This window comes from Salarias fasciatus, chromosome 6, assembly GCF_902148845.1.
Source record: "Salarias fasciatus chromosome 6, fSalaFa1.1, whole genome shotgun sequence".
In the NCBI taxonomy this organism is placed as follows: Eukaryota; Metazoa; Chordata; class Actinopteri; order Blenniiformes; family Blenniidae; genus Salarias; species Salarias fasciatus.
In genome coordinates this window covers 13,118,613-13,230,965 of record NC_043750.1, presented here as the reverse complement: position 1 = coordinate 13,230,965, position 112,353 = coordinate 13,118,613, and the positions used below count along the sequence as shown (strand labels likewise).

Here is a 112,353-nt window from a genome sequence, read left to right as displayed (position 1 = left end):
CTGCAGACATTCTTGCAGAGCTCCAGGCTACGGGGAAGTTTTCTCACAGTGAAGTCTTACCGTTGGTAAACCAGCAGATCTCAGTTTTAAATCCCAGTTAACCAAAGTAATCAACGCTGACAGCACAGCCAACATTGAACCGTCGACTCCATGAGTCAAGGGGTTTAGTTTGGAAGCCAGTTGGGGGGGAAAATATTTCTGCAAAGTGCTTTCAGGAAAACAGACAGACTGAATTATTTGAACTAAAAGGAAAAAAGTTTAGAAAATGTAGATATTTTCATGCAATGTTTACATGCCATATTGCTCCAAAAAAATTAAATAGATAAATAATAGTCCATTAGTAAATACGACCCCACATAGGTCGAACATCACGCTCTCAAGTCTTGCACTTGTTGCTGGGAGAACACACACACGGAAAATCTACACAATGTCAATAAGTTTATGAACCCTCTCATTAACTTCAGCTAAATGTTCAGGTTCAGCTGCTCCAGCATGTCCAACAACAGCAAGCTACGGTCAAAAGAAAGAAGTTTCCCTGGGAAGACCACAGTCACCACTTATTTGCAAGTTTGGTGAACTTTTACATGCAAACCTCTGCTGTGCAGCCATTTGGTCTCCAAGGAGGTTTTCTGAACAGCCCAATAAAAATGATGAACACATAAGTGGGTCAGTAAAAATTACTGTTAAAAACACTGCGCAATGTTTTGGTATTGCAGTAATGTTATTTCTAAGGAGGTTTCTCGTATTGAAAAATCAGGTAATGGCAAATATGGCAAGCTTTCAGTTCTTAATGCAACTTACAATAATATGAGAATTACCTTATGTCGAGAAAAAAAAAAAACGATTGTTTTATGGCATTACCCTTTTTTGCTTGCAGGGTTTTGTTAAAGTCATAGCTCTACTGTGTGTGACCACTCTTTCACCCGACTACTTCTGAAGAATGTGGATTGTGTTAATGTCTTCTGTCGGTGAGTCTGGTAACCAGGAATTCAGCGAAAAAACAAATGACCAGTGATTCAATCTATGCTGTCATCATTTATGGGAATGATGCAAGGATGGAAGTCTAGCAAGTCCCACTACTTTGTGTAAACAAACTGTGTTCAGTCTTCCTCCGAGACAACTGGAGCCGCCACAGAAACCAGAGGCTCTCAACTTATTAAAGATTTGCCTTCGTCCACAGTAGGTTTCGTAAGCCCCTCTACTCATTGCTCTCCAGTCTCTCATCTCTCAGGATCATTCTTTGTGGTTTTGAGGTTGGCAAATGCTCGGTGTCACAAAAAAGGAGGCTAACTCCCTCCCTCTGCAGCACTCAATTTTTCCTCTCCAAGACTCCTCGACCTCTTTCGTCTTTCTTGCCTCACTCACTCCTTTCTCAGGACAGGGCGTTCACTTTTTTTTTTTTTTTTTTGAGGGGAAGCTTTGCCAAAGCTCAAGTCAGAAACAATGAAGGTTTGAGAGAAAACACAGGAAGCCAAGATGTATGGAGTCCAGTGGGCCTGCGCCCCGGTGAGAGCGCGAGCCAGCCAGAGTGCGGTTTGAAGGTGCAGCTCGGTGGGCTCGCAAACCACAAACACACTGATTTACCTCACACAGACAGAACCCGCTGAACCGAACTCCCATGAATGTTCAGGCTTTTTCCAGAACAATAACACACACACACACACTGATTTTCTTAAGCCTTCATTTCCTTTAATTCTCCAAGAAAAATGAAATGCAAGCAGCTCATCATCATGGCTCCAGAAAACTGTTGGCTGCTTCGGTGTGTGTTCCACTTCGGCATTGGATGGATAACTGCGGCGACTGATAGGGAAGACGAGCCTCGTGATGAGAGGGAACAGACACAAGCACACAGACGCTTTATGACCATTCTACATGTGTGGGAGGGCAGATACACCCTTCTTGATGTCTGTGAGGGAGGTACGAATGGGCCTTTGTTGATAACAATGATCGATGGCGTTGCCCGTCTTATGGCGTTAAAGATGGTATCTGTTTAGAACAGACTTAAAGATCGGTTGGGGGGGTGTTGGGTAAAGCGCCATACTTCATCAGCTGGGCAGAAGAAGAAAGACAGAGGGGGATGAGAGAAAGAGATACCAGTGTTTTGAGCTGTTTATGGTGACTTCTGCTCCTGACTTGGGGTTTTCCAGCAAAAAGCCTTTCAGCAGAGCAACATGAAACACACTGTGGAAATGGGAGTTGGGAAGAAAGTAGGCGTAATGATTAAAATGGGGGGGGGGGGGGGGGGGGGGGGGGGGGAGTCACAGAGTCAAGAGGGAGGCTGTCTGTGCAACTGGCATATCCTCCCTCACTGTGGTTTATGAGTCATTAAGTCGAGTTTACAGAACAACTTCAACTCCAGTTCTCACACATGCACTTTTTATTACGGCCGTTGTACAATGTCACAGAACGGAGCTGCAAAAAGGACTCGGTGTTTCTGCTCCCGCTTTCAAGCCTGGTATACAGTGGCCCCTCATCTTGCACGCAGATGGCAAGGCTGAGCCCCCGAGGCAGAGGCAACGCCAACCAAAAGCGTTTGTTTTATTCTGAAGGGGAAAAACTTGCATCATCAATGAGAAATGTTAAAAATCCAAACGGCCATCTGTTTGGGCATTTTCTTGACTCTTTGATTGACAGGTCGCCACCCTCTCGCGCTAATGATATTTGACTTTTGTGCCAGAGAGGTCACGGGGGAAGTTTAAGGCGGCAAAGTGCTAACAATCATGAAACAGAACCCAAGATTCCAAGCTGCTCGATGATAGATCCGCCCTCAAACACTCTGCCTGCAGTTTAAGACAATCTGCAGTTAATTTAAATGAAACAAAAACAAATTAGCCATAAATGATTTTGTCCTGTGTGTGGACTAGTAACATTTTTTCAAGCATAACACTAAGTTTCAGTGGGTGAAATATTTTATGGGCCACACCGGTGTGGCGGTGGGTTTTCTCCCGTTTCCTCCCACAGTCCAGAAACATACATTTGAGGTATTGGCAGCGAGAAACTACCCTCTAATGGACTTTTGATCTATCAACAGTGTAGTGCTCTTTGCACGTTGTCAGCTGGGATTAGCCGCTTTTGGCAATTAATTTTCTACAATGTCGTGGAAATAAGCTAAACTGCAGTATCATTAGATTGCAAACTTTATTTGGTCAGTCGATGTGTTTGACAGAGAAAATTGTCCGTCGGTGAGTATGATGGCCTCATAATAGCTGATTTGTCGACCAACAAACCATTCAGTTTCCTGCAGAATAAGGAATGGCAACTTTCTCAAATTGTAGGAGCTGGAGCATCACACTGGTCCTCTCCACTGACAAACCAAAAAAAAAACCCTGCACTGAAAACTGAAAATGGTATTTGTGGTGTGAAGTCAGGTCTCCTGCCAAACGATCCAATACGTGTGCCAAGAATAAGAGGGAGAAAATCATAAGTTAATTTGAGGTGAAATGTAGAGTCATTTTGAGAGACCATAGTACTCGAGGTGAGGAAATGCCCCTGAGGAAAGTGAGAGGAAGATGAAATGAATTCCTTCCATGGTGGGAATTTCCACCCTCTGGTAGGTTACTATTAAACCTGTCTAAACTGTGTGTCGTCTGTGTCAGTGGACCTCCGTGACTCCGATCCATGCAGCCAGACTATGAGAAATAAACTTTTGTCTATGTGGCAGCATCAATTAAACAGGATTACTCTGTGGATTTTGGCCAAATGACTGTTCACCCGCAGGTCTGGCGGGCGATCAGATGATCTCTGTGGCTACATGTCCGGTAAACACTGACACTTTGAAATAATTTGTTTCTCTCATTTGTTTCATCTTTTCCAATTTCTGTTTTCCATTATTTTCCATCATATTTGTCCTGATTTGCTGATAATTTTTCCCCCGTACTTTGCTTTTTTTTTAAAAAAAGGTGAAAAAAGGATTTAAAGCATACACTTCCCATAAATACGTTCCATAAACAAACAACTATTCTTCAGAGTTTCTTTGCGTACCAGTGAGAGCCCGTCTATTTCAGTCTCGATGAAGTAATGCTGCCAGGTGCTTCCTTGTGGCCCTGAGAAAAAGCATGAGGTAAATGTATTGGGTTAATTATAGGACGATGTGTATGTGTATGTATTTTCGTGAGGCAGGTTTGTCATTTCTCCGTCTGTCTGTGTCTGACGGCTTGTTTGGATGTGTGCTGTTGTGGGTGTGAGCGTTCGCGTCTTGGAATGCGTATGACTAAACCCGCGCTGTGCCCAGTGTTATGGTGGCAGACAGACACACCTGTTCACACCACGTCACCTCCTCAGGTGTCTGACTTCGGTTTTGGTCTTTTATTAGGTCTAAAAACAGAAAAAAAACTATGTCTGTGTGATTTTTTTTTTTTTCTTTACACTGTGAGATGTTGAGAGAGATGAGTCAAAAGCACACATGACTCAAAGACGGCCCGGTTTCATGCATTTACAGCAAATCTGTACATCATGCAGTTGATGCATGTGTGTGTGTGTGTGCGTGCGTCTGTGTCAGCAGGAAACCCCACAGCAATAACTCACCGGGGTGAAGGAGTAGCTGTGATGCCCAGTATAGATACACTATCCTGAGCTGCTCACAGCTGGCCCCTCTTTCCAGGAACAGGTCCGCCAGACAGTTTAACGGCCACATGGCAAGCCTTTATCACGACTTCCCTTGTCCTGATGTATAAGCGAGTGTGTGTGTGTGCATGCGTGCCCCCGATAGGCGCAAAAGTGAAGGAATCAGTTTAGACTGTCGTGAGGAAGTGGTTGGTGAAAGACAAGTGCCTGTTGCTTAATTTTCATACGGAATATTATGCAAGACCGATAATCTCCACACAGTTCGGAAATTATTACAAACTAATTCCTGATATCAAGTTCTTTTCCTTAAATTATAGTTTCAGCTGAAATAAGAACTGTGTTGATTCTTTGGATGGCACCTTGTAATGTCTGGTTCATTCTCACAATGTAATGAGAGTTTGGTGCCAGCCTAAACTAGATTACTTTCCCTCGAGTTTGATTCAACCCCTCTGAACATTTTTTTCCCCTCTTCTTCTGTTGCACACTCTCTGATCCATCTCCTCGTAAATCTGTCCATTTATAATCCTCCTCTAGTCTGCTGCACGAACCCCCGAGAAGTAAAAAGAATGAAGGCTTTGTTTAACTTCACTTAGGGGCTGCTTAAATCCTTAAATCATCGCAGTTCTCTTACCAGCTTGGAGAGGCTAATCTTCTCACATGCCTGGAACCACAGCAGAGCTTGCAGCACTGGAACCAACATCAGAGAAAGACCCGGATTAAATTGGCGGTGCAAAGAAAAGAAATCCTCTGCAGGTTGCCGAAGCTCCGTCAAATTTCCCTTCCTGACCGCAAAACAAATTCACTGGCGACACTTGTGAAAGTTTGTATCCAGGACTTTGGATGTTTTCACAAAACGCTGTGTTTTTCCCAAAGCATAATACAGATTAGTTCGCAAGAGAGCCCTTTATTATCTGTCAGCTGTCTGAGTTTGGGTCTAATTTAGCCAAATTCCATTAAAATCCAATCGTTTTTGAATTCATTTGTTCAGGTTTTTGAATCATCCTAATGCAATCCAATACAAAGTCCTTGGAATTGCATTTGTGGTGCTCACAACACTAAAAGGCAGCAACAGTATATCTTTTCTGAATCTGAGTGTTTTAGTCAGGGTCGTTGACAAAAAGTCGCCCACACATTTCATCACGACTCTTTCTTCTGTAATAACCACTGCGAAGATTTATATCCTGAGAACAAACAGTGCAGTGAACCTGCAGAGTGTGTTTTGTATGGTACGTTTCATGGGAAGAGGAGACCTTTAACCAGTTATTAGCAGATCGCAGTGAGGCACGTTGAAATGTCAAGTATGTCTCGAGGACTGAGAGACAAGCAAAGGACAAGTCGTCCAAAACACAGTGAAACCTAACAGATCCATAGATTTACAAAAACACAGAAATGCTTTCCACCGTCTCTGAGATGAACTCTTATTGTATTTTGACACAGTGGGTATTTTCAAACTTTGTGACAGTTGGCCAGTGTGAATGTGAATCAATGTAATAAAACAATAATTGAAACGGTTTTGAAAAGGTACATGGGATGACAGGGCAAACACACAAAAACAAACAAAGAAATGTAAAAGGTTGATATCTCAATTTAGCAGAATTCCTTGGCGATGTTTGTAGAGCAGGCTCCTATTTCAAACTCCTCTGTTCCCACAAGCTCCCTTCAAACTCGGTCACCTTTGTCTTTTTCTCCCCGTCATAATTACTTCGGCCACTAGAGGGTGTATGCGCAATATCATTTAACAGCGTTCAACAATTGTGTTGTTTTTAGAGTGAGGTGAGACTGGAGTTGTCTGTTATCGCAACTGTTTTACAGTGATAAAGACCCCGAGTGCCAGATAATGAACCCAGTCAGGAGACGACAATGCGAGAAACGGTCACGAGTCTCCCCTAAACTAACAATGTAGATTTTGAACTTCAAGTTGCTTTTCAAAGGATAGATGACTCCAAGTCCCAGTCTTTTTCTTGGAATACAGTTTTTATGCTCATACTCTGGGTGTCTACAATCGGCTTATGTAACGGTAAAACAATATTGGAACTACACGAAGTGAGCTTCACCGTGCTTCGAGTCTGCGAGCCGCTCTGATAAGACTGTTTAGACTGGCCGTGCCGCAGACACGTCTGATTGATAAACCCAAAAGAGTGGCGCTTGTGTTTTGTTTTGGTCATGAAGAGTGTGAGGGATAGGGGTTCATTTGAGAGACAAGAGCAGAACGGGGAAACGTGGAGGGCAGAGGCGAGGCATGGCAGGGGGAGCAGGGATAATATACTGGGTGTTATTGTGTCTGCTGACAGGCCGACGCTGCTGAAAGCCTTCTGGAGGCAGGAGAATATTGCATCTAACATGCCAACAAGTCAAAATAACCAATAAATACAAGAACATGTCAAGTAGAGTGCTGTGTGTGGAATATTTTCCATTTCAGAGAGTTTTTATTATTTCAAAAGATTAATCCAAACAGTTTTTCTGCCAGATCTTATGTTTCCTTGTGTGTACTGAGGCTGGAAACTATAAACGAGGCATAAAGTTGATGAAACTATTCAAAAATGCAAAAAAGTGCAGCAAAGTCATTCAAATACACATAAAAGACAGAATATAATTGTTCAATTCAGTGTATTAGGCAAGCAAAAACAAAATTACTGTGTTCAGGCATGAAAAGCGTCTGTCTTGAACACAGCAGGATCTGACAGTTTTACCAACGCTCCGAAAACCAGATCCTGCTAATTTAGGACAGAGAGAGATGTCCACACTGGCTGGTATCCATTTCCCCCTCTAATTAAATGAAATTACATCCAAATGTAAAACAAACTAACTGTGACCTTGGTTATTTTCTAGGGGCTCATTCATTTTGAAATATACTGTTGAAATGAAGACAAATTTACCACTGTAATGAAACGGTGCACTCAGAACATGTTGAGCGCAACACAGTTCCGTTTGTCACAGATTTAGCACCTCTCGGCCCCTGGAGAGACATTGTGCCTCCACTAAATATTTTATAGAGACCAGGTCTGGAGCATGCTGGGTCAATTACAGTCACTGTTTCAGCCATAAGTCAACGCATTGCAGAAATTCCTGGACGTGAACACAAATCTCCCCTCACACACAGCTGGAGTCGGCCAATCGGTGTCATTTTAACATAAGTGCAGGCACATATGGTCGCTTGCAAAAAAAAAAAAAAAAAACAGACTAAGAAAGTCTTCTATGAAGAAAAACCTCTTGAGTGCATTAATCCACTCTGCTATGATACCTTCAAGTGAACAAAAGCAGTAATTTACATCGACTAAATCATCCAATACTGCAAATTCAGATGATCACAGCATTGACCAGAAGATGAAACAGCCTTTTCTTTTACATGAAAATAGATCAGAAAAAAAGGGATTGCTCTGGCTGAAAAGAACGACTCCTCTAATTATCCGGTCCTGTCATTATTTTGCTAAAATCCCATTTACTGCAGGTGGGGCGCATCATTAATCCTCAGATAACTCCTGAGAGCAGTGTAGATAACCATAACATGAACCTACAGGCAATAGAACCGTGATGCATTAGCAGTCTTAAATCAACGTTGGCCTATCTTTCTGACGCTTTGCATGTTGATACCTTATGTCAGCTGCTTTGCTGCTGCTGCTTCTTCTCACTGATATGACTCCACAAATGTTATTTCTTCCCCAGGAACTGAGAGACTTTGAACAAAAAAAACTGATGAAACTCCATTTTAACTTTATGAACAAACTGGTTCACAGACAGACGCAAACATCAACCGCCCAGCTAAAGGGTTAAAGAAACAACAGCAATACATAACTGTACAGACCCATCAAGTCAGGGCACAGTGAGGGGGGGGGGGGGGGGGGGGGGGGGTATTTTAGGGTTGTGAAAGACTCAGTTCATACTTTATTTCATTCACCATAAAAAGTAATGCTTTTAATGCTTCAATTACCGTTGAAGAGAAGTATCCCACTAACAGACTGTTTTATGTCAAATGTCTGCCTCCAAACATTCTCCAAAACTTTACTTCTCTGCAGTATTATTAATTAATTTGATAGTGTTCATATGTATTTTCCCCCAGTCAGAAGTCTGAACTTTTCCACACAATTAGTCTTCATCTTTATGTGCATCAGAAAAACAGTCTTTATCAATTATTCTGCTGCCTGCAACTGACTCATTATGATCTTGATGTGAAAATTAAATGCATTTTAGGAGATGTAGTTGATTCCTCAATCAGAACTAGTATGTAAACAGCTTTCATGATGTTTTCTAATATTGTTTTCACCAGGCACTCCAACAATGACGTCCAACAACAAACGGATAAAGATCTCCCACCTCCAGTTTAAAATTCTCAAAGACACAATGAAATGTGTCTTCATCTACGTCAAACACAGTCCCACGGCTGCTGCTCTATTTGTCCTGCAACGTTGGACGAAGGCTGGAGAATCCACCGGCAGTGTGAGATTAGCAGGCCTTCTCAATAGATTTGCATTTTGCAGCTTCTCCAACCAAGCCTGAAGGAGAGAAAGGACCAACAGTTTTCTCGGTGTGTTTGGATTCGATGACATGATTTGTAACACCTCAATGACCCCCCCCCCCCAAGCTTTTGACCTCCCTCTGCAACTTTCCTTTATCTGGGGTCAGCGGTCAGCGCTGTCCGTCACAGGCCAGACGACAGCGGTGGCACGGACCTCCGTTTGAAACCGCTAAACCACAACCAGACCTCAGGCTTAAGCAAACATCTCATCGCTGGCCGCTCGGTTGTTTTTAGTGTAGCGTGTGAAAAAGGTCATCAATTACAAACAACTCAACACAACGCAGAGCTCCAGGGATATTCCTAAATCATGTTCACATGGACAACAACAAAAAAAATGTCCTTGAAGAATAAACATAGCCAAGAGTAAGAAGCTGTTTTTACTGCAGCGATGCCAGCTCACAGGCTGCTGCTGTGTTTACTCACACTTACGGTAAGTTTCTTTTTTGTCCGTCTGAGAATAATTATTCCCACACAGATGAGGCATGAAGGTCGTAGTGGCCCTTTATTTTCATTTGTTTTTTTGCAATTAACTCGTCTCCGAGGTTTGACTCATCTGAGAGATGGGAGCCGTGACAGCGGCGCTGGCATGCAGGTAAGAGCATGCAGAAAAGCACAAACACACAAATGATGACTTCAAACATTAAGATGAAGATAAGATGAAATTGAAGTCACTTACAGTAAGTCAGAGTTGTTTTTGGAGGAGAAATGGGCCCTCATAACCAAAATGCTGCATTTAGTTTACCGAGGTAAAGAGAAAATTTCAATTATACTGCTTTTTGTGTTTGTTTTGTCACTTTGTGTGGGTGTGCGCGCGTGCGCACCCAAAATACTGTTGGTACGTTAGCCGTGTTGACTTTGCAAATTTTGTTCCTGGTGGGATTATTGATCTACCTCCTATTTTTGTGTGTCTAATTCAGTTACAGTTGTTTCTTCTACCTTTAACTACCGTCAGGATTAAAGCAGCGGTAAAGTTTGTGCACTTCCCCTCAGCCACGATATCCTGTTAAAATGTTCAGAAGTCAATCACTCTTTTTTTTTTTTACACTTGGAATTAATCAAAATCTACAACCCGCTTGAATCACCCAGAAGAAATCCACGTGACTCAAACCAGGCTGTTCCCAAACAAAACATCTGAATTCAAACAAAGCTGCTTCGATCATTCAACATGGCGGCCCTGAATATATATTATCTCAGCTGATGATGAACTGAGAATGAAGCATATAACAACACAGATGTGACATGGGAAACAAGACGTCGCTGTCACACAGGGCTTGTTGCCACGTTTTTACTGTTTTGCGTTCTGTGCTGAGAAGAGATGAGATAAAGGAATAAGCTCCACTTTGCTCTGCATTCCACTTTGTCAGGATTAAATGGGAGCTATTGGATCTGAAAAAGACATTTGAGTTTTTTTCTTCTACAGATCAAACGCAGTTTGATGGACCTGCTGCACAATAGACAAACTACAGTGTTCGCGTTTATTAGAAAACAGGGACATGTTCAGTTTTGAGCAGGCAGTTTTTGGTTAATGCGTTTACCAACTGCTTGTTTCAGGATACATTTACTGCCTCATGTTGAGCTGGTTGGCAGTAAAAAAAAAAAATAAGACGGAAAATAAACAGATTTACCTCACATAAAAAGTTGAACTGATAAATGTTTTCTAGGCTGCATAAAATTGCTTTATTAGTTGAGGGTTTGATCTTTCCATCGAAAATACTTGTACCTACTTCTTTTTTTTTTTTTTAACAATGGCGACAGTGCAGATCGGAGTGACTAAACGCACCCAAAGGACGGCTGAGAAATAGTGTTTTTCCATGCTTTATCTATCCTTGGAAACACAAGCTATACACACACACAAACACACACACACACGGTCTTCTCTCTGGAGAGCCGTCAGACCACTATGTCACCCCGCCAATGTCTGACGCTGATGCTGTGTGGCTCTCTACGAGCAGGAGTGTTAACTGTGTGTGTGTCATCTGTGTTTAAGTGTTTCAGGGTTGGTGGCAGAGGGAGGTGTGTGTGTGTGCGCGTCACAGATTTTTCATTATTGGGGAACAAGGAACAGCAAGAGGCCACTTTATATCCAAGTCAAGCATGTTTAATTCCACCCACCACACCTGCAGTACTGCGTACACCATATTCACACACACACACACACGCAGGTAAACTGTCCCTGGGTAGTAATTCAGTGAGTTTCAGAAAGTGTGTGCACAAAAGTGTAATAGTGTTTCATTATGGGGGATTATTGAGTATATAAAAAGTAATAATCTATATGCTGTTGAGTTGACTCGCAGTGCTGGCTATAAAATAAAAAAGTAGACAGAGTGCCCCCTTTACTTTTTTTATGAGCATCCACAGGGGAGGAACCTCTGCAGCCACATCCAGATGGGGGGTTTAGTACACATTTTAAGACCTGTTTGAAATGTGGTTTGTCCCAAAGCAACAGTTCATTGTGAGATGCAGGAAGAAAGATAAGTGAATAAAAGCTGCGGATACCTCACAGGGTGCACTCATCGCTCATTTTTAGGGTCTCCCAAGTTTCTAAATCACATCTCAAACATCAACACAAGGCCCTTCAATAAAAACATTCATGTTTTATAGCAGGTTTCGGTTTTGTGTGTGTTTTTCAAGATAACTTGTCTTCTACGTGGAGGTGGACCGGGAGAAAGAGAGTGTGTGGGTTCTTCACCTGCCTCCAGTCAAAACAACAGTCCTCCGACTTCACACACCAACACACTCAGTCATTCAGCTCCCATCAGATTTCTTATCTGAATTTCATCTTCCATTGCATTGCACAAAAAACATGGCCAGGCATGAATGAACTCTTCTGCTGCATTACACTTAGTGATGTGGAGCTTTCATTGAGGAAATAATTTCTTTGGAATTAACGAGCCCACTTTCATAACAGACATCTCCAACATGTTTGGACTGGCCAAACACATAAATGATAAAAAAAAAAAAAAACAACAACAAACAGTTCTTAGAGGATTAACTGTGTTGATACTTCAATAAATTCTTTAACAGGGCCTTTAAATGTTGGAGCTTATATAAACAGCATCCTGGTGGGAAATAATTAAGAGCATTCACGAATGTATTATGAGACAATGGATCCATGAGCACAGTCTCGTGAAAAGCTCTTCCTGTCCTACATAGATGCAAAACAACTGGACTTAAGAAAAAAAAACTCAAAAATCACTGAAAATAATTTCCATTTGGTGCAACTTCATGATTACTTTGCAAATGTTTGCATTGTTTTGTGTGTGGTTCGTCAGAGTAGTAGGTAGTCGTGGTAGTTTTGATTTGTTGCTGCTTCGGGTAATCATGGACTTATTGTTGTTTAGTTGTCATGTTTGTATCTGTCCTGATATTCTCTTTTATCAGTTGGAGTGGATCATTCAACTTTAAAATAAAAAATGGTCTGAAAGATGTTAAACTATGCAGCACGATTGCAAGTATGAACCATCTGTGCAGCTCAGGACTGAGAAGTTAAGCTGGTGAAATCAAACCGATTCTCATCATCCAGACGTCAAACAGTCAACTTCATTCTGTTCTGCTTCAGATACAAACATCTAAAACACATAGATGATAGAGATTTTACACCTCTCAGTCACTATTGACCTTTTAAAGGTAGAAAAATAGTTTTCTGTCCTTTTGTAACCACTAATGTCATCATAACATACTTACATTACACGCCTTGCATGGTCCAATCAAAGTATATTTAATTTGAAGGGAACTATGTCATTTTGTCTCATCTTAATGGGTAAACTCCCTATTTCATTCATTATTTCAACCATAATGGATGACACGATCACGATGTAAATTGATCAGTGCATTTCAAGTCAAAAGAAGAAACAAAAAAAAGCAAAAAAAAATAAATAAATAAATAAATAAATAAACTGAACATAAAACCAGTTAGAACAGACTAGATAAGACCTGAATTTGGATAAAAAGGTTCAAATTAAATGTGATTTATCTGACAGGGACAAATTAGTAACTCAAACATTACAATTTACCAAATATTCTGTCGTAATGAAATGTCAGAAGTTCTCACTTTAAGAACAGAAACAGCAAGTGGATACATTTATCAAAGGACTACTTTTTATTCTTATACTCTGAATAGATTTCAGATGCCTGTAAATTTCATTTGGAAAAAAAAACAATTAATTATCCACCCATCAGTCTTGCACTTAACCTCCTATGCTTGCTTTGGGACTGTGGGAGAAGACTATGGCAAATGAAAAAAAAACCCACTTATGGCAGAGAGAACATGCAAACTCCAGATAGAAAGGTTTAGAAAAAAAATTAGACAACTCCAGACAATATTCTCATGTGACACGAGTACATGTACTGTACACCAATGTGTCAAATAATTGCTTTCAAATAGATGCTTTCACCACTTCAGGTAGTGATAACTGTACTTAATATAGCTTTACAATGAAGGGGTTGCGCTCCATGTGTTTTATTATTCACGTCTGCAAAGAAAAGTGCCCTCCTCCAATAATAATAAATCCTATACTTTATGTTCACACTGTTAAATGCCGATATTGGCCCATAAGATGAGGTGTTGATGGCATTGTTGTTCTGTATTCGTTGGGTTTTATTTCACAGCGTCTGGTTTCCTCTGAGTAGATATGAGTGCAGCAGCGCCCTCTGCTGTCCGAGCAGCACGTCACACCGCACTCTGTCCTTTTCTGCTATTGGCTGCGTCGTGTCACGTGACCACAACAGAGTCATGGCGGCCTCCGTAGCGGTCCGGTCGAGCGTGGGGCTGACTTTGAGACTTTCTAGAGTTATACCAGACTGTAATACATGTCCGTTGTACGGATTGAAGAGCTGCGTAAACAGCGGCGTTAGTCTACAAAAGCGAGGCTCTTTGGATAGTTTTCGGACAATAAATCGACATTTGCGGACGAGTATGGGTGAGTGATGTTTGTTTGCTAACACTTCTAGCTTCAGCCAGTAGCTGGGTCTGCAATACGGACTGTTCGACTATGAAGCAGGCGTGAAGTGTCAGCAGTTGTCATTTTACCGGAGCTGTGGTGATTGCAGCGAGCAGCATGCGGCCAGTTGTTATCAGAGGTTATTAGAGACCAAAGTCCGCTCATTAACACTTGTGTAACTCGGGATCAGCATCCACGGCTGAGGTTGTGAAACATCTGCAGCCCGTGTTCAACAATTCAGCTGTTGTCCCCGCTGGAACAGGTGGCATCGCTCCTCAGAACACTCACCCAGCTGATGCCTGTCTTCTTTCAGGGCTTCGCCACAGCGAGGAGGGAGGCTCCGATGCAGAGGATCCAGCGGATGTGTGAGTTGACTGCTGCTGTCACGCGCACTGCCACAGCTGGCAACTGAAACAAAGCAGTGCACATATTGAAGTTATTTCTACTACCTTTGTTTGTAACTTGTGCAAAGTGTAAGTAGATTGAGGAAAAGCTCATTCTGGACAGATTACAATAAATGTCAATCATCCAACACATTCATCACTTCACCAGTATTAGGTTTTTACCGTTTACATAATGCAAACTTGAACTCCCCATTGTTTTATGAAGGCGCCTGGGTTTACTGTGGTTCACAGTATTGGGCACAAGCAGGGGTGACAGTGATCAGGCTCTGAGGCAGCTTCAATTTCTACTGCAGACCTCTCTGCAAAACGCCTCTATATGATTAATGTGAACTCAAACTCTGAAGAAAGGCCCTCAATGAGATATAAACTAAAGCCTGATGTTTAGAATCAGGTTGCACATTTAAAACGCACAAGAAAATCTCTTGACACTGCAGCCACACTCAATTTACAGACTACTCTTCGTGTACATAATGACCTGCAACTATTATTAAACCTTGACCGGGGCTACGACTCATACAACAACATGCTTTTAGCACAGAAATAGGTGGAACATAACTCATCTGGTTGATTATGAGAAACCGCTCAATCTGGCAACATAATGCTTGTGTTTAAAAGTTCATTATTCAACACTTTTAGACCAAAGTCTACTCTAAAGTAAATAATGAATGAAATACATCTCAAGTAATGTTCAGTTGTTTAATTTACTGTACTGATGAGTTTTAGTCCCACTGAAGCACAAGAACATGTCTGCTGTTTAAAATCATATTTATTGGAATCTTTTGGGGTTTTTTTTCCAAGTTTATTTACCTGTACAGAGTTGTGAAAGTTATATGTTTTATTGCCCGTTTCAATGCTGTTTTTTTTCTGTGCAGGGTTAATGTGGTGTATATTGATCGGTCTGGCCAGAGGATACCAGTTAAAGCCAAAGTGGGAGATAACGTCCTCTATCTGGCTCACAAGCATGGAATTGACCTGGAAGGTGAGGTTTCATGCCATTGCAGTGAATTGTGCTGTTGGGCATAATTATTTAATATTTGTGCTTGACTCATTCAGGAGCCTGTGAGGCATCACTGGCCTGCTCCACATGTCACGTGTATGTGAGCGACGGTCATTTCGACAAACTGCCAGAACCAGAGGAGAGGTACATTTACTTCTGCTTCTATCACTTCTAACCACAGTATTCATGTTCAACAAATTATGACTAAAAGGACTTGCAGTACACGCTGACAGATTTCTATTTCTCAGGGAGGATGACATGCTCGACATGGCGCCCATGCTTCAGGAAAACTCCCGACTGGGATGTCAGATTATTCTCACTCCAGAGCTGGACGGCATCGAACTCACTTTGCCCAAAGTTACAAGGAACTTCTATGTCGACGGTCACGTCCCCAAACCTCACTGAGAAGAGGAGCGATTGAGAATCGAGACCTGAAACAAACCTCAAACAAGCGAAAGGTGTTGCTGTGAGCGAGACACCTTGCGTGCTGGTTGAGCCCGGGGACGACCACGAAGAGGCACAGCTAGGTTAGAGTCCGGAGCAACTCCCACAACGTCTTGCTCAGTGACAAATACACATAGTGAACTAATGACAAGACATGCCTGCAGACCAGATGCAACTATCAAATGCTACACTAGTCTGACATATGAGATATTAGCGGACACTCAGACAAAAAAAAAAAAAAAAGATGGTTTAGCCGAACATGTATTTATCTTTGTGGAACGTTCTCAGGCCAGTTTTATGGTGCCATTCAATGACACAAAGCTTTTGTTACAACACCTTACACACCGAAGAGAAGTTTTTTAGTAAAGTCAACCTTTGTGCTATTGAATGGAACATTCCTTGTTACAGCTGATATACGCACAAGCATCACAAGGTGGCGTCGGTGGTTTTGGTCTGTCCATCACTGTCATCCTTATTCACTTTGTATGCATAGCATTTACTCTTGTGTACCATTATCACTTTTATATGTTGTTTCTTTACAGAAAGCAATGGCAAATGTCACTATAATTATGAGACAAACCTCAAAGGAGTTTTCTTCTGCATGGCCCAGATCCCAGACAGGGAGGTCTTTTTTTTTTTCTTTGATGAGTCATTGCCTCAAGGTTTATACAAACCAAATCACAATTAAGACTATTGAAACCACACATTTACTACAAACATTTCAAAATGTTTAGGATGGACAATATTTTAATCTCCTCTGCAGTGGCTATGACTGAAACTTGATTAAATTGTCTGGTTAAACAGTCTTTAGACTCACACCAACATGGGATGGAAGAAAAGTTTCTTTTGAGGCTTTTTGACTTTATATTACCATAACAGGAGATCAAAACAACTCACTCTCAACTTCTACTGTATTTGTCAGACTTCTCCATTTGTAAGTGAAATGTGTATTTTCGTGTCTTAAAAACACCAATGACATATTTAAAATTGTGCAATAAAAAATCTTTTGAAAGTCAGTCCTCAGAGATCATTCATTAGGAAACACTTGATTTAAAAAAAAGTCAGTGTGAAGGAACAAGATATTTAGATCACACCTGGTCGATTGTAACGGGATTATGATTTGAAAAGAAAAAAAAAATACCATGTTACGCCCACAGACTTGATGTCCAAACACTGCTTAGCTGCAGCAGAGTCAAACTGTGGCCCGGGTGAGAGACACCTTTATGCCTTGGCAGATCTCAATTAGGAAACTGGAGACACCTGCGCAGCTCCTCCCTGTCCTGAACCCGAGCTAGGCCGCCATCACTTCACCCCATCGGATCGATTTCTCCTTCAGAATCCACTCAGATCTCATCGCGTGCAGATGATCGATCAAGATCGAAGGTGAGTATTGTCGGTGGTGCACACTGGTTTCAGCAGATCGGACGGGTCCCTGCAGTTTTCAGCCACGCCATGACACTACCACCATGTTTGATCTGGTGATACCACATGATTAAAGAGGCCATTTCGGATCCAACAACAAAGAGCACGAGGATGTGAAATCACGTCAAAACTCAAGTAATAGGTTAAATTATTCAACTCGTAATTCCAGCTGATTTTCATGAAATGTACCAGAAAAGTTCGATCTTAAGTGAAAGACGCGATCAGGAAAGAAGGAAACGGTTTTAAAAACATGTGTTTACTGCCTCTGTGTTTATCGTGCCTCATTTACCCCCTGAGAGTAAAAATGCACTTTTGTTCCTTACTTGTGTCGCGGCCGACTGAAGACTTCATGTTGAAGAACAATCAGGATCAAATACATGTCACGTTCACGTGCAGCGTTACTTTTATATTACGTCATGTGTGACTGTGCCGCTCGTGACAGTCAAACTCAGAAATAAGCGGGAATATCCACAAAATGCTACATTAACATTCCAGAACACTTCAAAGAACAACGGCGGCTCGAAACTTTATCCTTGGTGAGTTACTAAAAGTGGCTTTATTTAAAAGAAATAATATATTTTGAACTGGAAAAAATGAATGTTGGAATGAAATAACTGGAATTTTGAAAAATGACAGTAGTTCCATTAAGTTCAATGTAAACTACGACGTTTGTCCTGTCAAATTTGAAAAAGAATGCCAAGTATTTAAGGAAGTTCTTCCAAACTGTTCAGTTTATGCTTTCAACAGTGCAATATCCTCCCTGTTACTACTGTCAAGTTTGAAAACCAAAACAAGCACCGCCCCAGCACAATGTTATTGCTGTTTATGAAGCTTATTTAGAGGAGTTAGCTGTATGATATAGTCAGACCTGTTGTTAGGCTTTTTTTTTACATTCTTTGACATATTTGCAACATTTTGTCAGCATTTTTGCTGTTAGCTGAACAATTTCTTCACTCCCTGATTACATTTCTGAAGTTTATGATAAGACTATTATTTATCAATTATCACAGCAGCCCCGCCTGTGCTCAAAAGATAAAGAAAGTAAGAGCAAACAAAGTAAAATAGACAATAAGAATTGGCATTTACTGGATAGTGTATAAAACTTATCACATAAAGGGCTGAGGTGGCCCAGAGTTTAGAAAAGCAAGATTGTGTCCGAATGCTCTGAACCCTCAGCAGCCGACTGCTCCCAGTTTGTCTTAGTTTAACATGGGCTAAACACAGAGAAGCAATTTTACCAAAGTGATCAATAAAAAAAACCTTCAAATTAATAACTGCAGAGTCCTAATTTGAAAAAAGTCCATATTCTTACTATATACAGAACAGACACAGTGTACACTATGTGCTGTTGCTAAGTTCATTTCAAAGTCTGACAACACAGTTGTACACAGACCCAAAATTTAGAATATTTATAGGCACACATACATTTTGCAAGTGGTTTTGACTCCAGACTCCTGACCTACATTTTTTTCTTTTCTTACCTATAATACAGGAACTGCTTGTAAGCATGAGCTCCGATCGAAGAACACAAGCCACCTCCATTCCGGAGGAACAGGATGTTTCTCCGTCCGCACTCTTCTACCTTTTCCAAGAGGTTTCTAAACTCGCCTCCTCTGCTCACGACAGTTTTCCTGACAAAGATTCACCCTTGAACCAGCTTGATGAAGTACGGAGGAAGGATCTAATCGTAGTTAAAAATGAGGTAAAGGATGCACGTCTAATTCAGACCTCAAACATTTCCTGTCAAAAGAACAAGCCCCATATGTGTAAATACAGTCAGGTGAAGGAGGAAAGCCGAGATGAAAAGGCCCTAACTTCACTGGAGTCTCAATGTGAAAGCAAAAATCCTTGGACTGTGCTTGGTCTGATCAACCTTCACTGTGAGAAGATTCTTTATCAAGAAGAAAAGGAGTTCGATGAGCGATCTGCCACCAAATTGATCAATTCAGCCTCCAGTTTTCCGCCTGCAGCACCAGATGTTACAGAATCGGGAGTCAGGAGTGAGAGTGTTGGGACTGAATATGCTTTGGGGCGATCTTTTCTTCCTCCTGAGAGACAACAAATTACTGCCAGCCGGGTGGAGGATGTGACAGACAAGTGCACAGGAGACTCTGAAGAAGACACTGCTGTTCAACCGGAGGCTGTTAGAAAAACGCACACTATTACCACGCAGCTTCTGGAGGACAAACCCCCTTCTTCTTTACAAACACAACACGGGTTCATGAGAGAGGAGGATTTCAGTGTTCACAGACAACTGGGGCGGGACCAGGAGGTCGGAAAGGCCTGTTCCTCCACTGAACAGCTTCTCCTGGATGTACCACTCTCCAGTCGGGCTTTGTTGCAAACACACACCGATAGTCCCAGTTGTACTACCCAGCTGACTGTTCGTGGAAATGACAAGGCTCTCACAGCTCGGTGCAAACCCGCAGTGACGCTTGACCACAATGCAAACATTTTACCTACTGAGCCTCCATCTGACGGCTGCCCGCCATCACCAAGCTGCGTCACGCCCCTTTTGGCATCGCCAAGCCCCACATTCAGCACTGCGGGGATCTGCCGCTCTGTCTCAAAACAAAATGACAAAATCACAGCATCTGATTGCACTCTTGTACCCACCGATGGAAAAACTGCTCCAGTGTCCCAGCAGAGGTCATCGGTGTCTTCGTCCTCTACGCCATCACAAAAAGAGACTTGGGAGCAGCAAGATGAGGAACTTGGTCGACCCTCTACCTGCCAGTGGAAAACCAAGAAGCCCAGAAAGCAGCCTCATCCCTGCCGTAGTGCCGACAGCCACGACCCCGACTTCCAGGGAGTGACGTTCAGGATGGACACACAGCTGGACGACACCCGGGAGCAGTGTCGGCTCTGCATCACTTCAAAGTACAGGTAGAGAGGGTTTTCTGCATGAACAAAGTAATGATGAATAATTGATTGTTGTCATCTTAATGTGTGCTCATTACAGCAAGGAGCTCCTGAAGAGCACAAGAAAACCAAAGCTGAGGACACGGACCTCACAGAATTTCCATAAAACAAGCAGCTCAGAGGAAGAAAGTGAAGTGAAAGCTAATGTTTTCAGTGAGTACCTGCACTCGTCAATGAAGCTGCTGATTTTACATTTTCACAGGATCCTGGGGGGAAAAAAAAGAGTAGTCCTCATGATCTTCCAGAGCACAGAAGTGGATCATTTTGGGGTTTACTGTCGGCTCAAATAGATGATTTAACTCAAATATTTAAATACATCTTAATATTTAAAAGATTTACACACTGTTTAAATATTAATGTAGTGTGTAAACCCTATTTTCTTCCACTAGATGTCGCCATAACATTAAAACACATCGCTGACATCTGGAGTCAGGGCAGGTGTGTCAGCTCAGTTAAAAGTAAAGCCTTGTCCTGCTTTCACACGAGTCCATAATGGTAAATTACTGTACACACCGAGTTGTAATCATGCCTGTCAGTGGTTTTTGTCTGCTCCTCTTCTGGGTTTCTAATTTCCTCTGAGTGATAGAAACACATTGAAATGTTTGATTGCTGCTTAGAAAGACGTGCTGTAATGGACACATGGATTTGACTCGGTGTGTCCCACCTCATGTTTTATCAGAGAGCAAAGTCTGTGCTTCATGCTGCACCAGGAAGACGCCCATGTGGAGAGATGCAGAGGACGGGACGCCGCTCTGCAATGCTTGCGGGATACGGTACTTCACTGTTATCTGCTCAGCCACTTTCTGAACCCACATTAGGGATATGTCATGTAGAGTAAATTATAATAAAAAGAAAGTATGAAACCTCAGTGCAGAGCTGTTATCAGGGTGACAATATAAAGAAAGGTTTTCATACAAAAATCTTTAAAAGATACAGGCAGAAACAATGCAGCTCAGACTGTTGAAGCCTTGTAGAATTGCACCTTCAGAGTTTCCACTGGTTTTGCCACAGGAATACTTTTTTTTTCCCCTGAGTTAACTCATATTAATAGAAATAGCAGTATTAATTTGGGCACTGGATCATTTAAAACACAGTGAATCACTGTGTAAATGAATATCACTGACATGGCCGTCTTTTGCCCCATTACCAACCTCAGCTGCCTGGAAAGACGCTGTCTTTCGTTGCACACGCTCATGTTTTACAGATGTCTCGCAGAAACGTAATCAGCAGAAGTCTGGCCACACTTGACAGAAACCTTTCATTACAGAAACATGCCCCACACATGTTTTCACATATTATTCTGAAGATGACTTTATCAAAACACTCTTTGTGTTTATTTGCTGGTGTTTTCCCTTTGAATATCTCGGCCAACAAAACTGAACACGACCTTCCAAAAGAAGGACGGCAGTTATTCTTGAAGAGGCTAAACCTCCACATTTAAAATGTAGAAATGTGTCCATTAATGAGGATTTGACGTCACTGCATTTATAATCACACCCAAATGTTGGAGAAGACACCATAACCGCCGCCGTCCTCTGTTGCAGGTATAAGAAGTACAGAGTGCGCTGTGTCAACTGCTGGCATATACCTCGGAAAGAAGGCAACTCCAGCTCACACTGCCTCAAGTGTGGAAACTTTGTGAAGCCGACCTCAGCTCAGCGAAAAAGCACCACCTTGGAAACAGAGCACAGGTTTTAATGTCCACGTGTGACAAAGCTCTGCATGCGAGCACAAATCGGTTCCAGTGAAACGCCTCTCCAGCTCTCACTTCACTACAGGTGCAGATACATGACATGTATGGATAGAAGCATTACTGACATCCAGGACTTGACTAAAGTATTTACATTGCTTTTACTGCTACAGAAATAAGCACTTTTTTTCAGTTAGCTTTTCAGAAGACAAAAAGGAATTGCAACACCCTGTGAAGTTTGTTTGTTTGTGTTGTTTTCGGTGTAGGGATTTATCTAAAACAGTTTTTTGTGAGCTTGTAAGTTTACAAGGGTTTGGGTCTGTAATAAATTGAGCAAGATGCATCTGTTTGGTTTGGTCTTTCATGTGCAATGCATCCGAGCAAGGCCCACAACTGACATAAATCCCCTCCTAAAAACGCAATGATGATAAAATGATTGTTTCAGAAGTTTGCACATGTCAAATTAAACTCAAGCAAGGGGGAAGAAATCTTCAGTAATAAGGCTTCCCACAGTTTCCTCAGCCCACCCTGCAAGGGGGGCTCATTTGCCAAGTGGGTGGCCTCGCACAGATTGATACAGTGCAGCTATTATTTCAAAACGGATTACGTCGTCTTCTCCAGAGCTGCCTTTCTCGCCATGTGCGGAGCCATCCAGCAGGAACGCAGAAGGAAATGAGCGCTGTGCACGCCAAAGACATAAAAGATAAAAACATGCTCAATAAAATTCACATGCTTGTTGGGATTTTACATGCGTATTGTAAAACAGTCTCACCTGCTGTGGTCGTGCCAGCATCAACTGTAACAAAGCCAGCAAGTTGATTTCACTAAAAGTTATTGATAGAAAGAAAAAAAAAACCCACAAAAGCTGAGGTTACCTCAGACATTGTCGTTGAAATTCTTAAATTTACTTTTTTCATAAATATATTTTTTAAAGTCACTTCAGTAAGAAATATACTGAACTTCAAATATTCAAATCATTTTTTTTTTAGGTGAGAGTACTGACTGCAAGCATTTCATCTTTCAGAAAACATGATCAATGAGAAACCACAGCACGTGATAGTAATTCAACTTATAACTTTGTTTTCTAATTATATCTCCTCCAACTGCAAACATTGTAATCCTTGAATTAATTTAACTGAAGATCATGTTTACATACTTCTTTCAAACATAATCTGCATGTAAAATTAATGAATCCGGATTAAATGATCCATGAAAACAGGCTGAAGTGGCACCAGTAAAAATTTCACAACCGCAATCTCATCGCACAATGTGTTTAGGCCCCAAACTTTAGGGTCATATCTCTTTAATCTGACTTTTAGTTTTATAGGTTATTAGTATTATTAATTATTTGTTCACCAAAACTAACACGGTTCGGCGTTGTTTCTGAGCTAATGGCAGAGGTTAGTATGAAGCACTTTAAAAATAAAATGCATCAAACAAAAAGCGTCTCTGAATATGGATTGTGCGTTGTGCGATTGTGTATGTATTGTGTATAAAGCGTTGTAGAATGCGCAAATAAAAAGTTTGAAATTGGTGGATAAGTACTGCAATGATATCCGAGGTATAAGTATATGACAGTAAGTTTTTTTTAGACTGTTCAAACGAGCAGAGGAGGAGGAGGAGGAGGAGGTTTGGAGTAGGAGGCTGAAAAGTCAAAGGAGCAGTCCGATGCGCAACTTTTTTTTTCTTTTTTTTTTTGTGAATGAAGGAGGGAGAGGGGGGATCTCTGCTTCTCTGTCCCAAACAGGCTCCGATCGCCGCCTGTTGGGGCCGCCGTCCCACCGGACACTCTGGATCATGACCCTGGACAGCAAACCCATGGATGAGGCGGACTGCGGAGAGGATGTGAAGGGAATAGAGTACTCCGGGTTCAGGAGGGCAAAGGTGGAGCTGAAGCGGGAGGAGGGCGACCTTGCGGAGCGGCTGCAGGACGGTCCGGCCCGGAGAAGCGCCTCGGCGAAGCCTCCCTACTCATACATCGCCCTGATCACCATGGCCATCCTCCAGAGCCCCAAAAAGAGACTGACTCTGAGTGAGATCTGTGACTTTATCAGCCAGCGCTTCTCCTACTATCGGGAGAAGTTTCCCGCGTGGCAGAACTCCATCCGCCACAACTTGTCTCTGAACGACTGCTTCGTGAAAATGCCCCGGGAGCCCGGGAACCCGGGGAAAGGGAACTACTGGACGCTGGACCCCATGTCGGCCGACATGTTTGAGAACGGCAGCTTTCTGCGTCGGAGGAAACGCTTCAAGAGGCAGCATTTCTATGTGGGCCAGATGAAGGACTCCGGTGCGCAGGAGCGCGCCGCGATGCCCGCCGCGTTCCCGCTGCTCGGAGCGCACAGGATGGCTTCCGGTGCTCACAGTCTGGATCTGTACCGCGACCTGGGCTCGCACGTCTGCCCCAGCAGCATCCCACCTGTCAGCAGCATCATCCCCGCGCTCTCCTCGATCCTGTCCAAGAGCTTCCCCTCCAGCCAGACCATTGAACATTTTGACGCGCGACGCTGCGCCGCCGCGCTCCCGACTCTGGCTCCAAACTTCATGAACCCCGGCTCGGTCCACGGAATGATACCCAACTACCCGGTCTCTCAGCTGCCCATCTTCCCCACGGGCATCTTAAAGTTGTCGTCTGGTTTAATTTAATGCAACAAAGTCTCCCCAGCGGGGGCAGCTTTTCCTCCTTCCCGCTGCCTGAACTCACGGTACAGTTGTTAACATCATTCTCTGCGCAAAGACTTCACAGTTTGAGCATCATGGTTCTTTGGAGTTGTCTGTTAGTACCTGAAACTAAAATAAAAACGGGGATTGGTGTAACGATTTTTTTCTCTTGTAATTAAAATTAATTAAGTATTTTTAAAGACATAATCCTGAAGGATATATTTATATATTCAACTTTTAGATAAACTGAACTGAAAAAAAAAATCTAGCCAAGACTTGAAAAGTGTGTCAGGATATTTGAAAAAGGAAAATTCTACATATATATTTTTAAATAACAGCTTACATAAGTATTTATATTAAACTGCACTCCAGGCTACCTGGGCTATATCTTCTGTTAACACTGAGCATGCATTAACTTTTCTTCTGAGAATAAACTGAAACTGTATAGATGTTTAAAAAAATTTTGACCACTAACAAAGTTTACAGCATTTGGTTCTAGTTATCTTATTTGTCCACCAAGTTGCACGAGAGCAACTTGAAAAACAAATCTGAATCATCTTTCTTTTTTCTGTCAGTGTATATTTATAACTAGTGATGGGTCGATGAGGCGTCATGAAGCGTTTCGACACAATGCAAAACTGTATTGATACTGTGTTGATACTGTGTCACTGAATACTGACACCTGCTGGACCTTAAAAATCCCTGCAGGCCACCTAGTTTACAGACTCAACTGATGCTGATTTGATGACCTAGTATATACAATAATACAATTTAGGTCATGGTATTTTATATTGTATTATTCCATATCTTCATTTAAGTTTAAAATATCTTTGATGTTTTTATATTCAGTCAATAAATAATGTAAACAAGTGTCATAACGGGAAAATCTAAGTGAATGTGTTGTGAATAAAGATGCTTGTGGACTGAAACAAAAAGGATGTTTAATTAAACAATTACCTTATTTTCCGACACAACATCAAAATGGTCCCACACGGCGGAAGCCTTTCTCTTTGCTTGAGGCTCCATAACTCTTGACGAGTTTGAGGATGATCATGTCCGAGTAAATCAGAAATTCGTCTCTCAGAGATGGCCCGTACATCCCGATACATGACAGATGCGCTTCCCTTATAAACACAGTTTGGCGCGTCAGTGTCCGTTCGAAACAGTTCCCGTATCGGTCACGTGACTTTCTTAAAGCGATACGCGCACCGACACGGGGTTTCGTTCTATGAGCTCGACGCATGCGTCGACGCATCGGTGTTGCCGGACCCATCACTATTTATAACTCTTTTTCCTTCCTTGCTGCCTTGTTAGTGTGATAACCTGCAGGTTTCCTGCTGAAGGTCATTTCAGAACACGCTTTACAGTAACACACACATCTGATAGGTTATCTGACCCTTAAACCATGTATTAGACTTTGATGGTTTATTTGTAGCGTTTTTCCATGTTGCTGTTTGTGTGTACACAGAGAGTGCTGGTAAGCGTTTTGGAGGGAAACAATCTGCAAATACATAATTTGAATGTGCACCATTTCTGATATTGTTTTTTTTTTCTAATGCAAAAAAGCTATTCCACTTTAATACGTTTAAGCTACTTTAGTTCTGTTGCTTTAGCTGGATTAATTTTATTGAACAAAATAAAGCTATAAATGGTATTGGCAATGGTAAAGCTTTTGTCTCGTTTCTTAAGAAATATGACATTAAATAATGCAGAAATTATTGTGAATACCAGACATATAAAAGCCTAAAAGGAAGATTAATTGAAATATAAAAAAGGGGAAGAACTCTGTGGGATGATTGTATTTTTTTCAGTGGCTTCTTCATGGCAAACTTCTCAGTGAGACAGGAAGTGGTCATTTATAAATAAATTACTCAGAATATGCCAGTTCTTTCCTTTCAGTCATTCCACTTTCTTTTCTTTTATTCCAAAGCACAAATTCATAACTGCATTAACTTGTCAATGAAGTTTTTTAGATCTGTTTTGATGGTTGGTGAGTGAAACTCAATTAAATCAGAAATAAAATAGGAATCTTGCCTTTAAAAGTTATAATTGTAGCACAGTCGTCTTGATTCAACGGTCACTCCTAACAAACTGTATGCATTGGTGTCGAGGAAAACCCTGGATATTCCCCCAGCAGAGACATGCAGAGTTGGCGTCTATTGGCTTCAACCAGGATGAGGGAAAAGGAACGGACAGAATTCGTCTCTCCAGAGGTTTCGCTGTAGGTGTGAGGTGGCTCATCGCCAGTCTTTTCTCATCTTTAAACAGCTGCCTTCCACTTTAAATAACCCCTCAGGGAGCAGTTAGCTTTTCCCGGAACACTCGAGTCATATTGAGTTTTATTCAATTACAGCACACGTGCACACACACAATCCTGTTCCCTTCAGTGAAGAAAAGTCTATAGATCTCCATGAAGCATGACCCATTAGAGTCAGCCAGCGAAGAGGGAGCCAGAGTCACTGAGATGGACCGCATGAGCGCTGACACAGGGAATATGATGTGAGTGTGTAACAAGTGGACTTCTGTACAATCTCTCAGACCTGTGCTGGCAGCAGAGTCTATTTTCTCATCCACATCTGGAAAGAAATAGATTTTATTCTAAAACTGAATGACCATACGCATATCTAATAGTAATATGCAGACTCGATATGTCAAAACTTTAACACTGTGAGTGAAGGTTTTTAATCTTTATCTGGAAATTATGTAGGATTTTCACTTGATTCACATGTCCAGGCCTGTTTCTTTGTTGTTGTTTTTTTTTTCCTCATCTGAAAGTCTTCTTTCTTCTATGTTGTCCTGAAGAGACACAAATGTTTCAAATCAGTTTCAGGGTGAGTGAGCGGGAGCTCATTATGTTTCGTCTGGCTGCTTCTAATGTCTGCTTGTTTGGTGGTTATTTACAAATGACAGGGGGAAAAAAGGGTTTATTTTTTTTCTGCAATTGTCTTTTTATTTGCTGGTGCTTTGATGTTACTTCAAGACCAAGACTACAATCAGATTCATTTTCGCCTGTTGCACATCAACAAAAAGCATTAGGATTGTTCCAAATTCAAAAAAGTTAAGACCATATTTAAAAAGCAAATAGAAACAGACTGCATAAATTACCACAGGAATAAAGACAACAGTTACTCAGTTTCCCCTCCATGAAAAGCATGAAGTTATATTTAGTTTGATGACACTATATCTTGAAAGAAAAGCTGGGACAGGGCATGTTTACCACTGTGGAGTATGTACTACTCTTATAACAGCCTGTGAACATGCAAGAACTGACGGGACTGGATGGAGTTCAGTGTTGCTTTTATTTTGATCTGAATGTGGGTTTTACCTCCCCCTCAGTCCTGAGCTTGACTGAGACACATGAAGCGTCCGATGCTCACTAGAGGTCTGGACTGCAGGTTGGACTGTCCCTCTGGGAAGCCATATCGTTCGGTGGATTTAGTATGCCCTCATTGTTCTACTGAAATAATCAAAACCTTTCAGAAAAGACAAGCTGTCTGGAGCAGACGTCCATCGCTCCTTTTTATTGAAGTCAGCTCATCATGCAGCTAAAGGAACCATTACAACCTTTTACCGTTGCTCTCCAAGATAAATAATCACATTTTTAATGCGTTGGACAACTGTTTTCCTTGGTGCTTGAGTTTTCAATATATTGCTTGAAGACACACAAGCAGCCTGTTCTGGAGTCAGTGGCTGCCAGTAAGTAACTGTTCCCTATGCAATGTAATCAGAGCTCTTGATAAACACCAGCTTCCAATGATGAACTTTGACATTTGGAGTTTTCTGTGAAGTTTGAGTTGGCGAGTCTTCATTGATCTTAATTTATCTTTTCAATTTTGTTTTGAGAAACACTTCTTTTTTGTTCATGATTTCACATAGATTGACAAACTATTTTTCATCTTTAGCTTTTAAAAGCTGTCAATTTTTTTTTTATATAATCAATCACTGAATTGATTTCTTGTAATTTCTTGGTCTTGACTCAACTTTTTTGAGACATTTCACATTTTATAAATCATCCAAGATCCATTTTAGATAGATAGATAGATAGATGAGTCTTTATTATCCCATGAAGGGAAATTTTTTTCTACAGCCTTCATGTCAGTTCAAGATGTTATGGACACCATCACATACTACACCACAAGTAAGACAATAAGACAATTACAAAAACAGAATATACAACAAAGAAACAAACAGCAGTTAACATAGATTGGCAAGTAAATCAGCGAGGTACCTTGTTCAGTCCAGCAATAGCTGATGGAACAAAACTCGTGTTGAAACGGGCCCGTCTACATTTAAGAGTCTGATATCTGCACCCGGAGGGGAGGAGCTGGAAGAAGTTATGAAGAGGGGGATCTGTGTCTGAAACTATTGATTTGGCAAGCCGGGCTATTGCTCTGTCATTCAGTTCTGAAATGTTTGGTGTAGGAGAGCAGATTATTTTAGATGCTGTGTGAGTGATTTTAAGGAGTTTAAAATACACTATGGGGTAACACTTCACTTGAAGCACCCGGTATAACACATTATAAGTAGTTATAAACACTCATAAATGATCACCTTGTTTTATAACCCACTATACAGCATAGGGTGAGGGTTAGGGTTAGGGTTAGGTCCTGGTGTCATAAAGCACTGTGTTCATTTATGAGTGTTTATAACTATAGCTATACAGTGCTATAATGGAATTATAATGCTTTACAATGTACTTATGTGTTATACAGGGGTGCTTCAAGTAAAGTGTTACCCACCATGGAGGCAAATCTAAATAAATCTAAATTCAACCTGTTTTCATTGACAAGATTTCATCCCAACCTGTGTGGTGTGGCTCTCGTGATGAAGACATTTCTGAAATTGTTCGATATTTAATTCGTCATGCATTCAATGACAATCTCAAAATTCATTTCAATCATCTTTAATCTCAATATGTGACGTCAACATTGTTTCAACACATTCATTTGTATTACACATAGAGAATATAACAGTAACATCGTTTTCAGAACTGCTGAAATCAGAATAAAATCAAGACAGTCAAAGTTCTTCATAAAAGGAGACAATATTTGTGAATTAATCATGAGAGCATAAACTGTGGATATATAAATGTGTTAATCCTTACAGTAGATTAAATGTATTCCTCAACGTTGAATATATTGCTCTGTGGTTATAACAGTGAAATTGCCTTACGTGTTCTGTACAACATTTAAAAGCTTGAGGTGTGCAAGATAAATTGTCTTTAAAAAAGTACAGGCGTGTTTCAAAAACATATGAATAACACATAACTGTTATTTTAATCTTAGTTAAGTCACTTTAATCACAACCCAACATCCAGTGAACATCTGGCACGGGAATGCTGTATGGTCACAGGTCCTCACCTGCAGCCGACTACTTGTGAATAACGAACGGTGTCTGTGATCAATATGTTATTTAGTATTCATCATGCTCATCTCACTCGTCTGAAGTCAGCTGTCTCGCTTTATAACCGAATATTTGTCAGTCCCGGCTGTTCATTCAGCTTTTAAGCACTTAGCTCTCCATTGTTTAATGGTCCTGTGAAAGCGACTCTTCACCACTGTGTCACTGTGTTTGTTAATCTGACTGTAGTGAAAGACCTTACAGCCGATCTGCTCAACTTCGCTGACCTTCCCACACTCCACCAGACACACAAACCAACCATCCTCAACATAAGCCAGGTCTGAGTAGCCGCTCGGCCCTTTGTTTATGATCAAGGGTTTGCTCCATGCCGTTGGGTCTCGAGGACTTTTGTTCAGATAGACTCCTAAGTCTCTCCTTTTGGTTTTGTTGGTTGGGTGGCTGAAGAGCAGCCACTGGTTTTGCTTCTGCTCAGAATGACCCTCTGAGTGTGACTCTTTAGTTTGGGCCGGAAAGGCAACCACACTCCCCTGACAACCGTGGTATGTTTCCACCAGTGTCCCACCTGAAAGTATTTCAAAACTCTCTCCATTATCAGCACTCAAGGCCTCCACTCGGTAGGGGCCCTTATTACGGGCATTGCAGTAGATGACACTCTGACCACCATCGAAAAACTCTGCCATTTCACATTCACCTGATGGTGTCTCAAACCCTGTGCCAAGCTTCCATTGTTTACCATCATCGCTGTACAGACAGCGTGCATGTGCAGCCTGCCCAGATGCTGGTTTGAAACAGGAGTGTGAGCTAGAAGTTAAATTACTAGCATAAAGTGGGACAATTAATCTACCCTTTTCTGTTTGAAGACCATGACCAGGCCCAACAGCAAAAGCAGCCCATTGTTTAATTTCAGGCAGTGTGTCAGTCAGGTTAGTCAGGCTGCTCCAGGTTTCTCCCAGGTCGTCACTGGTGACGAAGCAGAGACGGGTGCTGTGAAGGGCATCGTCTTTCTGATCATGATCAGTGAAAGTGCCTTCGATACAGACGAAAAACAGGAAGAGTGTCTTGCTGTTTTTGTCATACACTGGACAGGGATTCATGGGACGGCATCCATCTATTTTTGCCTCGTTCACTGGTTTAGAAGGTGTCCACTGAAAGAGAAATCATTCAGGAGGTAAGTGTTTTAAAACAGCACCGAATCTCCACAAAGCTGGAGTATTTACCTCAACATTCTTCTTCCCGTCACAGTCCTTCAGCATTCCTCGCCTCATAACCAGTTTCTCTGCGCTGGCATCACTGGCAGTCTTTCTCTCCTCTGCAAAGGCTAGAAGGGTTTTACTTTCTCTTTCGTAGAGAAGAGACGGGATTCGAAAAACTGTAGATTTGAAGACACCTGATAGTTCATTTTGAAGAGTCCTTGAAGCCAGATCAGCCTTGGAATTGTCCATGTCTTGAAAAATACAACAAATAAAAAGTTATATCTTATCTGTTTGATCATTAAAGTTTGCCCAATGTGTTTTCTTGTTTGTTTTTCATTGATAGATGCTTTTGGCTTTTCCTGGACGAGTGTAGCATGACAAAGAACAAAGAAGTTCTGCATTGTTCAGTTTATGGGAAATGGAAAACAATCAGTTCTCCGCCACAATTCAGTTATGTTGGAAAAGAGATTCACACGTTCAAGTGACACACTGCAACCATTCAAGGACAAGAGTAGTGTGACATTGACTTTTGAACAGAAATAAAGCATTAAGATGGCACAAGGTAGAAATGAATTACTCACCACAGATTTTCGTTCTTCTCCGAGCGTGTGTTGTACCAGAAAGAAACTACTGTCAATGATAAACTGCCGGGAAGTCTCCTGCCCCTTGGTATTCACTGATAAGATCTGCTTCTGTTGACATCAGCTGGAGCTGGACTATATAAGGAAACACCTTTAACACCAGTCATAAAAGAATAAAATAACACTCAAAAACATGTGTACACACAATACAATGGCAGAAATAAACATAACTCAAAACTCCACAGCATAGATGCAAAACACAACAAATGGGTGCAAATATAAACTATATGTAAACAACAAATCCCTCTAACCTCCTGAGTCTCAACCTGGTCATTGTTTTGTGTGGGAGTGGCGAAGGAATTGAGACATGCCTGGGGACATTCATTGAATACCAGAGCCAGTTCTCCCGGGGCGGTGAACACCAAATCCACCGATGTCCGGAGTTCTCATCCGAACATGAGGGCTGCAGGTGAGCACTCGCTGGACTCCTGCACAGCAGTGCGATACGACCACAGAACCAGGGGTAGAGGCGGTCCCAGTCCCGCTGGTGTTGACTGGTCAGGATGGCCAGCTGGGCCTGGGTGCGGTTGAACCACTCCACCAGTCCGTCACTCTGGGGGTGAAGTGGTGTGGTGTGGATCTTTTTCAGTTCAACTCAATTCAATTTTATTTATATAGCACATTTAAAAAACAACTTCAGTTGACCAAAGTGCTTCACAGAAATACAAAAGTAAAAAAGAAAAAAATAGAATAAATAAATGAAAATAAAAGGCTAAGGCTCAAGGATCTTGTGCACCCATAACCTCTGGCAGAGCTCACCGAACACCTGTGCATTCATTCCTCCACGTGCATACCCTCGACATGAACCACAGCATGTATGATACAAATAAGTAGGCTGAAAGTGGCCGACCATTGGCTCATAGCTTAGCTCTTGTGGGAAGTTTGAGTCGGTCTGTCTGTGCTTTATGAAGCCGGACAGCCATGCAAGCGTTGTCAATATGGGGGACAAAGCACTACCCCCGGCATCACCGCTCCTGCCGGTCGTCTTCCGCCTGGCTTTCATGTAGTAGTCAGGAAAAAACTTCCATTTTTGCCGGCAGTCTTTTTCATCCCTGCTGACAGTGTCCACGATTTCCGCCCAAGAATTCTTGGTCATTTGTCCTTGTAATTGTCCTTATAATCTCTCAGTGCTGGGTTGTAATGCGGATACTGCTGGATGACCTCGCACAGCCGCTCTTCAAAGTTTGCCTCCATCGCCTACGTTTACCTGTGGCGATGTGGTGGGACTGGAGAACACTCTGGCGCATGCGTGACGGATAAGCTACTCGGCACATGCGCCACTGGCGTGCGGAGTCTGAGCGTACGCGCTACGTGGTCACAAAATTTGGCTTGCGTGCTTGGACGTCCACAGAGTGATCTGTGTGAAACCTCGTGGACAAGAATTGAAGACGATTTTTACGTCACAGTGTCCAATGTGGAACGCGCACCCTCACGGACATGGAGCATGAACCATTTCAATTAGGATTTCAGCTCCAGGCTCTGAGCTGGAACCTCTGTCCACTCTGGTCACTGTTCAGCCTCCAACCAGCTTCTTACTTGCGTCAGAGTCTGGTCAGCCTCCTGCTGCTGCTAACAAGGTCCGCGAACTCTTGCTGACGTTCAGAGTCCAGACCTTTGCAGCTGCGGTGTAGCAGGTCCTGCACTGCTGTCTTTGTCTCTGCTGATGAACTACCACCGCTTTACAGGGGACGCTGCAGGGCTGCGCATGATGCTGGGGTGGTGCTGCTGGTAGCACAGGTACGCTGGGGTCTTTCTTCCTGCTCTTGTCCCCATTGCAGCGTTAGAGCCTCGGCTCTCAGCGTGACGGTTTCTCGTGCAGTATTAATGCGGGCTCCCAAACGTGACATCAGGTCCAGGCCGAAGATCCATGGCTCAGTGTCAGCGAGCCCGAATTCATGCATCACCTCCTAGTCACCAGCCTGGACTCGCAGCTGCTTCCTTGTTCTCATGCCCGCCTTTTCTCCATTACAGAAATGAGCTGCATCCCGGTACGGGTCCATGCAGCGACAAGAGGGTCAGTGGTGCCCGATAACAGTCCCGGCCACACCAGCAAAATGGTGGATCCAGTGTCTACGAGAGCCTGGCAGCACACAGAGTCCAGCTCATAGTTCAGGTAAAGTCCTTTGGTGGAACCCAAACATCCCACCAGTATCCAACCTTAGAAGGGTGTAAAAGGTTGGGATGGCAATCCCTTCATCTCCCCATCCCGTTGTCATTTCCCTCCCATGTGACAGCTCTGACCATTGGCATGAGGGTGGAGTAATCGAATGCGATGTGTCCGGGCTCAACACACTGATGGCAGCATTAATTTGAGCTGTGCCATCCTTGCCTGGGTGATGATGTTCGCTGCCGGCGTGGTGGTCTTAGTGACTGAACCTGGTGAACCTCCGGGTCGTGGTTGGTCATCTGGACACAGGGCTGGGTGCCGGATCCCACGCGTGGTGTGGAAGGATTGTCTCGGCACGCTCTGCCTCCTGAAGCACCTCAGCCAGTGACGCAGGTGTAGCGAGGAGGACACGCTGTCGGAGCTTTTGGAGGTAAGTCCTTGCAGGAACACATGGAGAGCTAACTCCTCCTGCGCTGCTACAGGGAAGCTGGGGTATTCCCGCCAGACATGCAGGTGGACGTCAGCAGCGAAGGTGCCCAGGCTTTGCACTTCTAGCGGAGGCGGCTGTTCAGTTTTTCTGTTTCTGCAGTCAATGCCAACCGCCACCCAAACCGTTGCTCAAGTGCCGTGGTCAGTTCGCAGATTTCAACCTTCCTTCTGCCCCACATCAAGAAGAATCTCTTGTGCTGAACCTTCCAGGGCAAGAGCAAGATGTGTGGCAGTGTCCTGGTCACCCCAGCCATTGTGCACAGCAGTGATGTGTACCTATTTAAGGTACAACTCGAGCAGGTTTGTGCCGTCATACTTTGGCAGCTTCACCATTGCTCTTGGTGCAGCAGCCTGGAGCAGAAATGCAGCAGGGGTTTGTTTATCGCTGTCCTCAGCCAGTCGTGCTGCCTCTGGATGTTGAGCTCGCAGATTGTCGAGGCTATCCAGGCTTCTTGTCGTTCTCCACTGATCAGCGACCCAGGCTGCTCTTTCTCTGCTGCTCTTTCTCTGCTGACTCTCCTTTTTTGAGACATTTCACTGCCATCTGATTCTCAAACCTTACTAATATTTTATATGCAAGATCTGTTTTAAATACATTAAGGGAGCAGATTTAATATTGTATTTTAATTTACACGATTCCATGCCAACCTCTGTGGACATTTCTAAAGTTGTTTGATAATTAAATCATCATTAAATTAATGACAATCACAATTCATTTCCTCAGCAATCATCTTTAATCTCAACATGTGACGTCAACATTGTTTCAACACATTCATTTGGATTACATACAATGGATATAACACTAACAGATCATTTTCAGAACTGCTGAAATCAGAATGAAATCACGACAGTTAAAGGTCGTCATAATAGGAGACAATTTTTGTGAATTAATCATGAGAGTATAAATTGTGGACATGTCATTTGAATATATAAATGTGTTAATCTTTACTGTAGATTAAATGTATTCCTCTACATTGAATATATTCATCTGTGGTTATAACAGTGAAATTGTCTTACATGTTCTGTACAACATTTAAAAGCTTGAGGTGTGTAAGATATCTTGTCATTCATGGCAGAGTCCTGAAGTTAGGACAACGCTTTAAAAAAAGTAGGGGCGTGCTTCAGACACAAATTAATAATAAAAAAAAAAACTGTAATTTTAGTCTGAGTGCAGTCACTTTAATCATAACCCAACATCAAGTGTACGTCTGGATCCTCCCATGTCAACAGTCGCTGTTGTATTTGGTAAAGCTGTATGGTCACAGGTCCTCACCTGCATACTTGTGAATAGCGAACGGTGTCTGTGATCACTGTGTGATTTAGTATTCATCATGCTCATCTCACTCGTCTGAAGTCAGTTGTCTTGCTTTATAACCAAATATTTGTCAGTCCCGGCTGTTCATTGGCTTTTAAGTACTTAGCTCTCCATTGTTTTGGTCCTGTGAAAGCGACTCTCCATCACTGCATTAGTTTGTGTCAATCTGACTGTAGTGAAAGACCTTACAGCCGATCTGCTCAACTTCACTGACCTTCCCACACTCCACCAGACACACAAACCAACCATCCTCAACATAAGCCAGGTCTGAGTAGCCGCTCGGCCCTTCATTTATGATCAAGGGTTTGCTCCATGTCTTTGGGTCTCGAGGACTTTTGTTCAGATAGACTCCTAAGTCTTTCCTTTTGGTTTTGTTGGTTGGGTGGCTGAAGAGCAGCCACTGGTTTTTATTCTCCTCTGAGTGTGAGTTTTTAGTTTGGGCCGGAAAGGCAACCACACTCCCCTGACAACCGTAACGTGTTTCCACCAGTGTCCCACCTGAAAGTATTTCAAAACTCTCTCCATTATCAGCACTCAAGGCCTCCACTCGATAGGGGCCCTTATTATTACGGGCATTGCAGTAGATGAAACTCTGATCACCATCGAAAAACTCTGCCATTTCACATTCACCTGATGGTGTCTTAAACTCTTTACCAAACTTCCATTGTTTACCATCATCGCTGTACAGACAGCGTGCATGTGCATCTCGAACAGATGCTCGTTTGAAACAGCAGGTTGAGCAGCAAGGTAAAGGATAAGCATGAACCGGGATGATTAATCTACCCTTTTCAGTTTGAAGACCATGACCAGGCCCAACAGCAAAAGTAGCCCAATGTTTAATTTCAGGCAGTTTGTCAGTCAGGTCATTCTGCTTAGTCAGGCTGCTCCAGGTTTCTCCCAGGTCTTTGCTGGTGATGAAGCAGAGACGGGTCCTGTTAATGCCATCTGCTATCTGATTATGATCAGTGAAAGTGCCTTCGATACAGATGAAAAACAGGAAGAGTGTCTTGCTTTTTTTGTCATACACTGGACAGGGATTCATGGGACGATATCCATCTATTTTTGCCTCATTCACTGGTTTACAGGGTGACCACTGAAAGAGAAATCATTCAGGAGGTGAGTGTTTAAAACAGCACCAAATCCTCACAAAGCTGGAGTATTTACCTCAACATATTTCTTCCCGTCAGAATCCTTCAGCGTTCCTCGCCTCATAACCAGTTTCTCTGTGGTGGCATCACTGGCAGTCTTTCTCTCCTCTGCAAAGGCTAGAAGAGTTTTACTTTCTCTTTCGTACAGAAGAGACGGGATCCGATAAACTGTAGATTTGAAGACAGCTGAAGGTTCATCTTGAAGAGGCTGTAAAGCCAGAGCAGCCTTGGAACGGTCCATGTCTTGAAAACACAACAAATAAAATGTTATGTTTTATTTCTTTGATCATTAATGTTTGCCCAATGTGTTTGCTTGTTTTTCATTAATAGATGATTTTGGCTTTTCCTGGATGAGTGTGGCATGACAAAGAACAAAGGAGTTCTGCATTGTTTAGTTTATTTGAAATGGAAAACTATCAGTTCTCCGCCACAGTTCGAAAAGAGATTCACAAGTTAAAGTGACACACTGCAACCACGCAAAAACAAGAGTAGTGTGACATTGACTTTTGAACAGAAATAAAGCATAAAGATGGCACAAGAGGAAATTAATTACTCACCACAGATTTTTGCTCGTCTCCGAGTGCATGTTGTACCAGAAAGAAACTACTGGAAATAATGAAATGCCGGGAAGACTTCCTTCCCCTGACAACAGCTGAAGCTGGAACACATGAAAGAATATAATAATAATAATAATAATAATAATAATAATAATAACAATGATGATAATGATAAAAAAAACTAAAAGAAATGTGTACACACACAGTAAAAGGGCAGAAATAAAAATAACTCAAAACTCAACAGCATAGATGCAAAACAACAAACAGGTGGCAATGTAGACTATATGTAAACAAGGAATTCCTCCAACCTCCTGACTCTCAGCTTGGTCATTGCTTTGTGTGGCAGTGGAGGGATTGAGACATGCCTGGGGACACATTCACTGAAAACCAGAGCCAAGAAACATAAAGCTAAAGAAAAAGAAGATAATTCTGCCTCTATGACTTGTTTCAGTTTTACTTTGAGGTCACAGTTCAACATTGTTCCTCTTCACTCCCCGACAGAAGGCCTGTCAGTCCTCGACGCAGCAGCTTGGTCTCACACTCAAACCACACTCTCCTTCACTTCACTGTTTCATAGCTATGTTGCACAATTACTCTTGAGATGGATGATGAAAATGAAGGAACAACTCAGCCTAACAGGATAATTAAGTCAGTTAAACTGTCCATGTGTTTACAGGGGGAGAAAGCCTCAGAAAATCCTCTTGTATAGTCAGGAGTTTGGTAGTCAGATTTGTACTCATTATACGAATTCGGCCTGGATAATTAATTGAAGAGAAGAGTTGTAAAGGTAGCTGCGGCCATCCTGTTCTGTCTAAAAAAGAACCTAGGTTGAGTTGGTGCCTGAGTGCAACAAAACATCGAGGCATGCACGCCCTGCAGCTCATATCTTTAACAAATATCCCCCTTTCCCTTTCCTCCTCCCACTCTGCTCCTTCTGCTCTGCTGTCCTCGCTTTCTGCTGTAGCCACGACTGACTGCATTCTCATAAAAAAAGTGGAGCTGACAGGTGTTGGAGAACCAAGCCAGGGACACGAGAGCAAGAAAAGAGGGAGATGAAAGGATCTGTAACAACTTCGGACTTCATTATCATTTACTCATTTTGAAATGAAAGTAACTGACGTTGGTCATTATAGACACATTTATTCGTGTTCAAAACTGTGAATTTAAGTAACAGAGTGTTGCAAGAGAGTTGAAAACGCAAACAAACAAACAAACAAACAAACAAACAAAAAAACAGCTGAATCAGGAAAGTAAAAGGGAAAAAATGCAAATTAATTTCTGCTTTTCTGACTGTTGCCCACACACCAAACTCCAGGAAACAAGGGCACAGTCAAACGCTGCTGCAACCCCCAGTCTTTTTTTTTTTTACTGACCGCATCCTCCAAGAAGCTTTCAATACTGTAAAAATTCCTTTATGAAGATGAGTGAAAAAAAAAACCCTCACTGTGATGTCCTAAAATAACGTATGTTTGAAAAAAAAATGAAATATCAACATGAATACCATCATCAGGGTTTAAAGCTTTTCTTTTGTGTTTTCTCAGTTTGAACATTTGCTCTCAAATAAAGATTAAACTGTAGCATCAAAGACAAAATCCTGAGGGTCAAATAGGACTTACTGCTCAACACTGTTTTCATTACGATGAGAAAAGCAAAAGCATGACGTCTCAAGACCCACATCAGAGAAATCCACTAAATTTAGATCAGGCTTGCTGAAGTCAGGGTGTCGGCGTGCTTGGCTGTGTGTCTCTCAGTTCGCCCTGCAGTGAACTGGTGATATTTTCATGGTGAATCCTGAAACGTTTGTCCGTAATCAGCTGGTTGTCTCTGGCATCCTGTGACCCCTGAACTTGAGGGCTGGTCTCTGCTTGTAGCGCAGTAGGCTCTGTTGTAGGGTGAGGGGGTGGTGCTCTGGGTGGTCTGGTGCCCTGTGGGGGTCGCTGGGCTGGGGACCGGGGCAGTCTCTCATGCTTGTCTCACCAGACAGAACAGCTTCTCTCATGGGGACTTTGGAATAATCACCAGACCAAAGTAGTGAAGACAAGCCTGCCGGTCAGCTGATTTAAGGTGTGATCAGGTTTCACTCACTGTAGTTACACATAAACTTCATAGGATTATATGAGCAATGCTGGTGCAGCAAAAAGTACGCAGGGAACTTACTGCAATGTAAACTTTTCTCATTTTTATGAGGTGTGATGGAAAAAGTGATGATTTTAACTGAAACGAAATCATTTTGGACAAAGAAGTTAAATACTGAAAGAATAAAAATAAAGACTTCACTTTATCACCACATAATTCCCTCATTATTACTATGATCTAATGTTGCTATGAAATAAATCCAGCTCAATATGAGCAGCTAAACATCGCTGAACCTGAACGACTTCAACCCTGAAAGCATAGAAACTCTGATGAAGTTATTCCCGTGGCGTGGGAGGACCACATGGTGATTTAGTGGCTCTGCACTCAGCAAGACTCAGCAAGAAAATCCTCAGACCAAGTCTTGGTTTGAAGGATTCTGCTTGTGTAGTTTGCATGTTCTCCATGTGCACACAAGGGTTTTCTCCAGGCATTCTTGGGTTTCATTTGGAGCTTAAAAAGACTTTTGCTTAAACAGTCTCTCTGAAATTGTCTTTGTTTGAATGTGACGTCTCTCTCTTTACTCTGTGATAAGCGTCTTCACGCCGTACCATTTGTGTTGATGCTCTGTGCGAATGCTCCAGCTTTCCATGGAGATGCTGTTAAAAACCCTTGCAGCTCATAGTCCTGATTAAAGAGTTGAGAGTTGATGGGATGAAGACTTTAAATGTAAAAATATCACTGACATTTTCCTGTGTGGGCTTTCAACCCGTTTACTGTTCAAATAAAAATGAATGAAAAATAATTTCATCAAAATGAGCTGACTGTCCTCAATTGTATGTTCTCAATAATACTCCATAAACAGACACTGCTTCATCTGTTGGATCAATAAAATACCTAGTGGTCTACAGAATATTAAAGTCAGAGGAGCCATTGAAGGAAGAGATAAAACAATCAGTTCTCCGCCACAGTTCAGTTATGTTGTAAAAGAGATTCAAAAGTTAAAGTGACACATTGCAACCATGCAAGGACAAGAGTAGCGTGACATTGACTTTTGAACAGAAATAAAGCATTCATATGGAACAAGAAGAAATTAATTACTCACCACGAATTTTTGCTCTTCTCTGATCGTGTGTCGTGCCAGACCAGACACTACTGAAAATGAAGAAATAATGAAATGCTGGGAAGTCTCCCGCCCCTCTGTATTCGCTGATAAGACCTCCTTCCCCTAACAACAGGTGGAGCTGGAACACATGAAAGAATATAATAATAGTAAAAATAATAATAGTAAAAATAATAATAATAATAATAATAATAATAATAATAATAATAATAATAATAACAATAATAATAATAATAATAATAATAATAATAATAATAATAATAATAATAAAACTAACAGAAATGTGTACAATGTGTACAACAAAAGGGCAAAAATAAAAATAACTCAAAACTCAACAGCATAGATGCAAAACACAACAAATAGGTGCAAATGTAGACTATATGTAAACAACGAATTCCTCCAACCTCCTGACTCTCAACTTGGTCATTGCTTTGTGTGGCAGCCGAGGAAGTGAGACATGCCTGGGGACACATTCACTGAAAACCAGAGCCAAGAAACATAAAGCTAAAGAAAAAGCAGATAATTCTGCCTCTATGACTTGTTTCAGTTTTACTTTGAGGTCACAGTTCAACATTGTTCCTCTTCACTCCCCAACAGAAGGCCTGTCAGTCCTTGACGCAGCAGCTTGGTCCCACACTCAAACCACACTCTCCGCTGTTGCTTCACTGTTTTATAGCTATGTTGCACAATTACTCTTGAGATGGATGATTAAAACGAAGGAACAACTCAGCCTAACAGGATAATTAAGTCAGCTAAACTGTCCATGTGTTTACAGGGGGAGAAAGCCTCAAAAAATCCTCTTGTATAGTCAGGAGTTTGCTAGTCAGATTTGTACTCATTATTCAAATTCGGGCTGGATAATTAATTGAAGAGAAGAGTTGTAAAGGCAGCTGCGGCCATCCTGTTCTGTCTAAAAAAGAACCTAGGTTGAGTTGGTGCCTGAGTGCAACAAAACATCGAGCCATGTACACCCTAGCGCTCATACATTTAACAAATATCCGCCTTTCCCTTTCCCTTTCCTCCTCCCACTCAGTTCCTTCTGCTACTTCTCCTCGCTTTCTGCTGTAGCCACGACTGACTGCGATGCTCATAAAAAAAGTGAAGCTGACAGGTGTTCGAGAATCAAGCCAGGGACACGAGAGCAAGAAAAGAGGGAGATGAAAGGATCTGTAACAACTTCGGACTTCATTATCATTTACTCATTTTGAAATGAAAGTAACTGACGTTGGTCCCTTCAGGCACATTTAGTCGTGTTCAAAACTGTGAATTTAAAGCAACACTTCGGAACTTTCAGTTTTTGTTGATTTTGGCGGCACCAGTGGACAAAAGCGGTAGTGTTTTCCCTGAATGAATACTACAGTTCCCATGAGGACTAGCGCGTGGCCTCGTAAAATGCTGCTCCCGGTGGCGTGCTGTTGGACTGAAGTCGCCTACATTTGTTTCCAGTGGCTGTGTGAAGGATGGATAACGACAAGGCAATTAATCTAATGGTGGCTAAACAACGTTATATCATGATGTGACGCATGCCGTAAAGCAGTCCGTACATTTCAAATCAAATCAAATCAAACTTTATTTGTATAGCACTTTTTCATATTAATAAAAACAACGCAAAGTGCTGAACAGTAAAAAACAGTAATAAAAACAAGAGTAAAAACCGCACCATCAGTAAGTATACACCACACACACACACACACACACACACACACACACACACACACACACACACTCACACACAAACAGACATACTCCCAATTCTTTGCGCACAGCAAAGCAGAGGAGACATGGCATGGCATCAAGCATCATGGGAAAACACTACCAGTGGGGCCCACACCAGGAGAAGGCGAAGGTCACTAATACTGGGGCCCCAGCGCTCGACCCCCGACCCTGTCCGACCCGCACACCGAAGTGTGGAGACCCCCAGGCCAGCCAGGACCAAAGGACTCGAGCGCAGTAACCCCAGCACCGGACCGGGACCAACTCCCAGTGTGAAGGACCCCCCTCAGGAAACACTGGAGTTAAGCAGCTAAAAACATAAAAAGACATGATACAAAGCTAATAAAAAATAAGTAAGATAAGATTATAAAGTAAAAAAAGTAAAATAAGTTAGAACTACATAATAAGAATAGAGCGAATAAATAGGATAAGTATATTAAAAATTTAAAATGACAAAAAATAAAAATAAAAATGATGGAGATAAGAACTATAAAAGGTCAATTAAAAGCCAAATTAAAAAGGTGTGTTTTTAACCTCCCTTTAAAAATATCAACGGACTCTGCGGTCCTGAGGTTCTCCGGCAGGCTGTTCCACAGGCCGTATGTCTAAAAGCCGCCTCACCATGGGTCTTGGTTCTGGCCTTTGGAACACGCAATAAGGCACTGCCAGAGGACCTCAGGGCCCGCGAGGGTCGATAGGGTAAAAACAGATCAGCTAAATAAGAAGGCGCAAGGGCATGAAGACATTTAAAAACTAATAAGAGAACTTTAAAATCGATCCTGAAGTGGACAGGGAGCCAATGCAGTGACTGTAAAACCGGTGTAATGTGGGCCCGCCCCCTGGTCCTCGCCAGCACGCGTGCGGCTGAGTTCTGTAATAGCTATAGGTTTGAAGTGTTCTTTTTGGGAAGACCAGAGAGCAAGGCATCACAGTAATCTAATCTACAGGAGATAAAAGCATGCATTAGCACCTCTGTACTGGCCTGAGAGAGAAACGGGCGGACTCTGGGTATATTCTTAAGATGATAAAATCCAATCTTAGTAATGTTTTTAATGTGTGGAATAAAATTTAGCTCAGAGTCAAAAATCACGCCCAGGTTCTAAACTGATAGTGCTGGTTTAAAATCTAATAATTTTGGTAATTTTCTCTCTCTGACCTTCAGGACCGATAACTAAAACCTCAGTCTTGTCCTGGTTGAGCTGTAGGAAATTCACTGCCATCCATGACTTGATGTCTGAAATACAGTCAAAAAGGGTTTCTATTGGCCCTGAGTCATCAGGAGACACATCGATGTACAGCTGAGTATCGTCAGCGTAACTATGGAAGCTGATGCCTTGTCTCCTCCTGATTACGTCCCCAAGTGGAAGCATGTAGAGAATAAAAAGTATGGGACTTAAAATTGAACCTTGGGAAACCCCACACCTGATTTCATGGGTTCCTGAGGAACAAGTATCCATACTTACATAAAAAACATCGATCTTTAAGATAAGAACTGAACCAGTTAAAGGGCAACTCTGGTTTTTTGACACCTGGACCTTATTTGTAGGTGTGTGCATGCTCATATACTCACTCAGGCAAACATCGTGCAGCTCGGAGTCCTTCAGAAGTTATTTAGATCCAACCAATTTAGCCACACTTAGCGGGGGCCACGGCAATGGAGCTTTAGCGCGGGACATAATCTCTGCAAAATCGCTCATTTCAGCTATATTTTTTCATCCATCACCAGTGTTATCATAAAATCAGCTTGTCTGCCATCTTCAGGTGGGTCAGCTGACAGTTTTTTGCTAGCTTAGCCACAATTAGCTCGGATGGAAACGTTGGAGCTCCTCTCCCCAGCAGAGAAGCACTTTGAGTCAGCCTCGACTGTCACGGTGCCTGGGTGCCTGACATCCAGGGGCCGAGTGGGGGCCGATTGGGTAAACGGCCCGGAGCTGCTCCACGGAGGCTGACGGGAGAGCTCCGCGACGTTCCTATCGGAGCTAATTGTGGCTAAGTTAGCACAGTGTCAGAGAAGAGCGAAGCACAGCAGATCCCATCAGAGCAGAGCACAGCAGAGCTTTGAGCATCCAACCCCGGGGCGCTCCTGGAAGTCTCTCCTCACCGAGAGTCTCTGGAGGTCTGCAAGCCGGGCAAGGAGCGCTGTGCGCGGACTGCGGGGCGGCTGATGGGAGAGGCTCCAGCATCCAACCTAATTGTGGCTAAGTTAGCACGATGTCAGAGAAGAGCTAAGCACAGCAGATCCCATCAGAGCAGAGCAGAGCAGAGCTTTGAGCATCCAACCCCCGAACGAAAGGCAACCCGGGGCCGCCATGGGCCCCCCGCCCGGCACGGCACCCAGCGTCGCTGCCGTTTCGGACGGTTCCCCCGACCCAGTGGCCTAGCCTCCAGGCCCGGCTCCACAGGCAGGCGACCGGACACACGCGCCGGGCACCCCTGGTCGTCTGACCGTCTTCAGGTGGGTCAGCTGACCCACCTGAAGACGGTAGACGAGCTGACTTTATGCAGCCTCCCGGCGAGTCAGACGCCCGGGTGCCGTGACAGCCAGGCTGACTCAAAGTGCTTCTCTGCTGGGGACAGGAGCTGCAACGTTCCCATCCGAACTAATTGTGGCTAAGTTAGCAAAAACTGTCAGCTGACCCACCTGAAGACGGTAGACAAGCTGACTTTATGATAACACTGGCGATGGATGAAGAAATATAGCCGAAATGAGAGATTTTACAGAGATTATGTCCCGCGCTAAAGCTCCATTGCCATGGCCCCTGCTAAGTGCGGCTAAATCGGTTGGCTCTAAATAACTTCTGGAGGACTCCGAGCTGCACGATGTTTGTCTGAGTGAGTATATGAGCATGCACACACCTATAAATAAGGTCCAGATATAAAAAAAACGGAATTGCCCTTTAAGAACAGCACCAGAGAGGCCCACCAGGTGACTCAATCTATTTATTAAAATGTGATGGTCTACTGTATCAAAGGCGGCACTTGGGTCCAGCAGAACCAACACTGTGAGTTTTCTGTTATCTAAATTCCACCTGATATCATTTAAAATCTTTAAAAGGGCGTCTCGGTACTGTGGTTCACTCTAAAACCAGACTGATGTCTTTCTAAAATGTTATTGATCATTAAAAAGTCATTGACTTGGTTAAAAACCAGTCTTTCTAAAACTTTACTTAAAAACAGTAAGTTGGATACTGGTCTGTAGTTATTAAAAACATTGGGGTCTAAATTGCTCTTCTTCAGAAGGGGTTCACCACCGCCGTCTTAAAGGCAGTGGGGAAGACACCCGTCTGAAGAGAGCAATTCATGATATTAAAATCTGTTCCTCAAGGAATCCATGAAGTGATTTAAAAAGTGGTGTGGGGATGGGATCTAAAAGGCAGGTTGTTGATTTTACTTGGGAGAAAACTCGACCAGGTCAAAACTGTCCAGTGTTTCCTCAGGCATGGACAACAGTTCATCTGTGTTCACTGATAAAACCTGTTGGGGTAAAAGACTGGACCTGATGTCCATGATTTTAGTTCTGAAGTGGTCTGCAAAGTCTTCACAGAGAGCGTCTGTTGACTCCTTAAAAGCTTTATTAAAATTAGCGCCTGTTAAAATGTTAAAGGTGGAGAAAAGGAACCGGGGTTGTCTTTATTGTCTGAAATAAGCTGAGAAAAGTGGGAAGTTCGGGCCTGTTTAACTGCATTATTGTAGATTTTGAGTTGTTGACGTAGAATCTGATGGTGTACAGTCAACTTGGATTTCCTCCACCTTCTCTCAGCACTCCTGCAGTGCAGTTTCTTTTCAGTTTGATGATTGTATCGTTTTTCCTCCACGGGGGTTTGGGATCGCCCTTGATTGTTTTGGTTAAAGGTGGAGCTACTGAGTCCAGGCTGGACTTCAGTTTACTGTTAAAATCGTCAACGATAAAATCACAGGGTGCAGGTAAAATCACCGCAGGAGTGCTCTGTAAAATTTGGAAAAAGTAAGGTAGCGTCTACTCACTGTTCTCACCGGGGCTTCCTGCTGATTAAAACTGGTGATGTTAAAAAACACACAGAAGTGGTCAGACACAGCCAGGTCAACAGCAGAGGACACACCAATGGACAGACCATGGTTTATGACCAGGTCCAGGGTGTGTCCTCTGTTGTGAGTTGGCTGTGTGACATGCTGTTTAAAATCTAAAAAGTTTAAAAGGTTTAAAAAGTCTCTGGACATAGAATATGAGTTGTCATCTACATGTAAGTTAAAATCACCAGTTATTAAAATTCTGTTATATTTAGAATGAATTATTGATAAAAGTTCTGAAAATTCACTAATAAAAAGAATAGAGTAATGAGGGGGTCTGTACACTGTTAAACACAGGATCGGGGGACTGCTAAAAACAAAGGCATGGTGCTCGAAAGAGGTAAAACTATAAACAGCTACTGCACACACACTCATAGAGTTTTTTTAAAATGGAAGCAGTCCCTCCACCCCTCTTACCTTGTCTGGTTGAAAATAAAAAGTTAAAACTCGGTGGGGAAGCCTCAGTGAGGATAACAGGTGCATCAATGCCAAGCCACGTCTCAGTTAAAAGCAGACTGTCTAAGTTATTGTCTAAAATAAAATCATTAATAATAAAAGATTTGTTTAGGAGAGAGCGCACATTCAGCAGTGCCATATTAATAGTGGTGGGCGGGCTGGATGTGCGCTCTCTGTGAAGTTTTACTGATAAAAGAGTCCTTTGTTGTTTAAAAACAGTCTGAGGGATGTGATGTCTCGAGGAGATGATAACTGGGATGCTGTGGATAGTGTGTGGTATAGGGGTGGTATAGGGTGTGTCCGGGGGCAGTGAAGGTGTGTGAGGTGTGTGTGTGGTGTGTGGTGGATGGGGGGGCTGCCAGGTAGTCAGTCAGCGGGGGATGTGTGGACTGCTTGCTGAATGTTACCTGCTAAAATGGAGCTGCCCAGCGTGCTCGGGTGAAGGCCGTCCTGGTGATAAAAAGCTGGGCGGTTCCAGAAAAGATTAAAATTGTCGATGAAATAAAAATTGGAGGCTGTGCAGGAGCGCTGAAGCCAGGTGTTGAGGCTGAGTAGCCTGGAGAAGCGTTCAGCGCCCCTGGAGAAGGTCGGCAAAGGTCCAGAGATAAAAACCGACCTTCCACAGCTCTCCAGCAGGTTAAAAAGGTCTTTAAAATCCTGCTTAGTGACCTCCCACTGCCGCCGGGCCGTGTCGTTAGTGCCGACGTGCACGATGACCCGGCGGACAGTGGAGGGGAGGGACTGCTGGAGCTCCAGGAGTCCGTGGAGGATCGTGGGCGTGGGGACAGTAGCACCAGGAATACACCGCGTGATGGAGTTAAAAAAGCGAATATTCCTGATGCTACTGTCCTCAACCAGGAGTGACATGGATCCCAGAGCGCTCCCTGCTACTCCGGGACCGACGGGGAGCGGTCCGGCTCCGGGGCCGCAGTGGAGTGATCCGTCTCCGGGGCTGCGGTGTGGTCCAGGGCCGTTTAAAAAACATTTGGAGTTTTTTAGTGTGCAGGGTTCCTACCACCCTCCTCGCAGTTGCTTAGTCCAAGTGAAAGCAATACTGATGTACTCAGGGCGTGACAGAGGGGACATTCAATGAGTTGTAAGTCGATGTATCATCACAAAAGATATTAAAATGTTTTATTAAGTTTGAAAAATTCCTTAGTGTCGCTTTAAGTAACAGAGTGTTGCAAGAGAGCTGAAAATGCAAACAAACAAAAAAACAGCTGAATCAGGAAAATAAAAGTGAAAAAACGCAAATGAATTTCTACTTTTCTGACCATTGCCCACACACCAAACTCCAGGAAACAAGGGCACAGTCAAACGCTGTTGCAACCCTCGATCTTTTTTTTTTACTGACCGCATCCTTCATGAAGCTTTCAATACTGTAAAAATTCCTTTATGAAGATGAGTGGAAAAAACCCACCTGTGATGCCCTAAATATGAAAATATGAAATATCAACATTAATACCGTCATCAGGGTTTGAAAGCTTTTCTTTTGTGTTTTCTCAGTTTGAATATTTGCTCTCAAATAAAGATTAAACTGTAGCATCAAAGACAAAAATCCTGAGGGTCAAATAGGAATTACTGCTCAACACTGTTTTCATTACGATGAGAAAAGCAAAAACCATGACGTCTCAAGACCCGCATCAAAGACATCCACTAAACTCAGATCACGCTTGCTGAAGTCAGGGTGTCAGTGTGCTTGACTGTGTGTCTCTCAGTTCGCCCTGCAGTGAACTTGTCATGGTCGGTGTGCAGTCAGACTCAATTGCAGAGAGACAGAAGCAGGATTGATGATGAAACAGGTTTATTCAGTGAAGACAACCACGAGGACTGCAGCCTGGCAGCAGCGTCACAGGTTGGCTTGTGGCGAGGCCGTGGCGAGACGAGGTCGTGGCGTGACCGTGGCAAGGTCGTGGCGAGACCGTGGCAAGGTCATGGCGAGATGAGGGCCTGGCAAGACCGTGGCAAGGTCATGGCGTGACAAGGTCCTGGCGACGCCGTGGCAAGGTCGTGGCGTGACGAGGGCCTGGCGAGGCCGTGGCAAGGTCGTGGCGTGACGAGGTCCTGACCAGATGAAGTCGTGGCGTAGCGTGGCAAGACAAGGCGAGAAAAGGCAAAACAAGGCAAGACTAGACAAAAACCTCATCGCTGCTTGGCAGAGCAGCTGAATCCCTCTACAGCAGCAACTGAGTCTGGTACGGATAACGATCCGGCAAGGAGCAGGCGGCAGGGGGAGGTTTATATAGGCAGGCAGAGTGGCAGTCCCCAGGTGAATGCAATCAGCAGGACCCAGGGAGACTGAGGCTGCCTTCTACCTTCCAGACCGGGGTCCTGACAGAACTGGCGATATTTTCATGGTGAACCCTGAAATGTCTGTCCGTAATCAGCTGGTTGTCTCTGGCATCCTGTGACCCCTGAACTTGAGGGCTGGTCTCTGCTTGTAGTGCAGTAGGCTCTGTTGTAGGGTGAGGGGGTGGTGCTCTGGTGCCCTGTGGGGGTTGCTGGGCTGGGGACTGGGGCAGTCTCTCATGCTTGCCAGGCCGATGATGCATGGCTCACTGTCAGCAAGCCAGAATTCATGCGTCACCTCCAAGTGACCAGCCTGGACTCGCAGCTGCTTCCTTGCTCTCATGCCCGCCTTTTCCCCATTACAGTCATGAGTTGCATCCTGGTGCGGGTTCATGTCGCGGCAAGTGGGTCAGTGGTGCCAGATAACACTCCCGGCTGCACAGGTGAAATTATGGATCTGGTGTCTACGATAGCCTGGCAGAGCACAGAGTCCAGTTCGCAACTCAGGTAAAGTCCTTTGGTGGAACCAAACATCCCACCAGTGTGCAGAAGCTTTTGGAAGGGTGTGAAAGGTTGGGATTGCAATCCCTTCATCTCCCCATCCCATTGTTGTTTCCCTCCCATGCGACAGCTCTGACCATTGACGTGAGGGTGGGGCAATTTGCACGTGATGTGGCCGGGCTCAACACACCGATGGCAGCATAAATTTGAGCTGCGCCATCCTTGCCTGGGTGATGACGTTCACTGCCGGCGTTGGTGGTCTTAGTGACTGAACCTGGTGAACCTCCGGGTCGTGGTTGGTCATCTGGACACAGGGCTTGGTGCCGGATCCCACGCGTGGTGTGGAGAGAATGGTCTCGGTGCACTCTGCCTCCTGAAGCACCTCAGCCAGTGACGCAGGTGTAGCGAGGACGCGCTGTCGGAGCTGTTCGGGGGTAAGTCCTTGCAGGAACACATGGAGAACTAACTCTTCCTGCGCTGCTACAGGGAAGCTGGGGTATCCCCGCCAGACATGCAGGTGGACGTCAGCAGCGAAGGTGCCCAGGCTTTGCACTTCCAGCGGAGGCGGCTGTTCAGTTTTTCTCTTTCTGCAGTCAATGCCAACCGCCACCCAAACCGTTGCTCAAGCGCCGCTGTCAGTTCGCAGATTTCAAACTTCCTTCTGCCCCACATCAAGAAGAATCTCTTGTGCTGAACCTTCCTGGGCAAGAGCAAGATTTGTGGCGGTGTCCTGGTCACCCCTGCCGTTGTGCACAGCAGTGATGTGTACCTATTTAAGGTACAACTCGAGCAGGTTTGTGCCGTCATACTTCGGCAGCTTCACCATCGCTCTTGGTGCAGCAGCCTGGAGCAGAAATGCAGCAGGGGTTGTTTATCGCTGTCCTCAGCCAGTCGTGCTGCCTCTGGATGTTGAGCTTGCAGATTGTCGAGGCTATCTGGGCTTCTTGTCGTTCTCCATTGATCAGCTACCCAGGCTGCTCTTTCTCTGCTGTGGGAAGCTGTGTCTTGAAACAGACTTTGCTCTTTAGTTGATTTTGGCAGTTGTAATTTCGTGGCCCTGACTCTCCTTTTTTGAGACATTTCACTGCCATCTGATTCTCAAACCTTACTGGTATTTTATATGCAAGATCTGTTTTGAATACATGAAGGGAGCAAATTCAAAGCAACACTAAGGAACTTTCAGTTTTCGTTGATTTTGGCGGCGCCAGTGGACAAAAGCGGTAGTGTTTTGCCTGACCGAATACTACAGTTCCCATAAGGACTTGCGCGTGGCGTCGTAAAATGCTGCTCCCGGTGGCGTGCTGTCGGACTGAACTCACCTTCATTTGTTTCCAGTGGCTGTGTGAAGGATGGATAGCGACGAGGTAATGAATCTAAATAAATCTAATGGTGGCGAAACAATGTTATATCGTGATGTGACGCATGCCGTAAAGCAGTTCGCACATTTGGTGCTTTTTAGTGTGTAGGGTTCCTACCACCCTCCTCACAGCTGCTTAGTCCAAGTGAAAGCAATACTGACGCCCTCAGCCCGTGACAGAGGGATCATTCAACTAGTTGTAAGTCGAAGTATCATCACAAAAGATATTAAAATGTTTTATTAAGGTTGTAATGTTCCTTAGTGTAGGTTTAATATTGTGTTTTAATTTACATGATTCCATCCCAACCTCTGAAGACATTTCTAAAGTTGTTTGACAATTAAATCATCATGTATACAATGACAATCACAATTCATTTCCTCAGCAATCATCTTTAATCTTAAAATGTGACATCAACATTGTTTCAACACATTCATTTGGATTACATACAATGGATATAACACTAACAGATCATTTTCAGAACTGCTGAAATCAGAATAAAATCACGACAGTTAAAGGTCGTCATAATAGGAGACAATTTTTGTGAATTAATCATGAGAGTATAAACTGTGGACATGTCATGTGGATAATATAAATGTCTTAATCTTTACTTTAGATTAAATGTATTCCTCTACATCGAATATATTCATCTGTGGTTATAACAGTGAAATTGTCTTACATGTTCTGTACAACATTTAAAAGCTTGACATGTGTAAGATAACTTGTCATTCATGGTACACACTTTAAAAAAAGTAGGGGTGTTCTTCAGACACACATTAATAATAATAAAAAAAAAACTTATTTTAATCTTAGTTAAGTCACTTTAATCACAACCCAACATCTGGTGTGCGTCTGGATCCTCTCATGTCAAAAGTCGCTGTTGTATTTGGGAATGCTGTATGGTCACAGGTCCTCACCTGCAGCCGACTACTTGCGAAAAGCTAACAGTGTCTGTGATCACTGTTATTTAGTCAGTTGTCTTGCATTATAATCAAGTATTTGTCAGTCCCGGCTGTTCATTCAGCTTTTAAGTGCTTCGCTCTCCACTGTTTTGGTCCTGTGAAAGCGACTCTCCATCACGACGTCACTGTGTTTATCAGGGTGCGAACTACGGGGAGGGGGGCTCAGCCCCCAATTTGAGACAAAGGGCCCCTGAAAACTGAAAACATGATTTGTGAAAAATAATTTTTTGGGGGAGTGCCTAAATATTGGTAAAATGCTGTTTCCCCTATGTATTTCCTTTATTTTATTATTTTTGTATGATCATAATCATGGATCATATGCAGAATTAGGCCGTTTTTAGCGTGTGATTTGCGCATCACTATTTCACTCTTATAAAGAAGCCGGCCTGCATGCAGTACTTGTCCTCACCATTGAAGCGTGGGGGCGCTATGCCTTAAACATCACTTAAAGCAGACACACAAAGATCATCAGGCGGTCTGAGCTTGCCAAATTTTCAATATTATTATTATTGGGCAGCAAATTTACGGAACCTGCTTTATTGGTCAGTGGATGTAACTCCCTCCTGGGTCCAAATTGAGGAGGGTGCTAGTGGGAAAACCTCTTTACCAGCACTGTTGACTACAGCCCTTCCTTTAGAAATTCATCATTATAAATCCAACCCCCTACTCTATGATTCACTCAGAATCCTGGTGCAGTGTAGGAAAAAATTTGGCTTACATGTAATGTCATCTAAAGCTCCAGTGTATTTGAACCATATGTTTCCTCCATCTTCTGATTCTGCTTTTAAAATTTGGAGTAGCAAAGGGTTACAAGCATTAAAAGATCTTTTTATAGAAGGTATTTTTGCCTCATTTTCACAGTTATCACAACTTTTCAATATCCCTAAAACACATTTTTTTCGTTATTTACAAATTCGTCATTTTATAAAAAATAATTATCTTTCTTTTCCCAATATACCGACACCATCAGCTTTGGATGAAATTTTAGAGGTTGATGCTCATAAAAAAGGGGGGAATCAGAAAAATCTACAATATATTATTTGGTTTACAGCCTCCATCTTTAGATACTGTAAAATCTCATTGGGAAATAGACCTAGGAATGGACATAACAGGTGATCTCTGGGAGGCGATGCTTCGGAGGGTCCACTCTTCCTCTATCTGTGCCCGACATGGGCTTCTCCAATTTAAAGTTGTACATCGGTTGCACTTTTCTAAGGAGAGGTTAGCAAAATTCTATCCTGGTACAGATCCACTGTGCAATCGTTGCAGACATGATACTGGTTCACTTATACATACATTTTGGTCATGTCCTAATATCACTAATTATTGGGCACTAATGTTTCAAACTTTATCTGACGCTTACAATGTTAAAATTGCTCCCAACCCTCTGACTGTGCTCTTTGGAGTGCTGCCTCCTGGACACACTTGTCCAAAATATGTCTCACGGGTTGTGGCATTTGCATCTTTAATGGCGCGTCGTCTCATTCTATGTAGATGGAAGGATGTATCCTCCCCCACACATAGCCAATGGATGATTGATGTAATGCAGTGTTTACATGTAGAAAGGATGAGGTGTACACTTGCTGGTTCAATGGAAAAATTTGAAAAAACATTTCCGGCCCTTCCTAAGGTATATTGAGTCTTTTAAACTAGTTAGCTTACCACAGTGAAATATAACAGGAACAACATCACCATGGCAGAGTTCTACATTTTAACGTAATTTTCACTTATATTTCTAAATTATATCGAATTCATTTTGTACCTTCATTTCCTGGTTACTTCAACACGTACAGTATAAATGTTGCGGGTATGTCTGTTTTGCCTTTTTTTTTTTTTTTTTTTGTTCTTTGCTTTTGGAGGGATTAGGGTAAGTGGGGGTTATCTAAGTTTGGGGGGGAGTCATTTTGTGTCTGGCACACAAAATACATCAGAAAAAATTGTATTAAAACTGAAAAGCAGACACACAATATTATAATAATGGAAGTGTTTCTTGTAAAGTCCTCGCTCTGAGGCCCCGCCCCCTCATGTGGGACAGCCGCGATATCCTTCGCACACAGGTCTTTATCAATCTGACAGCAGTGAAAGACCTTACAGTCGATCTGCTCAGCTTCACTGACCTTCCCACACTCCACCAGACACACAAACCAACCATCCCCAACATAAGCCAGGTCTGAGTAGCCGCTGGGCCCTTCATTTATGATCAAGGGTTTGCTCCATGTCTTTGGGTCTCGAGGACTTTTGTTCAGATAGACTCCTAAGTCTTTCCTTTTGGTTTTGTTGGTTGGGTGGCTGAAGAGCAGCCACTAGTTTTGATTCTCCTCTGAGTGTGAGTTTTTAGTTTGGGCCGGAAAGGCAACCACACTCCCCTGACAACCGTAACGTGTTTCCACCAGTGTCCCATCTGATAGTATTGTAAAATTCTCTCCATTATCAGCACTCCAGGCCTCCACACGATAGGGGCCCTCATTATTACGGGCATTGCAGTAGATGAAACTCTGATCACCCTCGAAAAACTCTGCCATTTCACATTCACCTGATGGTGTCTCAAACCCTGTGCCAAGCTTCCATTGTTTACCGTCATCGCTGTACAGACAGCGTGCATGAAAATCGCGATCAGGTACTTCTTTGCTACGTGGAGGACAACCATGAACCGGGACAATTAATCTACCATTTTCTGTTTGAAGACCATGACCCGGCCCAACAGCAAAAGTAGCCCATTGTTTAATTTCAGGCAGTGTGTCAGTCAGGTTAATCAGGCTGCTCCAGGTTTCTCCCAGGTCTTTGCTGGTGATGAAGTAGAGACGGGTCCTGTTAATGCCATCTGCTATCTGATTATGATCAGTGAAAGTGCCTTCGATACAGATGAAAAACAGGAAGAGTGTCTTGCTGTTTTTGTCATACACTGGACAGCGATTCATGGGACGGTATCCATCTATTTTTGCCTCATTCACTGGTTTAGAGGGTGACCACTGAAAGAGAAATCATTCAGGAGGTAAGTGTTTAAAACAGCACCAAATCTCCACAAAGCTGGAGTATTTACCTCAACATATTTCTTCCCATCAGAATCCTTCAGCGTTCCTCGGCTCATAACCAGTTTCTCTGTGGTGGCATCACTGGCAGTCTTTCTCTCCTCTGCAAAGGCTAGAAGAGTTTTACTTTCACTTTCGTACAGAAGAGATGGGATCCGATAAACTGTAGATTTGAAGACAGCTGAAGATTCATCTTGAAGAGGCTGTAAAGCCAGATCAGCCTTGGAACGGTCCATGTCTTGAAAACACAACAAATAAAAAGTTATGTCTTATTTCTTTGATCATTAAAGAACAAAGGAGTTCTGCATTGTTTAGTTTATTTGAAATGGAAAACTATCAGTTCTCCGCCACAGTTCGAAAAGAGATTCACAAGTTAAAGTGACACACTGCAACCACGCAAAGACAAGAGTAGTGTGACATTGACTTTTGAACAGAAATAAAGCATAAAGATGGCACAAGAGGAAATTAATTACTCACCACAGATTTTCGTTCTTCTCCGAGCGTGTGTTGAACCAGAAAGAAACTACTGGAAATAATGAAATGCTGGGAAGTCTCCTGCCCCTCGGTCTTCACTAATAAGACCTCCTTCCCCTGACAACAGCTGAAGCTGGAACACATGAAAGAATATAATAATCATAATAATAAAACTAACAGAAATGTGTACACACACAGTAAAAGGGCAGAAATAAAAATAACTCAAAACTCAACAGCATCGATGCAAAACACAACAAACAGGTGGCAATGTAGACTATATGTAAACAAGGAATTCCTCCAACCTCCTGACTCTCAGCTTGGTCATTGCTTTGTGTGGCAGCGGAGGGATTGAGACATGCCTGGGGACACATTCACTGAAAACCAGAGCCAAGAAACATAAAGCTCAAGAAAAAGCAGATAATTCTGCCTCTATGACTTGTTTCAGTTTTACTTTGAGGTCACAGTTCAACATTGTTCCTCTTCACCCCCCGACAGAAGGCCTGTCAGTCCTCGACGCAGCAGCTTGGTCTCACACTCAAACCACACTCTCCCATGTAGCTTCACTGTTTCATAGGTATGTTGCACAATTACTATTGAGATGGATGATGAAAATGAAGGAACAACTCAGCCTAACAGGATAATTAAGTCAGTTAAACTGTCCATGTGTTTACAGAAGGAGAAAGCCTCAGAAAATCCTGTTGTATAGTCAGGAGTTTGCTAGTCAGATTTGTACTCATTATACGAAATCGGGCTGGATAATTAATTGAAGAAAAGAGTTGTAAAGGCAGCTGCGGCCATCCTTTTCTCTCTAAAAAAGAACCTAGGTTGAGTTGGTGCATGAGTGCAACAAAACATCGAGGCATGCACGCCCTGCCGCTCATATATTTAACAAATATCCGCCTTTCCCTTTCCTCCTCCCACTCTGCTCCTTCTGCTCTGCTGTCCTCGCTTTCTGCTGTAGCCATGACTGACTGCATTCTCATAAAAAAAGTGGAGCTGACAGGTGTTGGAGAACCAAGCCAGGGACACGAGAGCAAGAAAAGAGGGAGATGAAAGGATCTGTAACAACTTCGGACTTCATTATCATTTACTCATTTTGAAATGAAAGTAACTGACGTTGGTCCTTATAGACACATTTAGTCGTGTTCAAAACTGTGAATTTAAGTAACAGAGTGTTGCAAGAGAGTTGAAAACGCAAACAAACAAACAAACAAACAGCTGAATCAGGAAAGTAAAAGGGAAAAAATGCAAATGAATTTCTGCTTTTCTGACTGTTGCCCACACACCAAACTCCAGGAAACAAGGGCACAGTCAAACGCTGCTGCAACTCCCGGTCTTTTTTTTTTTTACTAACCGCATCCTCCAAGAAGCTTTCAATACTGTAAAAATTCCTTTATGACCACAATCTCCTGTAGCAGGCAGGTAAGGTTCAGGCTTAGCTAGATAGTTAGGGCTAGTCACTGGTTAAGGTAGTTAGGGTCACAGGGTCGAGGTGTAGGGGAGGTTAGGGTTTTTGTGTTTAGTGGCACCGCCCACAGGGCCCTTCTCCTACGTCCTCCTGCCCTCTGTTCTGCTCTCCCTCATTTTTGCCTTTTGCCAGCTCGTTGTTTTAAAGCCTGCTGGCAGAGTTCTGGTATTTTTGTTGTAACTTCTAAATTTGTTTGTAATACTGCTTCTGTTGAATTATATCCTTTGTTATATAAATTCCCCTTTTCCTTTGGAAAAGGCCACCCAAGTTTGCTTGTGCTGCACCTTGTTTCGCCCGCACACCACCTGAAGCCTAGTTTCACGTCCGCCCAGTAGGCCTGCGCATAAGTGTTGCGTTTTCCCCCCTGCTCCTAGCTTAGCCGCTGTAACATCTTAAAGGGGGACGTAACAAAGATGAGTGAAAAAAACCCCACTGTGATGCCCTAAAATAACATATGTAAAAAATAAATGAAATATCAACATGAATACCGTCGTCAGGGTTTCAAAGCTTTTCTTTTGTGTTTTCTCAGTTTGAACATTTGCTCTCAAATAAAGATTAAACTGCAGCATCAAAGACAAAATCCTGAGGGTCAAATAGGACTTACTGCTCAACACTGTTTTCATTACGATGAGAAAAGCAAAAACCATGACGTCTCAAGACCCGCATCAGAGAAATCCACTAAATTTAGATCACGCTTGCTGAAGTCAGGGTGTCGGCGTGCTTGGCTGTGTGTCTCTCAGTTCGCCCTGCAGTGAACTGGTGATATTTTCATGGTGAATCCTGAAACGTTTGTCCGTAATCAGCTGGTTGTCTCTGGCATCCTGTGACCCCTGAACTTGAGGGCTGGTCTCTGCTTGCAGCGCAGTAGGCTCTGTTGTAGGGTGAGGGGGTGGTGCTCTGGGTGGTCTGGTGCCCTGTGGGGGTCGCTGGGCTGGGGACCAGGGCAGTCTCTCATGCTTGTCTCACCAGACAGAACAGCTTCTCTCATGGGGACTTTGGAATAATCACCAGACCAAAGTAGTGAAGACAAGCCTGCCGGTCAGCTGATTTAAGGTGTGATCAGGTTTCACTCACTGTAGTTACACATTAACTTCATAGGATTATATGAGCAATGCTGGTGCAGCAAAAAGTACGCAGGGAACTTACTGCAATGTAAACTTTTCTCATTTTTATGTGCTGTGATGGAAAAAGTGATGATTTTGACTGAAACAAAATCATTTTGGACAAAGAAGTTAAATACTGAATAAATAAAATAAAGACTTCACTTTATCACCACATAATTCCCATATTATTACTATGATCTAATGTTGCTATGAAATAAATCCAGCTCAATATGAGCAGCTAAACATCGCTGAACCTGAACGACTTCAACCCTGAAAGCATTGAAACTATGATGAAGTTATTCCCGTGGCGTGGGAGGACCACATGGTGATTTAGTGGCTTGAACTCTTCACTCAGCAAGAAAATCCTCAGACCAAGTCTTGGTTTGAAGGATTCTGCTTGTGTAGTTTGCATGTTCTCCATGTGCGCACAAGGGTTTTCTCCAGGCATTCTTGGGTTTCATTTGGAGCTTAAAAAGACTTTTGCTTAAACAGTCTCTCTAAAATCGTCTATGTGTGAATGTGACGTCTCTCTCTTTACTCTGTGATAAGCGTCTTCACGCTGTACCTTTCGTGTCGAAGATGTGGGGATGTTTTCTGGGTATGCTCCAGCTTTCCATGGAGATGCTGTTTAAAACCCTTGCAGCTCATAGTCCTGATTAAAGAGTTGAGGATTGACGGAATTAAGCCTTGAAATGCAAAATCATCAGTGACATTTTCCTGTGTGGGCTTTCAACCCGTTTACTGTTCAAATAAAAATGAATGAAAAATAATTTCATCAAAATGAGCTGACTGTCCTCACTTGTGTGTTCTCAATAATACTCCATAAACAGACACTGCTTCATCTGTTGGATCAATAAAATACCTAGTGGTCTACAGAATATTAAAGTCAGAGGAGCCATTGAAGGAAGAGATGGAAAACATCTGCGGTTCATCCACCACTTATTGACAACTTGTAGCAGACATGAGTGCAAAATGCCCACCACAGATGTCTGTACAGGCTCAGCACAGCCGCCTTTGAACCACGATCCCCCGAGTGCCCGTACGCAGAGCAGAGGGGATCGCACAGCGTCAGCAGCAACACAATGCAGCGATTCACCTTAAAAACAATAAGGATGCATGCACATGTGTGGAGGACCAGCCTCTTTCAGAAAAACAACTGCATTTAAAGACATAAAAGTGGACTGTGTCCTGGCATATGGCTGCCAGATTTGTACCAGATTTCCAATCATGCAAATCCAACCTTTTCTGTTGTATGAGAGAGAGGGGGCTGAATGGGAGGTGAGTAACGATGTGAAGGAGTCTGTTTCATTTCACAGTGCTGGTGGCAGACAAAGTGCATGCGTGTGTGTGTGTGTGTGTGTGTGTGTGTGTGTGTGTGTGTGTGCGACTGTGTGCGGTGAGCAGCAGCTCCTCTCACCATGATAGATGCTTTATAACTATCAGTTGCTGCTCCAGCCAAAAGGAAAGATCCCGTCTGAGAAGCCACATGCTCCGATATTACGTTCAGTATTTGTGAGCGTTCGCGGCTGCGATGACTCATGGGCTTAAATGAAAGCAAAATTACAAATAAAAAAGGCTTTAAAAAGTAATCAAGCCGACCTTAATAAGAACTTAGGGCTCCTTAATCTCGCTCTGATTTGTCTGCCAGAGCAGGGAGATAATATTAAAAATAACAAGACTTCTAATTTACGCAGAAATAAAATACATAGCATTACATTTTTGAGGTGAACTGATGGAAGGAATCCTGCTGCATGCTGTGTTTTTCCACATACGGTTAGTAGTGAAAGAGCCGGCTTATTGGAGGCTAAATGTCATACGTTCATTAAATTAAATCACAAATTATTGGCTCCAGCAAACTCCAGATTTATTCTCCCAACCCAAACCAACTCTTCTGCACATATATATATATAGAAAGAGCACGAGTCTGATTTATTTGATTTAATTAGTACGTTAATGTACATTTGTCAAAGATTTTTTGTAAATCACAGCTGGCATTTTGAAAACCTGCCCAGACAGTCCCAAATTTTTAGTACAATATTGAGACTGACATTACATTTCACTTTACCTCTATAATGAAGTGGAAAGGTCAGTTTGTGTGGGATTTTGCCAAGTCGTTGAGTTATGAAAGCAGGTATTCATGTAAAGAAAGTTCATTTTGAAATAAATTACTTTACAAGTTCTTCTTCTTAAAAAAAAAATAAAAAGGGAGTCAGTTCGGAAAGTGACATCAAGTTACTTTTGTTGTCTCCTTCAAGCAGGCCCGTCTTAATAATGAACAGACACTGACGGCTTGTGACAGAAAGTCACAAATTCTTTCAGTCCAGGTGCTGCTCCTCCAGTAAACAGGAGCTTAGTGAAATAGTAACAGGAGCCAAGAGCTTTAGCCAATGCTAATGGTAACAATCGGCACAGTGAGTTGGACAGGCAGACGGAGCCGCTCTGCAAAATTACTGGCATTCGGTAATTGTTACCGCTCTGCTAATTTGACTACAGTAATTAATTACCAACGCCTTGTTGCCAGATGCAGCGGCGTTGCACCAACGCATTAACCGTAACACTAATCAAAACACAATGTGAAATCCAGGTGCAACGTTAAAGAGGCTGCAGCGAGCCTCAAGAAAATAATTAGCCAAATACGCGGCTTCCTTTGGCTTTATGGATCCCATCGTTGACCCACAGCTTCACTGCTCGCGTTCAGTCGCCGCCATTAAAGCATATCTTTCGGCTGTTTTCAGCAACAGAGCTATAAAAGCCCACTTTACAGTATGTTTTCAGGCCCACCGGGCATGCTACACACACGTCATCGACTACATGTACAGCTCATGCCGGCATCAGTGCCCACACACACACACACACACACACACATCTCACATTCAGAATCCGAGTAGCTGCATCAGACAAGACCGAGTTTCTAAAAAGAATCCAGGTGTCGACTGAGACCGAAAGAGAGACGTTTCAATCTGAAAGAACAACAGCTGTTACAGCGCCAAGTGGGATAAAGGCTAATAGCGCTCAATAACCAGAGCATCAACAAAAATAACTCGGAAGACGTCCAGGTAAAACATCTCGCCGTCACGGCATGAGGTGGAGCGAAGGCTCACTTTTTCTGTTTGCTCGCTGGTTTTACTTAATATCTCATTATGTGAGGGGGCGCCGAGGTCGGCTCAGCCAGCGAGAAGAAGAACAAGGAATCAAAAAGAAGGCCTTGTATGGGAAGGGAAACAAATCTTAATCCAAACAGGACACAAATTCCTCCATCTTTATACAATATTTTATAGCCAGGACTCATAAATACACATTGTTTTCTGTCATTTCAGAAGGAAATTTCAATGTCATGTTGTTTAACCGGCCACATATTTATCCAGTTAAACTTTATTAATTTGGCTTCGGCTTTCGTCCAGAGTTTATTGGACTTCAAAAAGCCTGAATCCCAGAGGTAGGGCTTGTAGAACAGAGTGCACCCACTGTTAGCTATGTAAACAGCTGTAAACCACACACAGGCACACAATCACACACACACACACACACACACACGCCGCGGAGGAAAGAAACAGTGAATCCAGACGACCTGAACCGAAAAAAAAAAAAGATGCTCAACTGGTGTTTAACCTCAGAGAAGCATTTTGCAATTAGTGAATGTCACGTAATATATTGCAAGCAGGCTGAAACAGCCGAGAGTTCAGAAAACGGTTTGTTTCAAAGCCAGGGTGCACATTTTAATTACATAAAGAACATCCTTCCTTTAACTGAAGCCTGTTTATTTCTTTTCAAGTATTATTTCATCACATATATGGAATATGATTTAGCAGAGAAAGAATCTCTGCAGCTTTCGCCACCTGAAGACTCACAGTGAGCAAAAGCAGAAACAAGGATTTTCACTTTCTGATGGATCTCCTGTTTATGTTCAGGTCATCTGTGACCATGAATCGAACAACAAAAGCTCTAAAAACAAAAGGTCTGCAGCTGTTTCCAGATTTACTTTGTAATTGTTTCTCTTTCCAAATGAATCACTCGTTTTCTCGGTTTTATGGCAACTTTTACTAGTTTGTTTTTTCTGGAAACAAATAAAATGCCCTCAGTCTTTCTGCTATGAAGACACTGGGGGGAAGGTGTTTATTTTATTTAAGAAGCTGAGATTTTGTCCCTCCAAAGGTAATTTACAGTCCACAGACAATGATTATATTCTATGATCCTGTTTATCCTCATCTTTAAGGTGGTTTATTCATAACTATTGACAATTCTGTTTTGCTTACAAGAACGAAGAAACTTCGTGAAAGCACAATATCTAAAACACGACTATTTACTGAGGAATGTAGATGAAGTCACATATTTCACACACATTGGATTTTATTTAGATTTATTTCAGATACAACCGACTACAGTACACATTGGGGTTATTTTTCAGGGTTGAAGCAATCCTTTAAAAGCAACACTTCTCTTTTTATCAAGTTAACCACTAAAACTCAACCCAGTAATTTCACACAGTGAAATCCCTCCCATCGTTCTTTTCTTCTCCGGCCTGTCTAATCCCCCCATCAACACCTTTCCGAAGCGCACACACACAGTCGCGGGACGTGTTTTGACAGGTGGTCATCGCCGCTTTCTAAGGGCTGTAATTGCTGCCTGCAGACTTTCCTGTAGGAGCGGAAGAAGCAGCGGAAACAGAGCAAGTGTTTGTGTGTACGTGGACGTGTTTGTGTTATGAATATGACCAGATGACAAACAAGGCCAAACACACACGCACACACGCACGGTTGACAGCGAGAAAGACGTTATTTCAGGCACAATGTGGCCAGTTGTTCGTGAGCCCCATGACCAAAAGCCTTCTCTCTCCCTGCTCTCTTTTTCACGAACCACCTCCGTGAGCCGTGCCGCACATCTGGCAGACAGATGTCCGTCCTCCATTTCTTATTTTCTCCGACTCTCTCTTTCTCTTTCCTTTTGGGTAGGCCTGGTGTTAATCCCTCTCTCCTCCACCTGGCCTCGACCACCCACGCACTGAGCAGCGCAGCAAGGCCCACCAGCAGAGAGAAAGCGTGCGTGTGTGTGTGTTTATGTGCGCGTGTGTATGTGTGGACGTCATACAGAAAAGTGTACTTTGATTTACACAGAAGTAAATAATGAAATGTCCACATGTGGAAATGAAACCTAAGTTATTTGTGTACAAACTATTAGGTTTAATTATCTTCGTAAGTCTCTCACTAGCACATTATCAAGCAAACAGCCTCTTACAGATGTCACGGTACTTATTATTTTTAACTGCGTCATTTCGGATGCTGTGCAGCCCAATTTGTGCCTCTTTAAAAGAACTGTGCAAAATTTTCAACATTCACACAGTTGTACAACTTATTTTCTTTTTTAAACGTATCATAGTTATTTGAAGTGACGTACAACTCATGGGATTTCCCCGTCCTGTTTAAGCTGTCTTTTTTTTTGAGACTGTACAGTAAGAAATAATGAAAACTCTTTTCTTTAGATATGCATTGTGGATGTTAATGTTTCTGGATGTAACAAACTACTGCATCTGACGATCATATGATTTAACTTTCTATGAAAATATCTCTCTTATTTAGCTATTTCCTTTTAATATCAATTGCAGATGGTTCAACAATTTCAGTATTAATGCAGCTAAAACACAGAAAAACCTCAGCATGAACACAAATTCAAAAATGTAATTGTGACACAATCAAAACAATAAATAAAATTTCAATTAAGATAAACCAACAATTAATAAATCAGTTTTTCTTTATTTTTTCCGGTCAAAGCAGTTTGAACTGCATCTATATATAAAAGGCGCGAAAACATAAAAAATCTAAACCATGATTATTGCATAAACACACTGAAAAAAATTGAAAAAAAAAAAACTCATAGTACAAGCTTAAGGTATAAACGATATAACATTAACAGAGAAAGCATCATGAAGTAATCCTTAGAAAGCATTATCTCCAGGCCCTTTTTTAGTCAGCAAAATTCAGTTTGGGATTTTTTTTTCTGCTGCTACTTCTGATTTCTTCAATATTCAGTTCTTATGCTTGTTACTTCTGTGTGTGTGTGTGTGTGTGTGTATGTGTGTGTGTGTGTGTGTGTGTGTGTGTGTGTGTGTGTGTGTGTGTGTGTGTGTGTGTGTGTGTGAGCCCTGTGAGACTGTACAAGGTGCTGCCTGAAGTGGGAGTTAGTCTCTGGAGGACTAACCTGATTGGAAGATCCGAGAAAAGTGAGAGGAGAAATGGATAAATACGGTGGCTTGTAATAATAGTGAATAATGCATCTTATAAAGTAATCCATTTGCTGGGAAAAAGCAACTGGAAAGTGGCTAAATAAACCTTTGTCTTTGTCGCCATCTAGTGGTAAAAAGTCGAAGGCACAAAAAACAAAATCTTGATCGGTGTAATTTAAGTACCTTATTACTGCATTCACTGGCGTTAGTTAAAATATCTTTTTCTTTTTTTAGAATTTCCCTTCAACAACAAAATAAATCTGAATAGAAATGAATCACAAAATGAGAATTTGCCTTCTGGATGAACTAATGCAAACCTTAATGACCAGAGGCAGAGCGCGGGTCTCAGTACAGAGGGGGCGGAGCTTTCTCTACGGGCCCTTATGACAGTAATTTTACCATTCAAACAATACCTCATCCTACCATCAAACAACACACTAATGCTCACTTTTATTGAGCCAAGCAAACCTATATGCCTCAGAAAGGAGATTAAAGTCACAAACCAGTTCACAAACTTGTTCTGAAGAACAAATACACATATGCACGCGAACACACACACAAATGCAGCCTGACAGCTGTCAATCTCTGAGCGTCCGCTGTCCATGGTGCTGAAAATTAATAAAAACTCACTGGCTAAATCTGTACCATCTTTGATACAGCTTAAATATAAAATGAACACAGCTGGTCTAAAATTACACAATCTATTCAGATAGATATAGACACAGCTATCTATATCTTTTGGAATTCAAGTATATTAGAAAAAAATAGACTCGGGGGTCTCTTATAGTTGAGAGCAACACAAGGCACATTCAAATAGCCAGGTGTTTAAGACCACAGCATTCTGATAAAGATAATATTTTTGAAGGTTTCACTGACTCACCAGTGGCTCCGATGTTAGGTTTTGGGTAGTACCGCTAGCAGCTAGCATAGTGTTTAGCATACTGTTTAACTTCCCTCCAAAGAGTTCAGATCAAGTGCAAAGAAAAACTCTTTCATGCCGCACAGCCAATCAGCGCTGACTTACAGCTCTGATGCATTCATGGACAGTCCTAATGTAAGAATTGGCAAATTGGAGCCCACAATCATATGCGTATACCTTCTCGCACACACTGCACATTTTATTATGATAATTTGTTTCCGATTAAATGTGAACACATCACATGAAACTGGGCCCTATGACCTTGTGGGCCCTGGGGCGACCGCCCCCTTGCCCCCACTCTGGCTCCGCTGCAGTTAATGACCCTTCTCGTCCTCTGATGGGTTTAAAGCTTGACAATACAGCAAACTGAAATATATTTTTTCAGTTATTAGAGTTTTATTCTTTCAGCATGAACCACTCAGCTGCATATTTCATGAGAAAAGGCTATGTTGAATTATTGGATTTTTGTTTTTCATGACACAGTTTTATGATAAAGCTTCTGTATTCAACTGACTCCTGAAGAGCCATTTCTGGCTCGAGCAGCTTGACTGTTTGAGATGAAAACAGCAGAAGTTTATCGAACCACCCTTTAAAACCAAACATATGCAGAAGAAGCTCTGACTGCACATGAAGACAAACCCTGAAGCTGATCCTGTCAGCTAAGAACAGGAAACTGAGAATAACAGGATCAAAATTGGACAATAGAGGACTGGACTCTTGATATTAGGGGAATTTGGTGTAACCAGCATGAAAGCATGGATCTATCCTGCCTTGTATCATTACTTCAGGATCCTGCTTTGGGTGTCACAATCTGGAGGATATTGTCAATTAGTATAAATTTGAGCATTGCTCTAATCCCAAAACTAACCTCAAGTTTAAATCCATACAGAAAAGTCTCCACTGGACTCAAACCAGGTACTTCTCATTGTGAGGCAAGAGTGCTAACCACTGCACCACCATGTGGCCCCAGATATGGGCACGATTTGACCAAAAATCTCAAATAAATGTTTGTAAATTCATTGTTAAGTTGTGTTCTCTTATCTCTGGTTCAACAACCTGTCAAATCTTCCACAACAGAGCAAATGAGGCAAAAATCATGCAGACAACAGAAAGATGCATGAAGCGAACAGAGGCCGCAGCCACGCACAAAAACTGCTTAAACCAATGAGAGGCAGCCTGCAGTTACCATGGAGTGCATACAGACACACAAACAGGCTGGTGTGTCAGTTGCTGATAGTGTGTGTGTGTGTGTGTGTTCACTATTTCTCTCTCTGTAACACAGAAGACTTTAATTTCAGTGAGTTGTCTCACTGCAAAACAATGAAGCAATGAAATCGGTCTGAAGTCTGATCCTCAGCTGTGGAGACATCTGGAGGTCAGGACTTACTCTAATGTTGCTGTGGTCATTCTTCAAAACGTGCCATAAATGCACAAAAGAAACATGTAGACAACCCTGCTGCTTTACCACGCATACACAGGAGACGTTTCAGCTTTGTCAACAAATGACAAAATAGCATTTAGTCTATCTTTTTTTTTTTTTTTTTAGAGACATCTTGATTTAATTGACCCCAGCTTTTGTAACCAATCAATGCAGTTTATGGTTGTTTGCACGACACATTCCTTAGAAATATATTTAGGAATATTTAGTTTTTCTTCTATTATTACAATTAAAAAATATATATGTAAAGGTTATTTTTAATTTCCTCCTCTTAAGTGAAAGAGCAAATATGCACCCAAACAACTGATTGAATACTGTTAAAATATGATTATTAAGGCAGGTGATTTTATACTTTTGAATTAAGTAATATAAGTTTAGACGTTATTTATTTTACATAAAATCTAATTGTCTCTAAGTCTGACTTCAAATTAAAAATCCTAATCCTGGAAAAATTAACGGAAAGTGTTTTTCATTGAAGATTCAGGAAGACTGAAGCACACAGATGGATAAAAGGCAGAGTACTGCACCGGACAGGCAAATAATAAAGACGGGTTTCCAGCCTCCATCTGCAGATACAGTAGTCTGACTGCAGCAGACTGTGTACAAACAGTATTTTAGTTAAAAACACAGAGTGCACCTTTCATCCAAAACAAATAACCGAGTCCTGAGAGAGAAATGCAAACAGGAACACATATATTTTGAATCAGACATGAAACGAGGGGGAGAAAGTGGAAAAGTGATGCTGTGTTTCCTATTATTGCAGGATGGGGGCTGAGAGCGGGGCCGAGTCTCTCCGCCACGCTGTGAACACATCAGTGGAATTTGGACGGTCACAGTGCTGATGACGAGAAATATGAGAGAGGAAGACACAATATGCTGTTGTTCCACACAACGTGATCCGGAACACACACACACACACACACACACACACACACACACACACACATCATCACATCAAACACAAGCACGCGCATGTTTAGACAGCCTCAGTTAGAAGGCCCCTGAATTAAAAAAAAAAAAGAAAGCATCCTGAACACGAGGCCCAAAGTATGACAACTAAACGGCAAACGCTTCACACACACACACCTCAGTGACACGAGTCCCACTGTACTCTTTTGTAGTTTTAGATCCACGCACTTACACACACATTTTCATCACTTTAAAGTTTAAACTGACATGCATTAATTTCCCGCAGACCAGTTCTTAGCATGACTAAAACTTCCACTTGTCCAGCCTGTCTGCCCTCACTGGACCGACGCAGCCGTTTCTCATGATGTAACCGTGTCAAAACATGAGCGTCCCCAGAAAAGTAGTGAAAACAAGGGCGCACGCTATTGTCTGCGCTCATCTCGTATGGAAATATTTAAAATCATGTTGCCAGAAGTGGAAGTGGACAAGAGCCGACCGTCTGAAAAAGGCTCGCCGCTCTGGTAAAATCGGCACGTAAATGACACTGAGAGGTCAAAGGTCAGCCCGAGGCCCCAAGGTCAAATGAGTCGGTCTGTGCGGTGACGGGAGTTGCTGAACCGACCCCCGACTCTGTCATCTTATCTCATCATTCCTCACTTTTGAGCATAAAAACAATGTGAGAATCAGTGTTGATTCTTGGTGTCAGGCTGTACCAACCACAGAACCTTTAATTTTTATATATGCCTTTTGATGACAATGGCTTTTGACTTTTGATTTTTCTTTAATTTCCTTTTTAACCCATTGAAGCCGGGACGCATTTACGGTAGTGGCGTTGTTGCGTAATTCTATGATTAAACCCGGAAGCGCTGTTGCACAGTTCTACCATTGACGCCGGGTCTTTTTTTCTTCTTCTTTGCGCCAATCAGCTGTTTCTTGGGCAATGAAATGCATCAAACTATAATATGCATAACTGATCCTGTTTCCGGGTACAGATCGTGTTGCTGCACTGCCTCGTAACTTTGTATTGAACGTTTCTGGCCGCTGCTGCACACTGAAGCGGTAATGCGTGCCCGGCTTTAACGGGTTAAATGAGATGTATTTAGGTTTTCCGTGCCACAAAAAGATGTAATTACAGAGAGACAGCAACATGTGCAACATATTGCTGTGTTGTTTTGAATTGACGGTAAGAAAATAAAAAAGGAGAACTTTTCATACGTTTTTTTTTACGATACTGTACATATTTTACTATATTAGGAAAGAATCGGATAGGGACTCGGAATCGGCAGATACTCACAATGATAGGACTTGGACTCGGAGGCAAAAAAACCTGATCAGGACATCCCTATTTTTGACTCACATGAATGTAACTCGGCAAATGTTTTAAGTGGTGGTTATTAAGAATGAACTGAAATTAAAAAGCATAAGGTCAAGTGATGACAAAAAACATACAATAAAAACAAAACGGCAACAATAAAAACAGAAACAGAGTCTCAAACTTGGTAATAAAAAGCCAAAGAATAAATATGATTCCTAAGATTCAGCCAGGCACGCCAGACTGTCTCTCCATGCTCAGGGATACATGGGGATGTCTTTATATGTGTGTAACACATGAATAAAGTCAGTCTGGCATGCCAGGCTACCTAAGATTAGTTTTAGAAATTGCCTGATGCACAGTGGAAGCTTGTTCCACTTCTGTGGGGCTGCGACGGAACACGTTGAACATCAAAGAAAAAAAAAAAGGATCAAATATCATGTTTACTTTAACCAAACACCAAAACTTGAGTAAATCAGTGTAAATTGTGTTAAATTTATAGCTTATCTGAACTTTCAATCCTAACAGCGATTTCTGTTCACCATCTGAGCTGAGATTCTCCAAATAACCATCGCCGGTCCAATCTGAGCAATCTGTGAGACTTTTGAAGTTAAATGTCTATTTACGCCTTCGGCAAAAACTAGAAACGTCTATCGTCTGAGCCTCGGAAATCCACACATTTTTTCGGCCCACTGACCCGTCAGTCACAGGTCAAAGCGGCCGAATCGTACATCGATACCTTCGGAGTTATTTCCTCACATTCATGGTCCTCGATCAAACCCTGTCGAGTCTTCCTTTCATTTTTAGTTTTTCTGAGCTAACCGTAGCATCATAAAACCTGATCATGCAGAGGAATCACATCGCAGGTTTGACATTCTTGGTTTGAGCACATCACAGCGATACTCCATCGCTGTGGCTGCTGTGTGAGTGTTGATGTGGAATGTACAGTATGTGTGCAATCAAGGAAACCATTGATTGAGCCTATTATGCTCTGATTAGCTCGCCGACCGCGCTCTCTCTCCCCCAGCCGGGCGAGTCTATTCTGAGACAGGACACAATAAAGGAACCCTTTCTCCTGCTGCCTCATGTCTCCCCTTCGATATTATTCTCCACAGCTTACTTGTACTTTTCCACTTCTTCTACTACTTCCCCCACACCGATTTCAACCAAACACCCATCGTCCGCTCAGCTTTGATCTCTTAAAAATGTATATTTATTTAGTGTATTTGTGCACCTTCACACCTGAGGCAGTGGCAAATATTTCCTGTTTGGAGACGGGTTCACCAAATGCTCTAATCTCTTCCCTTTGAATACTCCTCTGCACCCCTCCACCCCCCACAATAACCCCCCCTCCAAGCAAACCAGGAAGTGTGCTCCGGAAACAGCTGCCCCTCGCATCCTCCTGCTAGTCCCTGGCCAGGTGCATCCTGGGAAGGGAGTGATGTGTGACCGTCCACAAGTGGCTGACACTGTACGAGGTACAGTTACAGTAATAAAGATCCACCGTGACCTTTGAACCCACAGAAGATGAACTTTAAGGCTCTTTGATAATCTCGCTCTGGTTCTGCTTATTTTAAAGATTCAGGGTTTGGATTTGATGAACTTGTGATGATGCAAATGAGAAAATGTCATGACTGATTGCCTCTTACTGAAGGGGATCTCCGCTCATTTTACTTTTAATAGCTGTATATGCAAAAATGTGTTTTAGACAAAGCCAAAAAAAAAAAAACAACTCTTGAGTTTGTTCAGAAATTTTAGTTTCAAGCATCAATGACAATTACAAAGACAAGCCTGATAAAACTATTTAATTTGGATACAAAATGTTGACATAAGTTATTTTAAGATAAAACTATCAAAAAAAAAACTTTGACATTGACAGTCTGCAACATTATTGTTGGTTTGCTTTGAATATTGAATTTATTCAATTATTATTTATGTAGTTTCTCTTCCTTCACTGATAACACATTGTTCTTTAAAGATATGCTAGCACCTCCCTTTTTAATATTCTCATAGCAAAGATGACAAGGGCGATGGTATCTCCACTGTACTGTTTGTGTAATGTGGAACAAAAGAAAACAGTTCTGACTTAGACCACTTATATTTCATCTACATTTTACAATCCAGCATAATCCCTGAACCACCTGGGATTTAAAACAGCCCCTTCGTCCTGATGAAGTGAATCAAGTCCACATCACATCAGAGTGCGTTCCTCAGCACAGATTCAGTGCTGGCAGTGTGAACTCATCCCTGTTTCCTCCTAAAACTCTGAAAAACCCCCCAGAACTCTTCTCGCTGCCTGCGCTGTGGCTGGATGGCCCATCTCCAGGACAATGAGGGAAAATAAACAGAGCCGGCATCTGTCGCAGCAGAAGAGGAGAGAAAGGGAGCGTCTGTCCCGACCAGCGCTCGCAGCATTGTTTGTCACTTTCTCCATGAAATGCACTGCGAATATTGCCTCAAACAATTAGGTTCCAGTGATCCCTATCGCTCGCCACACAATAGTGTTTACACGGCGTGGAGGAAGTGCGGCCATGGAGCCCACTTTGGGGAGTGTGTAGATGTTTTCTTGTGGATTTGAATCCCCTCCCTCCATTTTCATTTGATTCTTAAAACCCTGAGGTTGAGGAGACTATTTAGAGATTGATAATCTGAGTAAAGAATTCAAGTTTTTTCACCTTCAACATGCTTTGAGAGATGTCTATAAGCATTCTGTGGGTCTGATTTTGCTGTCAGTGCTCCACTGATTGCTACTTATTCAGTTCAATTCCATCTGATGTATTCATTATAGAGCCAGTAATATCATTACCATTTGATGGCACGCTTACAGAAAGGAACAAATAAATCCGCATGGGCAAACATATAGGTAACAGTGAGGAAAACGACTGTGTTGGCAAAGCTCAATCACCAGCATGAAACTGTGAAAACATTACATTGTATACACACACACACACACACACACACACACACACACGGGGCTCTTTATTGAGCGGGGGTATTTTGAGGTGGTCAGGAGGAGGGTGTGACAGCACCGCTCTGAGATTAAAACAATCCTCTCTTGATTTCTTCCTCGCAGAAGGGAGAGGCGGAAGTCGTCTGTTATCGTGCGTTTCTATTATTATTCCCCATTTGCCGCCCGAGTGCTTGAGCCGGGCTCTGAATGAGAGAGTCGATTTGTCTTGTGTGTCTTCGGAGGAGCTCCCGAGAAAACTGGGAGAGAGTGAGAAGTCAGGTTTTTTAATTTTTTTTTCTTTCAGCAAGGTGAAACCCAAAGTGTAAACTGATTTATTTTAATTTTTAATTCACCAGGCAGCAGGGTCTGGAGGAAATCAGACTGAATTTCCATAAACAGCATTCATTTACAGTGGCGATTGGACACTTTGGGCTGAAAGTAAACTCTCAAAGTTGTGCAGTTTAAAATTGAATTCTGAATTTACCGTCGTTTCATGCGTAACGCACCAAGTTTACCCCAGATGCCAGACAGGCCACACTGACCTCACAGCAAATCATTTAATGCAAACATGACCCAGATGTTAGGTGAGAGATATAAGGTGTGCTTTTTCTTTTTTCTTCACAGAATAATAGAGTTCTAATGCATTCCATTTTCAGAAGTTAATCATTTCATGGCAACAAATACAATAAGAAACTACATTTATCTGTGAAATACCCTGAAAATGAGGCAAAACGATAAACAGACAAGCACAGAAAAATGCGATCAATATGTTTAACAGGAGCTTCTGATGCACAGCAAAAAGAAAACGATAATCCCAGAGGATCTCTCTCTGTCCCTTGTGTAGCTTTTTTATGTGCTACAGGCAAATTCACGCAGCATCTGCAGGCAGAACGGTGCCACTACAACGTTCTTCTGGCACACAGAGCGTGACCAACTGGAACCACAGCTGTCACAGGCAAAACACTGTGACGGCCAATAGATGACACTGTCTGCTCCCAAACTCCACTGATCTATGCTGTTTTGGTTCATTCGGACCCAACAGATATCATTTATAATGACGAAGAAAGCAAAGATGTACAAAAAAAAAAAAAAAAATTACAATTCTGATGACGGCGGCGGCGGTGGTGACAGACTTGTTGCGTATTTGCAGCTTTCTTTCCCAGGACCTTGAAGGTCATGAAACTGTAAAGCCTTTATAATGTTTGTGTTTCAGTCTGTCTAAGAAGGAAATGACTGAGGGAATGTAAAAGAAGTACTGACCCTGAGGTTGAGAGAGAGAGAGAGAGAGACGGGTGAGTCCAGCGGAGAGAGGGCGAGAGATAGACTGAGGAAGGAAGTTCGAGGCTCTCGCAGAGGAAAGTTACCACCATGACGATGTGTGTGTCGGTCATCAGTGACACAGGTGTGCTCTCATCTGTTACAAGTCTGACAAATAAAACGTCTATTTATGTATTTATCAAACCAAAGGTGATGATGGTGACATTTCTTAGATATCTGCAGGATATTTGATTAATTTATTATATTTCCTAAAGCCCAAGACGACAAACTCAATATATCAATAAATGTTCAAAATGTAATAAATTTATGGGAAGGAGGTTCATCCTGACCACAAGATGCCACTTTTTGAATAAAACCATTCTCAACTGTTAAATACTTTTCCATCTAAATGCGTCTTTATCCTCTGAACACAGGCAAAAATGTGCTGCTGTCAAAACATCAGGGGGATTTTTTTAATACACGAGAGCACAAACTTTCAAAATGAACATATTACAGTGGGGATTACTACTGCAACAACACATCATCGGTAGGGTAAAACTAACCTGTCTCACGCCGTCGCTATGAACGCTTGGCCGCCACAAGCCAGTGATCCCTGTCGTAACTTCTCTGACACCTCCTGCTTAAAACCCAAAACGTCAGAAGGATCGTGAGGCCCCGCTTTCACGGTCTGTACTCATTTCCCCACTGATCATGTCATCTGTGTTGACGTATGCTCTATGTTTGTTCACATGCGAGTGAAGCGCCATACCGCATATAACACCGAGACACAGAAATGTGGCTGCATAGATTTTGTTGGAAACGGCCCAGATTTTTCCAAAGCCTGGGACTGACCAGTCTAGTGAGGTGTCAGTGTGTGCATGCATGCTTGGAGCCGCGAACCTGCCTGTCCGTGTGTGTGTGTGTGTGTGTGTGTGTGTGTGTGTGTGTGTTGGTATTGGTGGTGGTGGAGGAGGAGGGGTGGTGGAGGTTCCTTATCTCCAGGCCACAGGCAGCTTTTGAGGTCCTTATCAGCAGCCACCATATTGTAGTCGCACATCCTCTTGTCCAGCAGGGAGCGGAAAACTCTCCTTGCAACATGGTTCCCTCTCTCTCTCTCCCTCCCTCCCTCCCTCTCCCCCGTCTCTCATTCTCTCTCCCACCTCACATTTGCCAGTACCAGAACTCTGGCAACCAACTCGAGCATTGTGTCTTCTTGGCGAAGGGAAGGACAGACAGGACGGTGGAAAACCGAAAGAAAGAGAGAGAGAGAGATGGAGAGAGGTTAGGATGACATATGGACGGTGGGATGGCAGGGTCCCACAACATCCAGCTCCAGGTTTAGAGTGTTATCTTCGTTTAAAGGAGCAAATTCCCAACAAAAAAAAACAAACATGTACGTTTCCACTGTGTTTTGGCATCGATGCGACTTCATATCGCTGCGACTTTTTCTTTTTTCGAATTTTTCTTTTATAATTCTCCATCATGGTTTTTAATCTCGTGCTGCATCTAAAACCCGAGTGTCAGACAGTTTGGCTCCAACTCTGAGACATGAGGGATTGACAGACAGACGCTGACAGGCTGCAGACGAGCGTGCGCGACCTGGAGGAGGAGGGAGAGGACGTCAGGCACCGAGCAGATACAACATGTGCGCTCAGATCACTTGAACTCTGACGGATTCCGTATGAGTAACAGAGGAGCGGCGCCGCACGTCACCATGTATCTGTGAGTATTTAGAACGACTTACTCTTTCACATTTTATCATATTCTTAACAGCACGCAAGTGGTTTGCAGACTGTAAACATGTTTAAATACCAATATAGACTGTTTGACAGAGATTTCTGTCAAATTCATCAGACGTCAAACGATGTCAATGAGTATCACTGAGAGATATTAGGTGTTCATCAGTTATTTGACGATAATGAAGTTATTTAATTTAAATTTAAAAGAGCACTATGTTTTCTCATTATATTGGATGGTAAATGTTTTATTACTGTCAAGCTTTTCAGAAGGAACAATATTTTTATAGCAGCTGAATATCTACAGCATTTGGCACATACAATATCATAAACAGTACTGCATAGAGGAAAGAAAAAGAAAGACAAAATGATGAAGTTACCCTTTAATATGAGTTAAAATTAATATTTTAACTGATTTATGAAGTACTGCATGTAGCAAGCATGAAAAATAAGTAAATATCAATACATTTATCATGATAATGATGCTCTCTGTTGTGACTTTGAAGTTTTGCTTTTTCAACTGAATTTCATATTTTCTATGTTCATGTGTTATCATGCAACCTTTTTCTGAGGTTGTTTTTATCTATTAAATAGATTTACTTTATATTAAAACATAAAGATTGCATCACTATTATTAAAATCGCAAGTTTTGTTTTTGCACATCATTGTGAGAGGCGGAAGTGTCCAAAATAAAGACGTGAGCATTTGCAAAGGCAAAACAGGAACAATTTGCGATTGCAAAACCAGAGAAAATCTAAGAGCACGATGCCTCACAAAGCAGAAACCTGGCATATGTTTCTGTTCACATGCAGTAAAATACTACACCGTACTATCAAACGTGTTTTATGAAATTAAACTATGAATCTAAATCACCTGAATTTTGACTTTTTAAAAATACAGTAGCAGGTTTTTCCAGACGAATGGAGCAAAAGAAGTTGCGTTGTGGGGCGTAAACTGACCTTTAGGCATATTTTTATCTTACACCTGTGTATACTTTTTTTCCCTCTCTCTTTCTTTTGTTCAACAGACTCTTTGATATCAATCCAATCTTTGGGGATCTGGGACTTTTTCAATCCTTTAAAGAATTTTGACTCACATCCTTAAAATACACGCAGACAGACAGTCAGACAGACTCATTAAACGCAGCCCTCTGGAGACTTATTCAAAACCTTTGAATGAGTTTGCGGCTCAGGATGTACTGTAAGAGAAATCCAGACATCCAGTTCCCATCGAGCCATGCCGGTCACCTCCGCTGCACCCGGAGCCGCAGACTGCAGCACTGAGGCAGCTCCCAGTGCGAGAACCGCAGCGAACTGAAGCCAACGCACGAGCGCCACTGGGACCTTCTGCAAGGCTGAAATGAGTGAATGGACTCAGATTCATGCTGACGTTACAGTCAGGGACAAGAATTATAACTGATCAATGGTATGAAAAGTCACAGTTAGGTTGAGTTTCAGTATCTTTCTCAGACATGTAAGAAGAGTGAGTGTACAGACCGTGAAGCTCTAAAAATCTGAAGTATAAAATAAAAAGACATTCATGTTAACACAGAAACTATTGCAAGTTTGTCAGATTAAAACCCACATTTCATAAGAGGTAGATAATTTAAATGGATTTGCATAATAGCAGATCAAAGATAAAGAAATCGTAACGTACACTCATTTAACAGATTTGCTGACAGATGTTTGAAGGAGACAGCTCGACTAACTGCAGCTGGCGGACATGAGAGCCATCGTACTTCTGAAAGTCATATAGAAACACAGCAGGGACGACAGACCACACTGAGCCGCGCTGCCGTCTCCTCCAGAGACCTCACCACCATGATGGAGAAGCTGAACCGTAACGCTCCACCTGCCTCGCCTTCCGACCTGCCCCGGCTGTCCTCCTCCTCCTCTGCCGAGTCCTCGCCATCCTGCTGCTCCGTGGAGCAGGAGGCTCCCGTCCAGAGCCGGACTCTATCGGCCACGGACGCCACCGACGGCCCACACCCGGCTAACGAGGCAGGACCCGAGGGACGCACGGACGTCTCTGCTGCTGCTGCTGGAGTGGTCCAGCCACCCATCACCCCGTCGGAGGGGTCACCACCACAGCCTCGTGTGGCGGATCCAGAGGAGGACGAGGGAAAACGAGGGCCAAAGAGCATCACCACCCCTCCTGAGTCAACCACCGGGTCACCCACCCTGTCCTCTCCACCGCCACTACTGCCGGCACCCGCCAAGACCTCCCCGTGCCCCCTGCCCCCTCCTCCAGCCTCCAGCGCGCCCATCCCTTCATCATCCTCTCCTCTTCCTCCCCACATCCCAGTCATCAGCCTCGGTCACAGTAAGCCCCCGCTCCCTCTGCCCAACACCCCGCTGACGGCCCTCCACCCGATCCCCGCCCTGCTCCAGGGGGACATCCGGCGCAGCCACCTGTCCTGCCTGCCGGTGGCCGGCTCCTCTGGGGGCCCCGGGGGGCCCCCGGCCGCCTCTCCAGGGCCTCCTCTGCCTCAGCAGTACCTGCCTGCTCACCCCTTCTTCACCAGGTGAGGCTCCACCAACTCCACTTCACCAGGATTTCTTAAAATCCAGAACAAATCAAGATCAATCCAGAACAAACTCATTCAATGTCCTGCAGAGGCGGTGCTGGAAACTCCAAATGGGTTCCAGCAGTTTCAGACACTTTTTTACCGTGATGAGTATTTTAATGGCCAAAATATAGCCTTATAATATAAAACTTCCTACAAAATTTGTCATTTAAAAAAAAAAAACAAAAACATTTTGTTCTGATTATCATTGTTATTATTAGGGCAGAATAACAGTCTGACCACATTATATGTTGTTTCGCTTAATTCTGTGGGCCTCATTTTGAATGTGTCGCAGATAAAATAGATCAATAACAAGTCCAGAGACACACTAAAGAATGTTGGGTTATTTTGGTACCCCAGTTTATGTGTTGCTAGTATTAAGTTACATTTTTGGGGTAACTTTTATGAAGAGTAACCAATTTGCTGGGTTGTAGGGCTATTATTTTAACCCAATTTCTGGGTTTTCAAGGTTATGCACCATTTTTGGGTTGTTTTTCAGAGAGGAACCCATTTTGGGGTTATAGGCTTGTTTATTGTTATTAAAGTATTTTTTTTCTCTTTTTTTTAAAGGGAGCATATTATGGAGTAATCTCATTAACATTTAGAATCACACATCTTATGCACATGAAATGCAGCCTCTACCTTTTAAAGTGGTATTAAATACTTTAGCATGGTGTACGTGATGACCATGCACGGCAATGTTGGTGGTAATAATAACAATAATAATAATAATAATAATAATAATAATGATAATAATAATAATAATGGTTGTACATCATTTAAAATAAATTCTAAAACTGCAATGGGCCTGGAGTCTGAGATGAAGAAGGAGAAGAAGTGCAGTGGGCAGAGTTACTACATACACATTCTTGCAGAAATTGTCATTCAAATTTTTTGCTTTTATTGATTTTAAGTGTATTTCTAATGGAATAAAAATAATTCTGATAAGTAGTTGGGAAGGAATAGGACGAACCAGGGGTAAAATTTATTTAATAATCTTGTTAAGATCACACCTGGCAAAGTGGTTAGTGCTCTAGCCTCATAGCAAGAATATTCTGGATTCAAATGCTGGCTAAGTGACAAGCTACTAAATTGATCTGGGTGGAGTCTGCCTCCACCCATATGAAGCTGGGGTTGGCTCTAAATAAAAACAACAATCCAACCTATTGGGTTAAAATTAACGCAAAACAGGGGTTCGTCCTTTTCCATATCAGCATTTGGGTTGAAATTGGGTTATTTTTTTAACCCAACTGTTTTTAGTGCACAGAAGAAAATTCACCTCTTGAGTAATTCTGGCACATTCGCAACGTATTTGCCTAAAATGAAGGTCTGTCGATGTCTATCTTGTAAAACCTGGTACATTACAGTGTCCTCACATCGGATGATGCCGCTTTAGTAGTAACAATGGCAAAGTTTCAGTTTCATATAAAACCTCAACTGCAGGAATCCCATGATTAATAGCGGCTACGCTGTTATGTGAGAATGACAGCAGGATGTCTGCAGTCATGAAGGAACCCCACACTTCTCACGAAAAACTTACCCAACATGGCATTTGGTTATCGAGCAGAATCACCCACTGTCTGTGCGTTTAGTGCCAAAAACCTCAAGCTACTGCTTTTAAAACTATACACCCAATTTTTAATTGCAGCTAAATTCAGTCATTAAGCTGACAAAAGGCCACAAAAACAAACCTTTTCAAGCTCTTTTTTGGGCTCAGTGAATTGGCAGCTCCTCGCTTGCTCTCATGAAGAAAGGCGTTCATTTGCAGTCTTTATCAAAGCCCTCCTACTGTTCATCTATTCTCTACTCCAAAAAGGATTTTCCACACAGTTTCTCATAGTGTAAAAAGAAGAGCATCCACGACGTGAAAAGTGGGGCTTCTCTCACAGTGGCTACATCTATGGCTTCCCCATCTGTCATGGAGGCCTGGGAATTAGATTCTCTCCCCTCTTTTCTCTGGTTTGTTTGTAGCAGGAGGCATTGATCTATTTCATCCCCCCGAAGTCGAAACAGCTAGTAACCAGGCTTAATGAGACTGGGCTGCATCTCGGCATGCCCGCTCGATCAGCAGCAGCATCATAATCACACTGCCGTTAACGGCATCCACCACCTTCTCGCTTTCTCCATCCGCTATGAGAAGCTGACATTTGTGTAAACATATTTTTTCTTCTTTTCAAATTCGACTGCATTGTGCCTGGACTGATTGTGGATATAATGAAATTATTTGTTTGTCTTTCCAGTTCGTACCTGGGCCCAGCAGGAGGGGGAAGCTATGGCGTCCTCAACAGCAGCCGCATCAAGAGGAGACCGCCGTCACACTTCGAGATGGAGATTACTGAATGTGAGTCTCCTACAACCGAACAAACGAGTGTGTCAGAGCCAAAATAACGACAGTTAGTGTTTCAAAACTCTACAGCAGGAATTATGTTATCGAAAGCAGAAAGCTCAACACAGTTGGGAATTTTCTGATTGGCTTTAGTGAAAATAAAATTTCGTGCAATAATCGATCTTTCCTTATTTTCCCATTCGTCAACGTGTGTGTGTTTTCTTGACCTTTTGAAGAGGAACTTACGCATTTCTGTAACTTTGGTGTTTCTTCCCTTATCTTTCAAATTAGTCAGTGTAAACTGATGAAAATGACTGGCATAAACAAGTATCTTCGCTAACATGTTGGTGTGCTGCTACTTTCTACCTCTGCTTGCTGGCCGGTGCACCAGAATGATGAATGAAATGAAGCATGCTGCAGAACGTAAGCACCTTCCACAAAAAATAGTGACGGCAGATCAATTGTCCAATGCTTTGAGCAAGGCAAGCTTAACTGTATACCAACATTCACGCACAAGGTAATTCAAAGAGCTTCACAAAGGCAAAGAAATAAATACAATTACACAGAAAGTAAGGACATTAATAAAAGAGCATTAAAAAGAAAAAAGCAATTAAAACAGGAGAATAAATAGTTAAGACTTCAACAGTTTGGAAATAATACGTCACACAGTAGGAGAGAGGAAACAGAAATCCTCTGAGATATAACCATTGAATTGAATTTTGGTAAATAGTAAATCGTCATTTTGGTGCTTATACTAATGTATCCACTATCATTTGTTGTGAATGCTTTGTTAAAGACAGAAGTGTTTTTGATCAGGCTCTCTTTACGGCGGTGAAGCATCACCTCTTGACGTTGTACAGAGAACTGATGGCAACATGTTGAGGATCGGAGAGCTTGAAGTTTTAACAATAGCTGTCGAACAATTAAAAAAAACACATATCTTGTGCTTACATGTAGTGTTTCTTTACCAGGTCCTCCTCAAAAACTGGCCCGCCGTGTCTTCACCAACAGCCGTGAGCGGTGGCGGCAGCAGAACGTGAACGGGGCGTTCTCCGAGCTGAGGAAGCTCATTCCGACGCACCCGCCCGACAAGAAGCTCAGCAAGAACGAAATCCTGCGCCTGGCCGTCAAGTACATCAACTTCCTGGTCACGCTGCTCAACGATCAGGCTCAGGACAAGAGCAGAGAATCATCCGAGGACGAGGGGACGGCCACGGCGCTGGACAGTCACAAAGCGGACCCTCTGTTTCGGTGCGACAGCCCCGCTCCGCCGCTCTCGGCCCGTCCCGCCACGGCGTCCTCCCGCAGGGACAGAGACTCAACGGACTCGGTCATCGCCCTGGCCAATTCCCCGGCCACGTCCAGTTGCTATGGAGACACGGACAGCGAAGAAAGCTTTGGGGCTAAGCCCTCCCTGGTGACGCATGGCATTCTCGGAAAGGTCAAGGGTCAAATAAGGCTGGTGGCAACCACAAACGACGAGCGGTGACACTGAAGGAGAGAACGCCGCTGTAGCTCCGAGTGTCACTGACAGATGACTTTAAATACCCACAGTCCTCCGGGAGCTGGTCGCTCTGCGCTTCCAGATCAACTCGTGAACAGTGTGAAGGAAGATGATATTTCTCCTCGGAGGCATTTTGCAGTTTTTCTTTGTGTGTGTTTTTCAGGCATGTTCAAATTCAAACTCAGTGCATCAACCTGTGGTTTGGGGCAACTGGAGCAATGAAGCGTCGCTCAATATTGAAAATCGATGTGCATTTTGTGAAAAAAAAAAGAAAAAGAAAAAAGAAAGAAAATGCCATAATGATCCTATGGTAAAAGTGAGTCCTCTGAAAGTAGCAATATGGATCCTGAACGACGAATGTCAGGTTGGATGATCACACAGTAAATTGTCAATGAAACTCAAGATGTTGAAATCTGCTCCTGTAGGCAAATAAAATCCCAAATTCTAATAAGTAAGACTAAAAATCTACATCGTGCCAGTGTGTTTGCAGTCTTCAGTTTACATGTAAATAAAAGGTCGTGATTTTCACTGGGTGTTGCGCTCTCTTGTGTGCCTGCAGCACGGCGGGCTGTCATGCGTTTCAAGGTGCCGTTTTCAATGTTGCTGCCGTCCTTTGCTGTCAGAGAAATAAACCTGGTGGTCCCTCCCTGACGTTGTGACACACTTGTACCAGACAGAAATAAAGTGTGTTTAAGTTTGTTGTTCCTTATTTGACATCCTCTTACTGCTCTCCAAAGACAGTCAGCACGATTTCTCAACACATCCAAATGTTTTCAGCTCTCAGAATAGGGAACGTTTCCTTCAAAAGTTCCTCCTCAGTTAAGAACAAATCTCAGTGTCAGATTATCCAAAGAAAAAGGTGTTCAGTGGAATATTTACATTTCCTTAATGAGGCCATGATAGGAATGCTAAATCCTTCTATCTGATTTGGAGAAGTTATTTTAAGTTTTTGTGCTTTTCACAATGCGAGTCTTAAATGCCTCCAGTGACGAGAGGCTGAAAGCAACATGCACGTCTCCAAAAAGGCTTTTTTTTTTTCATCCGAAGTTTGCGCAAGAATTCCAAAGTATCTGTTAAAGAAGCAGCCAAAGATTTATGTGACAGTAGCAAATGTGGGTGTGTGGCTGTGTTTGAGGAAGGTTGGGCTGGATGTGGTTAAAGATGGGGTTCAGCACGGTGGTGGAAAGTGAAAAGTTTGTTGGGGGGGGGGGGGTTCAGCTGTTGGGAGCGGCGCTCGTGTTTCTCCGCATGCAAGCATGCTTCGCCCAAGCAAGCGTCCAGGAAATGGTAACAGTTAGTGCTGTCTCATTGACGGCCGGCCTGCTTCCTGGAGGAGGGGTGGAGGTGGTGGCCGTGTAAGCATATGCGTTTGTTGTAACAACTGTTGTACAGGAGACTGGAGAAAGAACGAAAAAAAAAGTGAGAAAACAGCCAGTGGGATGCATTGGGAACCTCAACCCGCCCAGTTTGAGGATCAGACAACAGAAAGAGCCGCTTTCACAACACGGCGATGGCCGCCGCTGCCCGCTCTGCCAGGTTACTTCGTTCTCCCTTCGCTTCGCCTTGAATCCAGAGCGGGTTTCAGGCTCAAACAGGGGTCCAACAGATCATAAGAATACTGTGAATTTTCTGCAACTGAGATATTTTTGCAGAACAATTCTGATACTGACTAATCCAAGAGCTACGATTTGTGAGAACGATACTATTGCGACATGTTTTTACAGACGGCTTCCTCATGCATATCCGATCACATCCAGTAAAGCATGTCTAATGAGTGACACCAACGCCACGCACAGTCACCTGCGATGGCTTTCACCATTATGCAAGCTGCCTCACTGTTTTACCCAACACCCAGTTCAACTGACCCCAGTACGTTTCATTTTTGCACTCATCCAGTTCTGTTTTTCCCTGCCTAGAAATGTATAGTCTTTCAATCATCCTGAATTATTCCGTAATATTACATTTGTAATCATTTTAATTCAGAAACTAGGTATTATTAACATGGTTGCCAATGCTGGGATGTTGATGTTGTATCGCTCGATACAGGAGGCCGTTCAGGGTGATGCCAACTGGCCTGGGATACCCAGATAACGCTGAAGTCTCCTCCTCCTCCAACCTTTCTTTAAGCCTCCCACGCAACACCAGACTGACAAGTATTATGTGATCAGAAAAAAATTCTGAAGTAACTTTTAAAATTGATTTAATTTAACAAATGCAAAGTAGAGCAAAAGTGTTACTGAAAACAAGACAATTTCATCATAAATTTCATTTTAATGAAACAACAAATGTTACAGAAAAAGAGTGACAATATACAACCTCTCAATCAATTTACAGCATTCATTAATAGCTAAAAAGGAAAGAAATCGCATATCAAAGATTTAACAAATACCTGCAATTAATGTTTTTCTGTACAGAAGCAAATGGTCCAGTCGAAAGGCTTCTCAATGCTTCCACTGCTGCTCTATCAAATTAAGGACAGGCACAAATAACAGGGTTCATACACTTTTTCGATGATTTTTCTATGAATTCTCCATAATCTTTCAAATTTAAATGACCAGAAGTTTCATTCTCCACTGAAATTAATGTGTATTCCAGTATTCAAACATAAGGCGCTGCTCAATAAGAAAATATTTGTTGTATAAAAATAAAATTTGCTGTGTATTCCCATCTGCTCATTTTCAGCAGACTCTTACTACATAATACTGAGTTTGTGCACATTTTCACCTTATTTGTTTTTAACATTGCTCTGCAACTAGGAGGCGTTAATATGCATGAAACAAACTCACACACTTCTGCAGTAAACTGGCTGCAGACCTCAGTAACAAAGCTCACGCCACATACAGAATAAATGGACTTAAGGCTAAACAGATGTCTCACTCACGGTTATATTTGGTAATAAATGCTGATAAAGTCTTTATAATGCAGGTGTTATTGTCTTGATATGGCAACAGTCACATGGCCGCTTACAGCTTCATCTCAAGCTTCTCATATCTAATCTGAAACCGATTATCAGAAGGACAAATACAAGATAACCGCTTTCATTGCATCTAATGTTGATGTGTATATTTAAATTCCATGTCATCAGATCCTTTTTGGACGTGGACAATATCTGTCATGACTCCTGAGGCAAAAATCATTGAACGTGCTTCTCGTACACCACTGAAATATTGGCACCGACAATAACTGTATTTGCATTTCCATGACTTTTAGAAAACTTTCAACAAAAAACATGAAACCACAACTTTTCCAAGGTCTGGAAATTATATTCTAAACTTACAAAACTTTTCCAAGATATTCGTGACAGTATGAAACCTGATATAAATCAATCTATCTTGTCAAAATTGCCCCAGGATCAGCTTATTTCCATTTTCGTGGTAAGAACAGATCGTCCTAAAACAGTGGCATGAAAGAAAATATTCTAAGAGCTTATGAATGTACTGCTACTTTGAATTATATATTCCGGTAATACTCAATCAGATGAAAGATATATTTGACAAATTTAAAAATGGTATCCACACACACTGTTCAGTCCGTCATTCAGCTTTTAAAGCTTTCCCTCCTTGCCTGACCACTGCATCAACGCTGTCGTTCACGGATCTCTCAATATTTCTCACAGCTTCATCCGTCTTGTCCGCTGTGCTTCTGCTGCTGAGTTTTCTTCTGCCCACCTCGGTTGCAGCAGATCCAGCAGCTGCCCCAATCACTCCGCCCAGGGGGCCTCCCAAAAACACACCGAGCACCAAACCCAGCACAGCGCCCAGGATGTCCACTTTGGGCACCTGTTTCGCTGTATTCACTATTCTCTCCCACGCTGAACTATCTGCCACCATCTTGACCCCCGCTTTAGCCCCGGAGCCGACCTTCCCCCACACCGGACTCTGTGCCACCTTCTTGGCGCCAGCCCCAACTCTTTTGGACCCGGCTGCCATCAGTTTCGCTCCACTTTTGGCCCCAGAGCCAACCTTTCCCCACATCGGACTCTGTGCCAGATTCTTCGCCCCGGTTCCAATCCCGGCTCCGAGTCGCATGGAGCTGTCTGCCATGATTTTGGCCCCAGATTTTGCCCCCAAACCGACCTTTCCCCACACCGGACTTGACGTCACTGCCTTCGCTCCAGATCCCACCCAGGAAGAACCGTCCACCACCACCTTGGGAACTCGGTCTCCTACGGCTTTGGACACATTTCCAGCGGTAGCCCCCACCTTCCCCCACACCGCGCTGTCAGCCACCATCTTCTGGACGCTTTGTGCACTGGAGCCAACCTGTCCCCAAACTGGGCTGTCTTTTACCTTCTTTGCTCCTTGTCCAACCAAAACAGAGCTATCTGCCAAGAGCTTGGGTAACATCTTTGTAGCCGAACCGATTCTGTCCATAACGGAACGCAGAAGTGACGGTGACAGGGTGGAAGAAGTGATGGGCGGAAGGCTCTCAATATTCATGCCTCCTACACTCCTCTCTGCCTCCTCCCTCGTCTTCTCAATCTCATCCTCTCTCATTTCCTCTTCGTACTCTAAAACTGGCTGCATGTATGAGTAAAGAACCTTGCTTTTAGGATTCTCGAGTCTCTCCTGCTCCCGCTTTTGTTTTTCCTTTGCCAGTTCCACCTGCCTCTGCCTCACTTTGTTCTCCGCCTCTTGAAAAGCGGGGCAGGAATAGCACTGTCCCCCAGCCTCCTTCACCGTCTGCTCTACCTTCTCCAGCAGCTCCGCCACATTCCCCCTCTCCCTCCTGCCTCCCCCTTTCTCCGCCACATGAAACCGATCCCCGCATTTCTCCACCAGCTTCAGCAGGTCCCCCCGCTCGCTGGCGATGTACGCTTCCACGCTGCCGTCTCCTGCCTTCCCGCTCGCTCTCAGCCGATCTGCATGCGTAAACAGGACCACAGTGTGCTTCTGGACCGCCTCCGGGCCGAAGACGTTTTCCAGCGCCCCGAGAGCCTGCAGCTCGGTCTTGGCAGGCAGGTCCACGGGGACGCACAAGAGGAAGGCGTGGGGGCCGGGACTGGCCAGAGCCACGCAGGAGGAGATCTGACTCCGCACCTCATCTGGACTCTGCTCTGTGTTGAACCAGTCTGGCGTATCCACCACTGCCACCTGCAGGTAACAGAGGAAACATGCAGCTATCTCAACAACTCAATTTTGGGAACTCTGCCAGACTGAATTTTTTTTTTTTTTTTTTATGAGCAAAAACAAAAAAGAGGCAAGAAAATTTGGACATTTTAAGGTTTTGGCAACAGTATAAGGTGAAATGATTTCAAAGAATTTGAAATATGCAATCAAACGCCACCTCGATTATTTTAAAGACTGACCTTTCTGCCTTCAATCAGTCCTTTCTTTTTCTCACACTGCTGAGTGATTGAAGTGAGGCTGTCTGGACGAGATTCAAACTCCTCAGCCCCGAGTATGAAGTTACCAGCTGCACTCTTTCCTGCTCCAGATCGCCCAAGCAAGATCAGGCGAAGCTCCGGAGAGGAGGTGGAGGAGGAGGATGAGGATGAAGATGATGAAAGGTATGAGGGAGCCGTAGAGGACGAAGAGAGCAACGAAGACGAGGCAGTAAATGCCGGAGGGGAGGAGGAGGAAGGATGGAAGACAGGCGAGTGAGGGGTGGAGGTGGGTGAAGCCTCCGGTGATCTCTCCTCAAAGCTGTTGATTCTGTGGTGAACTGAAAAACACACAAGTCAAATGTCAGCAGCATGGAAGTGTGCATGTTTCACATTTAAATGACCTGTAAATAACATCAAGTCCTGTGACTCACAAGTAGAGACTATTTTCGGACTCGATTTAGTGTCAGAAATTTGTGAGAGCAGAGCTCCATCTACAGAGGAAAACAGAGAGAAGCATGTCAGAGCTCTACTCTTTTTTTCCCAACTCAGTTTTGTTTTGCTTAATAAAGTAAGAATATCAGATTATAAAAATAACCGCTAGTTTTACCTGCATTCAGTTTGAAACTGGGTGTCCGGTTCAGCTGCGGACGCTCGCGCGTCTCTGAATATGACTGTCGCTCTGGTGTTGGACTCGAATAAACCCCATTGGACATTCTTTCTTCCATTTCATGTCTTTCTTTCCTCGTCCTTTCCAAGATTGTCACATGCTCCACGTCTCGAAGTGTTTCTGTGTATGGACTGGATGATGATTCGATTTCCCTCAATTTTGCTGCTTTTTGAGCTCTAAAACTTTCCAAAATCTCTTCTTTCCGTTGCTTCACTTGTCTCTCGAGCTCTCTCTCATGTGGCGATTTCATATGGAATACTCCATGTTTCTGCACCAAATCGTCAACCTGAGACCAGAATAAACATATAGAATAATCCTTTTATTAACCATTTAAGATACAGGAAACAGAAAATGACATTTTTCCATGAATCTGGGGATATTTGCTGAACTGAAGCATGGAATTAAAGTGATTATTAACGTCCAAACCAGTCCTGCCTACATCTGGGTGTTAAATTACAAGCGTGAAGCAGGGTTGTGCTTAGAAAGACACCATGCAACATTTTCTCAGTACAAACTGCAGATCAGACACCAAAACATGCAGAAAAAAGGAAAGAAAATGCCTATCAAAATGTGAATGTCTACATCTACACTCTACTCAAAGTCAACAGACAAAATAGTCTGTTGACAGCATATTTTACTGAAGTGCTAAAACATGTTGTTACCTTCTCCAGCAGCTCCCGGACTTGCCGTCTCTCCTGGCGCTGACGATTGTTAAAAACATGGTACCTGCCTCCACAGCGCTCGATCATTTGCCTCAGGCCTGGGTGTTCTCTCTGCAGGTATTCCTGTGGGAAGGACATTTGGTTTGTGTGAATTCTGACTTCTGAAATCTGTTTTTATTTCCTCTCTCTGCTGCTTTGCTCCAATATTTTTGGGTTGAATATTTGAATGTGAGAAAACAAATCATGAGCAACTGGCAGGATACAAATGCCCAACTCCCATGCCTTTTTGTTTAAAAACTATCAGATCTGAAACAAAAGACATTAATTTTACTATTAATTTTTTAAGTTAAGACACTTCAGGCCTCATACAAATAATTACTCTTGAAATACTTTGAATTTGTCCCTGAATTAAAGAGGTTACATCCTCAATACCTCTGCTGTTTTTCCCATCAAGTAGTCGCCACATGTCAGCAGGACCAGGGTGTGATTCAGCACGTCTTCGCCGAACAAGTCCTCCAGCTCTGCAGGCACACGGGCCTCCATCTGGGAGGAGAGCAGGCAGACGGGTCAATAATCTGACCGGATTTACAAGATCGATGACTCTAAAAATCATCAGTGATCACTGCATCGACTAAAATTCAAAATGCTGGAAGTTAAAAGTAATCTGAAGATAAACGAACCTCGGTGAACTGACTGACAGGCACCAGCAGCAGAACGGCGTGCGGGCCCGGCTCCAACATGGTGATCGCTCGCTCCGTCTCCTTCTTCACGTCGTCGTCCATCTTCCCACCGATCCAGTACCACCTTGGCGCCTCCACCAGGCTCACACTCCTGCCCTCGGTGTTGCCCTCGCGCAGCTGGCAGCTCCGGGGCATACCGGTGGAGACGGGCGCCAGCCAGTTCAGGATCGTGTCGGCAGACGAGGTCTTTCCACATCCAATGTTCCCCAAAAGGACCAGCCTCAGCTCTGGGCTTGAAAAACTCATACCTGACACAAGGGGAAGAAAGAATCAGGTGCAAATTTTGGATCGAACTCAACTCCTAATACTATCAAAAATCTGTACTGATGTTATGTATTTGATGCCTTGTCCCTAACAATTAGTGATGGTTTTACATTTTGAACAAGGATTTATTTTCCTCTTTGCTGCACGTATTAAAAAGCAATATTGTGGATTCGTAACACGTGATTTAATCTGAAGGTCTATGATGAGATAAGTTAAACATGAAAACAGAGCCAAAAATAGCAGGAAAACAAATACCTACTGAGGTAGGTGTTTGTTCATTCAACCACGCGAGTCTGGAACTCATGGAAGATGTGACGACTTTCAGGTTTGATCGCCTTCGACGTTCCATAAATTGCTGGAAGTAGTTTTTTTGTTTCTAAATTCCTTTTGCTCCATGTCTGCTGCATAACCTCCTTTTCATGTTTATTTAACTTATACAGAAAATGGATGCTACACATCAAGGCCATATTTCAAAACATTGAACAGATTCAGTTCTGCTCAATCTTTCCACTTCAGTTAACAAGAACTATAGTAATTGATAACAACCAGGACTGCGCTCGGTTTTCATTTCACTTGCACCTCTTTTTTTTTCCTCTTACATCTCTCTTTTCTCAGACAGCTTGCCACGCCTTATTAATCCTGTTAAGCTGCATTCTACCTGTGACCCTTTAAATGTGGAAAACTGGACAAACACAAAGAACATCAACCTAGAAACCTACAGAAGACTGAAAATACAGCATGGCACAATCAGTGTGATGATACACATCTTGTAAGACAGTTAAATGTAGTTAGACGATTGTCTCCGGCTGTCGGATTTGTTAAAGCTTACGACACAAAAAGCAACTGAAGTAACTGAGCGTGGCTCAGAACAGTAACAGTGTGTTGATGAAACTTTATAAGATTACCATTACTCAACCACAGCTCCACCAAGTAAAGAGACAATATTGTGACAACTATCTCTACTTGTAGTTTCATGAATTAAAAGATAAAGAAGTATACTCACTCAGGCAGTTGTGGTCTTGAGCATTTAAGTAACGTCTGTTTCGTCGGTGCGTCTCTCTCTCTCTCAGAAACCTTCAGTACATCCTGATTCCTGGCCGATCGCCGAAATGCACCTCCTCAGGTGGGATTTGTCGAGTCAGGGTGGAACCCCGTCGCCACTCCCAGCTTTAAATGAACGCACACGTGAACACGCACTCCTAACTATATATTTTTTTTGTGCACAACAGGTTTCTTTGTGTTGCAGCCGCTGAGCATACCGAGGCGGGGCGGAGTGTGTGAACCGTTCCAACTCTTGTTTTATCCGCCGCACCCAAGAGGTGTCAAAACTCATGGACGGCTGTCGTCTTGTGCTTATAGTTGCTAAGATTGACAGCAGCTAACTTAACCCAGTAAATATGTATTTGCTTTGCACAGATAGGAATGGGGATGCATCACAGACGGACGACAGCGAAGAGGAAGAACATCAAAGATAAACCGTGCATTGCTCGTGTTTTGTGTCAGTCACAAGAAAATTCACAAAATGCTATTAGAGCATATTTTGTACGGATTGAATATAATATAAAATATACTAGGTTACAATTTTTTAATCTACCAGTTTGTTGAGATGTATTTTTCTGTTATTGTCAGCATTTAAGGAATTATATTTCATGTCCAGTTGAGGTCGTAGGGTCAGGTTTTTTTTTTTTGTTTTTTTTTTTGGGGGGGGGAGCTTGTAATAAACTGTTCAACAAACCAATCTCAGTCTCTTGAAAAATGCTGCTGTCGTAACAGTTCATATAGTAAAAAAAGGCGTGTTTTCCGTGTCTTTATCATTCTACTGTAACTCAGGAGTTACAGATCAGCTTGTGAGGGCCGACTTATTTAAAGAAATGCTTCAGTCAGTCATACAGCATGATGTATGACCATTATGCTTAATTACAATGTTTTTTGGGATTTATTGTGGTGTTGATACTGAAACGGTGTCGCTGTTTCAGAGAGCTTCAGTGGTGTCTGAGTCACTAACTGAAAATCTTGCATGACGAAGAGATCAAACATTTGTTTTAATGGAGAACGAAACCACAGCAGCACGCTGGCGTAACTAAACAGAAACATTTGTGATAAACACGATAAAGTCTCCACAAAAAAAAAAAAAAAAAAACAGCCGAGTCTTCAGCCGTCACTCACAGCCCAGGCATCAGATACGCAATATTGTCCAGAGTGGAGGGCTTAAAGAGAGGTTTAAAAAAAAAAATCTCACTTAAGTGATCACTCGTTGGTTGAACACCATCTAAAAAAATGTGGTGTATGCACTGTGGCTGTGTGACTCACCACGGTGTCTTCCGTGCAGCCACTAAGCTCTGGTATCTGCGCGGCGAGGCTGATCAGCGGAGCCATGGCGCACAGCAGAGAGTCCAGCAGCAGGGAGAAGCCTCTGGACAAACACACCACCTTCTGCAAAGAAACACACCATCAACTCAATGACCTACTGGCCCAAAAAAAAAAAAAAAAAAAAAAAAAAAAACACTTTGTGTCACACTCCAGATCTTAATGCATTCAGACAGCATGTTTTTTTTTCTTTTTTTGTCCTCAGAAACTTTTGGAAAATGACTGACTGCATTAATTTCGCAAAGCGTTTGGACTCCCACAGATTTTTCCTACTTTTACTTACATTTTACAAAAACAGACACTTTATTGCTTACTTAAAATGGACTCCTAACTTCTTTTAACTTCTATGGAGTATTCACAGTTAAATGAAAAAGAGATTGTTTCTGTTAAAGAGAGGGAAAAAAAAACATCTAATAAACTTCAATATATTTCTTGCACTCCCACAAATGCATTTAAATGATTTTAATTTATATTTTTCTCTCACAGAGGATAATGTTCATCAAGGAGTTGTGACAGTAACTCCTGGTTGGATTCCAAATATAATATTTGATAATTAAATAAACGGCTAAAATAAAGATGACTGTAGACTTCTGTCTACATGGGATCCACTCACGTCTGACTGCTGAAGATGTTGTCCAATCAGAGTGAGGGACTCCCCCAGGAGGTGGAGATGAGCAGCAGCGTTAACAGGTCCCAGGTCAGCACAGTGCGAGCTGGTCCCTGTGAACGAGGGACCGTCGCAGACCAAACTGGAGGAACTGAACACATGAGCCGTGAGACGAACAGCGCACCTCACTGTTATAAGAATCTAAACAGTCAGTTCAGTGTGTTACACACCAGCTTGCACTGTCCGGTGCTGGAGGGACACAGGAGCCGTCCGGTCCTGTCATGTAACTCTCTGTCGTGCTGTGATCACTTCCAGGATGCACCAAGTTCTCCAGTGTCTTTCCTGAATTTTCCTTTGAGGAAGAGAAAAGGTAAAAAAAAATAATCGAACCTGAGAATTCACAAATGAAAATAGGAAATAAACCACACTCAATAAATTGTGTAAAAATCACCTGAGCAATGCTGCCCTCTGTTGAGCAAAACGCATGCAACAGGTGCTCAAAGTTCACATCATGATCATGAGGTTTAAAGGAATTAAATTAGATTCTCGTACTGTTGAATCAGATTGGAACCAAAAAGTCACCTGATAAGGTTTATCAGGTGACTTTTAAACATGTTCATGCCTCACAGGGTGAAGCGTTTTGGATGTTATCGCTCTGTCTCATCTCACCTCTCCTCCTCCATCCAGTGACAGAGAGGCGGGATAATCAGGGACGAGGCCAGAGATATCGACTCCATGATGTTCAGAGTCACTATAAGTGAAAAGGGCGGTGCAATCTGAGCAGAAAAAAACACAGGACACAACATTAGTCCTGATCTGACACCATAAAGCTGCAGCGTCGTTTTCCGTCTTTGCATTTTGTTAGTTTTTCAGAGCAAAGTTTGCGTCTAACCGAGCAGAAAAAGTAATCATGCTTAAAGAGATGTTCACATTTTGAAAACCCACAACAAGATAAAGATTTGATCCCAACACATACATTCATTCATCCATCCATCCATCTTCACACATCCACACATCATCCATCCATCAATTTCTAAACTGCTTCATTGTTTTCAGGGCCAATCCAGTTACTTCGGGTGAGAGCATGGTACACCGTGGATAGTTCACCAGTCTGAGACATACAGACAGATCCCCATTCACTCTCACACCTAAGGCCAATTTAGAGTTACCAATTAACCCGACATGCATGGCTTTGGACCGTGGGAGGAAGCCGGAGAACCCGGAGGAAACCCACGCACACACGGGGAGAACATGCAAAGGCCCCAAGCCCTGGCTGGTACTTGAACCCAGGGACCTTATTGCTGTGAGGCAAAAGCGCTAATCACTGCACCACTGTGCGGCCTCCACACATCATCCACACTGCGTAATCCAATTGGAGACCACAGGCTACACACAAACACTGTTTTCCAGTTGAAGTTGAGCTTAAAATCCATGCTTTTTTAGACTGTGGAATGAATCTGGAGTAAACAATACAATGGGAACACGCAAACACCAAACAGAAAGAAGCCCTCCAAGCCCAAACAGGCTCAAAGCAGGTACATCAGTCCACATCTTCACTTTTCAGTTACACAATTTAACCTTTACTCTTACATTGTTTTCCAAAATTTCCAGACTTTTTATGGAATGAAAGTGTTGATGGTGAAAACTCAGTCGTTAAGCAACCATCAGTACATTCTTTAGCTGCAGATTACATTTAAAAAGAAAATGTTTAGCTGATGAGGAACATACTTTACTCAGCTGCTGCCTGCCTTTTACTCACATCTGATAACAGATTTTTAATATTCCCACTTTTACACATTGTCGTAAGTACAGAGGCAATTTAGTCAGAAAGCCATATTTTATTTTAAGAATGACCAATAAAGAAGAATTTTACCATTTAAAAACTCAGCACCAGTCCCTGTGTCCAGGGAGCCACTTGGTTCCTGAGAAAGAAACAGCACTTTTAAATTAATCAGGACATTTTAATGAAGCAGAATGAAAACTAAAGTGAAAGATTGTAAGAGAAATTTAGCTGTAAGTATCTAGCATTAATGTGAGAAAATTCCGAGTGAAAACCTCATCATTGCAGACTGCAGTGGAATAACTTTTAAAGTAAATAGTTCAAAAATATTTTGTGGTTAAAAAAAAACTAACTCGAAGGGTACCAATAAGTAGCTCAGTGACATGTATGAAGATTTTACTTTGTATGTGTATAAAATGTCTTATGATGGCGAATGCTACCACTAATTAAATCAAATTGAAGTGTGCTGATATTCAGGTGCTTTCAATCATCACTCCACCTGGAAGTCATGTCGTCCTTCCTCCTGCAAATCCTCGGAATCCATCAGGAACTCTGAACCTGACTCCATTTCCGTCCAGACGCCCCCAAACACAAATTAACGTTCATTCCACAGTAATTCGGACCTTAAATTGATTATCAATCACCGCAGAGAAGCTGCTGCAATGAGGCCATTTCTGAGGCCAGTGTTTCTCTAATGGGAAGTGTTGCTGCCCCCAGGGGAAGTGTGAGGTACTGCACGTTGTGAAACAAACGTGTTTCAAGAAGACGCTAATTTTTCTCTACTGTAATAGGCTGGTCGGGTCTGCACGTGCAGACTTCATTGGTCCTACGTGTGTGTTTTCTCTGTTTTCTCTGGGTTTGAGGCAGAGGCGGAGCGTGGGTCTCAGTACAGAGGGGGGCGGAGCGGTCTCGACGGGCCCTTATGATACGTGTCAATCTCAGAGCCTCCGTTGTCTATGGTGCTGAAAAATCAGATGAAAAACTTACGGGATAAATCTGTACCATCTTTGATACAGCTTAAATATAAAATGAACACAGCTGGTCTAAAATTACACAATCTATTCAGACAGATATAGACACAGCTATCTATATCTTTTGGAATTCACGTATATTAAGGAAAAAATAGACTCGGCGGTTTCTTAGATTTGAGAGCAACAAAAGGCACATTCAAATAGGACTGCAGTATTAGGACAGCATTCTGATAAAGATAATATTTTTGAAGGTTTCACTGACTCACCAGTGGCTCCGATGTTAGGTTTTGGGTAGTACCACTAGCGGCTAGCATAGTGTTTAGCATACTGTTTAACTTCCCTCCAAAGAGTTCAGATCAAGAGCAAAAGAAAAAACTTGTTCATGCCGCACAGCCAATCAGCGCTGGCTTACAGCTCTGATGCATTCATGGACAGTCATAATGTAAGAATTGGCAAATTGGAGCCCACACTCATATGCGTATACCTTCTGGCACACACTGCACATTTTATTATAAGAATTTATTTGCGAGTAAATGTGAACACATCACATGAAACGGGGCCCTAAGACCCTGTGGGCCCTGGGGCGACCGCCCCCTTGCCCCCACTCTGGCTCTGCAACAGGTTTGAGGTTATCTGGTGAATCTAAGTTGTCTGTCCAAGTGAATGAGAGTTTGTGATTTTCGGTCTGTGTTCGTCCTGCGTTGGTGAAACAGTTTAAAGTTGGATGCAGCAGTGAAAGAGTGGACAACAGACTGTGATATCAGACACTGCTGACATGATGTTCTGTCTCCTGATAAAGGTCTTCTTTCAACTGTCACTTGATTATTGGTCGGGAAGGATAAAAATAAAAATGATCTATTATTCAGTCAACAATCTGAATGGATTAGAGACAATATCAGTGCAACAGCTGTGAAGATCTCCATGAACTTAGAACTGTAAGAGCTTCAAAAAGATGAACCAGAGGAGGTGAAGGTCCTGAGTAATCAGAGACTGGGAGGAGTTGGACAGATTCAACTGAGCGTCCGGGACAGAAGTTAACAGAGACGTGAAGAAGCTCATCTACAGGCTGACATCCACATCTCTGACCGAGGACACTGATACAGTGGAACTGAACACATTTACAAACACTGAGTACGATCAACAGGTCAGGGAGGAAGACATCTAGAAAACAACTTTTACGGTGATATCAGTGATAACTACTGATTTTACACTGAGGAGCAGCACGACAGGAAATAAACCATTATAGTTCAACAGTTACTCTCTTAAAATAGTGGGTGTAAATATGGAAAGAGTGACTGAATTAAAATCTGATGATAGACCACGAGACCCACAATCATTTCAAGTTAAACATAAAGTAATTGTGTACAAATGCACATATGCACTGAAATAAGAATCATGGTGGGACACTCTAGTACATACAGCATCACTCCACTTCACAGCTGAACAGAGAACGTAAACCTCTGCCTTTTAGTTTGGCAATGACTTTTTTTTTTATATTGCAAAAGAAATTTAAATATATAGATAGAAATGCATAACTCTAAGGAGTAGATTCCTAACTGATGAAGCAAATATAGTACAGAAAGACATTTTTTGCTGTTTGGCAACAGTTGCTGAATGTTTTAGGAGGCATCATTTGATTGGAAAGAGAAAAAAAATCAAGGCTCCAAGTTTCTGTTTGTGGCTGTTCTTCAGTGTAACTCCAGAGTCCATGAAAACGCCGATCGGTGGGTGTAAATGACCCGTCAGTATAAATGTTATTGTGTGATTTTCTCTGGGTGTGTTTGCCCTGTGGTGGACTGGTGACCTGTCCAGGGTGAAACCTGCCTTCACCGCTGCCCGGAACGGCCTGGGTGGATTAAATGGCCAAGACAAAAGTGAATAAAGAAATAATATTTGTGTTTACTGGTACATAATTAGTTAGCGTCACTGTTCTTTGAAAACAGTGTAACAGAAGATGGGGAGTTTATTGGACTGGATACAATCACAAATTCTAACCTGCCATTCATCCATAAACTCACACAAAACACAGAATGCTGATCAAAAGCAGGCAGAGTCTGAATAAAGATAAAACTATACAGATGGATAATTGTTGATGAGACACTACTGTCAACTCACAACCAAATGACAGCACAACTGATATTTAGTAACTACACTCACTGTCATTTATTGCTTGAATGTTGCTGATTTAAATTGTCGTCTAATATTTTGGCTTTGAAAAAACATGATCAGATTAGTTTAATTCTGAGAGGCATGTAAAATATGAAGGGCTGAAGATTTTCTGAACCACTAATACAAAGCACTGAGCTACGAGAATCAGATAAACGTAAAACAAGCATGCGCTGTGCATTATGTGCTGGACGTTAGCTGTGATTCATCCTCAACAATCACTGATTTGGTGTTACCAAAATAAAAGCTCAACTTGAGAAACACTAAACATTGTGTTCACAGCTGTGGGAGATTTCATCATCACCAAACAAAACCTTGATAAGGCTGAAAAAATCAGAACAGGCTGGAATGGATCTCCATTTTTCCACCATATCTTGGAAAATCACTCAGTTTTCCAGGTCAGGAGGTTGAAAAGTCATGTGCAAATATTTACAGAGTGAAAGCACAAACCTAACTAGGATGTTAAACTCTGAGAGTCAGTCAGAAGCTGCGTCTCTGGAGTTAAGGTCGGTCAGAGTCTGGAGCGAGCTGGGCAGGCTGAAAGTGAAGCTGCTGACTCACGTTTTACCCCCTCTGCCTCCCGGCTCCCTGTGCTGAGTCACGCTGCAGCAGATGACCTGTTATTGTGTCTGGCTGCAGCCGCGGGAGCGCTGCCACTGCACACAGCTGCTCAAACTCACACATGAAACGTGACTCAGATTCTCAGTTTTACAGATTTGTCTTCTGAATTCACTCATCTATGTAGTGTTTGCATATTTTCCCTGTGGTTTTTCTCAGACGCCTGCAGCTTCCAAAAACATGCATTTAGACCTAATTAGTTATTCACGAGTGTGTACGCATTTGTCCCTGTATTTGCTCGGTGGCAGACTGACAAGCTTTCGAGGGTGTGTGCTCTGCCGATGCCCACGGTTACCTGAGAGACTGTGGCACCACTGGATTACACAAGTCACTACATAATAACGTGTGAGGAATGATGGCCTGTAATGTGGGGTCAAAGTACTTGCTGACAAGCGCACAGACAGGTGTGATTTTGCAGCGTCTTATACTATAAAGGTCATAAAAAAAAGCAAGACGGTTACGATCTTCCACTGGCCTTATCTGAGAACACCTTATCATCAATAAACCACAGTGGCTTCTCAAAGTGGGTAGATTTTGTAACACCTTGTGAATGTTGCGCATATTTATCTCCCCATGTGTTTATTGTGTGTATGGGAATTAATGAAATTAAATATAATCTTGTTTTTGGTATATATATCAAATAAAATGGAACGGTCTTGTGTAGGTGTTAAAATCAGACTGCATAAATCAATCTAAAAAGATAGATAATTCCATACAGTTCATGGATATGTACATGAAATTGTCTTATTTTAAGAGAAAATAATTAAAAATGTAAGCTAAAAAGATAATTAAAATCAAGTAAATATTGCTGTTGGGAACTGCAGCTACAAACTCTGCCTTTCAGCAACTTGTATCAGGCTCCGCTGCTTCAGATTTCCATTCTGTTATGAGGGTGAAACTTGGTGAAAAACCAGATTTTTAATAGACTTATCTTAATCTAGCTGTGGAGTCTGGGTCCAGAGACAATCATGTGATTGTTCTCCTCAAAGGTTAGTCACTTGGTTTCGCCACCTCCTCCTGCTCGGGCTAGAATTCAGTGTCATGTTTAGAGTTTTCTCCCCCTCCCCCTCCGGCAGGCTCAACTTTGGAATCTCAGAGCTGCACTGTCACGTTTCGGCCTCGGCTCCTCCTCCTGTTTCTCAGGACATTGCTGAAACTTCTGACTCCGGCCTCCCTCCCCGCCCTTCCCCCAGCGCCCCCCCCGCTCCCGAAGCTGCTGAATCATGGTAACTCTCAGTCCCTCCTCCCGCTTTTTGCTGAAGTCATGTTTGGCCTGCTTGCGGTGTGACTGAGAGTTCCTGTTTTCATTGAGCTGCTGGGGGGAGGAGACAGAGTCCGACTGTATAAAAGAGGGAGAACACTGGAGGCAGACACAGCACAGACTGTACTGGACATCCAGAGTCAGTGAGGACAGAGACCAACCCCCCCACACACACCGAAAGAACTTTATCCAGACTGGTGAGTTGAAAAGAAGATGTTTTTGACTTCTGAACTCTGATTTTAAGTGGCCATGCTGAACATCTTCTTAACCACTTTCCTTTTTTTTTAAGGTCACAATGGAAGTACAGAAGACTGAGACAGCAGCAGAAAAGATGACCGACAGGTTAGATCTCCAGATTCTCTAGATTATGTTTGTTATAGTATAGTCTCAGAATGCCACTGATGTTAACAGACTGAGTTGTATAATTTGGATGAGAGCTGCAGCATCCAGCAGATCCAACAGAACGTACTTCGTACATTCATGAGGCGCGTTCTCTTCTTTAGATAAGCATCCATAGGCACCGATAAGACACAGCGTACCCACATTGTCAATGTACTTTGGAAGTCCATACTGGCTCGACAGTTATTGCCTATTTCTGGGTCTAAATATAGCTGTTTTTGTCTTCTTTACTAAACTTGTACGTGACCACAGCCTTTCCTGTCAGAAATAATTGATGACACAGTTGAAGACGGGTTCTGATCATGAATCACTTCCTTTCTTAGGGATCTGTCTGAACAAATCAAAAAGGTGACGAAAGACAGTCACGTCCGAGCAGAAAACACAGAGCTGATGCTGAGCTTCCAAAGAGGAAAGGTCACACTTCCACAATATAAGGTAAATAAAAGAAAGAAAGCTCTTTTCTTCATGTCTCTGAGCGGCTGGTCGGTTACTCCGGGGACTTCACGGCTTGTTTCCTCCTCCTCAGCTCCTCCTGTGTTCGCTGTATAAGATCTACCAGGCTTTGGAGGAAGTGCTGGACAGAAACAGCGAACACCCCGCTGTGGCGCCGATTTACTTCCCCGCTGAGCTGGAGAGGTTGCCGTCTATAGAGACAGACCTGGAGTATTTCTACGGCCCAGACTGGAGGAAGAAGGTTGTTGTTCCTGCTGCCACTGAGCGATACTGCCACAGACTCAGACAGGTATTTATAAAGATACAGATCACATACATGCTCATGCAATTTAAGAATAAATTGACTGAATTAATACTGTTTGTTTGGTTTTTTTTTTTTTCCTTTAGATCGGCAGAGAAAACCCTGAATTTCTCGTTGCCCATGCTTACACCCGCTATCTTGGCGACCTGTCTGGAGGACAGGTTCTCGGTCGAATCGCCCAGAAGTCCATGGGACTGAAGAACAGCGAAGGTCTGTCTTTCTTTGCCTTTCCGGGCGTCTCCAGCCCCAACCTGTTCAAACAGCTGTACCGCAGCCGGATGAACAGCATCGAGCTGACGGAGGAGGAGAGGAACGGGGTGCTGGAGGAGGCCGTCAGGGCCTTCGAGCTCAACATTCAGGTGAGCCACTAGCGGAAAGGCCAACATGAAAAGGTTCATCTTAGATACTGCTGTGTTGTTACGGCTGCGGATCAGTTGGTAGTACGTGTCACAAGGTTGCAGGTTTGATCCCCCATCCACCCTCTGTTTATATGTCAAAGAGTCCTTGACCTCAGTGTCTTACTGACCCTTAAATTGCCACTGATCAATAGATGGGGCAGCCATCACCTCTGGCGTGTTTGTGAATGTGACTATGTAGTGCGTTGGGGGAGCCGAAGCAGTGAAAAGACGCTATATCAGTGAAATCAGTTCACCATTTCTTGTGGTTTTGTCGCTGCCAGTGTTTGAACACAAGCTTTTCATTTGCTTTTCCAGGTGTTTGATGATTTACAGAAGATGCTGCTTATAACAGAAAGCAGCGGTTTCTCCCTCACCAAGCCAACCGACGCCAAAACACTCCAGGTCCCGGGAGCCGTCACCAGCGCCTCTCCGCTGCTCCGGATAGTGATGGGACTCTTTGTTGCTCTGGCTTTGGGAATCTATGCTTTATAGAGATGGTTTGATGTGTTGTTGAATTTGAGCTTCCTTCAATTTTCCCAAACATCTTGTTATCTGAAGAGATTCTGTTATGTTGGTGTAATTTACGTGAAAACACCACATACACTGTGTATAATGACTGTTGAATTTTAAAGTTCCCTCCATAACATTTATATGCAATATATGAAAATGTGCAATATCTTTGTTTTGAATACTGTAAATATGACCTTTTGTAATAAAATGCCTTATTCAAAAAACTAGTTTATTAAGCGAGTGAACTTGTGTTCTACTTATCATTCTCTATATTCACTGGCGAGCGCCGACACCCAGCACCTCCTGCTCATTTAGCCCTTTATATAAACCATCCATATCAACAATAACAGAAATCCAGTAAAACATTTAGTTGAAGCTGAGATTATATATTAAAGTATAAAACTCTAGCCTCTAACATGGAACATCTGGATGTTTCCTCCTTCTGGAAGCCGTTCTGAACATGACTGAATGTTTTGACTCCTTTGAATAACATGACACGAAACAACTATAATGCACCAGGGTCAAAAACCATCACATCTAGTTCAGGCGGGATACACGTGTTAACGACTGCTGCAGGTGCTAAAGGTTGATCTTCAGAAATCACAGAATCAACAGCTGTTGGGAACTGTGCCACCAGAGTGTGGGAACACAAAGTTAAACATAGAGAGAATCTCTTTAAAGCAGAAAATTTGTACCAGTAGCCTCGTACATCCTGTTAAAATTCATCCAGACTGGGCTAGAACAGCAACATGACTTTATAATAAACCTTTATATAACTCAACATTTGTTCCTTTGTTTCAGAGCAAAGAGGCACAGAAACCTGCATTTATTTAAACCTACTTTACAGGAAAAAAATCTGAGAAAATTTAAATTCCTAAACACACGTAAGTGCAATTTCAACAATAAATCAATCAATAAATGTGTCAACAGGAATCACAACTGCGGTTCAAAGCTATCATGAGTACATGTTGGTTAGATTCTTAACTCAGAAGCTCCTTGAGCTCATAAAACATCACAAACAAAACACACACTCGGAGATTTGGTATCCACTTTTTATTGTGGTTCTCTGCAATCACTAAAACCTGTGCACTGGCAGCACACACTATAAATTAAGAGACAAAAAATGATTGTTGCTGATTGTTAACAGCAGCCAGATTGAAAGTCTGGCTTTATCCTAGATCTGTTTCTGAGTGATGCTCATCGGTACAGTGCTGGTATCTGTCTCCTCCTAGAGGACAACTAAAGAAAAAAAACCAAGGTAATGTCAGAAATGATTGTACTTCACAGGAATTGGCTTACCTCAACCTTGAAAGGCACAGTAAGAGCACAGTAAATCAGAAATGTCCTCTCGTAATCACTTAAACTGTCCAAATATTTAACAGCTGAATTCATTCTATACATTCGAGATACATTCCTTCATACCGCTGCAGCTTTTGCCATCTGATGTTGTGCGATACATCGACGCAGTCAATATCAGAGAGGATATCCAACACCAGAGCAGATCCAGGAGTTTAGGAAATGCATTACTTGCAGCATGAAAAGAAAACCAAACAACTCCAAACTAGAAAAAGAAGGTGACTACAATAAAGTGTGAAACAGATGGGCTTGAGTGAAAAGGTTACGTTGATGTGCCAGTCTCTACTCACCACCCCCTCGAAACACACGCATACAAACTAAATCTAGAAGTTACGCATTTTCAGATGAGGGGTATCCCAAAGGTGCTTCAGAGGCGGATTGCACGGCATAATGCAGCTTTGTCAATGTTAATAACATGAAGTGATAAAAATTATGTACTGAGGACTTGAACACAACAAACAGCACAAAACCAAAAAAAAAAAAAAAAAAAAAACAGAACAAAGGAGAGGATTCCAGAGTGAAAGGACAAAAACACAAACATTTATAAAAGCAGCTTCAAAAGGAAAGAGTAGAACACGTACAAACAAACCAAAAATCTCATCTGTCAGGTATCTAATTCTGTCTCAACTCATGTAGTAAAACAACAGAAGCAATCTTCAAAATATCCTCAAAAAGAGAGATGACACTCAGGTTGACCTCCATGCATATTTTTGTTCAGGAAAACGGATACGAGGGTCTGCATTTTCAAGACATAATTTCAGTAGGAGGCAAGTGTTTCAGTGACATTCGAGACCACAAGTTCACTTCACTCATCATTTTCTGGGAACCTGTAGCAGGTAGTGATGCTCACCGGGTCCAGACAAAGTTCCTGCTTCTATGTGACCATTTTAAGAAATTGCACATTACTTGTTGAAGAGGAAAGCAGATTACATCGATTCGCATAGAAACCAGGACTGTAAATTGTACAAAAAGTGACATTACTTTGCAGTAATATTTTGCTACTTGAACATCTTCCTCATCTAGCTGGATTTGGCACATTGTCCTCCTGCAAAAAGGCAAAGACTTTCCAAAGCCCCCCAAAAAAGTGCATATCAGACTCGGGTAACGTGCTGCAGGGCACAGCTGTGAACATCTGTCTGCACCCCTCACACACCCCCAGAAACATCTGCATAATGTCACCTCATCTTAGCTAACGGTTCAAACAGCCAGGACAGCTCAGGCGATAAAGGTGCGGTTAACGTAGTGGAGCCACGGGGCAGGAAACGCTCAGTTGGTTTCATATGTGGACAGCAGGGCTGCGTCGACGGGCTCCATACAGGAAGGGCAGGTGAAGGAGCGCATCAGCCAGGGGTCGATGCAATCCAGGTGGTAGATGTGAAGGCAGGGCAGGAATCGGATGGGGTCGCCGTAATCGAAATCCATCATGCAAATCACACATCTGAAGAAGAAGAAACAAGACTGAGCAACAGAATGTAAACGAAATGAACGCCCAATCTGTGAAGACTTAGAGTAGGATAGCACAGTGATTTTTGTCATGTCAGACTCACTCTTTAACTTTCTTGTCAGAGGAGTCGGAGCCTGGGTCGAAGACGCCTCTGGGAAGGTGCTGGATGAGCCCGATGCGCTGGGCGATACGGATCTGCTCCTCCTCAGTCAACTGGCTGGCCAGACGACTCTCGCCCGGGTTGGGATGGTACACTGGCACTGGCTGAGCGTGCTCCTGAAAAACAAGACGAGGGCAGTAGTGGCCGGGGCTTGGGATCAGCAGTTCGCAGGTTTGATTCCCACAGGGTACCTAAGAATTATCCCACCAGTTTCACAGTTAATGCAGCTGCCTATTGCTTGTTAGGAATAGAATGAGCCAATGAGGAATAAAAGATAACACTATATAACTATGCTCTGAACTACATAAATAGATTACATACAATTTAAAATATGAGGTGTTCTTTCCTAATGGAGGCTGCCACATCCAGACTGAGAACCAAGTTCTCCTCTTTGTTATTCAGAAGTAAAGTGAAATGTAAACACCTCGGAAGAATGCATGCTTTCCAGTAAAGAGCACGTGGGATAGCGTCCTTTCACTGTCACTGGAGAAGAAGGTTGAGCTGGAATTGCTTTGTGCAAACTCATCATGTTGACGTTTAAGAAAAAAAAAAAACAACTTTATTGCAAACGTCCTGATCGAGTGGCCAGCAGGATGGCTGTGGAGGAAGAGGGGCGCCTCAGTCCTCGGACTGGATTTCACGTGTGTCCCGGGCAGCTCACCTGGTAGGGCGGAGGGGGTTCCCCGGGCAGGCTGCCCCCCTCGGACTCATTCAGCAGCGACAGATCATCCGCGCCTTGCGAAAACAGACAGTTCCCCATCGAACTGAGACCACCATGAGAGAGTCCGCTCCGCGGGACTGTTGGAACGACACACCGGGGCTGAGCTAACGGGATAGCCTGCCGTTAGCCTAGCTCGCTGTTAGCCGACACTTTGTACTCATTCCCCGACGAGCTCGACGGAGAACACGCAACTCACGCACGACGGAGTAAAAAACACACTGCCGATCAACGCCACGGCGCGTGTAACAGGTGATGACACAGGTTTCGATAGCGAGGAGTTTATCTGCGTTTCCGGCTTTGTTTTGTGTTTACAAGATATTCAAACCGGAAGTATCGTATTCCGGAAGTTGACAAAAAAACACAGAACGTGAAACCTGTTTTAAAACAATATTCTGTCTCAAACTGCACTGAAACACTAAATAATTTCAGGAAAACGGCTGCCTAATTCTTATTTTCAACTAACTAACTAAAAAAGTAACTAACTAAATGGAGTAAAATCATTTTATTCCCCTCCTATATATGATGTAATGTTATTGACAATAAAAAATTATGGCCTCTGATATTTATAACCTTACTGTAAAAGAAACACACACACACACACACACACACACACACACACACACACACACACACACACACACACACACACACACACACACACAATTTTAACCCAGAGTAAAAGAAGTGCCACAAATGTTGGCTCAAAACACTCCAGACAATGTTGTAGCGTGTTACTGTTTGGTCATTGGTAACTGGTGGAAAGTTAAAACCATACATATGAGGTAATAATGTGAATGAAATGCTAAGTTGGCAGTTCCAAATGACTGAGAATTTAGTTCTACTTCGTAAGTGCTAAGCCCGTCCTCGGGCCGTTCTCCTGCCGCTCCTGCGGCATTCCGCTCATTGTGCAGGACTGTCACGAGCACTGCTTCCTCTGCCTTGGCTGGCAGCATCACCACCAGCAGACCTCCTGCCCAGCCTGCCTCGCGCTGCCGCTCGAAGAGAGCCAGTGGCGAGCGGCCTTCATGGGCGCAACCTGCCTGCCATTGAGGACTCCGTTCGGCTGTGTCTCCTCCCCCGATCCTCCACCTGGCCGGGCGGTAAGCCCATGCTGCCGTCGGAGAGAGACAGGTGCATGGCAAGCTTCCTGGATTGTGGCTACGCTAGCGGCAACCTTACGTTCGCCCTAGCCAATAACATGACATTCCTCCTAGGTTCGGTGGACAAGATCTGTCACGAGAAGTCCCAGCTTTCTCCCGAAGACATCGTGGAGATCCAGAATACGGCTGAAGTCCTGATGCGCATGTGCAGAGCCATTGCCGTCAGTGGAGGCCGCGTCATGGCCAATGCACAGCTCACCATGAGGCACCTGTGGCTTGGTCTGTCTTCCTTGCCTGAGCGGGACCAGCGGGGCGTCCTGGGACTCCCCCTGTCCACCTCTTCTCTTTTTGGACCCGACATACAGGTCATCATCGAGCGTCTGGAGGCAGCAGCACGGGGCTCACAGCAGCTCGCCCTGCACCTCCAGCCCCGCCGTGAGCCGCCACCGCAGCACCGACGTTCTGCGGACCAGTGGCGTTGAGCCCCCTGGAGCTCCCCGCCACCTGGACAGACCGGACCATCTTCCTGCTGATCCTCCCGGGGCGCCAATCTCTCCCGAGACACAGAGCCAGCGATTAGGCTGGGCATACTGGGCACGTGCCCAGGGTGACGAGCCATAGGGGGCACGGTGTGAGCCGCTGTGACGCCTCCCCCCCACCCCCGCCCCGCTCGACAACTCTCGGCGGCACTCGAGAGTGCCCTCAGAGGGTCCTCAACGCTCACATAGCCACCAGGAGGTTCCGCATGCTGACAGTCAAACACCTCCTGGAAAGCATTCGACCCAGGGACTGGATGACTTCGATCGACGTGACGGACGCCTACTTCCACATCCCCATTCTCAGAAGGCACAGAGCCTTCCTCCGCTTCACCGTGGGGACCAGGTATTTTCAATACAACCGGCTCCCCTTCGGCTACTCTCTCGCTCCTCGCACTTTTATCAAGTGTGTCGAAGCAGCGTTGGAGCCCCTCTGTTGTCGTGGTCTGAGGATCCTCACTTACATCAACGACTGGCTCAAACTGGCGTCCTCTCATCAGGATGCTGTGCTGCACACGACCCAGGTCCTGCACCACATCGAGCTCCTGGGGTTCATGGTGAACCGACACAAGAGCGCGCTCACCCCAGCTCAGAGCATGGCTTATCTGGGGTTGGAGCTGGATACGCTCTCCATGACGGCCCGCCTCTCTGAGGAGAGACAAACCTCCCTTCTCTCGACCCTGTGGCCTGCAATGACCGCACCCCTGGTCGGGGTTCGATTGATCAGGACTGTCTTGGGTTTGATGGCTGCTGTCCACCCAGAGGTCCAGCTGGGCCTTCTACACATGCTCAGGCTGCAACAGTGGTTTGCACGCCTCCGCTGCATGGGGAAGCGGGACGGATGCAAACGGTTCCCGATCCTGCCCCAAGCACGCGAGGATCTCCTTTATTGGATGGATCCTGCTCTCCTAATGCAAGGAGTCCCCCTGGGATGTGTGTCGCATCGCGTTGAAGTGTTCACGGATGCGTCTCTCACAGGATGGGGAGGCACCCTAGACCACCACGCGGTGGGCGGTGCTTGGGATTCGACTCCCACTCACATCAATGTGCTGGAAATGATGGCGGTGCAGAAAGTCCTGCTCCATTTCCAAGCCAGGCTGAAGGGCAGCCACGTGCTCGTCAGGACGGACAACACTACGGTGGTCGCATACCTGAACAGGCAGGGAAGGACTCGGTCTCCCCCTCTTCATCGCATAACGGCGGAGATCCTCCTGTGGGCGGACCGGCACCTCGCGTCTCTCAGAGCGCGTCATGTGCCCGGAGTCCTCAGCGTTGGTGAAGACAGAATGTCCCGGGGAGGCCCACTCTGCGACGAGTGGGGCCTGTCCCCGTGGGTCGCGGCCCGACGCTGGTGCAGGTTCGGACCCCCAGTGGCCGACCTTTTCTCCAGTGCAGAGAACACACAGTGCCCACTCTGGTTCTCGCTCAGGTCGTCAGATGAGCCCCCTTTAGGGGTAGACGCCTTCGCACACAGGAGCTGGCCGTCGGGCCTCCTGTACACATTCCCTCCAGTCCACCTCTTGACCCCGCTGCTGCGCAGGGTGAGGTTGTACAATCGTCAGGTGATTGTGGTGACTCCGGACACCCCGAGTGCGCGGTGGTTCCTGGACCTGGTTCTGCTGGCAGTCGGGGACCCGTGGTCGATACCGACGGGCTCGATGCGCTGCAGCAGGCAGGGGGCACCCTTCAGTCCCGCCCCTTCCTGGGCAGGAGGCTCCTGGCTTGGAGGCTGAGCGGGTGAGACTAGTGGAACTAGACCTCCCCCCAGCGGTGGTGTCCACCATCCAGAATGCCAGGGCCCCCTCTACTGTCAAAGCCTACAGGTCTCGGTGGCAGCTCTTGACGTCGTGGTGCTCGGAGAGGGGCTTGGACCCGGTTTCCTGAGTCATTGGTGGAATTTTGGAGTTCCTTCAGGCCCTGCTGGACAGCGGTCGTGCTGCATCCACCCTGGTGGTGTTTGCATCGGCCATTGCAGCGGGCCACAGTGGCTTCGGCCGCTTCTCTGCACACAGTCACGCACTTGTGAAGCGGTTTCTGCGCGGGGCGTGTTGACTGCGACCACCCCCCAGGCATGTGGTCTCTCCGTGGGACCTCCACGTGGTGTTGGAGGGTCTTAAGGGACCTCCTTTCGAGCCTTTGGAGCAGGCGGAGGACTGCTTTCTCTCCTTCAAGGCCACTATCTTGTTAGCGCTAGCATCTGCCAAAAGAGTTGGGGATCTCTGCGATTTGTCGGTCCACCTATCCTGCATGGTGTTCAGCGAGGATGGGGGACTCGTGCACCTATGGCCTAACCCGGCCTTTCATCCTAAGGTGATCACTTCGGACTTCCGGTCACGAGAGATCCGGATCAGGACGCTTGACTCCATGCCTGGCTCGTCTGGGGACGACCCACGGCTGCAGTTGCTGTGCCTGGTCAGGGCTCTGCGTTTTTATGTCCAGCGCACAGCTGGCTTTCGCACCACGGACCAGCTGTTTGTGAGGTTTGGAGACCGGGGGCGTGGATCCCCGCTGACCTCTCAGCGTCTCACCCACTGGGTGGGGGGCGCTATTGCAGTTACCTACGAGGCACAGAATCTCTCGCCACCAGCAGTGATTCGTGCTCATTCCACACGATGTGTGGCTGCCTCTGCGGCCCTGTGCAGAGGGGTCACGGTGAGTGACATCTGCCAGGCTGCCTCCTGGGCCTCTGCGTCCACCTTCATGCGTTTATATCTGTTGGATATAAGCACTGACTCTGTAGCCATGTCAGTTTTCGGCGAGAACAGGAGTTCTTGAAGTTCTCGACCGAAACGTCTAACCATTTCGTTCTTTCTGGCCTGGCTGCCGCGTCCCTGGTGGGGTCGCGGACCAGGGCTTCCCGCCTGCCGCCTGGCTTGGCCGTGGCCCACGGATGTTATGACTGTGGCGGTGCTTAGCGGGAAAGGGGGTTCTGCCACTGCTGTGTCTGGTCTTCTTGCCCGGCTGCCGCGTCCCGGGTGGGGTCGTGGGCCAGGGGTTTCCTGCCTGCCGCTTGGCTCTGTCGCGGTCTGCAGATGTTGCTGATGGTGTTGCGGAGACAGCAGTTCTGCCGCTTGCCTTTTTTGGGTTTCGCTGCTGCTCCCCGTGTGTGGGTCGCGGGCCAAAGGTTTCCCCCCCGCCTGCCGCTGTGGTTTTCTCCCAGTCAACGTGTGTGTGTGTGTCGCTGCGGCGATGCTTCTGTACGTCGCGGGTGGCGCTTCGGCGCTTGGATGCGCGCCTCGTCCTTCGGGAGTTCTGCAGCCGTTCTGGACGTACGGTTTGTTTACTTCCGTCTTACGCACCAATCCCGTCAGCAGGCCAGCTGGGAGTACATTCATCGACCTACGGCCTTCGCCTTGGTGAGTACCACTAGCGAAGCCCATAGGTGGGCTAAGCACTTGCAAAGTAGAATTAGTAGTTACTGGATGTACCTCCATTTCTACGAGTAAGTGCGTGCCTGTCTACCTGCTGGCCCAGCTGTCTGCTTCCTTTGCTTTACTGATGTCAGAAGCAGGGTTTGCTGTAGCGCTGTCCGAGGTTATGTACCCTCGGTGAGGGGCGTGGCACTGCGACATCGCGTGTCGGGGATTGGTGCGTCGAGCTTTGTTGGTCTCAGTGGATTGGACAGAGATGGAGGTGGGCCACTAGCGAAGCCCATAGGCGGGCACACACTTACTCGTAGAACTGGAGTTACATCCAGTAACTACTAATTTCTCCCATTTTTGTTGCTCATTTCAAGCTGTAAGTAGTGTAAAATTCAATTGAAATTTGTGCATGAACAAATTAAAACAGCTGCTCCTGATAGGAAAGACTTAAATTATCAGTGGTATAAAAATAGACCTATAGTTAAAAAAAATGACAGTATTGATTAGAAATATACTTACAACTGCACACGACGTGACTATGGATCTGAGGACTTCTGTACTGGATAGTATAGTAAAAATGAGAACAATTATTAAGTGTTTCTGTCAATTTTTGTCACCCATAAAAGAGGGTTATTCAGAAATTGGACGGGTATTTAGGTTTTGTAGTCCTGCCTAGTGTGTGCGTGAAAGAAGCAGCTCTCATGTCCCATGAATCCAGAGCAGTGTTGCCAGATTGCAGTGACAATGGAGTTGAAAATGTGTGTGAATGGCATTTTCATTAGATTTTATTGAAGATATTATAATTCAGGTAATATTTAACTTATTTATTTATTTAACCAAAACTATTGGGACCAAAACTATTTATAATGTACATAAATGACATTTGCCGTGTGTCCAAGGTATTAAAATTTGTGTTATTTGCAGATGACACAAATATTTTTTACTGTGGTGTGGAATTACAGCAGCTTTTGGAGGTAATTACAACGGAAATGAATAATGTTAATAGATGGTTTAAAGCAAATAAGCTGTCTTTAATTCTGAACAAAACAAATTTTATGTTATGTGGACATAGAAGTATAAATGTAAATGTAAAATTAAATGTTGACAATGTTAACATAGAAAGAGTTAATGAAATCAAATTCCTTGGTGTAATTCTAGACCACAAAATCTGCTGGAAGCCACATATCAAATACGTTCAGAGGAAGTTGGCACGGAGCATTGCCGTCCTGGGAAAAACAAGGCAAATTTTCAGCCAGAGAGCACTTTATATCTTATATTGTGCATTAACTTTGCCATACTTGTCATACTGCCTAGAGGTATGGGGAAACACATATAAAAGTCATCTCCAAACACTGATTAAAATGCAGAAAAGGGCCATCAGATTCATCCATAAAGCAGGATTCAGAGACCACACAAACAGATTTTTTCTAGAATTACAAACTCTGAAACTTCAAGATATGATCCAGTTTAAAACAGCACAAATAATATTCAAAGCGAGAAATAATTTACGTCCAGACAACATAAGAAATCTGTTTACGGAAAGAGAAGGAGGTTATAGTTTAAGAGGGGAGCTGAACTTTAGAATACATCATGCCAGAACAACACTAAAAAGTATGTGTTTGTCAATATTAGGAGTTAAAATATGGAACAGTTTAGCAGATGAACTAAAGAAAAGTAAAACCATAGGCATATTTAAAAGAATATTAAAAACACAACTTTTAAATAAATATAGGGATGAAGAACAGCAGTTTGACCCAGGGCGGTAATGAAAGCCAATTAAGAATAAACAAACAAGCAAACAAATGTGTATGACTGTGTATATACATATGTGTGTGTGTCCATGTATGTATGTATGTAAGCATATGTATGTATGTATGTGTGTATATATATATATATATATATGGATGTGTATGGGGGAGTGTGTATGTGTGTTAAGTTATAATATCACTGTAGGGGGTGTGGATATAAGGGGTAGGATTAAATAAGTTTTAACTTCTTCCTACTCCTTTTCGAACATGCAGATCTGTAACACATGTAGGGCGTTGATGCAGTCTTCGTTTTCTTTTAATTTTATTATGCATGTGTTTGTTTTTGTTTTTGGTGATAACCTATTTTCCATTTTCCTTTGCATGTTCGAAATAAATTCATTCATTCATTCATTCATAACTAATATTTAACAAAACATCACTTAATACAGAGTGTTCAGTATGAGAAATCTGGGAAGTATGAAAGAATATTCGGCAGAATCCAAGAAGCTGTGGAACTGATAAAAGGTGAACTTCGTGATACACCAAGTTTAATGCAGCATAGAATGTTTTTTTTTTTTTGCAACGGCAAACAATCTTTTTCCCAGGAGAGTCTTTTAGCTGCTTTTATAGTGAGCATTGATCAATAGTAACTCATCAAAACGACATAAAAGATGATGTTGGGATCCAGTTTTGCACCATAAAAACTGAACATACTGAAACTTACTTGGTAGCAACATCGATGGACTGAAGCACAATATTGATTGGTAAATCCTAATTAAACAACTCAAAAGAAAGACGTGACACTGCAAGATGGTACAGTCAAGAACATCCTTTTTATTCAATCAGGTGCTGCTCTTCTCAAACTGTGTTTTTCTTCTTATGGAAAAGAAACTGTAATTAACACATGCATTTCACCTAGAGCTCTGGGGGTGTTCTCACAAAGAAGTGGTGCTGCACTGAGGGCAAAGACAGAGGCAAAGAAGAGTTGGGAGTCACGGGGTCTAGGGTGCTGCCTATTTCACCAATAACCATACACACTTAAGAAGATAAAGAACATAAAACAACAGAACAAAGACACGGAGCAATCCAGCATGAGGTGGTCAGAGGAGAAAAATGGAGGGACTTCCCTGAATCCTCAAAAAATCTGAGAGATCAGATCAATGCTGGCCTTTTATCTATCTGGTTGTGGTGTGATGTAAATGGCTAATACTGCTGAGGGCCCTCCGTGTGAGAAACCCGCCATGAACAATACTTCACACTAAAAGATCGGTTTGAACGAATGTGTTTTTTTTATCCTAGAAATGCAAACCCCCCCTCTTTCAGCCTCATGCAGGACAAGTCC

At 43.3% G+C, this 112,353-nt stretch overlaps 9 protein-coding genes and 1 pseudogene across 12 annotated transcripts; 5 read left to right on the top strand and 5 right to left on the bottom strand.

Moving 5' to 3' along the window:
- Nucleotides 1-13,797: 13,797 nt before the first annotated feature.
- fdx2 (ferredoxin 2) lies at nt 13,798-16,104 on the top strand. Its single transcript, XM_030095145.1, has 5 exons — nt 13,798-13,995; nt 14,330-14,381; nt 15,293-15,399; nt 15,474-15,561; nt 15,666-16,104. Exons 1-5 carry the CDS (start codon nt 13,809-13,811, stop codon nt 15,820-15,822), a joined length of 591 nt encoding a protein of 196 aa, XP_029951005.1. The 5' UTR covers nt 13,798-13,808; the 3' UTR covers nt 15,823-16,104.
- Nucleotides 16,105-18,790: 2,686 nt separating this feature from the next.
- On the top strand, nt 18,791-21,903 carry zglp1 (zinc finger GATA like protein 1). The gene is given in 6 exon segments (XM_030092973.1): nt 18,791-18,985; nt 20,021-20,169; nt 20,246-20,339; nt 20,644-20,663; nt 20,889-20,978; nt 21,750-21,903. Coding segments are annotated over 6 exon segments (702 nt in total).
- Nucleotides 21,904-23,634: 1,731 nt separating this feature from the next.
- Nucleotides 23,635-26,498, top strand: LOC115391047 (forkhead box protein D1-like). Its single transcript, XM_030095144.1, has one exon. It carries the CDS (start codon nt 23,693-23,695, stop codon nt 24,539-24,541), a length of 849 nt encoding a protein of 282 aa, XP_029951004.1. The 5' UTR covers nt 23,635-23,692; the 3' UTR covers nt 24,542-26,498.
- A 3,522-nt stretch (nt 26,499-30,020) lies between these two features.
- LOC115390302 (sialidase-2-like) lies at nt 30,021-31,804 on the bottom strand. Its single transcript, XM_030094106.1, has 3 exons — nt 31,692-31,804; nt 31,135-31,361; nt 30,021-31,062 (listed from the first exon to the last, which is right to left on the bottom strand). The coding sequence occupies exons 2-3, from the start codon at nt 31,357-31,359 to the stop codon at nt 30,049-30,051; spliced, it is 1,239 nt and encodes a 412-aa protein (XP_029949966.1). The 5' UTR covers nt 31,360-31,361; nt 31,692-31,804; the 3' UTR covers nt 30,021-30,048.
- Nucleotides 31,805-35,062: 3,258 nt separating this feature from the next.
- LOC115390290 (sialidase-4-like) lies at nt 35,063-40,660 on the bottom strand. The gene is made up of 4 exons (XM_030094093.1): nt 40,546-40,660; nt 37,368-37,468; nt 36,827-37,053; nt 35,063-36,755 (listed from the first exon to the last, which is right to left on the bottom strand). The coding sequence occupies exons 3-4, from the start codon at nt 37,049-37,051 to the stop codon at nt 35,814-35,816; spliced, it is 1,167 nt and encodes a 388-aa protein (XP_029949953.1). The 5' UTR covers nt 37,052-37,053; nt 37,368-37,468; nt 40,546-40,660; the 3' UTR covers nt 35,063-35,813.
- A 13,042-nt stretch (nt 40,661-53,702) lies between these two features.
- Nucleotides 53,703-55,874, bottom strand: LOC115390396 (sialidase-2-like; annotated as a pseudogene).
- An 18,235-nt stretch (nt 55,875-74,109) lies between these two features.
- lyl1 (LYL1 basic helix-loop-helix family member) lies at nt 74,110-81,432 on the top strand. 3 transcript variants are annotated; one of them, XM_030094245.1, is made up of 5 exons: nt 74,111-74,684; nt 75,726-76,123; nt 76,506-77,222; nt 79,505-79,605; nt 80,562-81,432. In XM_030094245.1, exons 3-5 carry the CDS (start codon nt 76,519-76,521, stop codon nt 81,077-81,079), a joined length of 1,323 nt encoding a protein of 440 aa, XP_029950105.1. In that variant the 5' UTR covers nt 74,111-74,684; nt 75,726-76,123; nt 76,506-76,518; the 3' UTR covers nt 81,080-81,432. The 3 variants fall into 3 exon arrangements, with proteins under 3 accessions (XP_029950103.1, XP_029950105.1, XP_029950104.1); XM_030094243.1 differs by lacking the exon at nt 75,726-76,123 and having other exon boundaries at nt 74,110-74,684; XM_030094244.1 differs by having other exon boundaries at nt 74,112-74,684; nt 75,726-77,222.
- A 1,919-nt stretch (nt 81,433-83,351) lies between these two features.
- Nucleotides 83,352-90,013, bottom strand: LOC115391020 (uncharacterized). Of its 2 annotated transcripts, XM_030095108.1 has the most exons (8): nt 89,757-90,013; nt 88,430-88,737; nt 88,182-88,292; nt 87,750-87,872; nt 87,028-87,373; nt 86,852-86,911; nt 86,403-86,758; nt 83,352-86,187 (listed from the first exon to the last, which is right to left on the bottom strand). In XM_030095108.1, the coding sequence occupies exons 2-8, from the start codon at nt 88,733-88,735 to the stop codon at nt 84,628-84,630; spliced, it is 2,862 nt and encodes a 953-aa protein (XP_029950968.1). In that variant the 5' UTR covers nt 88,736-88,737; nt 89,757-90,013; the 3' UTR covers nt 83,352-84,627. The 2 variants fall into 2 exon arrangements, with proteins under 2 accessions (XP_029950968.1, XP_029950969.1); XM_030095109.1 differs by lacking the exon at nt 86,852-86,911.
- Nucleotides 90,014-98,615: 8,602 nt separating this feature from the next.
- On the top strand, nt 98,616-100,801 carry hmox1b (heme oxygenase 1b). The gene is made up of 6 exons (XM_030094048.1): nt 98,616-98,720; nt 98,813-98,865; nt 99,246-99,357; nt 99,449-99,664; nt 99,763-100,035; nt 100,390-100,801. Exons 2-6 carry the CDS (start codon nt 98,819-98,821, stop codon nt 100,564-100,566), a joined length of 825 nt encoding a protein of 274 aa, XP_029949908.1. The 5' UTR covers nt 98,616-98,720; nt 98,813-98,818; the 3' UTR covers nt 100,567-100,801.
- Nucleotides 100,802-101,619: 818 nt separating this feature from the next.
- On the bottom strand, nt 101,620-104,596 carry rnf11a (ring finger protein 11a). Its single transcript, XM_030094977.1, has 3 exons — nt 104,206-104,596; nt 103,488-103,660; nt 101,620-103,378 (listed from the first exon to the last, which is right to left on the bottom strand). The coding sequence occupies exons 1-3, from the start codon at nt 104,302-104,304 to the stop codon at nt 103,207-103,209; spliced, it is 444 nt and encodes a 147-aa protein (XP_029950837.1). The 5' UTR covers nt 104,305-104,596; the 3' UTR covers nt 101,620-103,206.
- Between the last annotated feature and the right edge of the window lie 7,757 nt (nt 104,597-112,353).

Bases quoted from the DNA above. Each gene is read 5' to 3' on its own strand.
- rnf11a (XM_030094977.1), bottom strand. From the start codon at position 104,304: ATGGGGAACTGTCTGTTTTCGCAAGGCGCGGATGATCTGTCGCTGCTG. The intron at 103,661-104,205 runs GTGAGCTGCCCG...CTTGTTTTTCAG, and splicing joins AACCCCCTCCGCCCTACCAG to GAGCACGCTCAGCCAGTGCC. The intron at 103,379-103,487 runs GTGAGTCTGACA...CTTCTTCTTCAG, and splicing joins TCTGACAAGAAAGTTAAAGA to ATGTGTGATTTGCATGATGG.
- LOC115391047 (XM_030095144.1), top strand. From the start codon at position 23,693: ATGACCCTGGACAGCAAACCCATGGATGAGGCGGACTGCGGAGAGGAT.
- LOC115390290 (XM_030094093.1), bottom strand. From the start codon at position 37,051: ATGGACCGTTCCAAGGCTGCTCTGGCTTTACAGCCTCTTCAAGATGAA. The intron at 36,756-36,826 runs GTAAATACTCCA...TTTCTCTTTCAG, and splicing joins ACGGGAAGAAATATGTTGAG to TGGTCACCCTGTAAACCAGT.
- fdx2 (XM_030095145.1), top strand. From the start codon at position 13,809: ATGGCGGCCTCCGTAGCGGTCCGGTCGAGCGTGGGGCTGACTTTGAGA. The intron at 15,400-15,473 runs GTGAGGTTTCAT...TGACTCATTCAG, and splicing joins GCATGGAATTGACCTGGAAG to GAGCCTGTGAGGCATCACTG. The intron at 15,562-15,665 runs GTACATTTACTT...TCTATTTCTCAG, and splicing joins CTGCCAGAACCAGAGGAGAG to GGAGGATGACATGCTCGACA.
- LOC115391020 (XM_030095108.1), bottom strand. From the start codon at position 88,735: ATGAGTTTTTCAAGCCCAGAGCTGAGGCTGGTCCTTTTGGGGAACATT. The intron at 87,873-88,181 runs GTATTGAGGATG...TCCTTCCCACAG, and splicing joins TGATGGGAAAAACAGCAGAG to GAATACCTGCAGAGAGAACA. The intron at 86,188-86,402 runs GTCAGTCTTTAA...TGTTACCTGCAG, and splicing joins GACTGATTGAAGGCAGAAAG to GTGGCAGTGGTGGATACGCC.
- hmox1b (XM_030094048.1), top strand. From the start codon at position 98,819: ATGGAAGTACAGAAGACTGAGACAGCAGCAGAAAAGATGACCGACAG. The intron at 98,866-99,245 runs GTTAGATCTCCA...TTCCTTTCTTAG, and splicing joins GCAGAAAAGATGACCGACAG to GGATCTGTCTGAACAAATCA. The intron at 99,358-99,448 runs GTAAATAAAAGA...CCTCCTCCTCAG, and splicing joins TCACACTTCCACAATATAAG to CTCCTCCTGTGTTCGCTGTA.
- lyl1 (XM_030094243.1), top strand. From the start codon at position 74,644: ATGAGTAACAGAGGAGCGGCGCCGCACGTCACCATGTATCT. The intron at 74,685-76,505 runs GTGAGTATTTAG...CGTCTCCTCCAG, and splicing joins CCGCACGTCACCATGTATCT to AGACCTCACCACCATGATGG. The intron at 79,606-80,561 runs GTGAGTCTCCTA...TTTCTTTACCAG, and splicing joins CGAGATGGAGATTACTGAAT to GTCCTCCTCAAAAACTGGCC.
- LOC115390302 (XM_030094106.1), bottom strand. From the start codon at position 31,359: ATGGACAATTCCAAGGCTGATCTGGCTTCAAGGACTCTTCAAAATGAA. The intron at 31,063-31,134 runs GTAAATACTCCA...TTTCTCTTTCAG, and splicing joins ACGGGAAGAAGAATGTTGAG to TGGACACCTTCTAAACCAGT.